This window comes from Sus scrofa, chromosome 6 (genome assembly GCF_054392235.1).
Source record: "Sus scrofa isolate SSC_HxYL_T2T_F1_AM1 chromosome 6, Sscrofa_HxYL_maternal_Yorkshire_Landrace_v2.0, whole genome shotgun sequence".
In the NCBI taxonomy this organism is placed as follows: domain Eukaryota; kingdom Metazoa; phylum Chordata; class Mammalia; order Artiodactyla; family Suidae; genus Sus; species Sus scrofa.
Genome location: NC_139388.1, coordinates 35,710,379 through 35,832,274, shown reverse-complemented (window position 1 = coordinate 35,832,274; position 121,896 = coordinate 35,710,379). Strand labels below are relative to the sequence as shown.

The following is a 121,896-nucleotide window of genomic DNA, read 5'->3' as shown; positions in this document are numbered from 1 at the left end:
TTCTCCTTTCCCTTCCTCTGGCTGGCAGAGGACGACAGGTGCAGAATGTTCCGGCCCCACCCCTCCCACGGTGGATTCTTGATTCATGAACCTTCCCACCATTGCCAAGCTTCGGGATGCCAGGCTGAGTAAAACCTGGGCTTCCACTGGGGCCGAGAAGGGAGGTAGACACATAACCAACCAATAGGAAAGTCGCAGATGCTCCAAGCCTCTTGGCGCCTGCTCCCTTGAGTATCTTCTAAGCCCTGTTTTCTGGAAAGGAGCTGGTGTTCCTCCTCTTCTCCCATGCCTGTGCCCTTTCACTTTCACTCTCTGTGGGCACCGCACCAGCCCACATCCCTGGACTCCGTGACGGTTGCTGAAGGGACCCTGCTGAGAGATTTTCTCTGCTGCACGGGGACCCTCCCAGGGCTTGAAGCCCCATGAGGTCGCTTCCCCACAGACTCCCAGAATCCGGAGTCTGAAGGCTGAGTCCAGAGCAAGCCACCGCCAGAGGTGACCATGCGTTGTGGGTGAAGGGAGCGAGTGGGGGTAGAGGGAGCCGAGGGCCTGGGTGTTTAGGAGGCGGGCAGCGAACTGGGGTCAGTGCACCCATAACCTCTGAAACTTAGTTTGTACCGTGAGTTCCTTTCTTTCTTTCTTTTTCTTTCTTTCTTTCTTTGGGCTGTACCCGTGGCCTAGGGAGGTTCCCAGGCTAGGGGTCTAAGTGGAGCTGTAGCCGCCGGCCAACACCACAGCCACAGCAACGCCAGATCCAAGCCATGCCTGCAACCTGCACCCCAGCTCATGGCAATGCCAGATCCTTAACCCACTGAGCAAGGCCAGGGATTGAACCCACAATCTCATAGTTCCTAGCTGGATTTGTTTCCGCTGCGCCACCGTGGGAACTCCTGGGTGGGGATTTTTATAGCTATGTTCTGGGTCTGCCCCTCAGGGTAGCAGTGGGTTACCTACACAGGCATGGGCTGGGGCTCCCATGGGCAAGCCCAGTAGAAGAGAATTAAAGACATGCCTTCTGGAGTTGCCCTGCTTGGTTGCTAGCTCTGCCTCACCTCGTTTTGAACCCTGGTACAAGTCACAGAGCCTCTCTGTGCCTCTATACAATGGTGCTGATCCCAGTGCCAACTTCAGAGTGATTGGGAGGGTTAATGAAAGCACTGAGAAGGGCGCCTGGCACATAGTATGTGGTTAATAACGTCAATATTGAAGAGAGAGCCGCAGGAACCTGAATCTGTATGAGCAGCTTCAAAGAGGATTCATTCATTCCCTACACCCTTGGGAGACACTGCTCCTGATATTAGCTCAAGCCCTTTTGAACGTCTTAATCCAGGGGTGAAGCATGGATGTGGGAGCCAGGGGCTTTGATTTACCTCCTGGCTGCTTCAAACCCTCTGTGGGACCTCGAGCCAGTTTCTTGCCTTCTCGGGGCCTCAGTTTGTGCCCATCTATGCAAAGGGGGAGCTTGGGTTGGTAACGTCTAAGGGCAGAACAAAGGTGGCTTGGACTCAGGGTTGGGCTGATTACCTCTCTGTTGTCTCTCGCCTTCCGCCCCCATCTCCTGAGAAGCCCTGCACTGACCTCATTCTCCTTCCCAGATTGTGAAATGTGTGCCCAGGAGGCTTTCCAGGCACAGAGAAGCCAGCTGGTGGAGCTCCTGGTCTCGGGGTCCCTCGAGGGCTTCGAGAGCATTCTGGACTGGCTGCTGTCCTGGGACGTCCTCTCCTGGGAAGACTACGAGGGCCTCAGCCTCCTGGGCCAGCCCCTCTCCCACTTGGCCAGGCGCCTTCTGGACACTGTCTGGAGTAAGGGTACGTGGGGCTGTGAGCAGCTCGTGGCGGCTGTGCGGGAGGCCCAGGCTGACAGCCAGCCCCCCGAACTTCCTGGCTGCTGGAACCCCCATTCACCCCACCCAGCCCGTGACCTGCAGAGTCACCGGCCAGCCGTTGTCAGAAGACTCTACAGTCACGTGGACGGCGTGTTGGAGCGGACGCAGGAGCAGGGTTTCATCAGTCGGTACGAATGTGATGAAATCAGGCGACCCATCTTCACGTCATGCCAGCGGGTAAGACACTTCCTCTGGGCGCATCAGAATTCACAGGAAAAGCTGTGAAATCAAGTTTCAGTTGAAACTCTCCATCCTTAAGCAGTCCCGTCTCAGATGCCTCATCAGTGAGATCCTTGAGAATTCAGCGAGGGGAACTGTGTACCTCTTAGTACCAGGTCTAGCTTAGAGTAAGCTTTCATTAATGCTACTGTGGGCTACTGGCAGTTCGCAGTGTTATTCCGTGCTTGTACACTTTCACTGCCGTCTGCTTTAAATTAACAACTCAACAGATCATAAACAGTCATTAAATTAAATCTGTGTTTAATAACGAATATAGCACACTATGGACTAATAGAATTTAAATGCCCACATAGGGTTTCTTTTTTATCTTTTTTTTTCTTTTTAGGTCCACACCCATGGTATATGGAGGTTCCCAGGCTAGGGGTTGAATGGGAGCTCCAGCTGCCGGCCTACACCAGAGCCACAGCAATGCAGGATCCTAGCTGTGTCTGCGACCTACACCCCAGCTCACAGCAACGCCAGATCCTTAACCCACTGAGCGAAGCCAGGGATCAAACCTGCAACCTTAGGGTTCCTAGTCGGATTTATTTCCGCTGCACTACGATGGGAACTCCCAAGGATTTCTTACATTAAATTGCATTAGCTCGTAGACATTCAGAGTTGGCATATGACTATCTCGAAAGATGCTATTCCGAGAGTTCCCACCATGGCGCGCAAATGGAATCGGCTGTGTCTTTGGAGCCCTGGGATGCAGGTTCAATCCCCAGACTAGCATAGTGGGTTAGGATCCAGTGTTGCCACAGTGCAGCAGAGGTCACAACTGCAGCTTGGATCCATATACCTTGGGGTGGCCCAAAAAAATAAAGATGACTTTCTATGAGTTCTCTAGTGGCTCAGTGGTTAAGGATTCAGCATTGTCACTACAGTGGCTTGGGTTCAATCCTTGGCCCAGGAACTTCTGTATGGCTGCCGTGGTTGTGGTCTAAACAAATAAATAAACATGCCATTCAACAAGAACAGAAAGTTATCTTTTCAGTACTTTTGAAACCCTTTGTTTTATTTTCCCCCAAAGGTGAACATCAGGCAGGCCTCCTGTGTTGCAGAACCGTCACTAACATCCCACTTTATGGATTGGCAAACTGAGTCCCAGAAAAGTGGTTTGAAAAAGCTCACAGTAGTTCCCATCGTGGTGCATTGGAAATGAATCCATCTAGGAACTATGAGGTTGTGGGTTTGATCCCTGGCCCTGCTCAGCAAGTTAAAGATCTGGCATTACCGTGAGCTGTGGTGTAGGTTGCAGACAGGACTCGGATCTACAATTGCCATGGCTGTGGTGTAGGCCGGCAGCTGTAGCTCCTATTCGACCCCTAGCCTGGAAACCTCCACATGCCTCGGGTGCAGCCCTAAGAACAAAAAGTTAAAAAAAAAAAAAAAAGCTCACAGTGCTTAATAAGAGAACCAGTGCTGGATGAAGTGCTTTGACTAATTCATTCATCATCCATTCATTCATTTATTCAACCAGAATCTATTTTGATGCCCACTACATGCCAGGTTCTGACTTCAAGCTTATTGTGCTGAGAGCCTTGTACATAGGAGGCACCTCAAGAAATACTTAGTGATGAAATACATGAATCATTGAATAAATGAATGAATTTGAATTACATTGTTGGGGGACTTTCTGGTTTTTATTTTTGTCTGTATGGAAGGCCGTTTTAAAAGTGATTCAAAGTGGCCAGTACCACAGAGCAGACAGGGTGTGGTCCCTTCTCACTAGTGCCCCTGAAACCTGCAGCTGTGCCTGAGTGCCAGCTCCCTGAACCTGGCCCCGTGGGGATTACAGAAGACATGTCAGTTATTCTACCTGTTTTGATGTCTTTTGTGATCTGCTGGGGAGGCTCAAATTACCCCACATGGAAAATTACAGGATTGTGCTTATCATCTTTCTTCTTAAAAAAATTAAGGTACAGGAGTTCCCATTGTGGCTCAGCAGAAATGAATCCACCTGGTATCCATGAGGACTCAGGTTTGAACCCTGGCCCTATGCCATGGGTGTGGACCTAAAAAGAAAAAAAAATTAAGGTACAGTTTATGTACAATATTATGTGCTTGTCACTTTTTTTTTTTTTTTTTTTTTAGGGCTGCACCGGGGCATATGGAAGTTCTCAGGCTTGGGGTCAAGTTGGAGCTGCAACTGCTGGCCTAGCCACAGCCACAGCAATACCAGATCTGAGCCTCGTCTGTGACCTATGCCACAGCTCATGGAAATGCCGGATCCCCAACCCCCTGAGCGAGGCCAGGGATCGAACCTGCATCCTCATGAATACTAGTTGGAGTCATTTCCGCTGTACACAACGGGAACTTCCTGTATTGACTTCTTTAAACACATCTTGTTGATTGGATGCTCTTCTGACCTTTTACTGTGATGGCAGAGAGTGACCCATGGCACTGTGACCAGTAGAAGCCTTCCCACACTTCTCCATCCGCCTTTCTGGAAAAATAATGATTTTTGCTTTCCCCGCAGGCAAGAAGGCTCCTCGATCTTGCTGCTGTGAAGGCGAATGGGTTGGCTGCCTTCCTTCTACAGTGTGTTCAGGAATTACCCATCCCAGTGGCCCTGCCTTTTGAAGGTATATACATATTCTTCTAAGCTCATCAGAAAGGAAAAGAGGAGTTCCCGTCCTGGCTCAGTGGTTAACGCATCCCACTGGGAACCATGAGGTTGGGGGTTTGATCCCTGGCCTCGCTCAGTGAGTTAAGGATCCAGTGTTGCCGTGAGCTGTGGTGTAGGTCGCAGACTCAGCTCGGATCCCGCATTGCTGTGGCTGTAACATAGGCCAGTGGCTACAGCTCTGCTTAGACTTCTAGCATGGGAACCTCTGTATGTCTCGGGTGTGGCCCTAGAAAAAGACAAAAAAAAAAAAAAAGAAAGGAAAAGAAAGGCTGTTTCAAATTCATTCAGTTCGTGGTGAAGACCACCAAGAACTCCTGTCAGTTAGAATCCCCCTAAGACTCACTGTCCTGATTTTGAGGATAATGCCACCACCGTCTCATTGGGCTTTGGGGAGGATTAGCAGGATTCATGCGTGTAGTGTTGGGGTTTGCTTGTACTTCTTTCTACACTGCGGAGTGATCACCAGAGCTACTGAGGACTGAGGGCTAAAGCAGGTGTTCCTTACTAGCCACACTCATGGTCTGTTCTGGAAAACTGCAGATACACTTCTTTGTGTGGCCACTCCCATGGCATATGGAAGTTCCCAGGCCAGGGATCTAAGCCGAGCCACAGCAGCGACAAGAGCCCCTGCAGTGACATCCCTGGATCCTTAACCTGCTGTGCCACAAGGGAACTCCTGGAAACACTTTTTGATGGCTGGTGTCTTTTTTTTTTTTTTTTTCTTACTCAATGGCTTGTATTACATTTATAGTTTACGATGATCATCACAACCCAATTTTATACCAATGGCTGGGATCTCTTGATCTCTGCAGTTTAGCTACTCACCATCAGAATCGCTGGAGCCAGTGGATTTAGATAATGCCGTGTCTCTCATTTCACCTGGTCACCAACCCAACTCAGGAATGGGAGAGGCTTGGAGATCCCAGGCAGCCTGCCAAGTGCTTTGTTTATCATACCTGCCCTTTTAAGAACCCTGAGAAGGAGGTATTCTTGTCTCTATTTTACAGATGTGGCAACTGGGGCAGGGGGGTTAAGTGACGAGGTAGGGGAGGATGGGTTTGGTTTTATACCATCTGCACCTATTGTTTCTCTCTCTTTTTTTTTTTTTAAATATTAGTCTTTTTATTTTATTTTATTATTTTTGGCTGCACCCATGACATATGGAAGTTCCCAGGCCAGGGATCAAATTCAAGCCACAACTCAACCTATGCCACAGATGCGTGAATGCCAGATTTTTTTTTTTTTTTTTTTTTGTCTTTTTGCTATTTCTTGGGCCGCTCCAGTGGCATATGGAGGTTCCCCGGCTAGGGGTCGAATCGGAGCTGTAGCCACCGGCCTACGCCAGAGCCACAGGAACGCGGGATCCGAGCTGCGTCTGCAAACTACACCACAGCTCACAGCAACGCCGGCTCGTTAACCCACTGAGCAAGGGCAGGGACCGAACCCGCAACCTCATGGTTCCTAGTCTGATTCGTTGACCACTGCGCCACGACGGGAACTCCGTATTGTTTCTCTTTTTTTGCGGGAGAGGGAAGAGATGATCCATTGTAAAGAGAGGATGCAAACCCCCAGTGTCTTGTTCTTACTGAAGGCAAAGCTCATTGGCACCAAAGGCCCCTGAACTGTACATGGTGCTGGCAGATGCCTTTATCACCCTGGACCTAGGCGCATGGGCAGGGAGCAAGCCTGTGGGAAGGGCACCTGGGAGCCCGTGCTTGGCCCCCTGGGCGTGCATGCCCTTCACCTGAGAACGGAACACAGACGCTGGTGAGTGATGGGCATGCACCGCCCAGAGCGTGGTGCTCAGCTTGGCCCTTGGTTAATGTTTGGTGTTGATATCACCAAGCACGGCTGGCTGTCCGTGCCTGGTAGTGTTATACCATGGTGCAAGGTTCCCAAAGATGATGCTTCCAAAAGTGATGATTGACATGTATTTGGTTTTTTTGGTTTGTTTTTGTTTTTTAGGGCCACACCTGCAGAATATGGAGATTCCCAGGCTAGAGGTCGAATCGGAGCTACAGCTGCCGGCCTACACCACAGCTCACGACAACGCCAGATCCTTAACCCACTGAGCAAGGCCAGGGATCAAACCTGCAATCTCATGGTTCCTAGTTGGATTTGTTTCTGCTGCGCCACGATGGGGACTCTGACGTGTGTTTGTTTTTGAAATTAGAGATTTTTTTTTTCCTGGAGAATTTTGATATGTCAGTGGCAGCCTGAACAACTGCATGGGTATGAGGATAATGGATATTTTATGATCTCTATTCAGTGCACCTTGTTTATCCAGATGCCATTAAGAGCAATGATAATCATCAGCTTTGGGAACAGAAGAAGAAACGCAATCACAGGGCATGTCCTTCGGACGACCATAAATATAGCTCCAGTGTGCTAGGAGTGCCCTGTGAGTGTTATGTTTTAGGGAGTTCCTGTTGTGGCTCAGCGGGATAACAACCCAACATAGTCTCCATGAGGATGCAGGTTCGATCCCTGGCCTTGCTCAGTGGGTTAAGGATCTGGCATTGCCACAAGTGGCGGCAAAGCTCGCAGATTCAGCTCAGATCTGGTGTTGCTGTGGCTGTGGCTGTGGCGTGGCTGGCAGCTGCAGCTCCCATATGACCCCAAGCCTGGGAAATTCCGTAAGCTGCAGCCCTCAAAAAAAAAAAAAAAAAAAAAAAAGGTTACCCGTTAGCTGAGAGCAAAAGGGTGGTTACCTGGCTGGAGGCAATGAGGCTGTGATGCTCTGAGGTCCTGCTGCCCCGCGACTCTGGACCATCCCTTCTCCATTTCCTCTAAAGAGAATACGCCCGGACACAGGGAGTGGTTTGCGCCTGTTGGTTTTCAGGTGACAAAGGAAAAACAGCAGCCTTGCGGACACATCCTATATAAGAGAACTTCTATTGTCGAGGATTGTGGAAGTGGATCTTGAGCAGGGCGTCTAATCCAAGTGCTTGATCCAGGCGCCCCAGTGACCCTGAGACCACCCGCTGCTGGATCCGCCTGCAGGATCTGGGATAATCTTCCCATCTCATAGTCTTTAGTTTAATCATATCTGTCCAGTCCCCTTTGCAAGTAAGTTAAGCTATTCCCAGATCCTGAAAATCAGGCTATAGACATCTTGGAGGGGGTACTGTTATGCCTCCCACAGCCAATAATAAAATGAGATAAACACCATTTTGTGAGGGTTACCCAGATGTCATCATTCTCCTAAACTCTATTTTATCTAATTTCTTTCTAAAACAATCCTTCAAGGTATGAATTATCTCCAATTTTTTTTTTTCTATTTTTGGGCCACTCCCATGGCATATGGAAGTTCCTAGGCTAAGGGTTGAATCAGAGCTGCAGCTGCTGGCCTGTGCCACAGCCATAGCAATGTGGGATCCAAGCTGCATCTGTAAACTATACCGCAGCTCACAGCAACACCGGATTCTTAACCCACTGATGGAGGCCAGGGATTGAACCCTCATCCTCATGGATACTAGTTGGGTTCTTTTTTTTTGTGTGTGTGCTTTTTAGGGCCACACTTGCGGCATGTTGAGGTTCCCAGGTTAGGGATTCAATCAGAGCCATAGCTGCTGGCCTACGCCACAGCCACAGCAGCATAGGATCCGAGCCATGTCTGCGACCTACACCACAGCTCACAGCGACACGGGATCCTCAACCCACTGAGCAAGGCCAGGGATCGGACCTGCATCCTCATGGATGCTAGTCAGATTTGTTAACCACTGAGCAGCAGCGGGAACTCCACTAGTTGGGTTCTTAACCCTCTGAGCCACAATGGGAACTCCAATTGTCTCCAGTTTTAGAGATAAGAATACTGTGGTCAGAAAGGCTGAGTGACTTTCCCAAGTTGATGGTGGACCCAGATTTCAAACTCAGGTGTATCTGGATTCAGAAACTGGACTCTTAAGCCCTTAAACTTTCTATTTCCCTCTAGAAAGAACAACCAAGGCTGAGGAGTCAAGGGATTTGTCTAAGGCTACCAAACCAATATGGCGGGTCAGGCATCAGAATGTGGGGCTCCGGACCCCAGCCCGTTGCTCCTTCCCATTTTCCTCAGCTCTTTCCAGTGTCAGTAAATAATAAATGTGCTAGGTAATACTTTTTGAGCACTTTGTGTTAGACACCCAACAAAGCACTAGACAGGCATTATCTTCATTGATTCATGTTTTTGTTTTTGTTTTCCCTTTTCTAGGGCCACTCCCACAACATATGGAGGTTCCCAGGCTAGGGGTCGAATCGGAGCTGTAGCCGCCAGCCTACACCACAGCCACAGCAACTTGGGATCTGAGCCTCGCCTGCGACCTAAACCACAGCTCACGGCAAGGCTGGATCCTTAACCCACTAAGCAAGGCCAGGGATCGAACCTGCCACCTCATGGTTCCCAGTCGGATTCATTAGCCACTGAGCCAGGCTAACGAATTTATTTTTTTTACATGGGTCCCTACCTGTGTAAGGTAGGGACCACTGCTTCTCCCATTTCACAGGGGAGAAAACTGAGTCCTAGAAAGGTTTTCCTGACCAATCTCAAAGTCCAGAGCTTGTGAGTGGAGAGCCAGGACGGGAGCCACTGGCCATTCTCGCCCGGTGCAACATCCCATACCACTGGGCAACCCACCCTCTGGTTGGGTCCCATCTTCCTTGTTCCAACCTTATTTGTTTCTTCTTCTGTCTTCCAGATGCTGCCTGTAAGAAGTACATGTCCAAGCTGAGGACCACAGTTTCAGCTCAGTCTCGTTTCCTGAGCACCTACGATGGGGCAGAGAATCTTTGCCTAGAAGAAATATATACAGAGAATGTTCTGGAGGTCCGGACAGAGGGGGGCATGACTGGACCTCCGCAGCAGAGCCCTGCCACCCTGAGCCTAGGGGAGCTCTTCAGCCCTCAAGGCCACCTCAACAAGGATGCGGACACCGTGCTGGTGGTGGGTGAGGCAGGCAGTGGCAAGAGCACCCTCCTGCAGCAGGTGCATCTGCTGTGGGCTTCAGGGCAGGCCTTCCAGGAATTTCTCTTCGTCTTCCCATTCAGCTGCCGGCAGCTGCAGTGCCTGGCAAAATCTCTGTCCCTGCAGACGCTGCTCTTTGAACACTGTTGTTGGCCTGACCGTGGCCAGCAGGACGTCTTTCAGGTCCTCCTTGACCACCCCGAGCGCATCCTCTTAACTTTCGATGGTTTTGACGAGTTCAGGTTCAGGTTCACGGATCACGAGCGTCACTGCTGTCCGACGGCCCCCACATCTGTCCAGAGTCTCCTCTTCAACCTCCTGCAGGGCAACCTGCTCAAGAATGCCCGCAAGGTGCTGACCAGCCGACCGGACGCGGTGTCCGCGAGCCTCCGGAAGCACGTGCGCTCAGAACTCAGCCTCAAGGGTTTCTCAGAAGAGGGCATTGAACTGTACCTGCGGAAGTGCCATCGCGAGCCTGGCGTGGCCGACCGCCTCATCTGCCTGCTCAGAGCCACCTCGGCCCTGCATGGTCTGTGCCACCTGCCTGTCTTCTCGTGGATGGTGTCCAAATGCCACCAGGAACTGTTGCTGCAGGGCAGGGGGTCCCCGAAGACCACCACGGACATGTACCTGCTGATCCTGCAGCATTTTCTGCTGCGTGCCTCCCCTCTAGACTCAGCCGCCCAGCATCTGGGACCTGACCTGCTTCGGGGGAGCCTCCCCACCCTGCTGCATCTCGGTCACCTGGCTCTCTGGGGCCTGGGCACGTGCTGCTACGTGTTCTCAGCCGAGCAGCTGCAGGCAGCACACGTCGACAGTGAGGCTGTTTCTCTTGGCTTCCTGGTTCGTGCCAAGAGCGTTGTGCCCGGAGGTACCCCCCCACTGGAATTCCTGCACGTCACATTCCAGTGCTTTTTTGCCGCATTCTACCTCGCCCTCAGTGCTGACGTGCCACCGTCATCCCTCAGACACCTCTTCCATGGTCACCGACCCGGCAGCTCGCCACTGGCCAAGGTGCTGCCCAAACTGTGTGTGCGGGGCTCAGGCTGCAAGAAAGGCAGCGTGGCCCATTTGCTACAGGAGGCCGAGCCGCACAACCTCCAGATCACGGCGGCCTTCCTGGCAGGGCTGTTGTCCCAGGAGCACCGGGGTCTGCTAGCCGAGTGCCAGGTGTCTGAGAAGGCTCTGCTCCAGCGCCAGGCCTGTGCCCGGTGGTGTCTGGCCCGCAGCCTCCATAAGCACTTCCGCTCCATCCCACCAGCCGTCCCAGGTGAGGTCAAGAGCATGCATGCCATGCCTGGCTTCATCTGGCTCATCCGCAGCCTGTACGAGATGCAGGAGGAACGACTGGCCCGGGACGCCGTGAGTAGGCTGAACGTCGGGCACCTCAAGCTGACTTTCTGCAGCGTGGGCCCTGCTGAGTGCGCTGCCCTGGCCTTCGTGCTGCGGCACCTCCGGTGGCCCGTGGCCCTGCAGCTGGACCACAACTCTGTGGGCGACATTGGCGTGGAGCAGCTGCTGCCTTGTCTCAACGTCTGCAAGGCTCTTTAGTGAGTGTTGCTGGGCGAGGCTGGTTGGGCATGGTGGGAATGGCACCAGCGGGGTACAGGTGCAGGAGCCCCCTGCTAGCCAGGGTCCAGGCCCAGCCCCAGCCCTGCTGCCCTTTCTGTGCAACCCCAGCCAGGTCCCTTCCCCAGGCTGGGCCTTAGTTTTAACACACGCTCACAATAGCGTGACTGGCCCGTGTGCCAGGCACTGCGTTACCCACTTCCCAGAATTACCTCCTTTCATTCCCATGACCACCCCGGGTTGTAGGCAAGGATGTTATTATCCCCATTGTCTCCAATATGAGGCTCAGAGAAGCGAGGTAACGTCTCCAGGGTCACACAGGACATGGCAGAGCTGGGATTCACAAATCCCATCTTTCTGGCGTCAAGTCTCAGAAAGACGAGAACAGTCTGCTCTTGGTGCTCAGACCCCAACAAGCAACCTGTGTCTGGATGGGCACCATGGCTACCTGGAAGTCACAGGCAACGTTTTGTGTAATATGTGTTTGTATTAGGAACTAACCCCAAGTCAGAGGTGACTTGTGCCCCATGAGAGACTTTGTTTATGTATTTATTTTTGGCTGCACCTGTTGCATGGTGGACGTTCCCAGGCCAGGGATCCAACCTGTGCCACAGCAGTGACCCAACTTGCTGCAGTGACAAGCTGGAGTCTTAACCCGCTGTGCCACAAGAGAACTCCTACTTTATGTCTTTAAATTAATTCATTGATTTTAAAGTACAGTTTATTTACAATATCGTATTAGTTTCAGGTGTACAGCAATGTGATTGGGTTATACATATAGGATACATATATATGTATGTGTATATCTGTATCTTTTTATTCCTTTCCATTATAGTTTGTTACAAGATACTGAATGTAGTTCCTTGCGGTATACAGTAAACCCTTGTTGTTTGTTTATTTTATATATGGCAGCGAATACCTGTTCATCCCATACTCCCATGAGAGACTTTAAAATCCCAATGAGGGAGTTCCTATTGTGGCTCAGGGGTAACGAATCCGACTAGTATCCACAAGGACGTGGGTTCGATCCCTGGCCCTGCCCAGTGGGTTAAGGATCTGTCGTTGTTGTGAGCTGTGGTTTAGGTCGCAGACGTGGCTTGGATCTGGTGTTTCTGTGGCTGTGGCATAGGCTGGCGGCTGCAGCTCCAATTTGATTTGACCCCTAGCCTGGGAACTTCCATATGCCGTGGGTATGGCCCTAAAAAGACCGAAAAAAGAAAAAAGAAAATCCCAATGAGATGGAAATTTTGAGCCCCAAGAGATAGAAAGTGGCTGCTGAGATTCGCCTGCATTTTTTATTCCTTATGTAGGGCAGAGATTTTGGCCCAGCCCTCACTGCTTTCAGGCCCTGCCTGAAGGTATAAGCTTTCTGGCTTAGGAACGTCTGTGCCCTGGCACTCGTGGGCCTCTCCACTTCTTGGGCCACAGGAAGGCAGAGGACGTGCCCAAGTCTGGAGGCTGGGATGCTGCAGGCTCCCCATCTTCCCATTTGGCCTTGAAAGGGGATGTCCTGCTCCCTGTTTTAAACTTCTGAGAAAGCAGAAGTCAAAGCTTAAAGTTGAGGTCTATTTATTGCCTCCCCAGGGCTTTTGATCTACCCCAGGTGACCTTATTTGACCCTGAGCAAGGGGCACATCTCTCCTTGACTGTATTAGGGTGACATACCTTCTCTGGGCCACAGCAGCCTTTGTTATCCCTTACATAGGAACCGTGGTCATCAGTTTATAAATACAACGATGTAAAATACAACATACCAGAGAGGGTTACATCTCTGTATATGATGTATAGTTAACATAGGTGATAAACATGAATATATAGGAAGGAAGCTGATGAAGCACTTAAATTGGGTGATTTGAGGAAAGTTTAATAAAGAGACTGTTTAGGGAGTTCCCACTGTGGCTCAGTGGTAACTAAGCTGACTAGTATTCATGATGACATGGGTTCGATCCCTGGCCTTGCTCTGTGGGTTAAGGATCTAGCATTGCCATGAGCTGTGGTGTATGTTGAGATGCGGATCTGGTGTTCCTCTGGCTGTGGTGTAGGCTGGCAGCTGCAGCTTCGATTCGACCCCTAGCCTGGGAACTTCCTTATGCTGGAGGTGCGGCCCTAAATAGCAAAAAATAAATAAAATAAAATAAAAACAAAGAAACTTTTTAAAAAAGCTTGGGCAGGTAGTTGCCATTGTGGCTCAGCAATAATGAACTGGACTAGTATCCATGACAACGCAGGTTTGATCCCTGGCCTTGCTCAGCGGGTTAAGGATCTGGCTTTGCCATGAGCTGCAGTGTAGGTCACAGAGGTGGCTCGGATCCCTCATTGCTGTGGCTGTGGTGTAGGCTGGCTGTTGTAGCTCCGACGTGCCCCCTAGCCTGCGAACTTCCATGTGCTGCAGGTGCTGCCCTAAAAAAAGAAAAAGAGAAAAAAAAAAAAAGAAAAGCTTAGGCGGGAGTTAGGAAGAGCAGAAAGGGGTGGTGCAGGGTCCTTGGCTAGTGACCACGGGGATGGGGGAGGGACACGGCTGTCGGCCCCTTAGGTCCGATGGAGCGGGGGTGGGCAAGTGGCTACTGGCTGAGAGGAGGGTGTGGAGCGGGCTGCGGGAAAGGACTGAGGCCACAGCAGCCGAGAAGGGCGAGGTCTGGGGGGTAAGCCTGGCCCTTCCTCTCCTCCCCGCTCTGGCCTTAACCCACAGGGAGCCAGAGCAGGGTGTTTCTGCAGGTGCCTTCCCGGGAATCCGCCCCCAGGACTGAAAGCCAGATGGAGAGGTGGGAGGGTGAGTCTTACCTGGTGGAGGAAGATGGCAGCACAGAACTCCAGTTCCCTAGGAAGGAGGATTCAGGATCTTTTCTTTCTTTTGTTAAATCAAATTTATTTTTTATTAGGGTATAGTTGATTTACAGGGTTGGGTCAATTTCTGCTGTACAGCATAGTGACCCAGTCTCACACACACACACACACACACACACACACACACACACACACACACACACACACACACACACATTCTCTTTGTCATATTATCTTCCATCATGGTCTGTCTCAAGCAACTGGATGTAGTTCCCTGGGCTGTGCAGTAGGACCTCATTGCTTCTCCATACTAAATGTAAGTTTGTGAGAATCATGATATTTTCAGGCGGGAATTCCAAGACCTGTCTGTAGGAGCTCTTTTCCTGACAGATATATGCATGTGCATTTTTCTGGACAATGGACCTGTAGTTCTCAAAGGGTCCTTGAACCCCAAGAGGTCAGGATCCACTGGCCTGGGTGATCCTCATAGGTAGATCCCTGGACTGGATGGATCCCTTCTTCCAGGCTGGGAAGGCCCATGTGACCCCCTCAGTCTGTGGAAGGAGGCTGTGTTTTCTGTTTTATGGGGTTTTTTGGGCCACATCCTAGGTGTGCAGAAGTCCCTGGGTCAGGGATTGAACCTGTACCGGGGCAGTGACCCGAGCCACAGCAGTGACAATGCCAGATCTTTGATCACTAGCTACCGAGACACTCCCAGGAATCTGTGTTTTTAATCTAGCGATTCTGATAACAAGCGGTTAGAGGCCACACCATGAAGACTGCTGTTCTGTGGGAACCAGCTTGATTTTCCATCAGCAGTGAAAGTCCCTGTGTTGCTCTGCATGGTTCTCTGCACACACTTAGTGCTGAAACCACCATCGCCACGGGGGAGGGGCACATACCGTGAGGTTGCTGCGTGGGCATTTCCTGTGTGAGAGAGACAGAGACAGACCGAGAGAAAGAGACAGAGACAGGGAGGGGGCGAAGAGAGAGAAAGAACTAGGAAGAGAAAGAGAGCGGGGTTTCTCTCCCACGGCGCCAGGCTGCATTTCTCCCACTTGAAATGTTTCCATGCCAACAGAAACCCTTGGGCTTCAAGAAGCCCCATACACAGAGCGCCCGGATGCATGTCAGTTTCTTCAGACCCTGGTTCTGGCTCTAGGGCGATGGCTTTCAAAGTCTTTGGACTGTTACCCACCAGGAGAGAGGGTGCGAACAGACACGCAGGCGTGTCAACCTGAAATTTCACGAAATGACTTTCTCTCCTTAACTCCGATACACGCTGCTCTCTTTTTCCTTCCTGTTCTTTTTGCCAATTTAAAAATACTGCTCCAGGAGTTCCCATCATGGCTCAGTGGTTAACGAATCCGACTAGGAACCATGAGGTTGCGGGTTCGATCCCTGGCCTCGATCAGCGGGTCAAGGATATGGCGCTGTGGTGTAGGTTGTAGATACGGCTCAGATCCCGCGTTGCTGTGGCTCTGGTGTAGGCCAGTGGCTACAGCTCCGATTGGACCCCTAGCCTGGGAATCTCCATGTGCCATGGGAGGGGCCCTGGATATAGCAAAAAGACAAAATAAATAAATAAATAAATAAATAATAAGAAAAATGAAAATACTGCTCCAAACCTTCAAAAGTGACATCACGACTCACCAGTGCATGAAATCTGACCTTGAACCCAGAGCAGGACAGAAGGGAGAGGCCCTACGATGTTGTGGTTAAGAGTGGGCACTGGAGCCAGAACACCAGACCCTGATCCTTGAGGTGCTGTGCAACCTTGGTGAAGTCGCCTCCTTGCTGGGTCTCTCTGATGGACCTCATCGTAGTACCTACTGCATGGGCTGTGAAGATTAAATGTCCTTATTCCTGCGAAGTGCTTAGGATAGCACTGGTATGCAAGATGCTCCTTACGAGCAGTGAGCAATCAGATTACAGGTAGCTTTTCCTATGTGCCAGATGCTCACAGGCCTTTTTGTGCCCTGTCTCTTTAAATCCTCACTACAGCCCAATGAGGTCAGTCGTACTAGAGGGACCAGCAAATGGTGATGGCTGACCCGGATCAGGACTTCCTTTGAGGGCCTCCAGAGAGCCTCAAGTATTAACCTTTAAGTCAGGGCCTTCCAAGTTTGCCTGAAGATGCAGAATCATGGGCACAGTTATTAAAATACCCAGATCCCTGACCACTGCCCCACACATGAGGATGCACCAGCTCCAGGGGAGGGGCCTGAGAGTCTTTCAGGGACACTTTCAGATGATCCTGTGATCGGGCGAATTTGGGGAGTGCTGCCCCCAGAGGAGTGTCAAAAGGGACCTGTCAGAGGCTGGCCTGCAGGAGTGTTGACACTGGGCACATGCTGGTTTTCCAACGTTTTGTCTGCTCTTGTCTTTTTTTTTTTTTTTTTTTTAGGGGCTGCACCTGTGGCATATGGAGGTTCCCAGGCCAAGGGTCAAATCAGAGCTGTCACTCAGCAACGCCCGATCAAAGCTGCCTCTGCGACCTACACTCCAGCTTATGGCAATGCCAGATCCTTAACCTATTGATCGAGGCCAGGGATCGAACCCACATCCTCACGGATGCTAGTTGGGTTGGTTACTGCTGAGCCATGATGGGAACCCTTGGCTGCTCTTGTCTACCTCATTTTCCATCTGCTCACCCAGCCAGTGGTAACTACCCTGCCCCTTGGGGGTGGCCTGTCTAGCTCTCGCTGCTCCCTTGCCATGCAGCTACTCCTTCTCGAGGCTCATTCCCTTTGACAGAGCTGAAAAGAGTGCCTTGGATTAGGTAGTGCCTGGAGTTCCCATCCTGGCACGGTGGAAATGAATCTGACTAATATCCATGAGGATGCAGGTTTGATCCCTGGCTTTGCTCAGTGGGTTAAGGATTCGGCGTTACCATGAGCTGTAGTGTAGGTCACAGGTGCTTCTCGGATCCAGTGTTTCTGTGGCTATGGTGTAGGAACTTCTGTACGCCACAGGTACAGCCCTAAAAAGCAAAAAACAAAAAAGGATTAGGTAGTACCTTCCTGAAGATTCCTGTGTTCTTTAGTGGGGGCTCTGGTCCCCAGTTCCGGAATCCCCTGCAAAGCACATGATGTCAGCATCCTGGCCAGGCATGGGGGAGTCTCCACTTTTCTGAGGTGCTCTGTCCTTGCTGCATTTCCAGAAGCACAGAGGCTGGCACTTCTTGAGGTGGAGCAAAGTCACTTTGGGGGGTTTGTTGATTCTTTTCCCCTCTCTCATTGGCTCTGTCTTCAAATCTATTTGTTTTTTCTTTTATAGCTTGAGAGATAACAATATCTCAGACCGAGGCTTCTGCAAGCTCGTGGAACATGCTCTTCGCTGTGAGCAGCTGCAGAAGTTAGCGTAAGTCCGGCTGGGCCTCAGAGGCGGGCCCCATGTCCCCAGCTCACTCCAGGCCATGCCTTCTGGGCAGCCGCTGTGAGCAGGTGACAGGCTGGGGCAGGGGTGTTTGCACAGCTGGAGGGTGCAGGGGACTCCTGTCCTGAGGGGATGGGCCCCTCGGGGTTTGGGGGGTTCACTGGCCACTGTGCCTCGTCTCCATGTCTCCTCTCTCTTGGAACTTTCCAGTCTTTTCAACAACAAATTGACCGACGGCTGTGCTCACTCCATGGCCAGGCTCCTTGCATGCAAGAGGAACTTCTTGGCATTGAGGTGAGCCTGGGGCTTCCCTAGAGCTGAGTCAGTTTGGGCTGGTCTTGGCCCCACATGGACGCGTGATCTTCTGGCTGAACCCATGGGCAGCATCTCATTTTGAGCAGGGTGTCAGTGAAGTGACCCCCTCCCCCAGCCAACTCTGGACTCCACGCTGCTGAGGCTTCTTGCCTTTTGACCTTTAGCCTCCAGGGTTGCAAAGGGTTTGCAGGACCTTTTCCTTCCCTGCGTCTAAGAATGTCACCAGCTCTCTGGGGAAACTGAGTCCCTTGATGTGCATTGGGCACATGCTGGGAGGCGGGGAGGAATGCAGGGATCACTTGCCACTGCAGTGTGACAGCCAGTTGCCCAAAAGCTCCCAGAAGATCCTCTAACTGGTCGGCAGGTCCAGTCTGGGAAGTCTGCGCTTTTGCCGTTCCTCGCCCTCTCAGTCCCAACTGGAGTCTTTCTCCCATCTGACACCATCACGTTGCCCCTCCACCGGGTCCCTGGGTTGGCCCGGCTTCTCTTTCTCTCTAGGGTATTCTTGCCTTCTGGATTTATGAGGCAGTAAAAGAAGACTAAGTGAGGCATTGACTCTGTCTGTTCTTTCTACTGGCTGGGTTTGGGCAGAGGAGCTGCTATTTTTATTTATTTTTGTATAGTTATTATTATTATTATTATTTTCTCTTTTTTAAGGCCGCCCCTGCTGCATATGGAAGTTCCCGGGGTAGGGGTCGAACTGGAGCTACATCTGCCGGCCTATACCACAGCCACAGCAACGCCAGATCCCAGCAACATTTGTGACATATGCCATAGCTTGTGGCAATGCTGGATCCTTAACTCACTGAGCAAGGCCAGGGATCTAACCCACATCCTCAGGGACATGATATCAGGTTCTTAACCCACTGAGCCACAGTGGGAACTCCATATTATTATTATTTTTTTTAATGGCTGCACTTGCAGCATATGGAAGTTCCCAGGCCAGCGATTGTATCAGACCCATAGTTGCGACCTACAGCACAGGATCCTTTAGCCCACAGTGCGGGGCTGGGGATCAAAGCCACACCTCCACAGCGACAAGAGCCACTGCACATTCTTAACCCACTGCGCCCCAATGAGAACTCCAGCTGCCATTCCCTTTATTTATGTATTTTATTTTTTTTTTATTTTTTTATTTTTTTTGTCTTTTTGCTATTTCTTTGGGGCCGCTCCCATTGCATATGGAGGTTCCCAGGCTAGGGGTCCAATCGGAGCTGTAGCCACTAGCCTACACCAGAGCCATAGCAACGCGGGATCCAAGCCGTGTCTGCAACCTACACCACAGCTCACGGCAACGCTGGATCGTTAACCCACTGAGCAAGGGCAGGGACCGAACCCGCAACCTCATGGTTCCTAGTCGGATTCGTTAACCACTGCGCCACGATGGGAACTCCAATTTTATGTATTTTCTTATTTATCTATTTATTTTGGCCGCCCTGCAGCATATGCAATTCCCAGGCCAGGGATCCGATCCAAGCCACAGTTGCGACTTAAGTCACAAGCTTTGGTAACACTGGATCCTTAACCCCATGTGCTGGGGATCGAACCTGCGTCCCAGTGTTCCAGAGACAGGATCAATCCCATTGTGCTATAGCAGAAACTCCCCTGCTGCCCTTTTTAGATTGTTGAGCATGTAGTTCAGTCTCAGGGCTGCTGAGGCCAACACCAGAGGTGTCGCTCTGTACCAAGGACTTTCTGCTGCCATCACCGCCTCCTCCCCCAGACTCAGAAACCTGAGAGCATCAGCGGCCAGAACTGGGCTAGCCCAACCTCCAGGGAGGGCTGGAGGGCAGCAGAAAGGTGCTGCACCCAGCGCTCGAGGCCTGGGATTTTGGTTAATAGAGCATCATAGCGGCGAGCACAGGCCTCTGGAGCCAGACCCACCAAGCTTTGGATCCAGCGTCCCTGAGACTTGAACCCTCATTAGCTGTGTGACCTTGGGTCAGCCCGATAGCTCTGTGCCTCTGTTTTCCCTTCTATAAAATGGGGATAATAATTACAGGTACCTGCTAGGTTGTGGTGATGATTAAGCGCGTTAATATACATAAAAAGCTGGCACCCTATAGGGAGTGCGTTATACAGTAAGCCCAGTGCCTGAAAGATGGTGGGTAAGTTACCTAATTCTCAGCGTGTTTATCCTGTTGGTCCAGGCCTCCACACAAGGATTAGACGTGCAGCATCCTTGCTGGGAAAATGCCTGGGACTGGAAACTGGGGCAGGGAGCTGGGGAAGGCTAGAGAGCTGGCTGACAGCAATGCAGGTCTGACCCCGGGGAGCAAGAGAGGGAGGGAAGGAGGGCTGGGAAGAAGATCCTAGACCCCAGTCCAGTTCGGAGAGAGGACAGAAGGCTGTTGGCGAGCCCTCCAGCCAGCGAGCCCAGCCGAGGAGTCTCCTGTCCCCAGCCCGTGGGAAGTGGGGCCCTGGCACAGAGGGGACCTTGACCTTCCAGGCACAGCAGCTGGACCCTTAGTTACACAGGAAGGTGAGAGGCCTGGGAGGCTGCCCCACCCCTTCTGGAAGGGAACATGAGTCCTTGCCCTATGGGATCGTTGTCAGCCAGAGGGGCTTAAAGTGTATGAAAATTCTTTAAAAGATCAAACCGGGAGTTCCCATCATGGCTCAGGGGAAATGAACCTGACTGGCATCCATGAGGATGCAGGTTCTATCCCTGGCCTTGCTCAGTGGGTTAAGGATCGGCCATTGCCGTGAGCTGTGGTGTGGGTCGCAGATCCGGCTCGGATCTGGCGTTGCTGTGGTTGTGGCGTGGGCCAGCGGCTACAGTTCCAATTTGACCCCTAGGCTGGGAACCTCCATATGCTGCAGGTGCGGCCCTAAAAAGATAGGGGAAAAAAAAAAAACTGTATTATTATGCCAGGAGGCCTGGGGCTGGGGGTGAGAATTATGCGGACCTCCCTGAAACCCTCTGGAGTATCTGGGTTTTGCTGAAATCCCCTCCTTGACCCGTGCCCAAAGGCTTAGCAGGATCCCTTCCTGTCTCCCAGCCCCCAGGCCCTTTGGGAACAGGTAAATAGGTAAAAGCAGCCTGCAGGGGGCTGAGAAGGGAGCAGAAGGTGTATCAGGGACACACTCGCTCCCCTGGGGAATCCCACTTCTCTGGATGGGTTGCCTGTCGTGGCTCCTGCCACACTGCTTTGCAAAACAGGCCCTTCTGCTCTCCTCTCTCTTTGCTGGTGGAAAATAAAGGAGCATCGAGTGAGCTCCCTAAGCACAAACAGCACACACTGCATCTGCGAGTGGGAGCTGGAGGGCAGGTTCCTGTGTCCTGCAGAGAGGTCCTCAGAGCTTTCTGTCTAGGTCCTTCTTCCCCCACCGGCCCCAGGGCCTCGGAGCACTCGCAGTCCCCTGTCCTGCTCTCTTTCTCAGCCTCCTCTGTCTTCCCTTCCAGGCTGGGAAACAACCACTTCACTGCCGTGGGAGCCCAGGTGCTGGCCCAGGGACTCAGAGCCAACACCTCCCTGCAGTTCCTGGGGTAGGTAGGATTCTGGGGGTGCAGGGGTCGTGTGGGGGTGGGTGTGTGTGGCTGGTGAGGATTTAAGGGCAGGGGAAGCAAACTCTCCAGCCAGAAGGCCTCCAGAGGCTGTGGTGGGGAGAGCAAGGCAGGGAGAGAGTGGGCGGCCCTTGGCTGCCTCTGCCTTGCTTTTCACTTGATAAACAGGAAGCTCGGGATGTCAGCGCTGGGGGAGGGCCGTGCCCATGAGCAGTGGCAGGAAGCCCTCTAGTCCTTGAGGGTGTTGGGGCTTTGCTTCTCGTCTCTGTCTAGGCGGCGGCACCACCGTTGAATGCCATTGCCTGCCCCAGCCCAGACTGATTAAAGGAAATATCTAGATGTAGGATCCAGGATTCAGTCCTTTAAAAATTCCCCCTGATGTGCAGCCTGGGGTGAGAGCCAAGGAAAGAGAAGGAAGTGGGGAAGTTTGGACACTGGATCCGGGAGGGGAGGGGACTGCACTATGCCAGGTCCTTCAGAGCCCTTGCTGCCTGTAGAGCCATGCCAACCTGCCGGGGTGGGGGGTGGTCCCAGGGGCAGAGCCCTCCAGGGGGGCTTCCTCTACTGCAGGGCAGAGCAATCCCCCCCCCACCTGCCCCCCGGGGTTGTACCTGGCAGTCCCCTGCAGCCCTGTCCTGTCCTGTCTTGCTCTGGTGTAAACTAGGATCACTGGGGGTCTTAGAACCTAGGACTGTAGGAAGAGAGAATGACCTCAGGGCCCCGCTGTTCCAAGTCACCGAGCCTGCAAGCTGCTCGTGGGCTTCCTTTGAGCCCAGAGTGGGACTGTGCTGCTGGAGAAGTCAGTACCTTTTCCAAGACGCATTAGTAGCAGCGCAGTCTCTAGACAGGGATGGTCTCAGCCCCTCGAGCATCTCCTGGCTCGAAGTCTCATCTGGAATGTTTATCTTTCAACACGCATTTATTAAGGTACCTGTCTGGGCCAGCCCTGTGCCCAAACCCCTGAACCCCATCATATGATACAAACAAGTCTCGCACTTTTTTTCTTAACAATACATTACGGTGTTTTTCCATATCATGTGACCTCGTTGTTAAAGAATAGTTGCTTAGTGTTCCAGTGGTTGGATGTTGTGATCCGTTGAACTGGTTTCCCATCGGTGCACACTTTAGCTTGTTTCCACGGTGTTTTGGCTATTATAGTGTCGCATCTCTGAAGCACAGAGCAGGGCTCAGTAAATAGTTACCTAATGAGTGACAGTGCCACCGTCTCTGCTCACCTGTGCACCTACAAGCCAGCCTAACTTCCCACATAGAACACAATCGGGTCCCAAGATATGAGCTGGGCGCCACCTTTGAAAAGGGGTGTTTCCAGAATTCTCCTGTGGTGCAGCAGGTCAAGGATACGACATGGTCCCTGCAGTGGCTCAGGTGACTGCGTGGTTGCGGGTTGGATTCCTGGCCCGGGGAACTTCCATATGCCATGGGTGCAGCCAAAAAAAAAAAAAAAGAAAAGAAAGAAAGAAAACATGTTTCCAAATTAGGTGGGTCTAAGGAGGATGACCCAGGTGAAGGAGGTAGATGCCATGAAGGAACTGGGGGTGTGAAGGAGCCAGAGATGAAGAGCTGGCTGGGAAAGAAGAGTCAGCCTTGATTTGAGTGGACCCAGAGGCAATTAGGGACTTGTAGGTGGGAGTTAGCAGAAGCAGGTCTGACGCAATGTCAGGGAAAATGTCACAGCCATGAATTGCCATGGAGATCAAGTTCCCCATCCCTGGGGGTATGCACTGGGTATCCTCTTCTGTAAGTCTGATGTGAAGAAGCTAAAAAACCCAGGTGAGGAGTTCCCACTGTGGTGCGGCAGAAACTAATCCGAGTAGTATCCCAGAAGATGCAGGTTCGATCCCTGGCCTTGCTCACTGGGTCAGGAATCTGACATTGCCATGAGCTGTGGTGTAGATCACAGACATGGCTTGGATCCCACGTTGCTGTGGTTGTGGTGTAGGCTGGCAGCTGTAGCTCTGATTTGACCCCCTAGCCTGGGAACTTCCATATGCCATGGGCGTGGCCCCCCAAAAGCAAAACAAACAAACAAACAAAAACAAGTGAAGTTTGATCATCCCTCCAAAAAGTGGTGGTAGATCCACTTTGCCAGGACCTAGGTGTCCTCCTGAGACCTTCCTAGGCTTGGATGGTCCTGCCCCTTTGGCTGGGGCCACGGAGAGGATGGACCCATATCCAGAATACTAGCTGGTTCTCACTGACACTATCTCTTGACCTCATTTTCAGGTTCTGGGGCAACCAGGTGGGTGACAAGGGGGCCCAGGCTTTGGCTGAAGCCTTGAGGGACAATCAGAGCTTGAAGTGGCTCAGGTAAGCCTCTGTGTTTGTCCTGGAATTGTCATAGGGAGTCAGCATCAGGAGGGAGGGGCTTGGGCCAGTTTTGAAGCTCTTTGAACTTTATTTTTATTCCCCCATGTCAGACGATGGGATGAGAAGGAAAAATATTGGATTTGGAGTCAGCACAGTTGGGTCTTTCTGGGTGACTTTGGGTCCCTTCTCCTCTCAGGGGTCTTGACTTCCTCTCTGTACATTGAAGACCTTGGGTTCAAGCAGATACACTTTATCTCAAAGACCAACTCCAATCTGTTAGTAGGGGCTGCCCTAGTACACCATGTTGGGAAGGATTCTCAGGCTACTTCTGGGCTTAATGGAAAAGAGTTCGGTCATCAATTAGTGATGTCTGAAATGGAGCTGCCTGGGACATGGGAGTATGTGTGCCATGCATTTTGCCCTTCGTGAGTTATCTTATCTTTGGGGTCCCTTCTTGCTCTGACACAGTCTTGTTCCTTGATTCCATCCAGCCTGGTGGGGAACAACATTGGCAGTGTGGGTGCTCAAGCCTTAGCATTGATGTTGGAAAAGAACATGGCCCTGGAAGAACTCTGGTAAGTTTAAGGGTTTCGTGGCTCTAGGGAGGTAGACACCAGTCTCAATCCCTGGCCTCATCTGGGGAAGCCATTGTGTGTATAAGACAAAGAGGGATGACTGAGTGATTGGGTGATTATGTTTGTCCTTCTTTGTTCTGGGCGGCATGAAGCTTCTAGAGCCTGGCATATCAATGCTAATTCTTTTCATTTAATTATGTGGGTTGATTTGTTGGTTTGTTTATTGCCTCCACATGGCATAACTGTTAAGAACACAGACTCTGGAATCCAGTGTTTACGGCCTGCTATGATCTTAATGAACAATTTCTGGACGTTTCTGTTGTGGCTCAGCAGGTTAAGAACCTGATATAGTTTTCACGAGGATGCAGGTCTGATCCCTGGCCTCGCTCCATGGGTTAAGGATCCAGTGTTGCTGCAAGCTGCAGTGTAGTTCACAGATGTGGCTCGGATCTGGCCTTGCTGTGGCTGTGGTGTAAGCTGACAGCTTGCAGCTCTGATTCGACCCCTAGAGAAAAAAAATTTCTCTCTGAATCTCAGGTGTCTTACCTGTAAAATGAGAGTATGGGTGCTCCCAACTACAAAACACTTTTGTAAGAATTAAGTGAAGTAATGCCTATAAGGAACTGAATACCATGTCTAGTCCATGTGTAAGCTCCCCATAAATGTGACCTTGTAATTGAGAAAGTATATCTGCCACTATTGTTGCACCTGCTCCCATAACTGCAGCTGCTACGTCTACTGTTTTGCATTTCAAGGTGAATGTCAGCGTCTAAGAACACTGGATATTAGAGTCAGAGTCGCTTGCAAGGCAGAGTGGAGTTTGGGGGGAAGTTAAAAGATGAACTATGAGTCATACTTATCCTATTGACCCCATTTGAAGATTTTGTTTCTTTAGCTGCCACGAGTCTCGTCTTCCTATGACATATTCTGGGCAGTTTCAAGTTATATGAGTGAGATAAAATGCTGAACATTTGATTTTTCCAGGAAATGTAAAGGCACTGAAACCTATGAGCATGGCCGCAAAATGGATATATTGCCAATAGCTATCAGCAGGCTCACCAGCTCTGCCAATGTACCATTGAGTATATCTAGTTTTTTTTTTTTTTTTTTTTTTTTGGTAATGTTATAAGGTTATTCACTGTGACATAATTTTCAAAAAGAAGGTACTGGGGGCAATATATTTTTCAAATTTTCATAGCCTCTAGCCAGCTGAGGATTTTTAAGTAATTAATTCATATTCATTCACTCATTAATTGTTTTAGCTCCCTTTTTTTATTCCTTAAAATTTTTTATTGACGCATAGTGGACTTACCATGTTGTGTTAATTTCTGCTGTATGGTAGAGTGACTCAGTTATACATATATATTCTTTTTCATATTATTTTCCATTATGTTTATGACAGAATATTGAATATAGTTCCCTATGTATTAGCCTCCTTTTAAAATGAGGAAACTTAAGAAACTTGGCTGAAGTCACACAGCTAGTAAGAGTTATTTTGCTTCTTATGTTCATCACTCATTAATTTAATGACCAAAAATTCGTGAGGATAGAATTTTATTGATTAAATAAAACTTACATTCAAGGATGGTTACACCATTGAGTTTATCCTGATTTAGTTCCACTGCTTGGAATTTCTTGTTAGAGGATTGCCTCACTGTGAGTGTATTGGTTATAACTACATTAGGCTAGGAATGATGGAAAACCTCCATCTACAGCAGCTTAAACCAGTAAGGGATTAAATTTTTCATGTACGTGCAGTTTGGAGGTAGGCAGCAGGAGGTTGGTATGGTGGCTACACAAGCCTAGCAGGGGTATGGACTCTGTCTCTCTGTTCCTTCACATTCTCAGTGTGCAGTTTCATCCTTGTGGTTGATTGCCTCAAGGTCACAAGGTGGCTGCTGCTGCACCTGTAACACCCTATCAATATTCCAGGTTCAGTCTGTATATTGGGGAAGGGCAAAAGGCATAGGCCAGCTTCCTTTTAAAGTTGGGTCTGGAATTCCCGTTGTGGCTCAGTGGTTAACGAATCCGACTAGGAACCATGAGGTTGCGGGTTCGATCTCTGCTCTTGCTCAGTGGATTAAGGATCCGGCATTGCCTTGAGCTGTGGTGTAGGTTGCAGACGCGACTCAGATCCCACGTTGCTGAGGCTCTGGTGTAGGCTGGCAGCTACAGCTCCGATTCAACTCCTAGCCTGGGAACCTACATATGTCTCAGGAGCAGCCCCAGAAAAGGCAAAAAGACAAAAAAATAAAAATAAAAATAAAAATAATAAAAAGCTGGGTCTCTTCCCTTGAAAGAGCATTCCTAGATGGAGGCCCCATCTTGTTAACTTCTCCTTTTGTACTGATGGCCATGTGGATGTCACTTGGCCAACCCTGGCTGCAGTGCAGATTGGGAAATATTGTTTTTTCCACCAAGCACATGACTGCTCCAAATGAAATTAGGCTGCCATTAATAAGAAAGAAAGGGAAAAATGGATACTGAGTCACTAGGACATTGAGAGAACTTGCTACGTAGAGGAGCCCTGGGGCGAATTCTCTCCCAGAGATGTCCCAGGAATCGAGAACCCTCACACCTTGCTTTATGTCTTCTTTCTTCATTGGTAAATGCGGGTTTTCAGATGTTGGATTTTCTTAATGGGGGTGGGTGGCACGTGAATTCATCTTTATTGGCATCATCTTCCATCATAAACGTCATCATATCCACTGGGTTTTCTCTCTTGTTCTCGCCAGCCTGGAGGAGAACCATGTCCAAGATGAAGGTGTGTGCTCTCTCGCCAGAGGACTTGAGAGAAATTCAAGCTTGAAAGTCCTGAAGTAAGGAACCCATAAACAGGAGCGGGGACAGTAATGTCCAGCCTTGAAAGGGGGTGTTTCTTCCTTCCTTCCTTCCTTCCTTCCTGGGGCTGCACCTGCAGCATATGGAAGTTGTCAGGTTAGGTGTCGAATTGGAGCTGCCCCTGTGGGCCTACGCCGCAGCCACACCAGATCTGAGCCATGTCTGCCACCTACACCACAGCTCAGGGCAATGTGGGATCCTTAATCCACCGAGCAAGGCTAGGGATTCAACCACCGTCCTCATGGATACTAGTTGGGTTTCTTACCGCTGAGCCACGACAGGAACTCCTCTTTCTTTCTTTCCTTCTTTCCTTCTTTCCTTCTTTCCTTCTCTCTTTCCTTCCTTCCTTCCTTCCTTCCTTCCTTCCTTCCTTCCTTCCTTTCTTTCTTTCTTTCTTTCTTTCTTTCTTTCTCTTTCTTTCTTTCTTTCTTTCTTTCTTTCTTTCTTTCTTTCTTTCTTTCTTTCTTTCTTTCTTTCTTTCCTTCTTTCCTTCTCTCTCTCTCTCTCTCTCTCTCTTTCTTTCTTTCCTTCTTTCTTTCTTTCATGGCTGCACCCTCGGCATATGGAAGTTCCCAGGCTAGGGGTCGAATTGGAGCTGCAGCTGTGGGCCTACACCACAGCAGCATCAGATCTGAGCTATGTCTGCCACCTACACCACAGCTCATGGCAATGCGGGATCCTTAACCCACTGAGCGAGGCCAGGGATTGAATCAGGGTCCTCATGGATGCTCGCTGGGTTTGTTACCACTGAGCCACGACAGGAACTCCTTCCTTCCTTTCTTTCTTTCTTTCTTCCTTCCTTCCTTCCTTCCTTCCTTCCTTCCTTCCTTCCTTCCTTCCTTCCTTTCTTTCTTTCTTTCTTTCTTTCTTTCTTTCTTTCTTTCTTTCTTTCTTTCTTTCTTCCTTCCTTCCTTCCTTCCTTCCTTTCTTTCTTTCTTTCTTTCTTTCTTTTTCTTTCTTTCTTTCTTTCTTTCTTTGTTCGTTCTTTAATGGCTGCACCCAAGGCATACGGAAGTTCCCTAGGCCAGGGATTGTATCTGAGCCACAGCTGCAACCTACACTGCAGCTGCAGCAACACCAGATCCTTTAACCCACTGCACAGGGCTGGGGGTCAAACCTGCACCTCCACAGCAACCCGGGCTGCTGCAGTCAGATTCTTAACCCATTGCACCATAGCGGGAACTTGGGAGGGGGTGTTTCTGAATCAGAGATCTGGGCAGCTTCCCAACCTGGCTAACTCACACCAGGTGACCCCATAGAAAAGAGCTGGTCTTGGGTGGGCTCCTCCAGATGCAGGCAGGGTTCCAGTGCACGTTGTTTCCTTGGGAGGTGGTCCTAGCAAACACTGATGGGAGAGTATGAAAGTAAGGCTGGGAAGGGATGGTAACCAATAAAGGATGTGCCATCAGGCCGGTTCTCACTGGGGACCTCGGGGGCGAAATCCTGTGGGCATGAGGCAGGCACAGATATCTACCCACCAATTGCCTCTTCTTCTTCTTCTTTTTTTTTTTCTTTTTGGGGTCACACGCACGGCACATGGAAGTTCCCAGGTTAGGGGTCAAATGGGAGCTACAGCTGCCAGCCTACATCACAGCCACAGCCACACTGGATCCGAGCCCTGTCTGCAACCTATACCACAGCTCATGGCAACGCCAGATCCTTAACCCACTGAGCGAGGCCAGGGACTGAACCCACATCCTCATGGATCCTAGTCAGATTTGTTAACCACTGAGCCACGAAAGGAACTCCCTGTCCTTCATATGTTGAAGTGTGCTTGTAGAATATTCATTTTCCAGGCACTTCTGGCTTCCACTGGCTAAGTGCACTCCTGGGGTCAGCAGAAAGGCCTCAGAGAGTGGAGGTCTTCCTGGACTGCAATCCTCAGAGATAAAGAGCTGAGGGACTATGGAGGGGGTTCCCCACAACATCTGCTACATGGCTTATAGGATGTGGCCTTCCCTCTCTCCAAGGGTCCTCTCTGACTCGGGCAGGAAATTCTGATGGTCATCTCCTGTGGTGCCTGTGGCTGTGTTGGGCAGGCAGGCACGCTTGCTTTTACTCGTGCATTGCATGTATTGATACCTGTATGCACGGGTGCGTGTACATACATGGCCTCATCCGGGTATGCACTGATACAAGAAATGTTTCTGGAACACCTGCTCTGTGCCAGGCTCTGTCTGAAGCAATGAGGAAAGAGTGGTATGTGAGCCCCTGCCCACACAGCTCTTAAATTTGAATGAGAAACAGATAGTGAACAAGTAAACAAACAAACGAGATCGTATCTGTTAGTAATAAGCGCTTGCAAATGAATTCAAGAGAGACAGGGAGTAGAGTTCCCGTTGTGGCACAGCGGAAACGAATCTGGCAAGGAACCATGAGGTTTCAGGTTCGATCCCTGGCCTTGCTCAGTAGGTTAAGGATCAGGCGTTGCCGTAACCTGTGGTGTTGGTCATAGATGCAGCTTGAATCGCGTTGCTGTGGCTATGGTGTAGGCTGGCAGCAACAGCTCCGATTAGATCCCTTGCTTGGGAACCTCCATATGCCTCGGGTGCGCCCTAAAAAGACAAAAAAAAAAAAAAAAAAAAAAGAGCGAGAGAGAGAGAGAGAGAGAGAGAGAGAGAGACAGGGAGTGACTGGAGAGAGCTACTGATGCTGGGCGAGGCCTCTATGAGAAGGTGACATCTGAGTGGAAACCTGAATCACATGATGGTTCCCACATGCTAAGGTCGTAGGGCTGTGCATTCCGGGGGGATGGAACAGCAAGTGCAAAGTCCCTGCGGCAGAAACAAGCTAGGTGGTTTGATGGTTTTGAGAACAGGTGGAGGGCTTGTGAGGTTGGACAGTGGTAGATGGTGGGGTGGGGCAGAGGTGGGAGGAGCAGGCTGCAGAGGCCTCAGAGCTGAGGGAAAGACTGGGGAGTTTATCCTAAAGGCATTGAGAGGACTTTGGAGGGTTTGAATGAGGGCAGTCACATACATGATCGGATTTATATCATCGAAAGTCCTTGCTTGTAGCTTTGTGCAGAGCAGGTGGAAGGGGGCCAGATGGAAGCAGGGAGACCAGCCAGGAAGCTCCTGCCGGTGTCCAGCAGGGAGATAAAGGAGGTTGGATCAGGCCGAGGGCAGCGGAGGAAGTGGGTGGAAGTGGATGGCTGCTCGTGAGGACCTGAGGGCTCAGAGCCAGAGAGCTGGGCAGTGCAGTGTTGCTGGGAGGTGGGGAGGGGGCAAGAAGTGATCAGGGGTCCTCTGGTGGTGGACTCGGTAGGCAGGGACCCGTGTCATAAGGAGAGGGGTGGCGGATGTGAGTAGGAGCCTGGCCAGTGGTCATCACAGGCTTGTGGATCGGTGCTCTCGGAGGCTGGCGCCCCACCAGCCATGGTGCTGAAGGTGTCCCTTCCCAGGGACATCAGGGCACCAACAGATGGCTTCTTCTGCTTGAGGAGAGTGGCATCTGCCCTGGCAAACGTGGCTGGGGGAAATACTCGCCTTCCCAGACAGGCAGACAGCTGCCTCTGGGAGAGTGTCTGCTTTGCTGCCAGCCCGCCATCCACTCTGGCACCGCTTGTTGGTGTTGCTTCACAGGGGCTAGAAAGTTGCCAAATGTTTGGGGAAAACACTTCCACTCGTCACACGGGTGAAGCTTGGGCACCGAGGCCCCGGGTGAAGCCTGGGTTTGTCTGAGCTGGGATGCTTGGCACACCTCGGGGTCCTTGGCAGTACCTGGTTTTTTATCCGCCAGGCGCGGAGGAGACAAAGGGGCACATTTGTCCTCCTTCACTGTCACAGACTTACCCCACTCGACCCCCACGATGCCAGGTGATGGCAGCAGCTGATGTCCCACGCTGCCTCGTCGAGAGTCTTATAATTCAGCATCACTGAACTCTATCCTCCTCCACTGTTTCCCCATAAAAATCAAGCTTCTCACATATCTGAAAAAAGAAAGGCAAAGCCTACATCCTTCTTCTTCTTCTTCTTCGTTCTTGCCAAGCGTTCGTTAAGATTGTAGTCTTGGGAGTCTGGGGGCTGGGGTTTGGACCCCAGCTCCACCGGCACCAGCTGTTCTGCTTGGATTGGTGCCTCTGCCACCTTAAGTGTAAAGGGGGCAATAAGGGAACCCTTCTCATAGGGGTCTGAGCAGGCACAAAAATATAAATAAATAAATAAAATATGCATTTTTTTAAAGATTTTATTGGAGTGGCGTAGGTAACGAGAGGACACAGAGTCAGAGCTCCCCAAAGACTGGCTGCTGTTACGAACATTGCCTTCGGGTCAGCTTCTCAGAAGTTCCTGAAATTGTGCTGGGGGAAGACAGGTAGTGGAGATTATCTGGAAGGTCACCTGTGAGTAAAAGACCAGCCTGGGGACCGTGTGGCCCTCCCCCTGCTGTCCCTGACTATATGGCCTCTCCCCTTCCCATTCCCAACGTCACATTTTCTTTTTTTTAAAAAAAAATATGCATTTTTTCGGAGTTCCCATCATGGCGCAGAGGAAACGAATCCGACTAGGAACCATGAGGTGGCGGGTTCAATACCTGGCCTCGCTCAGAGGGTTTAAGGATCTGGCGTTGCCATGAGCTGTGATGTAGGTTGCAGACGCGGCTCAGATCTGGTGTTGCTGTGGCTGTGGCGTAGGCCGGCAGCTACAGCTCCAATTAGACCCCTAGCCTGGGAACCTGCATTTGCCATCAGTGGAGCCCTTAAAAAGACTAAATAAATAAATAAATAAAATATGCATTTTTTAAAGATTTTATTGGAGTGCAGTTGACTTACAAGGTAGTATTAGTGTCAGGTATTCAGCAAAGTGAATCAGTTTTACACATATATTGATGCTTTTTTCCCATATAGATTATTACAGACTAGTGAGTACATTTCCTTGTGCTGTACAGCAGGGCTTTGTTAGTGATCTGTTTTGTGTACAGTAGTATCTCTGTTATTCCCACCCTCCTAATTTATTCCCTCCCCTTCACGGTAACCATAAGTTTGACTTTAAAATCTGTGAGTTTGTTTCTGTTTTATAAATAAAATTTTTTGTATCATTTTATTGGATTACACGTCTAAGTGATATCATATGATGTTTGTCTTTCTCTGTCTGACTTAATACCACAATCTCTAGGTCCATCTGTGTTGCTGCAGATAGCATTATTTCGTTCTTTTTTATGGCTGAGTAGCATTCCACTGGCTATATGTACTATGATGTTTTTTTTTTAGTCTGTGTCCTTGTGCCCCCAAAGCCCTCAAATGACAATTTTACTGTTCATCGATTATTTTCTATCAGTGAAGTCCAGTGCCCAGTGCTTTCGACTGTGCCATTCTTTGTTTAAATCTTATACTCCATGAGGTGGCTGGTTTTTTTAGGCCCATTTTTGCAGATGAGGAAATTGGGACTCATTTGCTTGAGATCAAAAAGGAAATACTGGGTTCCCACTGTGTGCAAAGGGATCAGGGGGCGTGACTGGAGTACTGGGACACAGGTTTGATTCCCAAGCCCAGCACAGTGGGTTAAGGATCCGGCATTAGAGTTCCCATCGTGGCTCAGTGGTTAACGAATCCCACTAGGAACCATGAGGATGCAGGTTTGGTCCTTGGCCTCACTCAGTGGGTTAAGGATCTGGCGTTGCCATGAGCTGTGGTATAGGTTGCAGGCACAGCTCGGATCCTGCGTTGCTGTGGCTCTGGTGTAGGCCAGTGGCTACAGCTCCGATTAGACCCCTATCCTGGGAACCTCCATATGCTGCAGGAGTGGCCTTAGAAAAGGCAAAAAGACAAAAAGTAAAATAAAATAAAAGGATCCAGCATTGCCGCAGCTGCCGTGTAGGTTGCCAAGTGTGGCTTGGGTCTGATCCCTGGCCCAGGAACTCCATAAGCCTTCGTATGGCCAAAAAAAAAAAAAAATTTTTTTTAAATAAAAATCACACTAATGTTTGAAAAAAAAAAGTAAGTACTATAAAAGTGGATTTGAACTTGGGAAGTCCAGCACTAAAATGAACATACTTAGCTACCATGTTATAGCTCCTTCCTAAGTGAGGAACTACTTAATACTCCTCCGGTGGATGGAGGAGAGAAGGTGCATTTCACTTTGGGTCTTAGGCCATTGTCGATGAGCTCACTGGGAATCTCAGGCAGGAGAGGGATGTGCTGAGGGGGCAGGTGGGCTTCAGGAGGCCAGCCAACTCCTGAAGCCTTCTTTAATTGGGGTCGAGAGAACAGAGCATCCTCAAAGCTCACCATTCCATCTTCCCCTCCAGGCTGTCCAACAACCACGTCACCTCCCGTGGGGCCGAAGCCCTCCTGCAGGCCCTTGAGCAGAATGACACCATCCTGGAAGTCTGGTAAGAAGGCCCCTGGGCTGGTTGCTTTAACCTCTCTGAGCCTCAGTTTTTCAGTCTGTAAATTGGGGTGAAGAGAGAAAGGAACTTGAGAATTTCTAAGATCCCCTGAGACTCTGACATTTGGTGCTGTGCTCCGTGTGCTGCATCTGGTTCCCTGGGAAAGATGCCTTCATGTTTCTAAGCAGGGACCCACTCCTTCATTTTTAAATCGTGTGTCTTAAGAAATGTCTCTGTTCTAGGCAATAGTGTGGGAATTGGGGTGTGGTTGAAGAAGGAAGCAGAGAAAAGAACTCAGCTCCCGCCCCACCCTTGGCTAACGCCTTCACAGGTCCAGGCTGTTAGGTCGGCCCTGCAGAGGCTCTGACCCTACAGGTCTGGGTGGATGTTACACAGGGTAGGAACTGTTACACAGTGTTTCCAAGTCTTTGTACAGAATTAAAAGCCGTGTTCCTCGACTCACAGACATAGAGAACAGACTTGTGGTTGTCAAGGGGGAGGAGGGAGGGAGTGGGATGGACAAGGAGTTTGGAATTAGTAGATGCAAACTATGCAAACTGTTCCACTTAGAATGGATAAGCAATGAGGTCCTACTGTACAGCACAGGGACCTATATGCAGTCTCTTGGGAGAGACCACGATGGAAGATAATATAAGAAAGGGAATGTAGGAGTTCCCGTTGTGGCACAGTGGTTAACAAATCCGACTAGGAACCATAAGGTTGCGGGTTCGATCCCTGCCCTTGCTCAGTGGGTTAACAACCCGGCATTCCCGTGAGCTGTGGTGTAGGTTGCAGCTCGGATCCCGAGTTGCTGAGGCTCTGGCGTAGGCCAGTGGCTACAGCTCTGATGAGACCCCTAGCCTGGGAACCTCCACATGCCGAGAGAGCGGCCCTAGAAACGGCAAAAAGACAAAAAAAAAAAAAAAAAAAAAGGGAATGTGTATATATATATGCGTGTGTGTGTGTGTGTGTGTGTGTGTCTGACTGGGTCACTTTGCTGTACAGCAGAAACTGGCACAACATTGTAGATCAACTCTACTTTAATTTTTTAAAAAGCCATGTTCCTTCATGTATTTGGAAAAAGCATTGGGTCACAACTTCAAAGATTTCTCCTTCTTTCCAGGGCTCTATTTATCACTCAGATAATAAGTAGAAAGATGTCCCCTGGTTTAACATGCTATAAAGGAATGTCACTGTATCTGTTTTAGGCACTGGGCTAGAAATCAATATTTAAGAAGGAGGACATTCCCTGTTTAAAAAAAAAAAAAATTCTATCAGGAGTCTCTCCAAAAAAGCTGGTGACTCCAGCTTCCCCCACCCCTTCTTTTGCTTTTTAGGGCCGCACCTGCAGCATATGGAGGTTCCTAGGCTAGGGGTCGAATCGGAACTGTAGCCACCGGCCTACGCCACAGATCTGAGCTGTGTCTGCGACCTACACCACAGCTCACAGCAATGCTGGTTCCTTAACCCACTGAGCCAGGGATCGAACCCGTGTCCTCATGGATACTAGTTGGGTTCGTTACCACTGAGTCAATGACAGGAACTCCCATACCCCCATTTAGAATGCCAGGACTTAGGTGTACTTACTACAGTGCTTAAGTAGGGTGGAGGAAAGGCTGGCCTCACTCGGCTGGGCAAACCAGCTCAGGCTGCCCCCAAACCCCACCAAGCCCATGTCTTAGACCAGGACCCGTTGGCTGCTGTATGTAACATGCATCGTTCCCGGAGCTCATGAACCCCGCTTTAAATATGCAGATCTGTCCCTGCCTCAAAAAGCATATCAAGGCAGTAGCAACTGTAGCTATCAAATGATGAAGTTAAAAATAAAGACTTCTAAAAATCTGTCCTGCGATGGAGAGATTTTTCCCTCTCTGTGCGATTGTGTAATCCCTGTAGCCTGTGAGGTCTCAGGTCCCGGGTGGAGCGTGGGATTTTTTTTTTTTTTTTTTAAACCATCACACAGCTCTGAGAAATGTCACATTCTGTGTCCAGCGGGGAACAAGCCAGCATTAGGGTGATATTTTAAGGGTTCTGATGTTATTTGCTGCCTACTGGTAGGGCCAGGGAGGACCTAGGACTTGCTCATTGCATTCTTGACAGATTCTGCTGTTGCCTTAAAAAGAAAGGCCCTGGCTCGGGCATCAGGGCTGGCCGGGCCCAGGGTGGACTCTGCAGAGTCATGGAGGCCCCTTAAATCGTGCAGAGGGCTTTGTGAGCTATCGCGGCCAACAGAGGGTAAAACCTGCGGAGACTTCCCTCCCAGGAGCGGCAGCTGGGCTGCAGGGCCAGGCCATCCACGCATGGGTGCGGAAAGCAGCAGCTTCCAGATTGAAAGCACCGCCCCGGTCCCGTCCTCATTCAGACCTCTCTGCTTTATGCCCTTCAGGCTCCGAGGAAACAATTTCTCTCCAGAGGAGACTGAGCAGCTCAGCCAGAGGGACACGAGACTCCTGCTTTGATGTTCCTGGGGCCAGCGTTCATCTCAGGCTGAGGAGCAGGCCACGGGTTTGGGCCGCAGAAGCGGATGACATCCGACAACGGCCCACCCAGATGGAGCCCTGTCCTGCCCAAGGCCAACCCCATGGGTCACCTTTGTTTGGGCAGAGATTGGCGCATCAGTGCCCTGCAGAATGGACTTTCTCAGAGCTGACTTTTGCTGTCAGGTTCTTCCCAAGATTCTATCCGGAGCTGTCCAAAGGGGCAGCCCCCCAACCTCTGTCATGGGTCAGTGAGGCCCATGGGGACACTGAGTGCTCCTTGGAGGAGAGCCCTCCACGTGAAAGGCCCTGCCTCCTCCTCTCACCTTAAGGAGGGTTGTTCAGGAAGCAGCCTCCAGCTGTGTCTCAACTCAAGGTCATCGGTCCAAGTTGCTTGCTAACATCTGGTTCCTCCACTCACAGTGCACAGGGCACTTCCTCTGTGGAGGAGGATTCAGAATACTGGTGTTCTCACCCCTGCTATTTCCCTTATACCCTAATCTCCCCTCCCTCCTTCCTTGCTCCCCCATCCAGGGCCCGAAGGGCTATAATTTACTCTACTCTCCTTTCTGGTATTTAAGACATTATTGAAAGGGAACATTTGATGGCCATTTGTTCCCCCCAAGACATTCTGGTTTTTCAAGAAAAATAAGACCACACTACAGCTGCTATCACATCTGGACGTTTATTTCCAATGAAATCAATTACTCTTCGGTTAAGCCTTTGGAAACAACTCCCCATCCAAATGCAGCTTTTTAAATTTCAGCTGGGCCAGAATTTTGAACAGCCCCCCTAGGTCCCTGTGTGATGCCTATGAACTGAATTCTGACAGCAAAAGACTTGCAAAAGACGTTCAAAAGGGACGGTTCAATTTTATTTGTGTCAGAACACTTTAGGAGATAAAGTTATGGATCAAAAGTTTACAGGGGCAAAATCAAAGGCCCTGCCTTAGAAAGCACATGTTTTTCTGGATCTTTCAAAAGGATGCACGTGGAAGCTTTTGTAAAGTGTCAGGTGCTGTGCCAGTGTTATTACTTTAAACGCTGTTATTTGTGAAAACTGGTTAATATTTATAAACCACTTTGTTTTATTCTCGCAAGTTTATGTTTTTATAAAAAACACGACCATGAATTTCATGCCATAAATAATCACAGAGGACAAAACTACTGAGTCACCGAAGCTCTCTTCATTGTGACCAAACATTTGAAAACATTCCTGAACATTGTCCAATGTTAAAGCACAATTTTCTCCTTGAAGGAGGGAGACATGATGTTTTCCACCAGATAATTGATTGCTTAAGGCACAGGCAATTTTTAGAAGTCGCCTTGCCATCAAAACACATTTGGCTTCAGTTTGGAAAAGTCTAACCCAGTTTGAAGTTTTGAGCTGTGCAGAAGCCTCACGGTGCCCTGGCTAAAGGGCTGTGGCAGATGTGAGAGACGTGAGAAGCCCCTGGGCCTCCCTCCGTTCTGTCCTGAAGGCTCCAGGCGTCTTTGATGGAAGGATGGAGAAGGCTGGGAAGAGCTCTCCTCCGCAAGCAGCCTCCTGGGTCGGCCTTGGTGCAACAGTTCTTAGCTGCATTAATTAGCAAGGACTCAGGGTAGCTTACCAAGGTGAGAGCTGCTTTCTTGAAAGGTTTTGTGTGTGTCTGGCTCCTTAAATGCTGTGGCATCTCCCTGGGCCCCTGCGGTGTGAGCATGGGTAGGGCTTCTCTTTGTTTTAATTAATTTATTTTATTGTATTGAGGTAGAGTTGATTTACAACATTATGTTAATTTCTGCTATATAGCAACATGGTTCAGTTTGTGTCTCTCTATAAATACATATATATATTCTTTTTCATATTCTTTTCCATTATGGTTTATTACAGGGTATTGAATATAGTTCCCTGTGCTATATGGTAGGACCTTGTTGTTTATTCATCCTACTTATAATAATTTGCATCCACAAATCCCAAACTCCCAACCCATCCCTCCTCCAGCCCCTCTCCCTTAGCAACCACCAGTCTGTTCTCTATGTATGTGGGTCTGCTTCTGTTTCCTAGATATGTTCACTTGTATTTTAGTTTAGTTTAGCTTAGGCCACGCCTATGGCATGTGGAAGTTCCAGAGCCAGGGATCGAACCCACAGTTACAGCAGTGACCCAGGCCATGGGAGTGACAACGCCAGATCCTTAACCACTGCACCACAAGAGAACTCCATTTGTGCTGTATTTTAGATTCCACATATAAATGATATCATATGGTATTTCTCTTTCTTTTTCTAACTTACCTCACTTGATATGATCATCTCTAGATCTATCCACGTTGCTGAGAATGGCATTATTTTGTTCTTTTTTGTGGCTGAGTAGTATTCCATTGTGTATATGTACCACATCTTCTTTATCTCCTCCTCTGCCGATGGACATTTAGGTTGTACCCAAGTCTTGGCTATTGTAAATAGCGGTGCTATGAACATAGGATGAGTTCTCTTTGTTGGTGACATCAGCTTCTGCCCAGACTGTTGTTCCTGATAGAGAAGATCAGGAGGGAGAGGAGGTACATTTGCATAGCATCCATTTGCATAGCAGCCCATTTGCATAGCATCCCATTTGCATAGCAGCATCTTATACTGAAAACTTACCTGAACAGCGAGTTCCCTTTGTGGCTCAGCAGTTAACGAACCCAACTAGGATCCATGAGGATGTGGATTCAATCCCTGGCCTTGGTCAGTGGGTTAAGGATCTGGCATTACCGTGAGCTGTGGTGTAGTTTGGAGACGCAGCTTGGATCCTGCATTGCGTGGCTGTGGTGTAGCCTGGCAGCTGCAGCTCCAATTCAACCCCTAGCCTGGGAACCTCCATATGCCATGAGTGTGGCCCTAAAATAGCAAAAAAAAAAAAAAAATCATCTGAACAGAACACTCACCATCCCTATCTTCAAGGCACTGATGGGGAGGGGAGAGGGAGAGACAGGCAGAAAACAAGTAAATTGGAAAATAGATAAAATAAGGTCCACTGTGGCAAGTGCTGGGAAGGAAAAGGTTCAGGACTGAAAGTTGGTCAGAGACTGGTTCTGGTTCCGTGACAGGTACGGTGACAGCCCTCCCCCAAACGAGAAGGAACTGCCTATGCAAAGAGGGAGGGGGCCAGGGGGAGCGTTCCAGCCACTGGGAAGGAGCTTGGTAGGTGTAGTAGGCTGGGAATGCTTCCCAAATATCCAGAGTCTGATCCCCAGAATCTGTGAATGTTGCTTTATGTGGCAAAAGGGACTTTAAAGCTGTGATTTGAGTGAAGGGTTTTGAGATGGGGGGATTATCCTAGATTATCTGGATGGACCCTAAATGCAACCCCAATTGTCTTTAGGAGAGAGAGACAAGGGGGGACTTGACACAGAAGGCATGGTGACCGCTGACGTCAGATGCTATACTGCTGGCTTTGAAGGTGGAAGAAGGGGCCTCATGGGCCAAGGAACACAGCTCTAGAAGCTGGAAAAGGCAAGGACACTGATTTCCCCCTAGAATCTCCGAAGCAGGAGTACAGTCCTACAGCAACCTTGGTTCCAGACTGTTTTGGAACTTCTGATCTCCAGGGCTGTATAAGAATTAATTTGTGTCTTTTTTTTTTTTTTCCTTCCTTTTTTAAGGCCGCACCTGCAGCAGATGGAAGTTCCCAGGCTAGGGGTTGAATTGGAGCTACAGCTGCTGGCCTACACCACAGCCATAGGAACACGGGATCAGAGCCGTGTCTACGACCTACACCACAGCTCATGGCATTGCCGGATCCTTAACCTACTGAGCAGGGCCAGGGATCGAACCCTTGTCCTCATGGATACTAGTCGAGTTTGCTACTGCTGAGCCACAATGGGAACTCCTGATTTGCGTCATTTTAAGCCATGGAGTTTGTGGTAATTCGTTACAGCAGCCACAGGAAACAAAGAGAGTATATTTGAGGCAAGTTAAGGAGAGAGTCCACCACAGGGATCTGCAGAGGTAGGTCTGGCCAGTTTGTGAAAGGCCTGGTAGGTCATGGTCAAGAATCGTGGCAGGCCATCAGGGAGTTCTCAGCAGGGGCAAGGTGACCCAGTTACATTTGAAGAGGGTCTGATTCCTGGGTGAGGAAGCGATGGGCACCCACAGGGGTGAGCGGAAGAGGACGTAGAAAGACCACCTGGGAGCCATCGCAGGGGAGAGTCAGCTGGCCAGCCGAAGGGGGCATCAGCGGAAGTGGAGAGAAAAGGATGGATTTTCCAGGGACATTCTAGAGATCCAGTCCCAAAAGTTTACAAATGGATGAGTGAGGGGCGACACCTAGTTTTTTTTTGTTTTTTTTTTTTTTTTTTTTTTTTTTTTGGTATTTTTAGGGCCACACCTGAAGCATATGGAGGTTCCCAGGCTCGGGGTCGCATCAGAGCTATAGCTGCTAGCCTACGACACAGCCACAGCAATGCCAGATCAGAGCCGTGTCTGCGACCCACACCACAGCTCATGGCAATGCTGGATCCGTAACCCACTGAGCGAGGCCAGGGATGGAACCTGCAACCGCTCGGTTCCTAGTCAGATTTGTTTCCGCTGCAGCACGATGAGAACTCCTCACATTTTAATTATACTCACCATCATCCCAGAAGAAAAAATGTCAGTCGGTGTGTTTTTTCCCCCTGTGGTGCCAAAGCCAGATGCTGAACAGAACACACCCCACGGAAGCCCATTAAGACACAAGTCAGATGAGCTGTGGCTCTGCTCTCACCTCCCCAGAACTGCCCATCTGGTAAAGAGTGAAAGTCAAGGTCTGGGGCTGGCCTGGACCGGCCCCGGGCTTTCTCTGGCTGCAGCTTTGTCATGCAGAACCCCATTCTCTGCGCTCCAGCCTTGACAATGCCAGACCACTGCTGCTTCCAGACCTTGAGCTTGTCTATTTTCTCCTCCCATGGGAACAAACTTCCCTAGACAGCAGGCATGGCTGGCTTCCTCCTCTCCCTCAGGTCTTTGCTCCCATGCTACCTCCTCAAGGGGGCCGTTCCCCGAACAATCTACCTAAAATAGCAGTCCCCAGCCACCTCTTGTCCCCTGCCCTGCTTACTTCGGTCTCGGCATGTATCAACCGATGTTTGCTTCTTTCTTCCTTCCTCTAGAAAGTTGACTCCATGAGAATATGGGGTGTGCTCACCATAGCATCTTCAGAATCTAGGACAGTGCCTGGCACATAGTAGGTACCCAAATATCTGTTGTATGAATTGAGAATTCACTTACTTACAGGGGGCAGAAACAGAAGTCAGGGCAGATTACATCAATGAGTCCCCCCTGCACCCCTGCCCCAACACTTCTAGTGTCTCCTTCCTAAGGGACCCGGGATCCTTTATTCCTAATGTATCTGCTGCTCAAAATGGAATTCCAGGAGTTCCCGCTGTGGCTCAATGGGATCAGCACATTCGATACAGTGCCCTGACTGGCACTGTGGGTGAAGGATCCGGAGTTGCTGCAGCTCTGGCTTAGGTGGTGACTGTGGCTTGGATCTCCTGGCCTGGGAACACCATATGCCAAGGGGCAGCCAAAGATAAAAGGGGAAGGGTGGGGATTCCAGATGTAGCACAAAGATCCCAACGGAGATCCGGAAACCCTTCTTCTTTTCTGTGTGTTTTCTAAATCACACAGAAATCATTTGTCATTGGTCAGAGCAAACAGCTCTAACAGGAGAGCATGGATTTATAGTTCAGTTGGATTAGTTTAAAGATGATTAAAGTAATCTCTTTTATCTTATCAAAGAGATCTTTTGGGTGACCGGATAAAAGGCCTCAGACAGACTGTTTAGTTGCATCTAGAGCTTTGCTATCCCTAAAAGAGAAGCCTGGAGTTCCTGTTGTGGTGCGTGGCTAAGGAATCCGACTAGGAACCATGAGGTTGTGGGTTCGATTCCCGGCCTTGCTCAGTGGGTTAAGGATCTGGTGTTGCTGTGGCTCTGGTGTAGGCTGGTGGCTACAGCTCTGATTAGACCCCTAGCCTGGGAACCTTCATATGCCATGGGGAGCGGCCCTAGAAAAGACAAAAAAAGACCAAAAAAAAAAAAAAAAAAAAAAAAAAGAGAGAGAGAGAGAAGCCCATCCCACAGAGAGAGGGCTCTCGACTCATTGCTATTGATGGAAACACGGTATTGGCCTATCACGGGGAAAGCAAGTATGTAAGGTATCCCACAGGTAAGGTATCCTTGCCCATGGGGGCACCCGGTCCACTTAGCCTCATGGTTTAGAGTTCTGGAAGGAGTGGTGGGGAGAAGGCTGGACCCACAGGAGGCTGGGTGAAAAGCTGGCAGTTGTTACTTACTGAGATGGGAACAGCAGAAGGATCTCCCTGGGAGTGTGGAATATCAGGGGTTCCCCTTTGCCTGTGTGTTAGGTTATGAAATTAGCACTGAATTGGGTGAGGCTGGAAAGAGGGGGTGGCCTCAGGTGGCCACTTGGGAAGCCTAGGCCAGGGTCTCACTCATAACCATGATGTGTGCTGCTGAGGTTTTGCTGAGTCCTGACTGGGTGTTACTCTAAGTCATAGGCCCCTCCCAGGCTACCTGGAGGTCCTAGCTTCTGGGGGCAGGGAGAGAGCTCCATTCAATTCATTGGCTTTTTGTTGGGGGTCCTGCTGTGTGCAGTAAGAGAAGTGTGCAATAGAGTAGAGAGTATAGAATTAGCTCCTACCCTGCTCAATACCCTCTAGAGGGCTCCCGCTGCTTCTTTCTCTCTCTCTCTCTTTTTTTTTTTTTTTTTTTTTTTTTGGCTTTTTGGCTTTTTAGGGCCTCATCCGTGGTATATGGAAGTTCCCAGGCTAGGGGTCAAATCACAGCTACAGCTGCTGACCTATACCACAGCCATAGCCACTTGGGATCCGAGCCGCATCTGCGACCTGCACCATAGCTTATGGCAACACCAGATCCTTAACCCACTGAGTGAGGCCAGGGATCAAACCCGCATCCTCATGGATACTAGTCACATTCATTTCCGCTGAGCCACAGTGGGAATTCCTCCCACTGCTCTTGGGAAAAGACCGCTGCTCGGTCCTGGCTCACCGGGTCACCTGACTCGACCCCTGAGCCCACACTTCCTATGCTCTGCCTCTCCCAGTTCCTCTACCATGTCACGCAATGTGTTGGGTTCCCTTTCCCTGGAGTGCTCCCCTCACCCCAGCCACTCGCCACCTCTCCTACCCCATCTTAAAGGCGACTTCCTCAAACAGGCCAGACACCTTCCATGCGCGCTGAGAACAGTTCTCCTTCTGAGGCTCCCTCTAACCTCCCTAACCAAGTGAGTCTGTGGATTCGATCGCAGTCTGCCTTCCTTGCCAGGGGCAAGAGCAACATTTCTCATCTGCCTTTGTGTTTCCTGCTGTGGTTGTAAAAAGCCAGGGCCAGGCTGAGTGGAAAAGGATTCGGCTGATGGATAGACAGAGGTGGTCAATGCGGCCTGGAGCCACCTGCAGAGACCCCAGGAAGTGCGTGGACTCTGGCTGGGCCTTAAATGAAAGGAGGATTGAGAAGGCAAAGAGGATAGACAGGTCTGTCCTTTCTTTCTTCTCCTTCCTTCCTTCCTTTCTTTCTTTCTCTCTTTCTTTCTTTCTTTCTTTTTTCTTTTTTTAGGGTTGCACCTGCAGCATATGGAAGTTCCCAGGCTAGGGGTCAAATCACAGCTGCAGCTGCCGGCCTGCGCCACAGCCACAGCGACGCCAGATCCTTAACCCACTGAGCAAGGCCAGGGATCCAACCTGCATCGCATTCTCATGGATACTAGTTGGGTTTGTAACTCACTGAGCCACAGTGGGAACTCCGAAGAGGGGCATTTCAGTGGGAGACTTTGTTTAAAGAGAGGTGGAAAGAGCCTTGGTCTGCAATTAGGAGAATCAGGGTCTTAGCTCATCTGCTAGGTGAGTGGGGACACGTCGTTTTCCCTTTCTAGACCTTAATCTCCCATGTGTAAAATGAGAGGCTGGCTTACCAAGGACTGCAAATAATAGCACCATGACACTGCCCCATTTCATCCCCTGGCAGGCCTCTCTCTTCCCTGAGAGCCTGAAAACAGCTTTAGAATTGTTTTCCACACAGTGTCTTGGGCAGTGATTACCAATAGATAGGAAATGGTAACTAGATAAGCCCTGCTTATCCAGCCCGGCTTGGAAGAATAGCTCTTGGATGAAGTCGAGCCCTAACACTATCTGATTCAGGGAACCTGTAACGGGAAGGCTGAGCAAGGGATCGGACCCGAGGCACGCAGAGGTTCCCAGGCCCAGGGTTGATTCAGTGCTGTTGCTACCGGCCTACACCACAGCCATAGCAGCACCGGATCCGAGCCTCATCTGTGACCTACACCATGGCTCACGGCAACGCTGGATCCTTAACACCCTGCGCAAGACCAGGGGTTGAACCTGCCTCCTCATGGATGCTAGACAGATTCGTTTCCACTGAGCCATGACAGAAACTCCAGAAAGCCCTTCTTAAGCTCAGGGCTTAGCAGCACCAAAGACCATCAACGCAAGGGACGGGAAGTCCAGGCGTGGCAAACTCAAACGCCTTCAGGTGCCAGCAGATGACATAAATGAAAGAGGTGTGCCAGCAGGATAAAATTGGGATTGAGAGAGTGTGGCACACTGGAGGAGAAGGCGCTCTGTCTAAAAGGACTCCCAGGAGCTCCCATCATGCCTCAGTGGAAACAAACTCCCTTAGGATGAGGTCCCTGGCCTCACTCAGTGGGTTAAGGATCCAGTGTTGCCGTGAGCTGTGGCGTAGGTCGCAGACGAGGCTTGGATCCCGCAAGGCTGTGGCTGTGGAGTACGCCGGCAGCTGCAGCTCCTATGTGACCCCTGGCCTGGGAACCTCCATATGCTGAGGGTGTGGCCCTTAAAAAAAAAAAAGGCAAAAAAAGAAAAATTAAAAAAAAGAAAGGATTCACAATCTCTCCCACTCTCCTTTCTCCTTCTCACTGTGAGTCAGGTAAACAGTCTTCAGGCTGGATGTTTCTTCCAGACAGCTTGATTGTCAATTCTGAGCCCACTGACTTTTTTGGAGGTGTGTAGTGGGGGAGAATCTAGGTCTAGAAGGGAACAGGGTTGCCTAAGGCCACACTTAGCGTAAGGTTGATTCCCAAGTTACTGTTTTCTCCTGCAGTGCGATCACAGACTTGGGGGTGAGGATGGATTAAGGAGGTGTCGACTAAAGAAATGCTCAACCTGAAAGTTGAGAGTTAAGTTTTATTGGGGGTGAAATTAGGACTTGAGCCCAGGAGACAGCATCTCAGGTAGCCCTGAGAAACCGACGTGAGGGAGCAAGGGGGGAAGCTAGGATATACGAGTTTTTGCAACAAAGGGAAGGCAGTAGGAACAACAGATTTACAGAGAACCAGATTTACAGAAAATCTGTTTCTTTGGGAAGATCTAATAAGGATCTGGGCTTACTGGAATCACTCCTTTGATATGCACCTCGGCTGTGGGCTAGTCTTCTTTGTTTCTTTCCTGAGTTCCCTCAGGGCTCACTGGCCCATCCTTGGGGGTGGCTGTTCTCACAGATGACCTTGACATCTTTTGTCCACTGAACTACAGCCCAGGAGGCAGTATTTCTTTTTTTTTTTTTTTTTTGCTATTTCTTTGGGCCGCTCCCGCGGCATATGGAGGTTCCCAGACTAGGGGTCGAATTGGAGCTGTAGCCACCGGCCTATGCCAGAGCCACAGCAACGCAGGATCCGAGCCGAGTCTGCAACCTACACCACAGCTCACGGCAACGCCGGATCGTTAACCCACTGAGCAAGGGCAGGGACCGAACCCGCAACCTCATGGTTCCTAGTCGGATTCGTTAACCACTGCGCCACGACGGGAACTCCATGGAGGCAGTATTTCGGATAGCTCTGAAATAATGCCTCAAAGAGGAAAGGAGGGGTATCAAGATACGTCGTAAAGGTGAAGGGGGCAGTGCCTGCAGCCATGCACGCATTTTGTGAAAGTTGGCTGCTGGTCTCTTGAAGGTTACAACTAGTCAGAGACATCAGTCATCATTGATGGTTTCAGTGTTTTTCTGGACATGAGGAGATGCAAGTATTGGGCTCAGAAAATCCTCTCCTAAAGATAGCTAAGTATCCGAGGACCCGTTCTTCCAGTTTTCCCAGAGCACAGAGGGCCTCAGTCCCGGTCTCCACCCTGAGCTCTGGGGCTGCTTCGGTTTGGTAGCTTCAGTGGCTCATGTTTTACTCCACGTAGAGACAGATGGCAAGGGCCAAACTTCAGTTCACAGAGGAGCAAGAGTGGATTGAGGCTGAGGGTTTCAAAAGATGTCCATTTCATTCTGGGTGTTTATGGTCATGGAGATGGGTGGCTTGTTTACTAGTACTGTTAGGTAATCATTCATGTGACTTCTTTTATGTACTCAATGGTTTAAATTCCCCAGATCTTCAGAAATGTCACTTTCCACTGGGGAAATTTTCCCTCTCATGATTAAACACACACACACACACACACACACACACACACACACACACCCCTACCTTCCTTCTTCAGTATTAATCACCTTCTCCTATAATTGGTACTTAAAATGTCAAAGGAGAAGGAATTAATTAACAGGAGTATCCAGTGCAGCAAGGCATGCTGCAAGGCTCTGGGACTGCTTATAAAAAGCACTTCCTTAAATATTTTGAGCACTTTTGGGAATCAGAAACCTCCCTTCTAATTGAAAGATCCTTAACTATACCCCAAGTGCTGGCTGAGGGCCAGGGGTGCAGAGCTGAGAGAGGAGGCCTATGGAAATTCCTTCTCCACCATTCTAGGGAAACCTGTCTCCAAACTGGGAAGAGGGGGCAACAGAGGTTCAGAAACACGGGTCCCAGACAGAATCCGAGGGCGAAGAAAAGACTTAATATTGCCGAGCTCCTGCTGTGTGTCAGGACCTTTACATACGATATTTCACAACGCTCCTGTAAGACAGGTGATACGGTTATCTCCATTTTACAGATGGGGAAACTGAGGCTCAGAGTAGTTGTGAGTTCCCCATGTCTTGCAGTTGCTAAATGAAAGTTCAAAGGACTCAAACCTAGGTCTCGTTCTAAAGCTTTGCTTTTTCATGGAATCCTAAAAGCATTCCCACCTGGCTTCTGGGTTGCTCCCCACCCTAGCCCCAAACTCGCAACCAACAGGAGTTTTGACAGCTAAGCCTGAAGCCAAGACCTGGGCCTGGGAGGTGGAACCGGGAGCAGCACAGGGCCCCGCCCTGGCTCCGGTATCAGCCAATGGTGCTACGGCACCGACAATCTTTAGTCCAATCAGCCAGAGCTCCCCGCCCCCATCCCCCATTTTCTCCTCCCCGCCCCTCCGCTTTCCCTTTGGCTCCACCGAGCTTGACCGAGCGGAAAGTCCCTTCAGTCCGCTCCGGGCTGGCAGCCATTGGAGGAAGGTCTGTCACAGGGAGGCCCAATCAGAGCGTGCGCAGGAACATAGTTCCGGCGGCGATTGGTTAGCGCGACGGTTGTCCCTACCGCCCCCGCTCCCTCCCTCCCTCCCTGGGCGGTTCGGAGGCGGGGCAGGTGGGGGCGGGCCCAGGTAGCAGGTTAGGCTGCGCGGGGCTCCGCGCGTCGGAGGTAAATACTAGGGCGGTGGGTGTGGGGCGCCAGGGCTGGTCTGGGACTCGGGCTAGCGAGGCTGGGGAAGGGGCGACGCCCGGCCACCCAAGGTGAGTGAGTGAGCCGGCGGCCGAGCGGGCGAGCGACGGGCGGCCCGGCCCTTTGGGCACCCCTCCCCGGCCTTTGGGCGCCTCGAGCTGTCGCTTCGGTCGTCGGGCCCTCGGCGCCGGCCCGTTACTTGCCCTGGCCCTTAGCAGGGCCAGGCCCGCGGGGTGCTGAGCCCACTGACGTCAGCCCGGGCTTCCCCACCACCAGGGCTTCCCCACCCCCCGGGGCCTTCCTGAGAGGGCTCCCGAGTCGTGGGACCTTGTCGCCGCCGCCGGGACCTCCGGAGAAGAGAGGACTTTGGGGTGGGAGCAGCGCAGGAGACCGTCTCCCCCTTGGGTCCCCCCCCCATTTACAGGTGGGGAAACCGAGGCACCGGCCACTGGCCGGCTCCCGACAGCCAGGGTTGGCATCGAGAGCCTAGGCTGTAATATGTCACATCGGTGCTTTGGGGCGTATCGGTCGATCGGTTTTAGGGTGTTTGTGGCTCCCGTCCAGGAAGAGCAGTCGGGGTTCTGGCCTCCTTAATGGCGTGTTGTGCTTTTTCTTTCAGTTTCCCCCTTTCCAGGGTGAGGATGGTTTTATACAACAACCTGGAGTTCTTTAGTTGAAAGGTGCGCTCTGTTGAAGCAAGGTATTCATTCTTTTCTTTCTTTTTGTTTTTGTTTTTTTCTTTATTGTCAAATTAACAGTCTGTGGGGGAAAGCGTGAGGTCTTGAGGGAAGATAGTGTTCCTGAGTTTGGTTCTCAGCCGGGTCAGCTGCCCAGTTATTCGTGTACTTGGCATCTTTTCTGTTCAACCCCATGGCATTTGCATGTTTTAGGATGGTTGTCATCTTCCAGCCACCAAGCCTTTCAGTCTCTCAGCCCCCATCACTCCTGTCCCCTTCTTCTCCCCAGGGTCCCTGGAAAGTTGTGAGCTTAGCTCAGCTAAGGAGCATTCCCTGCCTTGCTTTTGCGTTCAGGTTAATAGGGATCTTGCTAAGATTGTGCCTTTTGCCATCTTTGGCTCCGGAGGAAATATCCAGGCCTTGAAAATGTGTGTTCATTCAAGTGTTGGAGTTCTGCACACCCCCTCACGCCCCAAGTAGATTGAATGGCCTAAGAATTTAGCCTGCCAATTCCCTGCTGGGTGGTGGGTGGATTTGAACTAGCACAGTATTAGGAGAAAATGATTTGCTAGAAATTCTTGTTGAAGTTCCTGTACTGTGAATGTTGATAACACCCAGAACATTCTCCAATGTTCTGCTAGAAAATTTTACAATACTCTTTCGAAGAAGGCTTCTTTTGGAGGCTAAGTTTTGCGAAGAGCTGATAAGACCAGGGCACTTGTTATGCAAAATAAACAACAGTCGGGCAGTGAAAACGATTTCTTGTGATCTGGCCTGCCTAAATTGATTTTGTTTAAGGAAGTCTTTAACAGGAGAGACAAGAGTAATTATCCAGTTCATCACACTATTAGTGTTTTGTTCTTGATTTTCAGTGTGATCTTATAGGCATCAGACACGGTGTGAGACTCTGGGAAACGCAGTTTCAAGTGAACCTCAAAACGAGTTGTTTTCATAAATGTAAAAATTTTCCTCAATAAAGTGGTATAAAGATTGACCATCACTTCAGTGAGCCAGAGAATTAGAATTAGTGTTTATCTAGGGAATTAGGTAAAAATCATTAAATCCTCTCAACTCCTGTAAGTCTTCTCTCCTTTTTTTTTTTAACCGAAAAGAAGCTTTTAATCACTTAAACAGTTAGGGCGAGGAAATGGAATTTTGCCTTTCACTGTTGTCACCTGAGTGAAGCAAGTCATTCACTGATTTCGCATGAACTGCAGGTCTGACACTGTCAGGCCCTTGTGTGGGCGGTGGAAATACAAAGATGAAGGACTTTCGAATTTACAGTTGAGAAGTGTTGGTATGAGGAAAATGAAAACTGACGGTGTCTTTTCTGGTTGTGGAATCTCTGCTGTTCAGGAATATAAACACGTGAAAGTGAGAGATGTTCTTTCCTAAAATGGTAATAATTCCAGCAATCTAGAGGCATTTGGAAAAAGCCCTATCTTCTTTAGCATTCACGCTGACCTTCTCACCTCTCTGCCATCTATAATGATGGCAGCTTTTTAGTGTTGTAATTTTTATTCTGATTTACATAGCTTCCTGTGGTTTTTTTTTTAGAACAAGTCGGGATATCTCAGGGGATGCAAAATGTCATTCAACTGCATCTGGTTTTGTTTTCTCGAGTGATGTTCTTTGAACAACAATAACCCGATAACTTGAGCATCAACGTGACATTGTATCTTCCGGATAAGTTAACCTTTGTCAGTTTTATGTAGCTAATGGTGTTCATGTGTACCAAATATTATCTTATAGAACTAAGTTGGACCTTTAATTTTTTTTGCACAGAACTTATTTCTTGATCTTTTCTTTGTGCTCATAGGAAGCTGACATTCGTGCCTTCTCACCCTCATCTTGGTTTAGTGACTTTATTTTAATACAATTAAATTTTCCTTTACTCAGAATCCAGATAACAACAAGCTTAGATTCCTAGATCTGTTTTCAAATCTGTGTGACCCTCATCTCAAATATTGTTAAAAAAAAAAAAAAAAAAAGACCTGTTTAGTACGGTTTTAGGGTTAAAAATATTATGGTATTTTCTGGTGTGAAATAAGTACTGTGGTATTTAGTGCTTTTAGATAAAAGTACTTTAGTACTTTTAGATAAATCATTTGTGATACATTTGCGCTCAGTGTGAAGTACAGTATATTGTTAGAGGTAATTTTTAAACAGACCTGGAAAGTAGTAACAGAACACAAGTGAGAACAGCCGTCATATCTTAAATCATATGTATTTTTCAGTGTCTCACATTGTGCTGAGTGCCTAAAAATACCAAACTAACAAGCCTTCTTGGTTGTTAAAGAGCTCATTGACAACGTGATGTAAGTCTTTCCTACTTGGTCTTGAGTCAATTTTTGGTGCTTGGGTTTCTTTTTTTTTTCGCTTTTTTTAGGGCTATGCTTATGGCATATGGAAGTTCCCAGGCTAGGGGTCGAATCAGAGCTACTGCTGCCAGCCTACACCACAGCTCCTGGCAATGCTGGATCCTTAACCCACTGAGCAAGGCCAGGGAATCCTCCTGAATACAGTTGGGCTCCTTACCCCTGAGCCACAATGGGAACTTCCTGCTTGGGTTTCTTAAGACTTAAAAAATTTAACTGTTGGGCATATCCCACTGAGAGAAGAATGTTGGCATTATATTCATTCCTATAGTGGGAGGAAAGTTGCTATTAGTGTATTTTGCTGTGGTGTGAGCTGACTGATATATTAATGATCATTAAATTTGTTGTCTTATAAACCTCTGGTAGAGCCGTAAAGTTCCCCATGCAACTTGCTCTATCAGTTGCAATGAGGAGAATCAATTTTTAATATGGTATTCCAAATCTATTCTTTTTTATTTTCATTTTTTCTTTTTTTTTTTTTTTTTTCGGTCTTTTTGCCATTTCTTGGGCCGCTCCCGCGGCATATGGAGGTTCCCAGGCTAGGGGTCTAATCGGAGCCATAGCCACCAGTCTACGCCAGGGCCACAGCAACGTGGGATCCGAGCCACGTCTGCAACCTACACCACAGCTCACGGCAAGGCCGGATTGTTAACCCACTGAGCAAGGGCAGGGACCGAACCCGCAACCTCATGGTTCCTAGTCGGATTCGTTAACCACTGCGCCACGACAGAAACTCCCATTTTTTCTTTTTTAATGTATTCTTTCCAAAAGAGGAAAGACCACATCCTTTTTATTTTTGGATAATGCTTTTTAAATATTTTGTAACTTTTGCTTTGGCTGTTTTAGTTGTCTAACATGACCTATCCTGTTAATGAGTTTAATCTCACTCCTACTTGTGCTAAGGCAAGTTAGAAAAAAGTTACTGCTCCTTATGTAGTTCACTTTAAAATACAATTCTTAAATAACTTATTTTTTTAATTTTTATTTTTTTGTCTTTTTGCCATTTCTTGGGCCGCTTCTGCGACATATGGAGGTTCCCAGGCTAGGGGTCGAATCGGAGCTGTGGCCGCCGGCCTTCGCCAGAGCCACAGCAACTCGGGATCCGAGCTGTGTCTGCGATCTACACCAAAGCTCATGGCAACGCCGAATTGTTAACCCGCTGAGCAAGGCCAGGGATCGAACCCGCAACCTCATGGTTCCTAGTCGGATTTGTTAGCCACTGAGCCACGACAGGAACTCCAACTTATTTTATCTATTTATTTATTTTTGTCCTTTTAGGGCCGCACCAGCAGCATGTGGAGGTTCCCAGGCTAGGGGTCTAATTAGAGCTACAGCTGCCAGCCTACACCACAGCCACAGCAATGCCAGATCCGAGCCGTGTCTGGACCTACACCACAGCTCACGGCAATGCCAGATCCTCTCAACACACTGTGTGAGGCCAGGGATCGAACCTGCAACCTCATGGTTCCTAATCGGGTTTGTTTCCACTATGCCAAGACAGGAACTCCTTATTAAATAACTTATTAAATTGCCCCCAACTTTTATAAACTAAAGTGGTTATATCATATTTTGCTGTGGACCATCTCCTACATGATTTGCAAAAAACCACTTTTGTAATTAAATTCATTTAAAATAGCATGTCCTGGGAGTTCCCGTCGTGGGGCAGTGGTTAACGAATCCGACTAGGAACCATGAGGTTGCGGGTTCGGTCCCTGCCCTTGCTCAGTGGGTTAACGATCCGGCGTTGCCGTGAGCTGTGGTGTAGGTTGCAGACGCGGCTCGGATCCCACGTTGCTGTGGCTCTGGCGTAGGCCGGTGGCTACAGCTCCGATTCAACCCCTAGCCTGGGAACCTCCATATGCCGCGGGAGCGGCCCAAGAAATAGCAACAACAACAACAACAAAAGACAAAAAAAAAAAAAAAAAATAGCATGTCCTAATGCCTTACATATTATAATTTAGTTTTGTCTTGGTAATATTCCATTAGCACTGGTTTTTATTTTAATTTGTGATGTGGATGGTCAAGCTAGAGAACCAATAGCACAGGAGTTGCTGGCAGGTAATTATTAAGATTCAGGGAATTTGTTAATATTTGAAGATATAATTTGTGGGAATTAAACATTTTTCTTTTCAAAATAGAATTGCCATACTTAAAAAACAGTTCTTGGCCAAAAGTATTTAAATATGTTTTAAAGAGAACAGGAGTTCCTGTCCTGGCTTAGTGGTAATGAACCCGACTAATATCCATGAGGTCTCAGGTTCGATCCCTGGCCTTGCTCAGTGGGTTAAGGATCTGGCATTGCTGCGGCAGCTACAGCTCTGATTCAGCCCCTAGCCTGGGACCCTCCATATGCGGAGGGTGTGGCCCTAAAAAGACAACCAAAAAATAAATAAAGAGAACAAAACACCTTCACTTGTTTAGGAGTTGCTTTTTTTCTTTTTTTAAGGACCGCACCTGCAGCATGTGGAAGTTCCCAGGCTAGGGGTCGAATTGGAGCTACAACTGCCAGCCTACATCACAGCCATACAGCAACGCCAGATCCGAGCTGTGTCTTTGACCTACACCACAGCTCACGGCAATGCCAGATCCTTAACCCACTGATTGAGGTCAGGGATCAAACTCACGTCCTCATGGATACTACTAGTTGGGTTCGTTACCACTGAGCCACAATGGGCACTCCTCGGAGTTGCTTTTTGGCTATTTCATCCTTCTGGGAGCAACTAAAATAATGTCCGTGCAATAAGGCCTAATGGTACTCCTAAAAGACCCGTTCAGAAGTTATGTACTCCTCTTTTTATTGTTTTTTTTTTTTTTTCCTAACAAACATATTTTATCCCCTGGCTTCTCAGAACTGATTAGAAGTAGTAAGTTGGAAAGCAGAAAGGCCGTAAAAGAAGTCAAATGCCTGTTACAGGAAACCACAGGAAATGGCTGATGGAAAGGGAAAACTATAGTCTATATGTCTATGGAAGGCAGACGCAGGAACTCAGAAAGCACACATGTAAAGCCTCTTACCAAAGTAACAGACATCTTTGCATTCGGAAGGTCATATGTAATCATTTCTATTCGAGTTGATGATTCAATGATCAAGGTAAAAATGAGGCTGTTTCCTTGTTGAGAAATGCTGACATTTAGGAAGTATTTTGGTCAGCCAGAACGAATACTTCCTTTGGGGATTTTTCAAGGAATAGAGCCAAATTAAGGTTTGGGTTGCCATTTGGGTAGCCTTCATGAGGGGTTTTGTTTATCTGGTGCCAAGATAGGAGTTCCCACAGGTGTCTTATGTAAGTGGCAAATATAAATTGATCCTGTTGCTGCCCAAGTAGACAGTGCCCTCAAGTGGAAATAAGACAAACGCGTTATAAAAAAAAGAGAAAAAGTATAGAGGGAGAACCACTTCTTGCTGCCCGTGCCCACTAAATACTGTGCATATATTTCAGTACTATTGGTTTGAGGTGGTGCCAAGCCCCTTACCCTGTCTTGGGTAATCTTCATGTCTCATTCTGGCTTGGAAAGACACAGACTTTAAAAAATGCTATCCTGTCGTGGCACAGCAGAAATGAATCCGACTAGGAACCATGAGGTTGCATGTTGGATCCCTGGCCTCGCTTAGTGGGTTAGGGATCCGGAGTTGCTGTGAGCTATGGTGTAGGTCGCAAACGTGGCTTGGATCCTGTGTTGCTGTGGCCGGCAGCTATGGCTCTGATTAGACCCCTAGCTTGGGAACCTCCATACGCTGCCAGTGTGGCCGTAAAAAGCAAAAAAAAAAAAGGCTATCTTTTTAGAGAACCTCATTATCTGCCAGTTTGTTCTAAAATATTATTCTGTGTATAGATTTGCCACATTATGTATTTAATCATTAAGTTAAGTGATTAAACTTAAAATTTGGCTCTTTAGTTTCAGGAGTATTTATAGGAGTATTTATTTTTTAATAACAAGAATAAAATAGGTAAATATGATAGTGCTATCATCTGCTGCTGTTACCCAGAATAATGGAAATGGATCTCTCTACCTCAAAGAGGGTGGAATAAGTGCCGTATTAAGAAACCAGATAGGCTCTTCATGTGACAGAGCATACGTAAGAGCTGTTGTTTTCAGAATTAACTTGATGAATTAAAGTAACTTGAATTGATGGAATTGTATAGTTTTAAACCAGTGATTCAGGTAGGGTTGCAAAAGGGTATTTTAATTGTGAAAGATTAGTATTCTTGTAAACATTTTAAATGAACATTTGTAACTGAAAAAGAAATAATCTTTTGTGTATTCCTTTGTAGTATACATAGTTGAAATTGTGGCATTTGATACTGTATTGCAGTTCCTTTTTTTTTCTTTTCTTTAGGGCTACAGGTGCAGCATATGGAAGTTCCCAGGCTAGGGTTCGAATCGGAGCTGCACCTACTGGCCTGTGCCACCACAGCCACAGCAGCTCCAAATCTGAGCCGTGTCTGTGACCTATACCATGGCTCACAGCAACACCAGATCCTTAACCCACTGAGCAAGGCCAGGGATCGAACTTGCATTCTCGTGGATACTAGTCGGATTTGTTTCCACTGAGCCGCAATAGGAACTCCAGTTCTATTTTTTTGTAGTCCATGTTTTGATGGCTACAAATTGATTTTTAAGATATCTTTAATATAATCAGATTTATAAGATCCGATATTTAGGATTGAGAAAAATTAAATGATAGCTGTGATTAATATGATTAACATTTGCCTGTCTAAGGACAAAATATACAAGATTAAGGACATGAAACTGAGTTAGGTGAAATGTTCAGTTATCAAAATATGGCACACAGATAAATGAATTATGGCTGAACTTTCAGAATGTCATTTTATGATATTTTTATTGATAAAAATGTTCAATATAATAATTATGATGGATGATTTTTTGGCTAAACCACGCGTACAGAAATAATACCTTTCTAATTTGTGCATTTTGCCCCAATACAGCAGCTTATTCATTAGACAGGATCTATTAAAGATTCTACCTTTTGAAGTTTAAAAATGTCAATATATATGTGTGTATATGTATCGTTATCTTTTACCAGAATTTGAGTTCATAAATTTCAGTGCCTTGGAAACAAACATACTGTATTATCTTTGGAGGTAATTTACGGTTGAATCTCCTTAACTGAATATGTAAGATTACAGCAGATACAAGTAATATTGTGTGTCTTTTAACCTTTTAAGGTATTTTTGGAAGTATGTCATTAGTGTGTGTGTGTTTTATTAGTAGAAAGAATTTAAAAAGTCTTTAACCTTGATTTTAGCTCCTGTTGAGTGAAGTGTAAAGGTTCTTTTTGCTTGTCCTGCAGGCATTTTGATTTGCTGTTTTTTTACAGCATGGACACCAAATTGCTAAAAACATGCTTTGGGGCCGCCTGTGAATTTACCTTTTGCGGTTTTGCTACACACTTAGTAGTTCCCTTTCTTTTGAGTTAATGTTCTGGAGTTAATATCACAATGAGTTCGGGCTTATGGAGCCAAGAAAAAGTTACTTCACCCTACTGGGAAGAGCGGATTTTTTATTTGCTTCTTCAAGAATGCAGTGTTACAGACAAACAAACGCAAAAGCTCCTTAAAGTACCAAAAGGGAGTATAGGACAGTATATCCAAGACCGTTCTCTGGGGCATTCGAGGATTCCTTCTGCAAAAGGCAAGAAAAGTCAGATTGGATTAAAAATTTTAGAGCCACCACATGCAGTTCTGTTTGTTGATGAAAAGGATATTGTAGAAATAAATGAAAAATTCACAGAGTTACTTTTGGCAATTACCAATTGTGAAGAGAGGTTCAGCCTGTTTAAAAACAGAAACAGACTCAGTAAAGGCCTCCAAATAGATGTGGGCTGCCCTGTGAAAGTCCAGCTGAGATCTGGGGAAGAGAAATTTCCTGGAGTTGTGCGCTTCAGAGGACCCTTATTAGCAGAGAGGACAGTATCGGGAATATTCTTTGGAGTAGAATTACTGGTAAGTTTGATTACACCATTTTAGTGGGCACTGTGTGTGTTTATATGGGTCTGTGTGTGCATACATGTATTTTTTCCCTTTTTACTCGTTTTTTAAATTTAATTTTATTGAAGTAAGTTGATTTACAATGTTGTGATGATTTCTGCTGTACAGCAAAGTGATTCAGCCATACATGTACACGTATCCACTCCCATGTAGGTTATCACAGAACAGTGAATAGATTTCCCTGTGCTATACAGCAGGTCCCTGTTGACCATCCACTGCATCTACAAAAAAATGTGCATTTGCCCATCCTCCCATGCATCCCTCCCCCCACCCCACCCTTTCCCTTTGGTAACCATAAATTTGTTTCCAAAGTCATGTGAGTCTGTTTCTGTTCTATAAATAAATTCATTTCTATCATTTTTAAAAACTCCACATATAAGTGGTTCTGTATGGTATTTGTCTTTCTCTATCAAACTTACTTCACTTAGTATGAAAATCTTTAGGTCCACCCATGTTGCCACAAATGACATTATTTCATTCTTTTTTATGGCCGAGTAATATTCCATTGTATATATGTACCACATCTTCTTCATCCATTCCTCTGTCGAGGGGCATTTAGGTTGCTCCTATGTCTTGGCTATTGTAAATATGGTTGCAATGAACTATGATGTGCATGCATGTTTTCAAATTATAGTTTGCTCCAAATATATGCCTAGGAGTGGGATTTCTGGATCATATGGTTGTTCTAGTTTTAGTTTTTTGAGGAACCTCCATACTGTTTTCCATAGCAGTTGTACCAATTTACATTCTGAACAGTGTAGGAGGGTTCTTTTCTCTATGCCCTCTCCAGCATTTATTGTTTGATGGCCATTCTGACTTTTTTCCCCTTTTAAATACAAAATACATTTTCCCATAAATCTTCTGTAATTTTTAATATTAATAATCCTAAGATTTACTTTCTAATGGTAAAATGAGATGATGCAAAAATTTTGCATTGAAAACTTTTAAAACTACTACAGTAGGAAATAATGCAAAATAGATCATGTACTTACTGAAGATTTTCATGTCTTAGAAATTTTAACATTGAATGTTAAAAATGAACTCTACCAAAGTTCCCTGGTGGTCTAGAGGTAAAGGATCCAGTGTTGTCACTGCTGTAGTGCGGGTTCTATCCCTGGCCTGGGAATTTCCACATGCCTTGGGTATGTGGCCCCCAAAAAGAACTCTACCAATTATAAATGAGTTAATCACTTAACAAAATTATTAATTTTCCAGGGACATTATCCTGTACACAGTTTTTCTTAATGTGTACTATTAAGTAATGAAATTTGTTTATGTGTGTATATATATTTTTTTAAATAAGTTGCAGCATTTTCAACGTGCTGATAGTTGTCCTTGATAATATACATGAAAATCATCTTGAAATTTGTTTCTACTGAAAAAAGAAACATGAACTCTGTGATATGTTTCCAAAATTAATATCAGTTTTCAGGAACTTAAATGTCACTTACATTTTGGCATTTTTGCAAATAGAATTTCATGCCTTGTTTGCTTTTTGATTTAATTTTTAAAGCAGCAATTATAAAAACAATTGGAGGGTTGAGTCTCAGCTATGCCATTTACTAGCAGGGTTACCAGATTATTTAACCAAGCTCCTTGTCTAAATCTGCTTCTTCATCTGTAAAATAGTATTATTAGTACACAACTTGCAGTGTTTTTATGATACATTGCTTCAGGATATAGTATGGTGGCTGGCATAGTTGGCACTCAATAAATGAAGCTATCATTAGTGTTATGTTAAATAAATCTTTTTTTAATGATACAACTTTTTGTTAAAATAACAATATAGAATCCAGCCCAGCTCTCTCACAGTAGAGTTATGACTTGAAATTGTCTAGGAATTTTATTTCAGCCTCAGATAGTTTCTTCCTTATTTTTTAAACACCCTAAATTCAACAGCAGCTGCTAATAATTATGTTCCTTATATGTCATTTAGAATTTTTCTCTGAAGTCCCCAGAGTGGATCTCTTTTCTCAAGAGCTCATCTTTCTCTGTCTATCTGTTGGTCATTTTTTTTCCTTTTATTTCAAAACTAGGAAGAAGGTCGTGGCCAAGGTTTCACTGATGGGATATATCAAGGGAAGCAGCTTTTTCAGTGCGATGAAGATTGTGGAGTATTTGTTGCGTTGGACAAGCTAGAAATCATAGACGACGATGACCCTGGACTGGAGAGTGATTTTGCAGGGCCAGTGGACACAATGCAGGTTGAACTTCCCCCTCTGGAAATAAACTCCAGAGTTTCTTTGAAGCTTGGAGAAACTATAGAATCTGGAACGGTTATCTTCTGTGATGTTTTGCCAGGCAAAGAAAGCTTAGGATATTTTGTTGGTGTGGATATGGTAAGAAACTTTTGGATGATAATATCTTTCTGACTGTATCTGTTAGTTTTATGACCAATCTAGGTACAAACTAAACATTTGGGATATTTAAAATGGACTAATTTGTAGTAATTGAAAGAACAGGTTCTAATTTATCTTCAGTATAAAGGAAGAGTGATATGAGACAGGAGTCTAGCTGTAAAATTACACTCCCCGATTTTTCCAGTTGGAATAAATTGGAATAACGTTTTCAATCTTTAAATTTGCTCTGTGATGGCTGACCAATAAACAAGAAAACCCCGCCCAAATATATCACATGATACCTTATTTTTCTTTGTTTTTAAAAGGATTTTTTTTTTTTGGAATCTGTTTCTCTTTTTATAATACGTTGTCGGATTTTATTGGCTGATCTGATTTTAATGAGTCGTGTGTAAAAATCATTTACAGAGAAGCACATTCCTTTAGTGGAAAAGACAATTCGAATGTTTTCTTAGGATGTAAGTCACTCAACAAATTTTATATGGTGGTAAAATACATGTGACATAAAACTGACCATTTTACACCTTTCGAAGGGGACAGTTCAGACACTGAGCACATTTGCATTGCGGTGCATCCATCACCCCATTCATCTCCAGAACTTTTACTTCACCCCAAACTAAAGCCCTGTACCCACCAAGCAGTAATGCTCCATCACTCACTCCTCTCAGCCAGTATCCTGCTTCCTGTGTCTGTGCATTTGCTGATTCTAGGTGCCATAGACGTGGAATCGTACAGTCCTTGTCTGTTCATTTGTATCACTCATTTTTAATGTGACCTACAGTCATATTTGTTAATAATGGATACATCCCCATAGGGCAGATTGAGCAGTACCCGTGGGATTAAGATGAGGAGGAGAACAAGGCTTGAGCCCATGGTAATCATTGACTGAAAACTGGACAGGACTCTGTTGGGTGTAATGAAGGAAATTCATAGGGAATTATTAAAGACTCGGATGAGGGAGGATGTGAGTAATAGACTCATGATGTTTTTAGTGATCACCCAGGCACACTTTTTGATAGGATATGCTTGTTCTTGCCTAAGTTTCTCTTCCCCTGTGCTTGGAAATTCTAGGAAATTCTATTTGATATCCATTCATTAGACAAACATTACTGGGTCGTTTAGATAGGCATTTATAGCGCATCTACCATGCGAAAGAGTTAGAGCCAGAGTAAAACATGTGAGGCCCCGGGATAGCTAGAAATAGAGAATATTTAAATATTCTTTAGATGTTCAGAATTTGTTCAGAGAAGAGGCTGTGGGCTGGCGGGAGGGAGGGTTGGCAAAAGGGCTCTTGGTTACTGGGGTTAGTTTCCTGTGGCTTTGGGTCATTTGGGCCTCAAACTTGGCAAAAGCCCTTTAGGCTGTCCCCTCCTTAGTTGTGGGAGCAACTTGTTTACTTGGGGTGGGTGGCCTTGAGGTTACACCGCCAGTGTCTCCCCCTGCCTCTGTCTGTCCTCCAGCTGGCCGGTGCGAGCATTCATTCCAAACCCCTCTAGCGCACCCCTTGCAAGGAAAGTTCTGGCAAAGGCGATCGTCTTCATCTCCTCTTTCCAGTGACACTCGAACGTTTTGTGTGTTGGTGCTCAGGGCAGTCGTCTGAGTGGGCCATCTCTTTGTCTCGCTCCATGAACAGCACTGTACAAGTGGGTGCTGCTTTGGAAAATAGAATAGTTAATATAAACCTCTCCATTTTGGAGGCAATTCTTAATTCTTCTTCTTTTTTTTTTTTTTTTTTTTTTTTTGGCTTTTTAGAGCTGCCCCCGTGGCATATGGAGGTTCCCAGGCTAGGGTTCTACTTGGAGCTGTAGCTGCCAGCCTACACTACAGCCACAGCAACTCGGGATCCAAGCCGCATCTTCGACCTACACCATAGCTCATGGCAACGCTGGATCCTTAACCCACTGAGCAAGACCAGGGATTGAACCCACGTCCTCAGGTTTGTTAACTGCTGAGCCGTGACAGTAATTCCTTGGAGGCAATTCTTGCATACCCATAACATGGCAAAAGACCAATTGAAAAAAAAAAGACTTTCTGTCTACACAAAGGCACAGAGGAGTTTAACTTGAGGGTTTAAGTGCACAGGGAATGGAAAGGAGTGATTAGAACAAACTAGGGTTAATTAGGGGCAGATTTCTGCACAAAACTGTATGGTTAATACATCTTTCTTTGCAAATGGATGCGATTATATAGACTAGTACTTATTGTTCAGTAAAGTATGACAAATACTTTTAATCCCTTGCTCATCTGTGGGTTTACTGTGACTTAACTATTCTTAGATCTCATTTTTTTGAGGATCCCTTTATGGACAAAAAAGACTTTTCATATTTATATTTTATTGAGGGTTTTAAAGTTTATTATTTAATTTCTAGGATAATCCTATTGGCAACTGGGATGGAAGATTTGATGGAGTACAGCTTTGTAGTTTTGCAAGTGTTGAAAGTACAATTCTCTTGCATATCAATGATATCATCCCAGGTATGTTTCCTTTGTGTTTTATATATTATTAAGGCAGAGCTTCTAAGACCTAGTATTTAGTCATGCAAATGTAAGCATAAACTTCAGGATGTGTTTTTGAAACTTGACTTTTAAGTTATGGATTTGTTATTAAATGGAATATCCTTTCTTACCCCCAGATGAAAACCATTCTTAAAGATTTTTATTTCTAAAAGTATGTGGATGTGCGGCAGCATTTATTAGTTATTATCATTCACTTTTTCATTACCTGCCTATTCTAAGAGGGTTCGAAAGAAAAAAGAGCCCTTTCTGATGATTAGAAGGATCAGAAAATGTAAGCTCAGTGGTAATGAGCCTGACTAGCATCCATGAGGATTCGGGTTCAATCCCTGGCCCCACTCAGTGGGTTAAAAGATCCCGAGTTGCTGTGAGCTGTGGTGTAGGTGGAAGATGCAGCTCGGATCTGGCATTGTTGTGGCTGTGGTGTAGGCCAGCAGCTGTAGCTTGGATTTGACCCCTACCCTGGGAACCTCCATATGCAAGTGCAGCCCTAAAAAGCAAAAATAAATAAATAAATAAATAAGATCAAAAAATGTAATAAACTGTTACCTGTTTGAGTGAGAGCCTAGTTTAAACTAGAAGCCTTTAAAGTAGAAGCTGGTCCTCTAATATGATCTCATATACTGAGGAGAGGATTCTTGCTCTACGAGATGCCCTATGAGATCCCTTCCAGGTTTGAGGAGGTGTAACTGAACAGGCTTCATGACTTTGTAGTCCGAAATAGATCACCCGTTTTTACATCTTAAAAGTAATCTTAAGCAACCTTTTATTTTACCTCAAACAAGTAGCACCTACTGGCTGCTGTCAACTGATGGATAAGTTTCTATCGGTAGCAAGGTCAACATCAATGTCCCTTTGTTCTTAGTAGAATTCCAGTTATAAGCTAGTCTGTTGGTAATATGTTAATTGTGAAACAGGGAGCAGAGGCAGTCAGTGGTGGCAATTCTTATTGCGCATTATGCAATTATGAATACATTGTCAGAAAGCCTGCATTCATTAGCCACAAATTATGAATCCCTTAAGCAGATGACTTCTGCATTATTGACAAACTTAGAAGGGAGGGCTTTTTTTTTTTTTTTTTTTTTTTTTTTTGTCTTTTTAGGGCTGCACCTGTGGCATATGGAGGTTCCCAGGCTAGGGGTCTAATCGGAGCTGTAGTCGCCGGCCTATGCCACAACCACAGCAACTTGGGATCCAGGCTGCGTCTGCGACCTACACCACAGCTCACGGCAACGCCGGATCGTTAACCCACAGAACGAGTCCAGGGATTGAACCCGCAACCTCATGGTTCCTAGACGGATTCGTTAACCATTGAGCCACAACGGGAGCTTCAGAAGGTAGGTCTTAATAATCCCCATTTCGGTGATAAAAACTGGGCTTGTGGGGTAAGATTGACTGGGATCAAGTAGGATCTTCCTTGTTTCAGGTAGAGCCAGAATCGGAATCCAGACTTGTCTAGTTGTCAAACTCTGCCCTTTTCAGTATCTCCTCACCCCCAGTCCTCTGTGAAGACTTAGGGTCTGAAGACTGCGTAGAAAACAGACTTCTCAGCCTCACTTGTGTACTTGGGAATATTGTTTCCATGGAGATGTATTTTGTCTCTAATTCTATAAAAGCTGAATTCTGCTATAGCAAGGATCACAGCTGAACAAAGTTTTTTTTTTTTTTTTGCTTCCAGTGTTACTTTGTTATTGCTGGTTTTGACACGGAGCACTTTTGAGTTCCCACAAGTCATTACAGGTCCTCAGTTTCTTTTTTTGCAAAAACGAAGGGGCTAATACCAGATGATCCTTGAGATTTCCTCCTGGCCTGCACTCTTTGCCCTTTGGTTTCCCTCTTGGCTTGGCAAGTAGTGAATGCTTGTTTTGCTGAGTTAGGAAATGCTTTCTACTTTAGCTTTTAGCCTGACAGCAAGAGTATGTTAATCTACTTGGCGGTATGGGATTCAAATGATAGCTTAATTTCAGTTTTGCTTTGTAAAAGTCTGACATACTTGGTTTTCCTTGATTGCTTTAAAATCGGTTTTTAATTTCTTACAAATTGGATTCTTAGCTCTTTCTTTGCCTCCCTTTGGAATAAATGGTTTACATTTGGAGGAAGTGCTTGATATTTTATTTGATACAGGTACTTGATATATATTTTGATAATATTTAGTTTGCCTTTTCATGCCTGCTTATGAAAAGACACAATCTATAATCTTATAAATCAAAATACTTTTTTTTTTTTGTCTTTTTAGGGCTCCACCTGCAGCATATGGAGGTTCCCAGGCTAGGGGTAGAATTGGAGCTTCAGCTGCTGGCCTATACCACAGCTACAGCAACTCAGGATCCAAGACGCATCTGTGGCCTACACCACAGCTCATGGCAACGCCAGATCTTTAACCCACTGAGCGAGGCCAGGCATCGAACTCACGTCCTCATGGATAGTGGTTAGATTCGTTACCACTGAGCCATGTCAGGAACTCCCCAAAATATGTATCAGTGTTACAGCAAGTGCTTATTGTTTAAAGAGCAGTTTTGTAAAAAGCGTGTTATCAAATACTATGAAACTCTTACTCAGGTTTCTCTTAGATGCTGAGAGTATAATAGGAAGCGAAACAGGTAAAAATTCTTCCCACATGGAGCTTTTATTCTAGTGAGTGAGGACAGACAATAAGACAGATGGCGATTGCATGGAGAATGATAAGAAGGTAAGGGGAAGGGGAGTTCTGAGAGACGAGGGGTGAGGCTTTCTACTTTCTATGGGGTAGTCCCAGTGAGCCTCTCTAGTGTGGTGACATCTATACTCTTGACATGAAGGAGATTTGAAAGCTTGGCCAACTTAAGGAATAGCAGGGGTTCCTTGTGGCTTGAATGAGGGAGAATAATAGGAGAGTGGTGAGAGCTGTGCCACACAGGGCCCAGTGGGCTGGTTTATGGATTCTTTGCTTTACTCTGAGGGACAAGGGGGGCTAAGGTAGGTTTTGGGTGAAGGACAACCTACCCTAGCTTACATTTGAGAATGATCCCTCTGTCTGGGTGTTAGAAGGAGGAAGCAGGGAGATCAGGAAGAGGACTGTTGGATTTAGCTGTGTGAGAGAGAGAGGGTGGTGGCTTGGATTGGGGTGATATCTTGGGGTGGTGTATGAGATATTGTTTAGTTGAGCCTGTTTTTTTTTTTTGTCTTTTCTAGGGCCGCTCCCATGGCATATGGAGGTTCCCAGGCTAGGGGTCTAATTGGAGCTGTAGCCACTGGTCTACACCAGAGCCACAGCAACACGGGATCCGAGCTGCATCTGTGACCTACACCACAGCTCACGGCAACGCCAGATCCTTAATCCACTGAGCAAGGCCAGGGATCAAACCCGTAACTTGATGGTTCCTAGTCGGATTCGTTAACCCCTACGCCACAACGGGAACTCCGAGTTGAGCCTGTTTTTAAACTTATTATAAAGAGAATCATAGGTGGTATTCTTTAATTATCCTGTTGAAGGTGTATTTTGAGCTTCTTTCCTGCGGATGAAGTGCTGCTATTTGCCCTCACTGCTTCATATTATATTTCATTGTATGAATATTTCATGATTTAATAACCTGTTCTGATGTTAATGGGTGTTTGGATTTCGGGTATTTCCATATCCTCTTCAACATTTCATACTGATGAAAATTTTTGCCAATCTGATGCCTGAGAAATGGTATCTCAAGGTGGTTTTGATTGGTAGTTCCCTGGTAATAAGTAGGGTTGAATAACTTTTCATATGTTTATGGATCATTTGTTTCTTCTGTTAAATACCTATTCGTGGTGTCTTTGCTCAGTTTTCTGATAACTTGTTTATTATCTTTTGAGTTCTTTCACATTTTAATAAAATATTCTTTTATCATTTTATTATGAAATTTCAAACATATAGAAAAGTTGAAAGAATTTTATACTGAACATTCCTATTCCTACCACTAGATTCTACAGATAGTGTTTTTGTACTTGCTTTATCGTATAATCATCCATCCTTCTTCCATGTGCTAATCCAGCTTTTTTTTTTTTTTTTAAAAAAAAAAGCCATTTCAACATAGGTTATAAGTATCAGTACACTTCCTCCTAAATATTTCAGCATGCACAGGAGTTCCTGTTGTGGCACAGAGGAAACGAATCCAGCTAGCATCCATGAGGATGCGGTTTCAATCCCTGGCCTCGCTCAGTGGGCTGGGGATCCGGTGTTGCCATGAGCTGTGGTGTAGGTTGCAGATGTGGCTTGGATCCTGCGTTGCCGTGGCTGTGGTGTAAACCTGTGGCTACAGCTCTGATTCGATCCCTAGCCTGAGAACTTCCATATGCCACAGCTACGGCCCTAAAAAAAGCCAAAAAAAAAAAAAAAAGCCAAAAAATTAATCAGCATGCATATAATTAACTAGAGATAAGTATTTAGGTTTTTTTTTTCCTTTTGAGATAAAAGACATGTGTATCATGAAATACATATTACATCATTTGGGTTTTGACCAATGCAAATACCCTTGAGTTTAGTAACTATCAAGTTACCAAATAATTTTTGATAAGAAATGTATTCACAGATCTCAAATCAAAATCACGAAACAGTGTGGTAGAGTATCTTGTTTCCCTGCCTATTTCCCCTCTGCTCCAGTCCCCCCTCCATTCCTTGCTTCCCACTAGTAACTATTTTTGTTAGTTCCTTGTATTACTTTCCAGAGTTTCTTTATATAGCATAAACACATATTCTTTCTATTCTTTTTAAGCAAGAAGCATAGTATTTATACTATTCTGTGTGTGTTTTATTCTCTTCACTTTATATCTTGGAGTTCTTGTATATCTGAATAGAGAGGTTTTTCTCATCATTTACAGTGTGTAATTTTCCATTGTATTGTGGTTCCATAAGTTATTGATTCTTAGTGGTGGATATTTGGGTTGTCTCTAATTTTTTTTTTTTTTACTGTTACAAATAATGCTGCAGTAACTTTGTACATATATATGTCCATATATATTTTCCGCAAGTGCTGGCTTATCTATAGAATAGATTCCCAGAAGTGGGACTGCTTGGTGAAAAGCTGCATGCATTTATATTGTTCTAGATGTTGCAAAATTGCTTTCCATGGTGAATGTAGCAATCGATACTCCTACCAGCAGGGCGTGAGGGTGATGTTTCTTAATAGCTTTGCCATGACAGTGTATTGTTAAATTTTTTTCCAATCTGCTAGGTAAAATATGTATTCAGTGTAGTTTTAATTTGCCTTTCTCTGATGAATGAGGTTGAGCATGATTTTTGTGTGATTAAGAGAAATTTATATTTCTGCGAACTGTTTATTCATATCTATTGTCTATTTTTTACTGGATTATTGTTGTCTTTTCCTACCAATTTTTCTTTATGTGTTTAGGTTGTAAACTCTTATGATATGAGGTGCAAATGTTCCCTCCCATTTGTCCCCAGTCATTTGTCACTGGTCTTTTTTTTTATTGTTTATCTTCTTGCCCTTATTTTTGAAAACTGTGATAAAATATATATAATGAGATTGACCCTTCTAACCATTTTAAAATGTACAGTCAATGGCATTAAGTACATGTACAGTGATGTGCATTCGTCACTGCTGCTTCCAGACCACAGACCCTTTTCATAATCTCAAACAGAAACTCTATACCTATTGAGAAAGAACTCATTTCTCTCTTCCCTCAGCCCCTGGTAACTTCTGTTTTCTACTTTCCATCTGTAAATTTGCCTATTCTAGATGCCTCATAGAAGTGAAATCTGTACAATATTTGTTTTTTGTGTATAGCTTATTTCACTTAGTTTACTATCTTTTGACTTTGCTTTAAGTGATTTTTTTTTGTCAGGCAGGATTTTAAATGATTACATAGCTGAATTTATCACTTTTTTTCTTTCCTTTTTAGAGCCACACCTGCAGCATAAGTTCCTAGGCTATGGGTCAAATCAGAGCTGTAGCTGCAGGCCTTTGCCACAGCCGCAGCAATGCAGGATCTGAGCCGTGTCTGCTCAGCTCGCAGCGATGCTGGATCCTTAATCCCACTGAGCGAGTTCAGGGATCGAACCCACATCCTCCTGGATACTAGTCAGGTTCTTAACCTGCTGAGCCACTGTGGAAACTCCCACATTTGTTAATGGCATCCAGATTTTGAGTCACTCCAAAGTTGTCAAGGAATTTCTCCATGTTTCTTTCTAGCACTCTTGAATTTATTTCTTACGTATGTATCTTTGATCCATTTTTATTTTATATGGTGTATGACATAAAATAATAAATCTAATATAGTTTCCACCTCCCCAGCCCAGATAGTTAATCAGTTGTCTCAACACCATTTTTTAAAAAGCCCATCTTTTTCTTCCTCCTTTGAGAACCACTTTCCTCATTCTAAATTCCCATGTGTACTTTGGTGTATTTCTGGACTTTTTATTCTGTTTTTTCCATGCTTCAGCACCACATTGTTTTTAATGATTCTTTGTAAGATTTTTTATTAAGAACCCTAGTCCTGTCTCATTGCTCTTTTGAGTTTTACCTGTTATTCTGTATTGTCTTCTAAAAGTTTAGTTTCACATTTATGTCTGTAATACACCTAGATTTGATTTTGTGTAGAATATGAGGTACATGTATACCACGCTTGCTGTGTATAAATTAAGTTTCAACACATGTATATGAATTTCTTTTTGCAGTCTATTCTTTGTCTACCTTAAGACCTCTAGGCCTTGGGAGTTCCTGTTGTGGCATAGCAGGTAAAGGATCTGGCATTGTCTCTGCAGCAGCTCAGGTTGCTGCTGAGGTATGGGTTTGATCCCCAGCCTGGTGCAGTGGGTTAAGGATCCAGTGTTGCTGCAGCTGTGACCTACGCCACAGCTGTGCCAGGGATTCAATTCCTGGCCTGGAACTTCTGTTGCTTTGGGCAAGGCCAAACAAAGAAACAAAAACCTCTAAGCCTTTATTATCATAGCTTTTTTTTTTAGGGCTGCACCCATGGTGTATGGAAGTTCCCAGGCTAGAGGTTGAATCAGAGCTGCAGCTGCTGGCCTACACCACGGCCACAGCAACACTGGATCCTCAACTCACTGAGAGAGGCTGGGGATCAAACCCTCATCCTCATGGATACCAGTCGGATTCATTTCTGCTGCACCACAACAGGAACTCCCTCTCATAGCTTTAGAAGTATTCTTGCTATAAGAGTGCATTTTCCTTCCTGTTCTTTTTCTTAATGAGCATCTTGGCTCTTGTTGGCCCTTGACTCTTCATTGTAAGGTTTTAACAGTCTTCTCAAATATTACAAGAGTTTTGTTGGGATTTTGATTGGAATTGCTGTTAAGCTGTAGAACAACTTGAGGAAAATTGGCATTTCTATTATATTGAAACTTCTACTATATGCACATTGTATAGCCTCCATTTATTTAATCTCTTAGTAAAACTTTATAATATTCTCCATTTCTTGCATGTATTCTGATATAAAGGAAAACATTTTCTAATAGCTTTTTGGTGATATGTAGGAATATAGTCTAATTAAAAAGAATAGTCATATCGAGATCTATTTCATATATCATTTAATCCACTAATTTAAACCATACAATTCCATATCTTTACCGATATGTCTAATCATCACTACAGTCAATCGGAGAACATTTTTATCAACTCTCAAAGAAACCTTGTATTTAGCTGTAATACTTTATCCTTTCCTCCTCTTCATTGTAAGCAGTCACTAAGCTATTTCTGTCTCTTTATGTTTGCCCATTGTAGACACTTCATACAGGTAGAATCATGTAATGTGTGCTCTTTCGTGACTGGCTTAACGTAGCATAATGTTTTCCAGGTTCATCCATGTTGTAGTGTATATTAGTACTTCCTTCTTTTTATACTGAATAATATCCCGTTGTGCTAACATGCCGCATTCTGTTTTTCCATTCATCTGTTGATGGACACTTGGGTTTCCTCCATCTTTTGGCTATGAGGTATAATGCTGCTACAGTTGTTCCTGTATGAGTTTTTGTGTGGACGTATGCTTTCATTTCTTCTGGGAGAAAGTCCATCTAGAAGTAGAATTGCTGCGTCAGGTGGTAACTCATGTTTAATCATTTATGGAGCTGCCAGACTGTTTTCCAAAGTGGCTGCACCATTTTACATGCCTACCAGCAATGCATGATGATCCCGTTAATTTGACTTTTCCATACTAGTTGGTGTGAAGTAGTGTCTCAGATGACTGTGCATGCTGAATTTTGTTATCAACAATCTCTATCTTTTATTGGAGTTCCTGTCATGGCTCAGTGGTTAACGAATCTGACTAGAAACCATGAGGTTGCAGGTTCAATCCCTGGCCTTACTCAGTGGGTTAAGGATCCGGTGTTGCTGTGAGCTGTGGTGTAGGTCGCAGATGTGGCTCGGATCTGGCATTTCTGTGACTCTGGCGTAGGCTGGCAGCTACAGCTCCAATTAGACCCCTAGCCTGGGAACCTCCATATGCTGCAGGTGCAGCCCTAGAAAAGACAAAAAGCCAAAACAAGCAAACAAAGAACCAATCTTATTATCTTTTTTCACAGTCTATCTGTAGATTACTTTTTTAGTAGCCAGTTGTTATCTTCTGCAAGTAGTAACTGTTTTTAATCTCTTCCTAATCTTTGTATCTTTTATTATTAAAATATAGTTTGTAGAGGTCCCATTGTGATTCAGTGGGTTAAGAACCTGACATAGTATTCATAAGGATGCAGGTTCGATCCCTGACCTCATCTGGAGTTGCCACAAGCTACAGCATAGGTCAGAGATGTGGCTTGGATCCCATGTTACTAGGCCTCAGCTGCAGCTCCAATAGGACTCTTAGCCTGGGAACTTCCATATGCCACAGGTGTGGCCATTAAAAAAAAAAAAAAAATAGGTGATTTGTTACCTAGTGTCCTAGGTAGAACCTGTAGAGATAGTATTGCCTAGAATCGCTAATAGCAGGCATCTTGGTCTTGCTTCCGATCTGAACGTGAATGCTTTCATCATTTCTCTGTGAAGACTGATGTTCATCATAGGATTTTATTGTTGTAGCTGTCATTTATCAGGCTAAACAAGTTACCATCTGTTCCCCATTTTCAAAGAGTTTCATCATGAGTGGACATCGAATTTTGTTTGTTTGTTTGTTTTTTAGAGCCTTACCCAAGGCACATGGAGGACCCCAGGCTAGGGGTGGAATCAAAGTTGTAGCTGCCAACCCATGTCACAGCCATAGCAACTCGGGATCCGAGCCTGTCTGCCACCTACACTGCAGCTTCCGGTAACGCAGGATCCTTAACTGACTGAGCAAGACCAGGGATCAAACCTGCCTCCTCATGGATCCTAGTCGGGTTTGTTAACAGCTGAGCCATGACAGGAACTCCTGGACATTGAATTTTATCAAACTTTTTTTTCTATTGAGATAGTCCTATGTTTCTTTTCTTTTAATATGCTAATTTTCTAATATTAAAATAACCTTACATTCCTGATATAAGCCCAGTTTTATCATGAGTCATACATTGTTTGGTCTAGTTTGCTAATTTTTGAATGTTTAAATTTTTTTTTTAAATGGCCACATTCACGGCATGTGGAAGTTCCCGCCCCAGAGACTGAATCTGAGCCTCAGCTATGCCCTGTGCCTTTCACCCACTGCTCCTGGCCAGGGATCAAACCCACACTTCCTCAGTGACCTGGGCCACTGCAGTTGGATTCTTAACCCACAGTACCACAGCAGGAACTCCTCCTTTTTTAAAAAATTTGTGCTGCATGTTTAAAAATTTTTTTACATGGTGCCTTGGAATGGGTTTGCCTCAGGAGATGGCCTGTGCCTTGGAAAATGTTGGGGTAAAATTAAAAAAAAAAAAATTTAAATAAAAATTTTAAATACATGTGTTTAAATTAAAATTTTTTTGTTGTAGTAAAATATACATAACATAAATTTACCATCTTAACCATTTTTAAGTGGAAGTTCAGTGGTATTAAATGCATTCATAATTTTATATAACAGTCATCACCATCTATCTCTTTAACGCTTTTTATCTTGTTAAAAAATCTATAGCTTCTAAGGCTACAGATTCTTGCTCTGTACCTAACTATGTACATTCTATAAAATTTGATATGTTATCATTAAGTTTGAAATATTTGTAATTTCCTTAATGATTTTTTAATGTAATGGATCTTCTGTTTTAAAATGTACTACAGAATTTTTTCAGGTGTCTCATTTTTTGTTTTTGTCATTATTAATTTTCAATTTGACTGCATATGGTTAGAGAACATGATACCAATTCTTTGATATTTGTTGAGGCTGGTTTTATGGCCTAGTACATGATCAATTTTCAGAAACGTTCTGTGTGTACTTGAAAAGAATGTTTCTTTCAATTGTAGTTGCATGGATTTCATGCATATTTTATATGTCCCTTAGGTCAAGCTAATTTATTATGCTATTCAAATTTTATGTATCATTACTGAGTTTTAAATTGTGACATCTAACAGTTACTGAAGGAGGTATGTTAAAACATCCCAACATGATGGTGGATTTGTTAATTTCTTCTTCATTCTATAAGTGTTTGCTTTAATTTTCAAATTATTTGCTGCAACCAAGTTTAGAATTTTTAGGTGCCTAGAATTTAGAATTGTATCTTCCAGGTGATTTGAGAGCACTTTCTCATTACGTGATGACCGTCTCCATCTCTAGTTACTCTTTTTTTGTCTTAAATCCTGTTTTGTATGATATTGATAGGTTTTCTTTTGGTTAGTACTTTCCATGTGTCTTTTTTCCATCATTTATATTTTAGTTATGTCTCATAACTGCATATGGTTGGCATTCGTTATTTCTCAATCTAGTTGGACAGTTTTTATATTTTAACTGAATTTTTTAGTCTATTATATTTATCATTACTGATAATTTGATTTATTTCTACCGTCTGGTGTGTTTTCGATTTGTCCTACTTTTCCTGCCCTCTCCCCAGTGTGTCTTTTGGACGGAGATGTCCTCCAACTCTCCTTCTTGATTCTGTTTTCCCATTCTATCCCAATTGCTTTTTTTAAAACAACATGCAGTTTTAAAAAATTTGTTTTGATGATCTCTGTCTTTTCAGTGTTGTGTTTAATCTATTAACACTTAAAATAATTATCACTATTATGGGTTTTGAACCCAATAGTATTTTATTATCTCTTTTCCCTTTGTCCCTCTGTTTTTCACTCTTATAGTCATTTTCTACCTTTTTAGTAGATTACTTGAGAAATATAAAGAATTATGTGTTAATTCACCCATTGGATTTTAAGCTGAATTTCATTGTAATACTGCTTTTAGTGATTTCTCCAAGGATTATAATATATATCCTTGTTTAAGTCTAGTTAGGGTTAATACTGTGCCACTTTATGTAAGATGTAGAAATCTTGTAACCATGGAAGTCTAGTTACATCTTCCCCATTCTTTATGCTATTAATTGTCATGTACATTACATCTATATACTTTAAAAACCCCAAAGAAAATGTTATATTCTTTGAGGTAATCATTTATATTTTAAAGCTTTAAAAGATCTTTTTATCCACTACCATTTTCCTTCATCCTGAAGAACTTCTTGTGGTATTTGTTGAATTGAAATCTTCTAGAAATGAATTTCTCTTAGTTTTCTTTTATTCGAAAGTGTCTTTAACTTGCTTTCATATTTGAAAGTATTTTGGGTATGTATAGAATTCTTCTCTAAATTGATTTTCTACTATTTTCAGGCCCCCATAGTTTCTGGTGAAAAGTCAGCAGTTTGAATCATTATGTAATGTAATATGTTGTTTTTCTCTGAGTGCTGTCAAGACTTTATATTTGGTTTACAACAGTTTAACTCTGATATATATGCCTAGCATGATTTTCTGCGTATTTATCCTGGTTAGCATTTGCTAAACTTATTGGATTTGTGAATTTGTATTTTTTAACAAAGTAGGAAACATCTAGCCATTATTCCTTCAATTTTTTTTTTCTATTCCTTTTAATCCTTTGTCTTTCTGTGTTTTCAGTTAGATATATTTCCTAATTTTGATATTATTCCTTATCCTTGAGGTTCTGTTAAATTTTTTCAATTTTTCGTCCTTCTGTTCTTTAGATGATTCTGTTTGACCTTCAGTTTTATTCATTTCCCCTTCTTTTATCCCCATTGTGTTGCTTAGCATATCCAATAAATTATTTTTGTTATTACATTTTTAAGTTTTTAAAAGTATTTTTAAGACTTTCCATCCAGTTCCCTTTATTTTTCTGATGAGATATTTCTCTCTTCTCCTTTACTGTAAGCATTATTTGTCTTTACTTCATTAAGCAAAATTATAATAGCCTCTTTAAAATTCTTTTTTGCCAGCTCCAACATCAGAATCATTTATGGATTGGCATCCATTATGGTTTTCCTTTTGAGACTATCAGTTTCCTCTTTTTTTTCTGGTATGTTAAGCAATTTTGGATTATATTTTTATACTGTTTCCTTCTCCAAATTTTGAGTCTCCTCCATATGTCTATTTTTCTCTTTTTGCATTCTTTTCTTTCCTTCCTTTCTTTTTTGTTTTTCTTTTGTTTTGTCTTTTATCCTCCAGTGCCTTCAAATAGGTTGTTTTTTTTTTGTTTGTTTTTTGTTTTTTTTGTATTTTGTCAAAGTTTATTATTTAGGAGAAATGGTCTGGTATATGCATACTCCATCATAAAAATTATATTTTTAAGCATATGTCTTATAATGTAGAGCACATTTATTCAAGAAAAAAGAGGGATTTCTCCAGGTAGTTGTGAAGGATTTTATACTTAAAATTTATTTTTTATAGTTTTTGATTGCTTAAAACATGATAGTTTTATGCTGTAACTATTGTGTTTTTGTTTTTAGTTTTAGTTTTAGTTTTCTTTTTGGGTTAAAACAGAACCTTTAAAGAAGGTCATTTTTGGTCTAAGCCAATAATTCTCAACCTGGGGGTGATTTTGCCCTTAGAAGACATTTTGCAGTGTCTGGGGACCTTTTTGATCATCACATCTGGGGTAGGAGTAAGTGCTCCTTGAATTTAGGGGATAGAGACAGAGATGCTTCTAAACAGCCTACAATGTAGAGAGCTGCCCTCCATAAAAAAGATCTGATCCAAAATGTCAGCATTGCTGAGACGAGACTGAGAAAGCCTGTCCTAAGCAAATTCTTGTGAATTATGCTAATTTTATAATGTTAACTTGCCATAGTGAGAGGGAATACCTTGTAAAATCAATTTTCTTTCAGTATTTATTTTTATAGGGATAACCAATTCTGTGCTAATATTGATCCTCCAGAACCACATGGATAAATGTAATTTAACTTTTCTTACCAAATCAAATATCTCTGCGTGTTTTCTTTTTCTTTCTTCTTCCTCCCTCCCTCTCTTTTTTCCTTTTCTCTTTCTTTCTCTCTCTCCTTCCTTCTTTTTTTAATTTCTAACTGGTACTTGTGAAAACTCAAATTAGTATAACCATCCTTTTTACCCTCTTTAATTGAATTTCTCTGATCTTTGCATTTTACAACTAAATGTATTGTATTGAGTGAGCTGGGAGGATGGGGAGATCGTTAGTTTAAGAAAGAAAAAGATACCTGAAGTATGAAGTTGGCTTATTATAATCGATTGTGTTTTTCTCAGTTTGCTGTAGAGTACAGATTTGAAATTCTCTCACCCCCTTTTTTCACACTCCAGAGCTGTATTTCTTTCTGCATACTTTTTCCATATCTCAATTTGGTTTGAAATGTTAATGATCTTGGGTTCTACATTAGCATTTATGAAGAAAAGAAAAGAAAAAGCTACCATTGCTATTTTTCATGTAATGGAATTTTATATAACCTCCCAAGGAATTCATCTTTAGTAGCATTTATCTTCAAAAGCGTTTACAGTTATATTTTATTTAAATAGCGATGTAGGATTAAAGTAATGAAAATTAATTACATGAATCTCTTGAGAATCACTTGTCAGGCAAACTTTGATCTTATAGATCAGTGGCTTTCATTGTCATTGTTACTGACTCTCAGAGTAATGACAAGCAAGGAACATAATGTGGTTTTTTTTTTTTTTCTTTTAAAGCTTGATTTTCATAAATCCTGAATAGACGATAATTAAGAATGATACCAGCTTTTATAACATAATACACCAATTATACTTTTTTGCCAACAAAACGAAGCCTGCAAATAGACTTTAAAAAGCAAAGTTGTGTAAATGAAAATTAATTTCATTTATTTAAATGGGTATTCATCTGTATTTCATGTCATCATTAACACCCATTTCTTGAGAGAGAAAAAAATAGTCATAATGTCTCATTTAGTTCCTTAGTTTCTTTTTCTTGCCCAATTACCTTCCTTTGTAGGACAAAATTATTGCCAGCATTAAAAAAATATTTTGGAAGCTGTTGAACAATTGATGAGATTAGGAAAGAATTTATCCTATTCAATTGCTGGTTACAGTAGGCTTCTGAAGAATACCTTTGACTCAAAATGCAGACATCTTCAACCTGTTATATAGAGTTTTTCCTCTCTTCATTGCTCTTGTAAATGTTAAAAAAACTCTAACATAGCTAATTTGACATCATGTTCAGGTTCTTAAAGCTGTTGTGATCAAGCATATCAATTAGTGCCTCCCGTAAATTACACATTTCTGCTTTTTCTAGTTCAGTCTGTGTCATCTTTTTTAGTTTTGAGGGTTGGGAATGGAATGCTAATTTAATTCTGTAGATTATGTAGTATATTCACAGAATTTTCACAGAAAGTTTGCACAGAATTTTCAAAGGGTATCTGAGACCTTGTCCTCCTAACATTGCCCCCCCCACTACCTAATTTCCTTTTGTATCCTTCTTGATTAATGTGTATCTTTCTTATTCAGTACTTGCATATTTTATACAGTAAGTCACATGAACTTAAAGTATAGAATTCAGTATGTTTTAACATATGTATACACCCATGGAACCTTTACCACAATCAAGATAGTGAACATTCCTTGGAGTTCCTGTCATGGCCCAGGGGTAATGAACCTGACTAGTATTCCTGAGGAAGTGGGTTCGATCCCTGGCCTTGCTCAGTGGGTTGAGGATCCGGTGTTGCTGTGAGCTGTGGTATAGGTTGCAGATGCAGCGTAGATCTGGCACTGCTATGGCTGTGGTGTAAGCTGGCACCTGCAGCTCCAATTCAACCCCTAGCCTGGGAACTTCCATATGCTGCAGGTGCAGCCCTAAAAAGACCAAAAAAAGGGGAGTTCCCATCGTGGCGCAGTGGTTAACGAATCCGACTAGGAACCATGAGGTTGTGGGTTCAGTCCCTGCCCTTGCTCAGTGGGTTAACGATCCGGCATTGCCATGAGAGCTATGGTGTAGGTTGCAGACGCGGCTCGGATCCCGTGTTGCTGTGGCTCTGGCGTAGGCCGGTGGCTACAGCTCCGATTCGACCCCTAGCCTGGGAACCTCCATATGCCGTGGGAGCAGCCCAAGAAATAGCAAAAAGACAAAAAAAAAAAAAAAAAAAAAAGACCAAAAAAAAAAAAAAAAAAAGGATAGCATTCCATCACCCCAAGATATGCCCTTTGTTTTGGCTTCCTCCTGCTTCTACATACCCCCTCCCCAAATCCCAGCAACCACTGATCTTTTCTGCCAGTATACATTTGTTCACATTTCCTAGAATTTTATGTAAATGGAAGTAACTTAGGATGTACTTTTTTTTTTTTGGTCTGACTTATTTCACTTAACGTAATTATTTGTTAATTCATCCACGTGTCCTTTTTTATTTTATTTTATTTTATTTTATTTATTTATTTTTCTGTCTTTTTGCTATTTCTTGGGCCACTCCCGTGGCATATGGAGTTCCCAGGCTAGGGGTCAAATTGGAGCTGCAGCCACCGGCCTACACCACAGCCGCACAATGTGGGATCCGAGCCGCTTCTGCAACCTACACCACAGCTCACGGCAACGCCGGATCCTTAACCCACTGAGCAAGGGCAGGGAACGAACCCGCAACCTCATGGTTCCTAGTCAGATTCATTAACCACTGCACCACGGCAGGAACTCCTCCTTTTTTATTTTTCTTGTTATGACTGCACCTGTGCCATATGGAAGTTCCCAGGCCAGGGGTTCATTCAGAGCTGCAGCTTAGGCCTATCCCACAGCCACACAACACCAGATCTAAGCTGCATCTGCAGCCTGTGCCACAGCTGTGGCAACACTGGATCCTTAACCCACTGACCGAGGTCAGGGATCCAACTCACATCCTCAAAGAGACAACACCGGGTCCTTAACCTGCTGAGCCACAATGGGAACTCCCATGTGTCTTTTTTATTGCTGAAAAGCATTCCATTCTATGGTGTGAAATAATATATATATATATATATATGAACATATGGAATATAAATATGTGTGTGTGTGTGTGTGTGTGTGTGTGTGTGTGTCTGTCTGTCCCTGATTCTTGCTAATGTTTGGTCTTTGACCTAAGTTCCTGACCCAGAGTGCCTAAAACCCATGTAATTTCCTAATGGTAAGAAGGTCTCACACATAGCTCCTAAATCCTTTGGAATTTCCTGGATGACAGAAGTGTCTTTTGTTCTTTGTGATTTTTAGTGGGCTCCTGGATGGAGGTGCTGGTCACTCGGAAGACCAAGCCATAATTAGAGGCTTAGAACTGTCAGCCACAGCCCATCCTCTGGAGAGGGGAGAGGAGCTGGAATTGAGTTACTAATCAATCATGCCTGTATAATGAAGTCTCCATAAACAGCCCCAAAGTATGGGATTTGGAGAGCTTCCAGGTTGCTGAGTGGAGGAGCTGAGAGGGTAATATGCCTAGAAAGAGCACGGAAACTGTGTGCCCTATGTATTTCTTTATCTGGCTATCCGTCTGTACCATTTATCATACCCTTTATGATAAACTGGTAAACATGTTTCCCTGAGTTCTATGATCCATTCTAACAAATTGTTGAATTCAAGGAGGGGGTTATGGGAACACTGATTTATAGCTGGTCAATCAGAATGACTGGGGACAACCTGCAATTTGCAATTTGTGTCTGAATTGGGGGCAGTCTTTTGGGACTGAGCCCTTAACTTTTGGGGTTTGCTGCTAGTCCTGTATATAGGGTCCAAAGCAAATTGAATTGTCGTCAGTAGTATTTCTTGACTGAATGATTGCATTTATAAACTAATGAATTAATGATTACTTAGCTTAGGCTTGACTCAGATCCCCAGTTTTGGAGTTCCTGTCGTGGTGCAGCAGAAACAAATCCAACTAGGAACCATGAGGTTGTGGGTTCGGTCCCTGGCCTTGTTCAGTGTGTTAAGGATCCTGTGTTGCCGTGAGCTGTGGTGTAGGTCGCAGACAAGGCTCGAATCTGGCGTTGGTGTGGCTGTGGCATAGACTGGCAGCTACAGCTCTGATTCTACCCCTAGCCTGGGAACCTTCATATGCTGCAGGTGCGGCCCTAAAAAGAAAAGATAAAAAAGAAAAAAAAGAAATCAGATCCCCAGTTTTGTTCACATGTAGTTCTGCTTCTGATTCTATATTTGTGTGGTTGATTTGAGGGACATATGACAGAATGTCACATTTGTCCTTGTTTAACTTCATGTTGTTAGAGCTATCCAGTCTTCCAACATTTTCAGACCGTTTTAGATACTATTTCTGTGCTTTCGTGTTTTATTTCTCTCAATATCATGTCATCTGTAGATTTTTCTCGTAAGCCATCAGTATGCTTATCTGAGCATTTAAGTGGGATATATTATACTCATATTTACATAAAAATACTCATAAGATCTTAAAGATAATTGCCTGGGAATTCCCGCTGTGGCGCAGTGGGATTGCCAACATCTCTGTAGCACCAGGACGCAGGTTCAACTCCTGGCCTGGCCCAGTGGGTTAAAGGATCCTGGTGTTGTTGCAGCCGTGGTGTAGGTCACAGCTGCAGCTCAGATCCTGGCCTGGGAACACCATATGCTGTGGGGCGACCAAACAAAACAAAACAGAACAAAATAGAATGAAAGAAAAGAAAAAAATAGCTTTCTGAAAGTGGACTTTCTGGGTCAGAGGGTATGTGTACTTAATGCTAAGTGGCCTTCCATCAGTCTGAATCACCCCAAATATTGTCTGTATAGGCAGGGCTCCTGTTCATATGAGATCCTTCGAGCCTATACGGTTATTTTGAAGCACTAGATCACACACAGGATGCAACTCTGATGTTATCTGTATGGGGCCTTCCAGGATTTCTTGAACAATTTTTCATATAAAAATGTCTAAAATAGAGGGAAAATATTTTGATTAATTATCTCACCTTAAGGAGGTTTTTGGATAGTTGCTGTGTATAATACGTTTGCTATTGGGCTTTATAATTCTTCATTCTACCCAAGTAAACTTAGGTTTTCTTCAGTAGATTTCACTGTAGATATTACATTACGATCTCATTTGGGTGTGAATGATGCTCTTGTGGCTGATCATGTTAAGTAGTACAGCAGTTAAGCCCTTTTTCTCAATTTAATGGGTCATTCAAATGCAGACATTTCTGGTAGTTTGGTTGTTATTGTTCATTAGCTTATTGTTATGATTTCCAACACGTTTCTCCCAGGGATTTTTCTTTTTCTATTAAATCAATAGGAGTAATGGATAGGCTGCAGATTTTGTCTTTTGAATGCGTTCCTGCTGTGTGTATATAAAATGGGTACTTTGTTTCTTTTTTCAGCACAACCTCCTTGTTGTTGTGTATTTCGGAAGTTTATTTATTTATTTATTTGGCTTTTTTTAGAGCTGTACCTGCGGCATATGGAGGTTCCCAGGCTAGGGGTCCAACTGGACCTGCAGCTGCAGGCCTACATCACAGCCACGGCAACGCAGGATCCTCATCTGCGACCTACACCACAGCTCCTGGCAACGCCGGATTGTTAACCCACTGAGCAAGGGCAGGGATTGAACCCGCAACCTCATGGTTCCTAGTCGGATTCGTTAACCACTGCGCCACAACGGGAACTCCTGAATATCTTTTTAAAATGGAATTCCATGCAATTAATTATAGTTAATAGTGGGAATTAGTTTTCGTTAGTCAATTTATATGCTACAATTTGGAAACTCGCCAGTGGATAAAAAGTTTTACCATTCACAGTTGTTCTCACATGTGGTGGTATTTGGAGATACGTGAATGGTAACATCATAGAAATATTAGTAAATAGCTTTTTTTTAATATCACTTGGTAAAACGCACAGTTATTTAGTATAATTTTTGAGTTAAAATAATATTCTATTTGATCACATTATGAGACAATTAAGATATAGTTTAATAGTTCATTCTCCCTCTCCTCAAACTGTGGAAAAAAGTTTCCAAGCACATTTATATATTAATTCAGTTTTACTTCCTCTTTCTTAAAAGAGCACTTTTTTCCTTGTGCTGAAAATGTACAGCTGGAGTTCCTGCTGTGGCACAACAGGATAGGTGGTGTCTCTGCAGGGCTGGGATGCAGGTTCCATCCTTGGCCATCACAGTAGGTTCGAGCCATTGTTGCTACAGCTGTGGCTTAGGTTGCAACTGCAGCTCGGATCTGAACCCTGGCTCAAGAGCTCCATATGCCTAGGGGCAACCAACCAAACAAACAAAAAACCAATTTCCCCTATTTTTCTCTTTCTCATCTCAGAAATCCACTGAGAGTAATGTGATTTTTGCTGATTTATCAGGTGTGACTCCTAAGTGTCATGTTGGACTCCACAGATGTGTTGAACTTTCCAGGGGAAAACTCTTCAGACACACTTTCTTAAATTTGCTTATCAGTATTTGGGAATATCTTATGGAAATAACTTCCCTTTATGTTTTAAAATGTTTATATTGGAAAACAAGTTTGCCAAAATTATGCATATGTAGATAAAAAAATCTTTGTGTATTTTCTTCAGACATCTTGTTATTTGTTTCTGAATTTTTGCATCATTGATTTGTACATAGTTCTCTGTTTTTTCTATTTACATGTGTTTGTACGTACACATTTGTGTTATTCTTAACGTACATGTTTTTAAAAACTGATAAATATACCTAACCAGACTTTTCCAAACTGTGTTCCATGGAGTATATTTATCTGAGATGCTGTGGTACAAAAAAAGGTTATCAAATAAGTTCCCTATATCCCTTTTGAGAGATTCCCAGTGCTCATTAGCTTATTAAAGGTTCTGGTGTCATGCAATAAAGTCTACTTGTTGGAGTTCCCATTGTGGCTCAGAAGGTTAAGAACCTGACACAGCGTCCATGAGGATGGAGGGTCAATCCCTGACCTCGCTCAGTGGGTTAAGGGTCTGGCATTGCCACGCGCTGCTGCCATAGGTTGCAAATGCAGCTTGGATCCTTAGTTGCCGTGGCTGTGGCATAGGCCGGCAGCTGTGGCATCAGTTCGACTCCTAGCCTGGTAACTTCCATGTGCCGCAGGTTCAAAGAAGAAAAAAAAGTCTGTTTGTTTATCTCCGCATCTTCTAGAGATATTTGAGTGTGGGGCACCTCATAAGCCTCAGGGGTGTTCTGGGAACACTGATTTGGATATTTCTTGGTGGTGTTTGAACACATCAGATAAAATTGATGAAAAGCGGTTATATTTTCAAGAAATTAAAGCGTTTAGCTGAATGGTACTTGGGTAGTGTTATCTTGAAGACATTATGTTTTAAAATATAGCAGTGATTTTTTTTTTTTTGGTATTATTTCTTTTAAAACATTCGATGGCCTTGCTGTAAAATTACTGTGAAAATGCTGCTCTTTTGTTGGAAAAAGATTTTTGTTGTTGTTATTGTCATTATTTGCTCAATTGTTTCTCTTCTCTGAGAATTTGCTTTTATCTTTAAAAAACATGTTTACTGTTTCAGATAGCGTGACACAGGAAAGGAGGCCTCCCAAACTTGCCTTTATGCCAAGAGGTGTTGGGGACAAAGGTTCATCCAGCCATAACAAACCAAAGGCTACAGGTATGGATTAATAAAATACAGCTCGTAAGTTATTTACATTGTATTTGACTTGCCATAGCATTGAACAGAATGTTAAAATGTATTACTCCTTAATGAGTACGTAGACTTTCTTCTTTCACAATTTTTAATAATTCACTAAACAGTGTCTGTAGGTGGTGTTGGTAAAGCCGAGTTCCCAACCTTTTTTAATTGATGAAAAGTGTCCTGGGAGGACCTGTGTCTTTTTCTGGTCCATATATGCTAGTTTTTTGGATTTCTCTATTTGTAACATTTGTATGTAGAGTTCAGAGTTTCACTGTAGAAAATCATCATTTACAGACAGTATTATGTAGGATAAAGTAAACCAGAGATTATGTAGATTTTGCTAGCAGAAGTGGCATAAATTACATTCTGAACTGCTAAGCAAAATTTTTGTCATTCTTCCAGAAACTCCCTCAGAATCCATGTGGAGTTCTTAGTTCTTTTTTGGTTAGCTTCCACATATTTCATAGACTTTTAGCATGGTAGTTATACAAGCTAAAGAGCTCAATTAAAAAGCTGAAAGAACTTTTCTTAACTCAGATGTAGGTTAGGCAAAGTATATTTTTTCCTCAGTTGTCTAGTGAACAAAACTTTCTCAGCTCGTTGAAAAGAAAATTGTACTTTAAGAAATATTTTATGTGACATTGGACCCTGGGAGACAGAATGGGATATAATATATAGGCAATAGTATTTTAAACCTGTGGCTCTAGATAAGGATAGCTTAACCCTGTTCCTCCCACTTCAGTGTAAATAACCTAAACCTTTTCTTAAGACATATTACTTCTGTTGTAGCCGATCTTAGTTATAGGTATGAAGTTTGGAGTTATCTGCTTTCAAATGAAAATGAAATCAGATTTTGCGTGTGTTCTAGAGACCCCACTGCTCTCAACCATAGCGTGTTGTCCAGGTCCTGAGGCAGGGGCATGTCTTGACCTGTCTGTGACATAGCTGCCCTGATATTTTCTTGCGTTTTCTGTCTAATGTGTAAGAAAGAGCCATGGAGAAATTCAGCAAGGAATTTGTTGATTAACAATTCCAAAGCGTTGAAACTTTAAATCTTTTTTTTTTCATTTATTAAAGTTTTATTGAAGTATAGTTGATTTACAGTGTTATGCCATTTCCCGCTGTAGAGCAAATTGACTCAGTCACCCATGTACAGGCATTCCCTTTCTTATGTTACCTTCCATCATGGTCTCTCCCAAGAGGTAGGATAAACTTTCAATCTTTTAAACTTGATTTGTGCATCGATTTATATAGATTTCAAGATTTCCTTCTTTTGGGGGCAACCGTTTTAAAATAATAGGTTACATTTGTGGACTAATAAGTTCATCAAATGAAATTAAGTAACGGTGATTGTGAACATTTGGCAATAAGCCGTCGTTCATGAAATGAATTTTTTAAAGCAGTTTTTTTTTTTTTTTTTTTTAAAGAGCAGGCTTTTCTTTTAACTTAACTCCTGTTTTCTTCTTATATTATCTCTTGAAGAATGTTTTTATGTTTTTGACATTGTGTAAATGGTTACTGAATTTTTAACAGTTGAAGACACTAATAATTTTTTGTGTTTGTATCTGTTGGTTATGTAAATAATTCTTAGCACCATATGCATATTCTTTTATCTCACAGAAAAACTTTCACACCGTATTGACTATTTTTAAGCAAACTTTTCTTGTTCCATAGGATCTACCTCAGACCCTGGAAATAGAAACAGATCTGAATTATTTTATACTTTAAATGGGTCTTCTGTTGATTCACAACCACAATCCAAATCAAAAAATTCATGGTACATTGATGAAGGTAATCTATAATTTTAGTGTTCTTTATAATACTTCCATCCTTTTAACTCACCAGAGGAGAAAAATGGCTTTTTTTAAACCAATATGTGTAGTTTTTGGAAACAGAATGAGTAGCACATCCTTTATTAGTATTGCTGAATTAAAGTATTATACACAGTTTTAACTGCTCTGCTTTTAAGGTTAATGTAACATTTAGAAAATGTATTAGCAGCTTGTTCTCTGCACTTCACTGACACTGTTGAGGGTAGAAGATCTCTAGAATCAATTGAATCATGTAAAGACTTTACTGTCTTGATATCTTTAAACCTTCCTTTTTTGGGGGGCTGCTTTTTAGGGCCGCACCTGCGGCATATGGAAGGGTCAAATTGGAGCTGCAGCTGCCAGCCTACACCACAGCCACAACAACACCAACCACAGCAACACCAGATCCGAGCCACATCTGTGACCTACGCTGCAGCTTACATCAATGCCAGATCCTTAACCCACTCAGCGAGGCTAGGGATGGAACTGCCTCCTGATGGATACTAGCTGGGTTCAATACCTGCTGAGCCACAACGGGAACATCTAAACATTCCTTTTTAAGAACTCTGCCTTCCCTTGGTTCTGGGACATTGTTTTCTTCTGGTTTATTCTTTTTATTGTTGTTCATCCATTTAACAAATATTTATTGAGTATGTACTACGTGCCAGAACCAGGTGAAGAATTGTGGTCTTGATGTGTTTAATGAAGGCACATGGTGCTGTGAGTGTCTATTAAGGGATGCTTTATACCCAAGGGGCTCAGGGATAGTTCTAGAAGGAAGTGACATGAGCTTAGATTTAGGTGAGGAGTGATAGATAACAAATTGAAATGGAACAGAAAAACCTTTTAGGCAGAAAGAATAGCATATGCAAAGGCCTTGTGGTGAAATGGAGCTGGTGTTTAGCCAAGAACTAATAAGAGTCAGAGTACCCAGAACAGAAAGAGAGAACATTTTATGAGATGAGAATGGAATGGCCCACAGGGCCAGGGCACTGAAGCCTGGTGTGCCCTACTAAAAGGAAGTGGTGAAGTTCCTTGGTAGCTCAGTGGGTTAAGGATCTGATGTTGTCACTGCAATACGTTTGGTTACTTCTTTGGCACAGGTTTGATCCCTGGCCTGGGAACTTCTGCATGCTGTGGGTGCAGCCTACCCCCCCCCCCCGCAAAAAAAAAAGGGATGGGAGTTCCCATCGTGGCTCAGTGGTTAACGAATCTGGCTAGGAATCACGAGGTTGTGGGTTCGACCCCTGGTCTTGCTCAGTGGGTCAAGGATCCGGCGTTGCCATGAGCTGTGGTGTAGGTTACAGACGCGGCTCAGATCCTGTGTTGCTGGCGTATACTGGCGGCTACAGCTCCCATTAGACCCCTAGTCTGGGAATCTCCATATGCCGTGGGAGTGACCCTAGAAAAGGCAAAAAGGCAAAAAAAAAAAAAAAAGGAAACGGCAAGCCACTGAAGGATTTTCAGCGAGAGGTTTGCCAGGTTTGCCTGCTGCAGGTACACAGTGGGTTGACCAGGGGCTGTTGCAGGCTGCGGATGGGCTCAGCCATAGGCTATGGTAGCTGGGGCTGGAGTTGTTGGGGAAGAGGTGGGGAGAAGTGGATGCCTATGAGCTATTTCGTACGTGAATTGACAGCATTCCACGATAGACTGCAAGTGAGACTCGAGGAAGAAAGAGATGTGAGTGATGACGTTAGTTTTCTGGCTTGCCTGTGTGTGATTGTGGAGGAAGCGAATGGATTTGCTTTGAATATACTGAGTTTGAGGTGCCTTTTAAAATTCCTAGAGGTGATTTGTCAAGTGGGCAGTTGTATTTATAGATCTGGAGCTTTGAAGAGATGTTAGGAGCTGGAGAAATAAATGTGTAGGTTGCCCTCACGTATGTGGTGATTAAACTCCTGTGAGTGAATGCTATGACCTGTGGAGAAGGTGGGGGCGCAGGGGTGGGTTAAGGCTGAGCTTTGAACAAGGTGGGGGCGGAGGGGTGGGTTAAGGCTGAGCTTTGAACACCATGGCCGGGAGGAGGAGAAGTCTTCAAGGGAGACAGAGAAAAAATAGCCAGGGGGACAGGGAGAAAACCAGACGATTGTTGGGTCAAGGAACAAATGGACCCTTGACCATTTGGTGTTTGAGTGCTTCTGAGAAGGCAAATAAGGTGAAGACCACACAAATGCTCATTGAATTTAGCCAGTGGAAGCTGTTGATGGTCTCAGTGAGTTATTGTTTTATGGAGCAAGGTAATGGAGACGTGAGTCCAGTTGCCCAAAATGTAAGTTGAGGCTTCATCCTGCACGTCCCCTCTTTCTCTCCTGAGTCACATCCAGATGTCACCAAGTCCTCTGGATTTCCTCCCCTTTCACGTCACTAAAATCCTTCCCCTTTTCTTCATTTCTGAAACATGGCCTGAGTTCAGGTCCTTTCCTTTGTTTGTTTTTGTTTTTAAGGCTGTATCTGTGGCATATGGAAGTTCCCAGGCTAGGGGTCCATTTGGAGCTGTAGCTGCCCGCCTACACCAGAGCCATAGCAACACGGGATCCGAGCCGTGTCTTCGACCTATACCACAGCTCACGGCAACGCCAGATCCTTAACCCGCTGAGCGAGACCAGGGATCGAACCTACAGCCTCATGGTTCCTAGTCAAGGAGACTTGTTTGTGGCTCGTATTTTCACTCTTGTGATGATACCTTTTAATGAGCATGTAGCTCTTAATTTTAATGTGGTCATACTGGCAGTCTTTTTCCTTTATGGTTTGTATACTCATATTTAAGATATTTCTCTTTGCCCTAAAGTCAGAAAGAACATTCTTCAGTATTGTCTTCCAAAACTTATAGTTTTGCCTTTGACATTTGTCCTTAAGCCACCTAGAAATGTTTTTGGTGTATAGTATGACTTAGGAATCCAATTTAATTAATTAAAAAATATAATTGGAGTTCCTGCTGTGGCACAGTGGGTTAAGAATCAGATTGCAGCAGCTCGGGTCACTGTGAAGGTGTGGGTTCTATCCCTGGCCTGGTGCAGTGGGTTAAAGGATCCAGTGTTCCTACAGCTCCAGTGTAGATTGCAGCTGTGGCTTGGATTCATTCGCTGGCCTGGGAACTTCTATATGCTACAGGTGCAGCCATAAAAATATATATATATATATATGTGTGTGTGTGTGTGTGTGTGCGTGTGTGTGTATGTGTGTGTGTGTGTGTATGGATAATGATCTCAACAATATTTATTTAGAAGTTTGTTCTTTCCCCACAGGTCTGCAATGCATGCCTGGCAGCTAGATTAGTTATTTTAAGGAAATAACATACAGCTATTTTAATGTATGTTTGTTTTTCATTAATTTTTATTTTTGTATTTATTCTTTTGACTACTTTTTGGGAAGCTATTCTGCTGTTTTTCTTTTTCTTCATTTAATATTCACACCTGCAGCATATGCAAGTTCCTGGACTGGGGTCAAATTGGAGCTGCAGCTGAGGCCTACACCACAGCCATGGCCAGACAAGATCCGAGCCGCATCTGCAACCTACTCCAGAGCTTGTAGCAATGCCAGATCCTTAACCCACTGAGTGAGGCCAGGGACTGAACCTGCATCCTCACGGAGACAATATTGGGTTCTTAACCCACTGGCCACAACAGGAATTCCCTCTGTTGTTTTTCCAACTTCCAAGTTGTGTATTTTGTTTTTGTTTAAGATTCTTTTTTTCTATAGTTGATTTACAATGTTCTGTCAATTTCTGCTGTACAGCAAAGTGACCCAGTCATATATATTTACATTCTTTTTCTCCCATTATCCTCCATTGTGTTCCATCACAAGTGACTAGATTTAGTTCCCTGTGCTATACAGCAGGATCCAAGTTGTATGTTGAGTTCATTAATATTACCTTTCTTTCTTTCTAAAATAGCCTATTAAGTCTATACATGTCCTTTATAAGTATTACTTTAGTTATGTTCCACAAATACTCCTTTTTTGCTTTTTCCAAGTTATTGTAAAAATTTATAGTTATCGTTACTTCTTTGATTCCTGAGTTATCTAGAAGCATCTTTCTTACATATTTTGGTGTCTTTGTGTAGTAACTCAGTTGTATTTTGGACAAAGAATATAACCTACACAATTCTACTCAATGACGATATTTTTGGTTTGAACAATTGGGTGCTATTAACTGAGGTAGAAAAAGTTGGAAGTGGGGAGGAGAATCAAGAACACTGGAGATAGTAAGTTTGCGATGTTTACGAAAATCATGCTAGAAGAGGTCAGTCAGGTGGATAGTTGGACTAGATGTTTATTTTAATTTGTAGAGCGGTAGGGCGTATTTAATAGTCTCGAATACATTTCTCTAATTCAGAACACTTTTTTATAGTTGCCGAAGACCCTGCAAAATCACTTACGGAGCTATCTCCGGACTTTGGACATGCTTCACCACCACTGCAGCCTCCTTCCCTGAATGCACTTGCCAACGAGAACAGATTTCACTCTTTACCGTTCAGCCTGACAAAGATGCCCAACTCCAATGGGAGTATTGGCCACAGCCCGCTGTCTCTGTCGGTTCAGTCGGTGGTGGGCGAGCTAAACAATGCGCCTGTGCAGGAGAGCCCGCCCTTGGCCACATCTTCCGGTAACTCGCATGGCCTGGAAGTGGGCTCGCTGGCTGAGGTTAAAGAGAATCCTCCTTTCTATGGGGTGATCCGTTGGATTGGTCAGCCTCCGGGACTCAATGAAGTGCTAGCTGGACTGGAACTGGTAATTCAATTCGACCTAAAAATTGCATTTCTTTTCTAGCTGAAGTTTATATAGATTTTCCCCTATTGCATGCTTTTTGGTGAAATCTTTTGTTTTTCAAAAAGCCATCACTAGAGAATTTTTTTTTCTTTTTTCTTTTTTCTTTTTAGGGTTGCACTTGTGGCATACGGAGGTTCCCAGGCTAGGGGTCACATCAGAGCTACAGATGCCAGCCTATGCCACATCCACAGCAATGCCAGATCTGAGCCGCATCTGCAACCTACACCGGCAAAGCCAGATCCTTAACCCATTGAGTGAGTCCAGGAATTGAACCTGCAACCTCATGGTTCCTAATTGGATTTGTTTCTGCTGCACCACGATGTGAACTTCCAAGAGAAATTTTATTACTATGTCACCTTACTTCCTTTGTCACCCATTAGGCATCTCATCCACTTGTTCCTAACATTAGTTGATCAATGTTTAAGGAATGAAAACAGATGTTTAGGATAATATGTTTAGGTTCATTATATTAAACAGAATACTGTAAGAAAAGCAAACTGTGATCAGTTTGTTTTTGTCCTCAGATTCCCTCCTGCAATCAGTTCAAATATTTATATCATTGGCTTTAAGGAGAATCACCATTTTTAGTGACATTTTGAGATCTTTGAGAGAGGGAAAGATTTTCCCTTTGGAGATTAGAAAATATAGTTTGACGTTATATAGTCAGGAGGGAGAATTTAAGCACATTTATTTAAATATATATAAATAAAAAATATATGAATAAATATATATAAGTAAAAATATATAAATAAATATATATATAAATAAAAATATTTATTGTTGGTTTGCAGGCTAGTGAATATATATATACATAGTTGTTATTGTTGGTTTGCAGGCTAGCGAATGCTGTTTTTCTTTTGGGGTTGTTAAAATAGTCCCTTTTTCCCCTCTCTCCCTGGCTAGTTTTAATGCTTCTGGAAATGATGCAGGCAAGTCAGTTAATCAGAGAAGGTTTAAGCAGATATTATGAGGGGAAATACACTGAGAATTTTATGCTGGAATAAGACATGACGTTATCAAATCATTAGCTGTGGGCTGAAACACTCATTAGTCAACCCCTTTTTCCTCGTGGAGTTCTCAGTTCAGATGTGATGAGGGAATTCCGAGAAAGAGTAAACTTGAAACAAGTCCTAGCTCTTTGTATGCTGTCTTTGCAAGATGCAAAATAGTGCCCGTGTAAGGTTTCTTTTTTTTTTTCTTTTTCTTTTGTTTTTTCAGGAAGACGAGTGTGCGGGCTGTACAGATGGGACCTTCAGGGGCACTCGGTATTTCACCTGTGCCCTGAAGAAGGCTCTGTTTGTTAAACTGAAGAGCTGCAGGCCCGACTCTAGGTTTGCGTCCCTGCAGCCAGTTTCCAATCAGATCGAACGCTGTAACTCTTTAGGTACTTGTGTGCCTCTCATTTGTTTACCAGTCTGGCATGACTCTAGTTCTGATCTCATTTTGCAGTAGGTGGCAGTGACAATGTCGATTTCTTCCTTGCCAGTCTTCATCAAGCTTTTACATCAGAAAAAAAATTATTACGTGGTATATAAAAAGTTATATACAGTTATCTTAAGAGGAGATCTTTTTTGAAAAGGTAGTAGCCAGGAAACCGTGTTTGGGGTTTAACCAGTGAAAAATAGTGGGATTTAATTTTTCCACTCCGTTGCTTATAGACATTTTACTTTTCAACAACCCTGGAGGTAGAAATTGAAATGGCCTTCTTTTGGGCCCTGGCTTTCCTCTCACTGTCTTGTCAAGTACATCGATAAGCCTATCTTATTGAGAAGCCTATCTTATTGAGAAGCCAGCATTGTTATAAGAAGCTTGATGAAGGACAGATGTCCCTATCCCTTATTTTTTTTTTTTTTTTTTTTAGGGCCGCACCCCTGGCATATGGAAGTTCCCAGGTCAAATCAGAGCTGCAGCTCCCGGCCTACACCAGCCACAGCAATGCCAGATCCAAGCTGTGTCTGCGACCTATACCACAGCTCATGGCAACACTGGATCCTTAACTCACCGAGCAAGGCCAGGGATCGAACCCACGTCCTCATGGATACTAGTCAGGTTCATTTCCACCGTGCCACAACGGGAACTACCCCCACCACTTGTAACAGGTGGCAGTTTCCTGAGGCTTTCCCTTTCCTGGTTGGGTGATCATGGTGTGAAGCACCTTGAGGGTTAATCAAGTATAAGCAGGAAAGACGTCTTTATGAAAAACATTTTTTCTTACAGTTGAATAGTGCTTTGGAATTTGTTGTGTTCTTTTCCAACTTGAAAATGAAACATCTTCAGGCAAATAAAATATTCGGGGAACAAAGTATTTTACTTGGCAGATGCTTTTCTGCATTACTTGATACTCTAAAGTGTTTTTGCAATTGTGGAGGAAGTAAGGTTGAAAATGAACAGTAGCATTTTTTATAAGCCAAGCTGAATAACAGTTAACCAAAACCTACCTTTAAGTTAGTCTCAAGCTGGGTGATGAATTGTGCATCAAAATACAAGACACAGGGAAGTATATCCAGTCTCTTGGGAATGATGGAAGATATTATAAGAAAGGGAATTATATGTATGTCTGGGTCACTTTGTTGTACAGCATAAGTTGGCACAACATTATACATCAACTATACTCTAATAAAAATTTTTAAAAATACCAAAGACATTTTTAAGTAAACAGATATGTAGGGGAATACATACTATAATAACTTAAAACAATTTTCATTTTCATTTTTATCTTTGCAGCATTTGGAGGCTACTTAAGTGAAGTAGTAGAAGAAAATACTCCACCGAAAATGGAAAAGGAAGGTTTAGAGATAATGATTGGAAAGAAGAAAGGTATCCAGGGTCATTACAATTCTTGTTACTTAGACTCAACCTTATTCTGGTAAGTTTAAAATTAATACAGTAGGAATATAGTGTCATGGGGGCAGGGGTGTGTGTCTGTGTGTGTCTTTGTGTCTGTGTGTGTCTGTGTCTGTGTGTATGAGACAGAGAGAAAGAAACTGCTAATTGCAGTTTGTCTGGGATCTGGCGTTCAGGAAAGAAAGGGAGATGGGCATTTCTCTGTACACTCCTTGGAAACTACTAAATGTTGTCTCATGTGCCTGTATCCAAAAAGTTAATATGAAAAGTAATGCAGTGAATGATGAATAAGAGGCAGATGAGTGTTACAGGTGAAACACATATCCTGACAGTATGTGGGGAATCATAGGAGTGAAGAGAGTAAGTATGGGATCTCTGGGCACATGCAAATCACAGGACTTGCCATAAGCCATTGACTGGTTTGTTTTACTAGGAGGAGGCAATCATAAAACTGCCTTAAAGGATTACTAATTAGAAGCACAGTTGCTCTTGTGTATGTGGTTTATTCTGAAGTGGAACAGTTTAACATGGCAAGAATTTTTATACTCTGAAAATTGAACCAAGTCCACTGCCAGTTAAATTGAGTGTAACCAGCTCGCTCTGTACAGCCATGTCCTAAGAATTAGGAAGTTAATGGGATGTTAAAATTTTAAAGGCAGAGAGAAGAATAAAAGTGGCCAAGCCATTTTGGGGGCAGAATATTTTCAGTCTCAGATGTGTTGACAAAAAAAGCCAGAATTGATAGAATTGTCTTCAGGTTTTCTGATAAAAAGTCTGTATTAGCCAAATTTTCTTTTTCGTTGATAATAGGTTACCTCTCTTAGTCACTCACAAGTGATTTTGACATTTGAAGAAATTTAGGTCTCTGCAAAGAGGTGTGGGGAGAGAGAAATAGGATATCTAGAGTGAGTTACAGCTTGGCTGTGTGTTTGCCTTGGGAAGTTAGTTTCCAAACTTCCTCCCCTGTTGTCTCTGTGTAGGTTGATTCAGATTTGTGGGCGCTCTTTCAGCTTTCGCAGAGTTTTCCCCAAATACTGCAGGCATGTTTTTATCCTTTACTATTGTCAATCCATAGTTTGCCTTCTTGATATCAGTATTCTCCTTAACCTAGAAGGAACTCTAGGTCATGATGCTTGAACCATGGGAACCTTGACAGGGGTTTTGTTACCTATATTAACGAAAAACACTAAATGTACCTTATTTCTTCTCCAGAGTTTGTGGTTTTTCTCTTCATATTGTTTTTAGGATGTGTTTCTCAGAAACTAGTACATTTCTAGCGTAAGAAAAATGTTCCTTTTATTTCGCAGCTTATTTGCTTTTAGTTCCGTTCTGGACACTGTGTTACTTAGACCCAAAGAAAAGAATGATGTAGAATATTATAGTGAAACTCAAGAGCTACTGAGGACAGAAATTGTTAATCCTCTGAGAATGTAAGTAGAAGATAACATAATTATTTTTGTCTTTAGATGGTGTCCTATTTGCTGTTTTTCGGTAGCGTAATTAATTTATACCCTGATTTCATTTAATAAGAAATGGGAGAGATTTGGTTCTCTTGAACTAATTAATATTAGCATTATTATTATTTTTTTCCTTTGCTTTTGAGGGCCGCCCCCGAGGTACATGGAGGTTCCCAGGCTAGGAGTCCAATCGGAGCTACAGCCGCCGGCCTACACCACAGCCACAGCAATGCCAGATCTGAGCCACGTCTGCGACCTACACCACAGCTCATGGCAAAGCCAGATCCTTAACCCATTGAGTGAGTCCAGGAATCGAACTCGCAACCTCGTGGCTCCTAATTGGATTCATTTCTGCTGTGCCACAATGGGAACTCCTAGTACTATTATTTTTAACCTTTGGTCTCTGTACTGCCTTCACTTCTGTGGGTTTTTTTTTTTTTTTGGCTTTTTTAGGGTTGAACCAGCAGCACTTGGAGGTTCCCAGGCTAGGGGTCTAATTGGAGCTGTTGCTGCTGGCCTACACCACAGCCACAGCAATGCCAGATCTGAGGCGTGTCTTCAACCTACACCACAGCTCACGGCAATGCCGGATCCTTAACCCACTGAGCAAGGCAAGGGATCGAACCCACAACCTCATGGTTCCTAGTTGGGTTCATTTCTGCTGCGCCACAACAAGAACTCCCTTTTCTTCTTTAATATCTTAAATCTGGCCAAGATGTAGCACATAATATATGCCGTGAAATGATTAAGCCACATCTGTACATTACACTACAATTTAGCAATTGCAGTAGGTTTAGCAAAGCTGATAGAAGGTACTTGGGATTCTTTTTCAACACTACCCCTAACAGGAATTGTGCTTATTAGTTTAATCAGTATAATCTAGCTTCTTAAACTTAATTTTAGCTGAATGAATAGGAGCAAGGGAAATTTTTGTGTGTGTGTGGAATAGCTAGTATATAATAGTTTTGTATTAGGAACAGATGAGATGTATTTTATTAACACATTTCTTGATTAAAGGAGTGTATTTCTCGGCCTCCCTCCAGCTCCCTTAAAAAGGTGATGTTTCTGGTCATTTCCTACTTTAAGAATTATAAAAATGTCTTTCTTTGGCCACAGGAAGCAATTTGTCTTGGTACAAGCACAAAACATCTAGTAAGGGCTTCTGATAAGTGGTAGGAGGAATGTGTGATAATGTCATATTGTTAAAATTTAAACTGTGAAGAGTTAGCTCTCATAACTAATCCGTTCTTTCAGGGATACAGAGAGAAAACTATGTATTTTAAAGTTCATCTAAAGATAACTCTTCATTTTGTGTCATACTTTTCTTATTCAACAATTAAAATTAAAAATTGCTTGATATAAGATTTTGAGCCCCAAATGCAGAATACTGAAACATATGATGAGCATTCAGAATGACCTGCCATACAACACGAAAGTATATTATAGGTGAATGAATTTCCCACTTGTATCTTTTGTTTTCATTAAGTTTGTAATGATGAAAATAACTGTAGTTTTTTTCCCCGAAGATAATTATGAGTATTGATTTTTACATCAATTATTTTGTGTTGTATTTGTATAAATGCAAATTTTTTAACATATTCTCTATTATTACCCCCAAGTGATTGCTATCAGAATAAGAGATCAAATCTAAAAGGCTAAGGCATGTTAACAGTTCCTTCTTTCTTTCCAAAACATGATTAAGCCCATTAATAAACATCCTTTGAATACTGTTGTCTAACCGGCTAAGAATCAGGGTTAATAATACTTTGTCACCCTGTCCATAGCAAGGAGCTTGTCAGATGGCCCTGTTGCGATCAGGGTGTCCTGTGTCTGCAGCAGTCGAGTCTAGATGAGAGCTGCCTGGTCTTACTTGATACTGAAACCTCTGCTTTTCCCATGTCAAGCATCTCACAGGCAGAGACCCTGTTTTTTCGTCTTGTTCATTCTTGTTTTCCAGTGACTGAAAGGTTAGATTACTGTTAATGGTGGATGCTCAACATATGTTGGCTGCAAAGAGCTAATGAATGAATGAAGAGTCAGTATGAAAAATGGGCGTAAGATTAGCTGGTCCTGACATGCCCTTATTAAGCCCATGGTGGCCTCTAAGGTGTCTTCTGAAGACATTTTTAGAATTAGAATTTTGTCAAGGATTGACACTAAGCATATTGGATGTATCCTGTGTTCTTACAAAGATGATAGAAAATGTCATAACTACGATGATTGGTTTCATTGCAAATTTTAGAATTTCAGTTTCTTATCACTGCGCTTTTCCTGCCCCTGGGTGGCTGTTTCATCCTTTAGTATTAAGGGTTTCTCTCAATATTGTCTATTGTTTTATAACATAAATGTTTTAATTCCTTAAGCAAAGAGTATTAAAAGACCAGTCATCATAAATGTAAAATATTTTTTCTTGTACTAGTGCATGATAGTTATTTTCAGGATGTAATAGCATCTGGAATGATTCTGATTCTGGATTTAAAATTTTTTCAAACCTCAAGAAGAAGCATATAATTGTTTTTTTCAAAATAATTGTCAAACATTGATTTAAGACACACTGGATTATATAACATATATGTCAGTATTAATTGTTTTTTTACTGACATAGATACGGATATGTATGTGCAACAAAGATTATGAAACTGAGGAAAATACTTGAAAAAGTTGAGGCTGCATCAGGATTTACCTCTGAAGAAAAAGGTGACTTTTAATTTATCGGATATGCATTAAAATAACTTGAAAGCATAAATGTTAAAATTATTGTCTGAAATCTTATGTCTGTGTAGTTTTGGGAATTGTATTTAAAAATTTTTTTTTCTGCATGATGTACAATTTTCTTCCCTTTTGGTAAATGCTTTTGCGCCCTTTCCTTTTTTCCTTCCTTCCTTTCTTTCTCTCTCTCTTTTTTTTAAGCTTTTTATGGCTGCACCCAAGACACATGGAAGCTCCTAGGCTAGGGGTTGAATTGGAGCTGCAGCTGCCGGCCTACACCACAGCCACAGTAATGCGGGATCCAATCCAAGCTGAATCTGCAACCTACATTGCATCTCATGGCAACGCTGGATCCTTTAACCCACTGAGTGAGGCCAGGGATTGAACCCACATCCTCGTGGATACTAGTTGGGTTCATGACTGCTGAGCCACAACGGGAACTCCAATGCTTTTGCTCTTCTTAAATCGATATGTGGAATGAGAAACTCATTGGAGAAGCTGGTTGGTTCTAGAATTTTATGAATAAATAAGAAGATCTTTCCATCCAGCAGTGATATTCAGAGTTCTTTCGTTTCAGTGGTGAAGAGTTGCATGGAGTCATCCACCTTTCCCACTTAGCCTTCCTTGTTATAAAGGGAGTTACAGATGGCTGATTAGGATTAAGTTTATGGTCCGAGTCAGTGTTTTAATCTATTCATAGCTAATGGATTTACTAGGAGATTCAACTCCCGACTTTAAATGTATTAATAGCATATTGTAACTAGCTATGATATTTACAGAATTGATAATTATTTAAATATCAGGAGAAAAAAAGGTCATTCTTCAGGGTTTATTCCACTTTTCTTAAACCCCCTCAAAGAAATTAAAATTATTCCCCTATATGTGAATTAGTATATCCTATCCAATGTTGTTATAGCAAAAATGTAACATAATACTTTGTGTTTGCCTTTAAATATCTTTCATATTTTTTGTTAGGAAAACTTGAGAACTATGCCTTTAATTGAAGTAATATTAATTATGAAATCAAACCCCACATAGGAATATGACTGCTATAAATACAGAAAGAATGATTTAAAAATTTGGTCTGTGACTTACTCAATTTTTTTTATTTCCTCCTAGATCCTGAAGAATTTTTGAATATCCTGTTTCATCATATTTTAAGGGTAGAACCATTGTTAAAAATAAGGTAACTTTAAATTGTTGCAAGCGCATCGGAAAAATAAACAATCCTCATTTCCACTGCCGTCATTCAGTAGAAATGATTCCCTTAATGATTACTTCATGTCATATTTGCTTAGGGATCCTAATGAGTTAGGTTCTGCAATGCTAATTAATTTAAATGATTGCCTTCTCCATAATATCATACTTAACTTGAAGAATAAATTCAATATAAATGTGTGCTTTTAATTTTAATTATAGTAATAAATGCTATCACAAAATTTTTCTTATAAAACTGTATATAAATATTTTTGTAATTTAAATTAAGGAACCCTTTTAAGGTTCCCCAAACCCCATGGGAGCACTGTTTTTGACTACCCATCACTCAAAGAATTAATTTAGCCTTAAATTAACTCTCTTGTTCCCAGTTTTACAGTTTGGTCTTTTTCCCTCCTATCTCAAATGAAATCCATGAATCTAATGCAGTTAAGTTTTTAGTGAGATGTTCTAATTGAATGAACTTTTCAGATGGAAAGCTAGGTCTTTTTACATTTTAGTCTGGGTTTCTTTGTTGAAAAATCTTGCCAATAGATTTATTTCCCTAAAAACTAATCACAGACAAGTATTCTTACATATCATAGTGTCTTTTTTTTTTCTTTTAATGATTTTTATTTTTTCCTTTATAGCTGGTTTATAGTCTTGGGTCAATTTTCTACCATACAGTAGTGTCTTAAATGATGTTCTTTGAAGCCAGTGTTGAAGTGATGAGTAAATAGGAAGGAAGGAAGGGTGGAGAATACCACAGTTATAGTCTGATGTTGTTTTGGAAGTTCTAGCTAATGAAATGAGACAGGATATATTTATTATCTATTCAAATATGGTGATATCTATGTATACCAAGCAGAAGGCATAATTCTTCCAGACTTCAGGCAGTATTACAAAGCTGTGGTGATCATACATATATATAATACACGTTTTTAAATTTTTTTTAGGGCCACACTCTTGGCATATGGAAGTTCCCAGGCTAGGGGCAGAATTGGAGCTGTAGCTACCAGCTGACGCCACAGCCATAGTAACGCAAGATCCAAGAGCTGAGCCACGTCTGCGACTTACACCACAGCTCATGGCAATGTGAGATCCTTAACCCACTGAGAGAGGCCAGGGATCGAACCTGCATCCTCATGGTTCCTGGTCGGATTTGTTAACCGTTGAGCCGTGATGGGAACTCCCAATATACATTCTTTTTCTCATATTATCTTCCATCATGTTCTGTCCCAAGAGATTGGATATAGTTCCCTGTACTATACAGTAGGACCTCATTGTTTATCCATCCTAAATGTAATAGTTTGCATCTACCAACCCCAGACTCCCAGTCTGTCTCCCTTCCTTCTGTTCCTTTCCCCCTTGGCAACCACCAGTCTGTTCTTTACATCTGTGAGTCTGTTTTGTTTTGTAAATAAGTTCATTTGTGCCATACATGAGATTCCACATATAAGTGACTTACTTCACGTATTATGAGAATCTCTAGTTCCATCCATGTTGCTGCAGGTGGCATTGTTTTGTTCTTTTTATGGCTGAGTAGTATTCCATTGTATATATGTACCACATCTTCGTAATCCATTCATCTGTTGGTGAGCATTTAGGTTGTTTCCATGTCTTGGCTATTGGGAATAGCGCTGCGGTGAACATAGGCCTGCATGTGTCTTTTTGAATTATAGTTTTGTCTGGATAAATGCCCAGGAGTGGGATTGCTGGATCATATGGTAGTTGTATATTTAGTTTTCTGAGGAGCCTTCATGTTGTTTTCCATAGTGGTCGTACCTATTTACAGTCCCACCAGCAGTGTAGGAGGGTTCCCTTTTCTCCACACCCTTTCTAGCATTTATTTGTAGACCATTCTGACTGGTGTGAGATGGTACCTCATTGTGGTTTTGATTTGCCTTTCTCTAATAATAAGTGACGTTGGGCATTTTTTTCATGTGCCTACTGACTATCCATATGTCTTCCTTTTGAGAAATGTCTATATAGGTCTTCTGCCCATTGTTCAATCGAGTTGTTTGTTTTTTGTTATTGGGGTGCGTGAGTTATTTGCATATTTTGGAGATGAAAGGGCCTTCATTTTAGAAATGAAAAGTTAGGTCTGGGAGATCTCTAAGGGTCTGTCCCATTCAGGCATGTGTGCATTAGCTTTCCTGTTTCAAGCATGAAATGCAGTTGCTGCTTTCTAGCTTTGAACAGTTAAGTTGAACCAGGTGGTTTTTATTTTTACACAGTGCATCTTATTCTTCTTTTATTTTTATCATTAAAGTAGAGTTGATTTACAATGTTGGGCCAATTTCTGCTGGACACCAGAGTGACCCAGTCATATACACACACACACACACACACACACACACACACACACACACACTCCTTTTCTTATCTTCCATGATGCTCCATCTCACACACAGTGCTTCTTGATTGTGGATGTTATTGCATTATGTTTCTCTTAATCACTAAGGGAACTTTTCAGTATGGGAACTAAAATAGGAAATCATTTGTAACATCTTATGCATAAATACATTTAATTATTTTATCTAAGTGATGGTCTTTGCCCCTGTTCTTCTGACTGTTTCTAGAGTTGCACCATCAGTTTCTGTTCTCAGATACTTCTGGAGCCAGTTCACCTTTTAATTTATGCATTTCATAAGCAAATTACCTTTTTTTTCTGCATATTTCTAGATCAGCAGGTCAAAAAGTACAAGATTGTTACTTCTATCAAATTTTTATGGAAAAAAATGAGAAAGTTGGAGTTCCTACAATTCAGCAGTTGTTAGAATGGTCTTTTATCAACAGTAACCTGAAATTTGCGGAGGTTAGTGATAATTACTATACTTTATATGCAAGTCCTGAGGATTCTTAAGACAACAAGTAGATTCAACAGCTATTGCTTTTAACCCACTGAGAATAGTTAGAAACTCAAATTGTTAACAAAGAACAAATTAAATGCTTCAACACTGTCCATGTAGAAAATGTCTTAGAACCAAGATTGAACTTTTTGGATTTTTGGTGACAGAGAAAATAATTCTGCTATGTAACTTGAAAACTTTCAAGTAGCTTAAAGCAAAGAAGATTTTCATTTTTTTTGTTGTCGTCATTTCACTCAGCTTACCACTTTACCCAATTTAACATTGTGTGCAAGCACATTATCCAAATTATATATATATATAAAAAGAAACGTTTCCTTTTCCTCCTTCAATGAGACAAAGTAAACTCACTTGCTATAAATGAACAAGTGATATAAATTACTTTTCTTTTACTGAGTATCTTCATGAACTTAGTAGTACGTGCTTGTGGTTCCTATTCATTGTATCCATTCCTGAAGGAGTGTTCTGGTTGAAATACAAGGAATAGTGTCCTTCAGCGATGAGTTTTCTTTATTATACTTGCAAAAACTGTTTTTCCAAAACCTTTTAAAAATCTAAACCCAAAGTAGAATGTCACTGTGCATGGTCACTAAATTGTTTGAGACTCAAGGGAAGCTCTTGGACCGCCTGGCCTCAGGCTGGCTGTGTGTCTGTGGATCTTAGACTGCTTGAAACCTGTAACTCTTTGGTGCTTCACCTTCCTACCCTGTGCTCACGTGCGGATCCTGTTTTACAAGCGCTACCTTATGGTGGAACCACTGCTTAGGTTAACAGCCCAGGCTATTTCTTGGAAATTTCAGGGGAATTTTTATCAGTGGTTTGATTCTAAAAATATGTATCTTTTTTTTTTTTTTTTTTTAAGGCACCATCATGTCTGATTATTCAGATGCCTCGATTTGGAAAAGACTTTAAACTATTTAAAAAAATTTTTCCATCTCTGGAATTAAATATAACAGATTTACTTGAAGACAGTAAGTATAAGGTTTTGGTTTTTTTTTTTTAGTCTGTTTTTCAGAAATAATCAAGTCATTCATATTAATTGCGAATAAGTATCTGACAGGGTACAAGTTTTCTAAATGGCAATTTGGTATCTGAAGAGCCCGGAAATATTGAGAGGAATTTATACTGAGAAAATAGACATGTAAATCAGTATTTCATATGCAAATATGTTTATGATTAAGAAATTAGAAGCACTCTGGATGTTAACATGTGGAAAGCAGTTAACCGAATTATGGTGTATCTGTACAACAAAACTGCTGCCATTAAATTTCATGTTTTTGAAGACCAGTGTTACATGAAAGTGGTCATGATGTAATTATCAGTGAAAAGGTAAGTATGCTGATATTTTCTGTAAGAGGGGCTGAACACACACATGCACGCACACATGGAATTATGTAAGTTTGCAGATATAAAATTATTGGAGAAAATTCACAATATTGACAGTACTTACTTCTTTCTGTGTGTGTGTGTGTGTGTGTGTGTGTCTTTTTGTCTTTTTAGGGCTGCATCCACGGCATATGGAGGTTCCCAGGCTGAGGTCTAATCAGAGCTATCCCACCGGCCTACACCAGAGCCACAGCCACGCCAGATCTGAGCCACATCTGCGACCTACACCACAGCTCACGGCAATGCTGGATCCTTAACCCACTGAGCAAAGCCAGGGATCGAACCTGCAACCTCGTGGTTCCTAGTCGAATTCGTTTCAGCTGTGCCACGACAGGAACTCCGACAGTGGTTACTTCTTACTGACTGAAATTGTAGATGCTTTCGGTTTTCTTCTTTATGCTCTCATGGTTTTGAATTTTCACCAATAGACATTTATAATCTAGAGAACCACTCTAGAATATACTATTTTTAAAAAGTTGTCATTTGGTTCGAGAGACTGTCTCTAAAGATCTCCTCTGAGTCCAAGGAACTCCAACTGAAAGTTTATGGGGATGGGGTGGGCTAGATGATTGCATCCGTGAACATGATCCTTTTTGAAGCTTCGCTTTCCTTTTTACTCTCTTTAATGAAAGGCTGCATTTGTAAAGGCCCTTAAACTCCCCTCCCTTGCCCCCCACTTTAGCCCCGCGGCAGTGCCGGATATGTGGCGGGCTCGCCATGTACGAGTGCAGAGAGTGCTACGAGGACCCCGACATCTCAGCTGGAAAAATCAAGCAGTTCTGTAAAACCTGCAACACTCAAGTAAGTTTGACCTGACTTACTGGATAGTCTCTTAATAAACAGTCCTTCATTCCTAGTTGGAACAGATTTCAGGTTTCAAAACGTTTTCAAAATGAGAATTAGCATCTAAAAATGTGTCATCCAGTGATGTTGTTTATGCCTCTTCTGTTGATTCCCTGGGCTTCTGGGAAGTCCTGTTTATGGGGCTGGACTCAGAGTACGTGGAGTCCATTCTCTGCAAACCCCGAGGTTGGCTCCTTAATGGCATTCTTCTCTTCACGTTCCCTTGTAGGTCCACCTTCACCCCAAGAGGTTGAATCATAAATATAACCCCGTCTCACTTCCCAAAGATTTACCTGACTGGGACTGGAGACACGGCTGCATCCCCTGCCAGAAGATGGAGTTATTCGCTGTTCTCTGCATAGAAACGAGCCACTATGTCGCCTTCGTGAAGTACGGGAAGGACGACTCCGCCTGGCTCTTCTTTGACAGCATGGCTGATCGGGATGGTACTTCACAGACTTTTCTTCCACCTGGAGGGACATTAGAGTTTGCAGTGGGATAGTTCATAGAGAAATAGTCTGTTCTGAGTCATCAAATAGTGCTGGGAAAAGCCTTTCAGGAATAGCTTGGTAACATAGTCTGAAATCTTGAAATGCATGAAGAACCCTACTACAGGGAGCTCCTGTTGTGGCACAGTGGGTTGAGGATGCGGGTTTGATCCCTGGCTTCGCTCAGTGGGTTAACGATCTGGCTTTGCCATGAGCTGTGGTGTAGGCGGCAGACGTGGCTCAGATCCCACGTGGCTGTGGCTCTGGCGTAGACCGGCAGCTGCAGCTCTACTTCAGCCGCTAACCTGGGAACCTCTATATGCCAAGAGTGTGTCCCTAAAAGAAAAAAATAAATAAAAAGCCTTATTACAGGCTCTTAGGAATACTATTACTGTGATATTTTGATATGCATATAGTCTTTGTTTTTTTATGGTCATGCCCATAGCACATCGAAGTTCAGGGTTGAACTGAGCTGCAGCTGCAACCTATGTTGTAGCTGCAGTACCACCAGATCCTTTAGCCCACTGTGCTGGACTGGGGATTGAAATCTGTGCTGCCGCAGCTGGATTCTTAACCTACCATGCATGCCACAACAGGAGCCCCCACATAGTCTTTTTGGAACAAAGAATCTGAAAATCCTTTCTTTAGGACTGAGAGGCTTCATTTTCAGCTTCATTGTCTTTGGCTTTCAGGCTCCTCTCATTTTCCGTACAAGCCACAGTCACCGTTTCTTACGTGCTTGTGTGCCAGTCTCTCTGGGAGGTGCTTGAGGTCGTTATACCTGATTCCTTTGCAAGATGGAAATGATTCCTATTTTTCTCTTATTAAAGCTGAGGTTTGGCAGTTCCCATCGTGGCGCAGCAGAAACGAATCCGACTGGGAACCATGAGGTTGTGGGTTCAATCCCTAGCCTTGCTCAGTGGGTTAAGGATCCGGCGTTGCTGTGGCTGTGGTGTAGGCTGGCACCTACAGCTCCGATTCGACCCCTAGCCTGGGAACCTCCACATGCTGCTGGTGTGGCCTTAAAGGAACGAAGTACAAATAACAAACAAAAAGCTGAGGTTTAAGGCACCTCAGGTCTCAGAGATTGTACTTAACTCAGTCTTTCTGACCTCAGTGCTTATGTTTTTTATACTAAACCACGTTGTCTTCTAAATGACAAAGCTAAGAATAGAAGTAAGTAGCTTCTTGGGGAAAATAGGCTTATTCTGTGTGTAGCGTGTTTCTCCTGAAGCAGGGAACACGCTGCACTTTCTAGGCCACCTTCGAGGATGTCTCGTTACTTAACAGATAGCTCATGAGTGCATGGGAAGTGCCTGGGACTCTAGTAGGTTTAGAGAGAAAACAGTCGTCAAGACAGCTGTCTGCCCGCCTGTATAGAGTTTGCAGGCAGGACCCGCCCTGGGCAAGGTTGTGAAGTGTGCCTCCCATCTTCCTCTGGTCTCCTGACACCCCGTTTTTCCTTTAGCCACTCTCTCAGGCTCGAGGCCCCAAGTCTTCCGGTGTGGCCCTCTCGTGACCTAGGACACCCCCTTGGGGTAGGGCCCAAGCTCGACACCAGATGTTCTCAACCCTTTTTCCTTCAGCTCTCAGACACTTGAAGGCTGTCATTTACAGCCCCATCCCACCTGTAAATGTGTCCCTACCCCAGTTCAAATTTGGATTTAACAGTAGAACTCAAAAATCACAGAGGTTCCCTAGAAGATAATAGGAGAAAAAGAATATATGTGTACGTATGACTGGGTCACTGCTGTACAGAAGAAATTGGCAGAGCACTCCACATCAACTATAGTAAAACATTTAAAAAATAAATTAAAAAATATTTTAAGAATCATAGGGGGTCCAGGTGTTTTTGAGCGAGCCTTTGGGAGGCTAAAGCAGAAGAGCCTTTCCTGGAATCCTTACGACCACGCCCCACAGGGTCTTTATTCAGTCCAATGAAAAGCCAAGCAAACCTTGCAAGAGTCACACAAATACATTTTTTTTTTTTTAATTTAGGAGAATAAGATGGTGTTCATTTTTACTAGATCTGCTCTAAACCAGACCGCATACAGGGCGCTCGTGTCTGGGAAGGGGTTCGGGGATGCGAGGCGCTGAATGCATGTGCCGAAGTAGCGGTATTCCCTGATGGACCACACAGAGAAGCCTGGAAGTAGGGTTTTGGACTTTGCTCAGGATGTGTGTCCTTTTGTCAGTTAGATTGGTCCCGGAATCCTTTCAGAAACCAAGAGATGAGACTGTCAAGAGTTAAAAAGGAACATTTAACTTCTAGAAACCAGGAGTAAGATAAGGCCATTCAGATCCTGAAAATTAGCCTTAACTCAGCTATGGAATTGTAAAGTTGCTTTGGCAGGACAGGGCAGCCACAGGGTTTAAAACTTGTCTGCCCTAAATACAGCTCTTCCTCTTTTCCGTAGGTGGTCAGAATGGCTTCAACATTCCTCAGGTGACCCCATGCCCAGAAGTAGGAGAGTACTTGAAAATGTCTCTAGAAGATCTGCATTCCTTGGACTCGAGAAGAATCCAGGGCTGTGCACGAAGACTTCTCTGTGATGCGTACATGTGCATGTACCAGAGTCCAACAATGAGTCTGTACAAATAAACGGGGTCATCTGGACAGGTGCAGACACTGAATGCCAAGTTTTAATGTTGCGTTTCACTCGAGCTGGCAGTTCTGGGCAGCATCCATTGCCGGCAATGGATGTCTCTGCGGTGATGATCCTTCAGAAAAGGATTCCTGCGTTTAAAAACAAATTGCTTTTGTGTTACTGAAGTATTTAATAAGAAGCATTTTGCACTCTAGAGAGTATGTTTGTGTTGGTTTTTTAAGAAGTTTAAATGAAGTTATTAATACCTGAAGCTTTAAGTTAAGTGCATTGATCATCATAAGATATTTTTGGAAGCATAAAATTTTAATTGTGACAGTTTAAAAACCTCTTTTAGTCCATTGAGAATGTAAATAAATGTGTCTTCTTTATGGACCAAGGATATGAAATCATTTTTCCTTTGTAGCTAAGCGGTTGCCTTGAGGAGGAAATATTTTGGTTTTATTAAGAGTCTACTTTTAATCCAGTTACTAAAGTTGTACCGAGTTTGATTTGTTAGTTCTTCCCTGTATAGTGCTGATTCCTGCATGTCTGCAATCCGCTGAGTTTCTGTGTTTCTGCAGTAGTGGTCAGAAAAGTATTTAAATTCCTTTAATGGTGTTTTTTACTTGTTCTGGTTTTGAGATAAATGAGTGATTTTTGTCATAAAACGTCCATTTTTGATGTAATTTTCCTGGGGGACTAGTATATACAGCGATTGAAGCTCTTCGCTCAGAGTAGTAACTGTCAGCTAACATTTTTTTTTTTTTTAAGGCTCCCGAACTATTTCATGCAATGGGACACAGTAAATTTTATTGAAGAATTGGTGTGATGAATATAATATATTCCTCTACAAATATATGGTTCATCAGAAAATGAATTTGCATAGAGAATCACTCATAAAAATTACCCTGAAGAGATGTGCTGAGTGTCTAAACCTTTCCTATTTTAAATAAGACTGTCAGTCAGTCAATCCCCACACCCTAAATTCAGTCTGATTTCCCTTGAGATAATGACAGTTACGAATCAGGTATTTTATTGAAATGCCTGCAGCGGCTTCGCCCTCCTCCCAATTAAATAAGTAGAAAATGGATGTTTTTGTAGCTAATATCTGTAGTGTGTGGCAGTTTAGATAGAAGCGTAGGTTATGCGTGTCAGTGCTGTGGGACGTGTCCTTGTGTGGTGTCCTTGTCTCGCCGGAAAACTTCCTCACCGTGCAGAAGGACAGACGTTGTCATGTGTGTCCAGCATATGACTTCATGAGACATTTGATGTCCCCCCAAAAGGGAGAGAATCTTTACAAACCCTGCCATGATTTTCTTAAAGTCATGTTTACCCTTTGGTTCTATCACCCCATTTTGCTGATTTAGTAGCTTTGTACATCATAATGTACACAAATTCTTTCATCTTTGCATTTTGAAATGAAAAAGGACCTAACTTATGCATGAGGTTGCGCTCAGTGCCTGGGGGAGTGGTTAGATGGGTATTAGATCCCGGGGGTGGGGGTGGGGGTGGCCCCACCCCATCATCCTGGGGTAGATGAGGGCCCGGGGTACCAGAGGCCCAAGGTGGTCTAGCCCTGACCTCCCACAGGTCCAGTCGTGCTGTAATAAATGTGCTGAATGAATACAGGGAGGAAGGAGCCTGTCAATGGGATTATAAGGGACTCTCTGGAGGGATGATGAGGGCTGTATATCTAGATAAGACTGAATTTAACAGGTAAAAAGCAAAAAGAGAAGACAGTTCCTTTTCTGTAAAAATGGAAACAAAATACAGGTTGAGGAAGGTCCTTGCTGCCCAGCCCCTTGAGGCAGAAGACGTGATGGAGGCTTCTGGGGCACATGTCCCACGGGGCAGAGGCGCTTTCCCGTGGAGGGGCCTCCACTTTATTGGTTTCTAAGCGCAGAGCTTCCAGTCCATTTAGTGTTACCTGGGGAGGGAGCACCCAGTAAAGGGATGCAGGTCCTTCTGTGGTGGTTCTTGGGGAGGCAGGTGGGAGGGGGGCCTTCCTGACCCTGGGTCCTGCCTCCCCACTCCCCACCCCCCTGACCGTCCCTTCTTGTTGCTGCTCCAACAGAGCCCCGTGTGTCAGCTGGGCACAGGCAGGGCTGGGCTGGGCTGTGCAGTCCAGGGGCCCATGTGCCTACTGATTGATTTCATTTTTAGCCTTAAGTAGTCTTGGATATTTTCCTGTTGGTTCTTTAAATGTTTTGGTTTTCCTTTCTTCCATATCATATCTACAATCAACTGGCAATAAATAGAATTGTCTTATTTATAAAACAACTCATGTTCCCCGACCTCCATTAAATACACACGTCTAAGTGTATGTGTTTGTGTGTGAGAATTTATCTATACGGTGGCCGTGAGGGGAGAACAGGAACCGTGTCAGAATGTGTTCAGTCCCTCCCATCAGCTTTATAAAGAAAGGAGTTTGACTCCATGCATGTTGCAAACCGAGAGAAACAGTAAGAAATCTCAGTAAGATGTAATTGTTACACCTGCTAAGGATTATGTCCTTAGACTGCTTTCGGATTTTTATAAGGCATGCTTGCCAAGTGTTCTAGGTCAGTAGCTTCTTTCAATCCCATGGCTTCATTTATTTTCTCACGTCATTCACATAATTCAGGAACAAGGGGAAGACGTGGTAATTATCTTAAGGGACTTGCATTGTCATTCAGACCCCTGTTGTGTGAACATGGCCCCTTCATGAATTCAGAGTTCTTACTGCCCCCCTCAAGTGGATCCCGATATCCAGCGAGATGATTTTGCATCTACCTGGATGGTTGTAGGTGAGATAGGAGCTTAGAACACAGAGTCGGGCCCCAGCGGAGTGACCGTCTCCCAACAAGTATTTCTTGGACGCTTAGTACCTAGGACTGCGTCAGAGACACGAGAGACATAGGAGACCCGGCCCCCAGAAACCTCCCAACCCCCTGCTTCTCACCACAGACTGTCTAGGTTGCTTAGCCTGAGTGTCAGGGCGCCAGGTGCGGGGAGAGCCCTGGGAGGCAGTGGGGTATGATGGTAAAAGGAGACCTGGTTCTGGCCCTCTCTCTGTCACTGGCTCTGTCTTGGGCACCATGTTGGCTTCTTGGGTCTTAGTGTCTTCCTCTGTGTAGCAAGGGGATGGGAATATTAAATTTTTATAGGAAAAAAAAAAAAATAGAAAGTTCTGGGTCCCCAGCCATGCCTGCTGGATCTGACTTAATGAATGGGGTTTATGATAATGTCAAAATTCCCACCGGGTGAAGCTGATGATCAGCCAGATTTGAAAAGCACTGAATCTCAAAAATACCTTCTCTTTGTGTGAGTGTTATTGTGTTAATTATATACACAGGAGTCATTGTATGTTTGTCTTCTTGTTTCTCTGTGTTTACAAGTGAATTTATATAGGGAATGCATTGTGGTAACTATGCCTCAACCTACTGTTTCCTGGAGGTTTCGACCTTCTTGGGAACCTGCTTAAGAGGACATTGGGTGTGATTTACCTGGACATCTGCTTTTCAGTTAATTTCTTTAGGGGACATTGAGTTGCTGAGAACCAAAGAAATGGAAAAACAAAATTGCTGTGTGGAGTTAAAGAAAAAAGTGTAAACTAGCTGCTGCTTTATGATGAAAATTTGAACCTTGTGTGAGAGGATTCTTCTCCGGGCTAGTAGGTCCTCTTATCCTAAAGCAAAATGCCCTTGTTAAAGCAGGGGAACTGTAAGGTGTGCGATGAAAAATAAGACCACCCTCTCTAGGGGTCCGTGATGTCGCACCCACAGTGCCCCTTCAGTGGAAGTAGCCCTTGAATTCCCCAAGGCAACTGGGGGTGGAGGCGGAGGAGAGCCTATTAAAATGGAAATGTGGAGTTCCCTTCGGGGCTCAGCGGTTAACGAATCCAACTAGGAACCACGAGGATGTGGGTTCTATTCCTGGCCTTGCTCAGTAGGTTAAGGATCCGGTGTTGCTGTGAGCTGTGGTGTGAATCGCAGATGCGGCTCGGATTCCCTGTTGCTGTGGTTGCGGCGTAGGCTGGCAGCTGCAGCTCCAATTCGACCCATAGCCTGGGAACCTCCATATGCCGCAGGTGCAGCCCTAAAAAGAAAAGGAAAAAAAAAAAAAAATGGAAACGAGTGCAAGAGAGAGGGCGGAGGAGGGAAGGGCAGCCTGAGAGCAGGGTGGTTCTCTGTGCCTCCTGGGGTGTGTCTCTGGGACTTCAGAGCGAGGCTTCCTGCAGGGGGTCAGCATTGCCTGGTCCGGTTGCCTTTCAGAAGCTTTCCTGGGGAGAACAGAGAGATAGAGGGAAAAAAAGGCTTTCATCTTACTCTCAATTCTGGACTAGCCGAAGGGTCTTTCTTGAGTCTGAAAGTGGTGGTAAAAAGCTAACCAGCAGAGCCGGCCAAGGCTAACGACAAAGTGAGAAAGGAAGACACCCCTCCTTCCCGATCCCAGTGAATGTCAGGATTTGAGCAGTTTGCTTTCTTGACCCCCTGTCTTGTCAGTGATGCCGTTTTCGTTTCACCGAATTTTAAAGTCTTTTTGTAACACAGGTTGGGGGAAAGGCCAGGTACGCGGGATGGGCCTTTGGAGGATCACAGCCTCGGATGAGATTCTCTTGCACTTTGAAGCCCTGTCCACTTTCACTTTTTATTTTTTTCAAGAGAGATTGTGTTGGAGACTCAGTTGTCCTTGGTTTTATTTTATAAAATGGCCTATAGTCCTCCGGAAGGTCTTAGCACCCCGTTAGAAACGTTCATTTAAAAAAAAGAAAAAAAATCCCATGTGGAACTTCGCAGGGAAGTCGTGGGACTTTATTAGGACATTGGCAGAAAGGAGCACGTTTTTATATTGCATTTCCCTTACTTGGTATCTCGCTCAACATTTTTTTCTTTTTTGGGCTGACGAACATTCTATATTTATGAAGACATTCTTTAAAAATAAAACCACATAAACGATCCCTTTACTATCAGATTGCTCTGATTTAGCCTTAATTTTGTTAAATTTTTTAGAGATGATTGAAGTGCTGCTGTGGAAAGAAATGTACTATATACTATTTCTGTATCATTAAAATTAAATTTTTATGGTTCCTTTTCCTTGATTTCTTTGGGGAAGGGCTTTGGTCGTGGGAAACCTGGAATTGGGTGTGTCAAAACTCTGGGGTATGCAAAATGAGGGCTGTGGCCCCAGAGGCAGCATTGCAGGTGGCTCTGAAATTCTGCTCCAAAGAGGCAGGGGGAACACCTGTCTCTGTGTGATTTTCGTGAAGGAGGAGCTCCACGCAACTAGCACGCATTTTACAGAAGGTCGCTGCTAGTCACGAGGAGCAGACATGCAGGATTTTAGTGCTTTTCTAAATACGAGGCGATGCAAGAATTGGGCTCATAAAATCTTCTCCTGTTGTGCCAGTTCTCCCAGAGCACAGAGTGCTTCCCTCCCGATCGCCACCGGGGGCTCCTCTCACGGGGTGTTGAGGGTCGGCAGGTGCAGTGGGTCATGATGCGGTCCTTGTAGAGGCGAGCGGCAAGTGCCAACCTCCAACTCACATGTACAACTTCCTAAGGTCTTGCAGGAGCACCACGAAAGAAGATTGCTTTGGGAAGATGCCACACCAGGCCCTCCTGTGTCAAGTCTCTGTCCTCATCACTGTCGCTTCGGAAAACCTCACAGACTTTTCCTGTGCTGGGAGATGTGCCAGTGGCTTCTGGCTCGCCTCCTGGCATCCTGAGTCCGTGTAGTTTCTTGAAGTAACTTGGCATCTCCACGCTCCTAATTAAAGCTTGGTTCCACCCATCTCTTAATCCACTCCAACCAGAAGTTGTTCATCGAGACACATGGGCACAAAGCTGTTCACTTAAGAGAACACTGTATCCTGGGAGTTACCTTCGTGGCTCAGTGGTTAACGAATCCAACTAGAAACCATGAGGTTGCGGGTTCGATCCCTGGCCTTGCTCAGTGGGTTAAGGATCCAGCATTGCCGTGAGCTGTGGTGTAGGTTGCAGATGTGGCTCGGATCCCGAGTTGCTGTGGCTCTGGCCTAGGCTGGCAGCTGCAGCTCCAATTCGACCCATAGCCTGGGAACCTCCATATGCATGGGAGCGGCCCAAGAAATGGCAAAAAAAAAAAAAAAAAAAAAAGAAAAAGAAAAAAGTGAATACTGTATCCTGGTCCCTCACAGCTGCCAAAGAGGCAATGAAACACTTTTCTGTGTAATCCAGAGGAAGGAGTACATGATGCTATACGGGTGGAAACTTTATACCTTCTTTTAGGTAAATGATATAACAAGCCTTCCTCTAAGCAGGATTTACTGCTTAGAGTTTGTCACACCTTCTGCCAAGCTAGGAAAGGCAGAAGAGTCTGAGTTGGCAGCAGTCATATTAATATAGTACATTCAAGAACTTGGCTGTTTCAAAAACCCAGAGCCCGACAGACTTGTGGTTGCCAAAGGCGAGAGAAGAGGATGGGGAGTTTGGGGTTAGTGGATGCAAACTACTGCATTAAAAATGATGAAGGTGGGAGTTCCCGTCCTGGCTCAGCAGAAACGAATCTGACTCGCATCCGTGAGGACCCAGTTTTGATCCCAGGCCTTGCTCAGTGGGTTAAGGATCTGGTGTTGCCATGAGCTGTGGTCTGGGTTGCAGATGTGGCTTGGATCCTGTGTTGCTGTAGCTGTAGTGTAGGCCGGCAGCTACAGCTCTGAGTCGACCCCTAGCCTGGAAACCTCTATATGCCACGGCTGCAGACCTAGAAAGAAAGAAAAAAAAAAAAAAGATAAGCAATCAGATCCTGCTGTTTAGCACAGGGAACTGTATCTGGTCTCTTGGGGTAGCCGTAATGGAAGATAGTATGAGAAAAAGAATGTATACGTATGTATGACTGGGTCATCTGCTGTGCAGCAGAAATTGACCCAACACTGTAAATCAACTATACTCTTAAAAAAAAGAAAAAAAAAAAAAAAAGCACGTAGCCCAATGACACATTGTTGATAATGAAACTTTGCCATTTTAACATCGCTCTGAGTTGCCTTTGTGCAGACTCAAGGGGTTGCGTGCTTTTTTCATCAATCCCCTTCTTTCTCTTTGTGGGTGTGTTCATGAGACAGGGATCGTTGCTATACTTGTGCCCAGCTGGGCATGTGGACAATCAAAACGAGGCCTTGTCAGAGGAGGGTGACTAGCTGGCAGAGGCCCAGGGCGATGCTAGGCCCCTTCTCCTGGGGCCTGGCTCTCGGCTCTGTAACTGACTCCCTGAGGCCTGTTGTTCCGGGATGTGCCGCCTACAGCAGCCATTCTCAGTTCTGGCTGCACACTGAAACCTCTTCTGGAGGCTCTACATACATGCCCGGGGCCACCCAAACCCACTGGACTCTGCAGATGGTGTTGCTGAACCAAGTTCATGTGCCAGATGCACGGTGACACCACACAAAGGGCAACGTTGAAGTTTGGAGCAGAGAGAGGTTTATTGCGGAACTGGGCAAGGACCTGGGCAACTTGCACCCCCAAACCTCTTAACTCCTCGAAAGCATTTTGAAAGGCCAGGTGAGGGAGAGTTCCCCACTGTGGCTCAGCAGGTTAAGAATCCAACAAGTATCCATGGGGATGCAGGTTCGATCCCTGGCCTCCCTCAGTGGGTTAAAGGATCCAGCAGTGCCATGAACTGTGGCATAGGTCACAGACAAGGCTTGGATGTGGCATTGCCATGACTGTGGCAGTTTTAGTTCTGATTCAACCCACTATCCTGGAAACTTCTATATGCCACAGGTATGGCCCTAAAAAGACAATAATAATAGTAATAAGAATAATAATAGGCCAAGTGGGGGATGGGGTCCACACCAGCTGTGCGATCAGCTTGTGTACAATTTCCGAATGGGTTGACCGTGAGGTCACAGGGTCGGCATTTCACATCAAACCTTAGGTGCCTGAAGGTCTGGGGGCTGCCTGCTCAGGATCACCAAGTGGTGAATTTCTTCCATTTGGCGGTGGTATTTAGCATCTGAAAAAGTCAGGAAATATGCATCAGATAGTATCATCTGGGTATTTCAACGGGAGGTAGCAGCAGAAGGTGCGGGGGAGGGATCTGCCCGGGGAAGGCTCCAGGCGGGTCCCAACGGCTCAGATGCAGCCAGACACCTGGGACCTTGGCCGGCTCTTTGCATTCGTCCAACACGCAGCCCGGACTGGGGGTGCCTCTCGGGAGGAATGGCTTTTTCCAAGGGAAACCGTATCCATGCGTCGTTTGCTGGTGGACTGTCTGCTCTGATAAAGAGATGATGGACTTGGACAAGCGCCGAAGGCGAAGCCCGACGTGATAAAGCTCCTGGTCCAAACTCTTGAGGACCAGCCTGGGAAATCTACCGGGTCCAGGTTCTGGATGCCGAAGAAAGGGTTTGGAAACTGGCTGGACTTGCCTACTTCTGAAGAGGGCTGGAGCAGAGATAGTCTTCAAGGGGCATAAGGAAGATGCAGTTCTGTCCAGGAACGAATCCAAGGTGTGCATACACGTAGGTGTCAAGAACAAAAGCAAAACCCCACTGATGAGGCAGAAGAGGTCTCGGGAAGGGACCAGTTTTTTTTGGAGGGAGGAGAGATTCCACACGGACCTGCGAACGGTCAGGTCTGTGTGCGTGGCCCACGTGGCGGGCTCTGGGTCCAGGCTGACTTTTGTGGAAAGGGGGAGTAGGTGGAGGTCTCAGGTAATAGTTGAGTGAAGACTGAACCGGATGTCATGATAGCAGTAGAGTAATCCACCCAGCAGTGACCTCCATCTCAAAAGCGCCACTGGAATTTGGAAGCTGTGTCCCTCCCTCTGACCTTACCACTTTTCTAGGCGTTTATGGAAACCCTTCAATTTTAGGCACCAAACTGTCCCCTTAGAAATAACACCCAAGTCTGATTGATGGGTTGATTGATTGATTTAATTTTTTTGCTTTTTAGGGCCACACCTGCAGCATATGGAAATTCCCAGGCTAGGGGTCCAATTGGAGCTATAGCTGCTGGTCTACACCACAGCCACATTGCTATACAGCAGAAATTGGCACAATGTTTTAGACAACTTTAATTTTAAAAATCATGTAACCTTACCATTAAATAAGTTGTATTTAAATTTTATTAAATTAATCATATTTAAAAGCTCATCACTCCCTAATTATTTTACCTTTTTTTTGCCTTTTTTTTAGGGCCATGTCCATGGCATATGGAGGTTTCCAGGCTAGGGGTCAAATCGGAGCTGTAGCCACCAGCCTACACCACAGCCACAACAATGTCAGATCTGAGACACGTCTGTGACCTACACTGCAGCTCATGGCAATGCCCGATCCTTAACCCATTAAGTGAGGCCAGGAATCCAACCTGTGTCCTCACGGATACTAGTCGGGTTTGTAACCCGCTGAGCCACAATGGAAACTCCAAGTCTGTTTTAAAGCCTGTTGTTTCCAAAACATTTTGAGGCTGAATTCAGGTCTGAAGAGCTGGATCGAAACTGACTTCCCCAGGAGTTCCCACTGGGGCTCAGTGGATTAAGAACCTGACATAGTGTTTGTGAGGACAGGGGTTCAATCCCTGGCCTTGCTCAGTGGGTTCTGGTGTACAGGATCTGGCTTTGCTTGGCTGTGGCGTAGGGTGCAGATGTGGCTCTGATTCGACCCCCTAGCTTGGAACCTCCCTTGTACCACAGGTACAGCCATTAAAACAAGAAAGAAAAAAAGAAAGTGACTTTCCCTGAGAAGCCTCCTGAGTCCCCCTCTGCCATCCCACCCCACTTTGTGAGAAGCTTGAATGTGACCTCCAAGGTCAAACCTTGCACGTTCCATTTGATGGCAAGCAGGGTCTCACCAGGTTGCAGGATTCATGAGATCAGGTCTTGGGCCACGACGTGTAGCTTCTTACCTGTGCATCCTAAACGGCCGAGGACAGGGGTTATGGTTTTGGAATCTACGTATTTGAAACAAGTGTGTGTTTTACACTTTCTGGCCATCTTTGAACTTCAGACTCTGTTGTGCAGTCTATTTCCATGCTGTCGCCTGTGCGTTACCCCTGATGGCTGGCACGGGCTAGGCGGCAGCAGGATAGAAGGACTAAATGCATTTCAGATTCCCGGGCAGAGGTCACCTCCCCTGAGAGGCCCTCTCAGACCACATTAGCCAGTGGCGTGCTGGTCAATGTTAAATAGCAAACTCTCTGGGCAGGGGGATGCGGGGTGGGGGGAAGCCCTGATCTGTCTGTAGCATTTGCCAGTTTTGAGATGTAAATACGCTCTCCATGGCCGATGGCAAGCTGCCAGTGTGACACCCCTGAAGGCGGCACCAGGAAGAGAGGCAGGTAGGATTGGCACAAGAGTATATCGCATTTCCCGGGAGTTCCCGCGGTGGCTCAGCGGAAACGAATCTGACCAGCGGGAATTTATATATATTCCCTTTCTTATATGATCTTCCATCATGGTCTCTCCCAAGAGACTGGCTAGAGTTTCCTGTGCTGTACAGTGGGGTCTCATTGCTTATCCATAAGCTTATATGATTAAACTTCCATAATGACTCATAACATTCCTGAAGATGGAACGGTTGCTGCTGGTTGCTGCTGGGAGCTGGCGGCATTTGCTTCAGCTCACCACGGCGTTAAACGCGCCCCCCGGGCACTTTCTGGCCCTTTACCTTCTCCAGGGCACCTCTCCCAGGGCCCTAGTGGTTTATTGCCGACGCTACGAGAAGCAGGGACTCTTCACTAGTTCTTCAGGGCTCTTTCCTTAGCCCCTTGAATAAAGCCTGGCCCAAGTAGGTGCTCAACTCTTTGCGCAAAGAAGGAACCCCAGCCTTTTGCGCATAAGAATCCTCCCCATTCACTATTGTGGATGTGGCCAGAATTGGATCTCTGTCCCCACGTCTTCTGAGAAAAGACACGAGGTCCCAGCCTCTGCTTCCCCACATAATGCTTCCTCTCAGAAGTGGAGACATCGCGGAACGTCCCTCCGAAGGCTTTATGACAGGGAAGTGAAACCACGCATGCGTGTCAAGTGCTTCTCACAGCCTGGTACCCAGTAACCCCGCCGTAAAGGGCAGCCACTAGGAGCGGCAGCTGTAGTGGTAGCAGCAGAATCATGCACTTAAGAGACAAAGTACAAATCTAACCCACACGTCTCTTTCCCCCTCTCTTCTCCCACCAGGATCGTATTTTCAGGACACATTCTCAAGTCTTTAGATGGCTTTTTAAGATTTGAATGTTCCTGTGCCTTGTCCTCCTGGCGCGGCACTGCCATCTTGTGGCCATAATAGGTTATGACCGTGTCCTAGATCTGAGCACCCAGATAGCTCTGCAGCCAGAGCCCAGGTTTGGAAAGCAGCAGGTGATTTCTGAATAGAACGGTGGCGATTGGTCAAAGCCGCACACCAGATTACCAATTCCATCCAGGAGGGTTTTAAGCTTCCTCTGTGTCACTTCAGGACAGCTGATTGTTGTTGGACGTTTCTGCTGGTGACTGTCCTCTCTCTGTTTCTGTCTTGCCCCCTCTCTGTCTCTCCATCTATCTTGAGCTTTCGGCCTCTTTTTTATAAATGGCATTTAAAAATGAGTGAGTGCCATCTGCTGGGCGAAGGCTGTAAGATCCGGTATGAGGGCTTTTCTCGGGACTCTGCAGAGAAATGAAGTACATACAAATCCTTAGCTTTATGGGAAGAAAGTAGGTAAATAATGGGATCCTGATGTCAAGCCCCTCAATCGGTGCACATTTCTCCCTTCATTAGAAACATCCTCCTCTGGGGAAATGGGGTGTGGGAAAAGACTGCCAGTGTGCGCCTAGTATCTACTGGACTAACTTTAGCGAATGTTGTTGGGGTCTCACTGCAAAAATCGACCACATTCTCATCAGAGTTTCCTAAAGCGTGATCTGCAGACAAGCTGCATTTGAGTCATCGAGGTCCTTAAGAATGAAGGCTCAGCGGCCCCACACAAAACCACAGCATCGCGCTCTGAGCTCGGGGCCCTGGATTCTGCATTTTGAACACCCCCCCCCCCACCCAGTGACTCCTGTACACACTCGTATGTGTTTAAGAACCATGACCCTAGACCCTGCAACTGCGGAAAAGACTTCAGCAAAAGGCAGAAAGCGTTTGCATGTGGGTTAAGGCTTGCAAAAACTCCGTTTTGTGCAAGTGGGAAAAGGAATCATTTACCAAGCCATAGCTGCCCCCTTCACTCCCTTTAGTGGTGTGGGGTAAGTGACCACGGACCCTAAGCCCAGGAGCAGCGCCTGGCACAGGTGCCCATGCTGATCACTGCTGCTGGATGTTACGCTTCCCTGTCTCTCCACTCCACTTGGCAGGTGGGAAACGGCTGGTCCACACCCAGGCTGCCATCTCAGCCGGCTCTGCCCCCACCCCCCTCCACCCCCCAGGGCTCGTTTTGCAGAACAGGAGGTCGCCACCTTCCTGGTGGCCCCTCTCTGCACCTGTATCTCCATCTCTTAATATAGGGGAGACTGGGCTGTAGTCTCTGCTGTGCTCTGACACCCAGGAGCCCCCCTGCTTTCTAAGCCCCGTCCCCATGTTCACTTCTTTTTTTTTTTTTTTTTTTTTTGTCTTTTTGCCTTTTCTTGAGCTGCTCCTGCGGCATATGGACGTTCCCAGGCTAGGGGTCGAATCAGACCTGTAGTCACCAGCCTACGCCAGAGCCACAGCAACGCAGGATCCGAGCCCCGTCTGCAACCTACACCACAGCCCACAGCAATGCCAGATCCTTAACCCACTGAACAAGGCCAGGGATCAAACCCTCAACCTCATGGTTCCTAGTCAGATTTGTTAACCACTGAGCCACGACAGGAACTCCCCCATGTTCACTTCTGAAGGTGTCTGGGTCTGGTACATGACCCCTCCGACCACTGATTTTTTGTGTTTTGTTCTTCCTCCACCCCCTGACCCGCAACAGTTACACACAGGTTGTAAGTCCCAGGAGTCAAGTCCTGTGTGCTTATTTTTCAAAAACCTGGAGTTCCCCGTCGTGGCGCAGTGGTTAACGAATCCGACTAGGAACCATGAGGTTGTGGGTTCGGTCCCTGGCCTTGCTCAGTGGGTTAAGGATCCGGTGTTGCCTTGAGCTGTGGTGTAGGTTGCAGACGGGGCTCGGATCCTGCGTTGCTGTGGCTCTGGCGTAGGCTGGTGGCTACAGGTCTGATTCGACCCCTAGCCTGGGAACCTCCATATGCCATGGGAGCGGCCCTGGAAAAAGGCAAAGAAACAAAACAAAACAAAAAAAACCTTAATGTTTTTCTTCTACCTGGTGATTCTACTGCCAGGACATTTTTCCAAGGACATGATCGCAGGGATGCCCGAGATCAGCGATAAGACCACAGGCAGCGTTGTTCACAATGTGGCCAAACTTGAGACACTTACATGGGCAGGACTTGGATCGCTTTCTGGTGGAGCCAGACTCTGGCGAGCTCTGCAGGCAGCTGTCAGAGATGCTTTGACAACATCGTTTCTCTCCTTCTTTCCTTTTGCTTTTTAGCACCGCACCTGCAGCATAGGGAGGTTCCCAGGTTAGGGGTCGAATGGGAGCAGCAGCTGCCAACCTACACCACAGCCCCTGCAACGTGGGATCCGAGCCATGTCTCTGACCTACACCACAGCTCACGGCAACGCCAGATCCCTGACCCACTGAGCGAGGCCAGGGATTGAACCCGCATCCTCATGGATGCTAGTCAGATCCATTGACGTTGCGGCACAGTGGGAACTCTGAGAACATCCTATCTTAAATGTCAGGAGCCAAGGTCCGCAATGTATTAGGTGACAAAAGTGGATTATAAGAACACGTCTCATAGTAGGTCTGAATTTGTTTGTACAGAGGTTGGTCTGAGGGCACTGAAGTTCGTTGGCAGTGAGTACACTGACTGCATAGATCAACGCGACTGCAATTTGATGTTTTTGTTTTCTTTTTTTGTCCCCTTTGTTGGCATTATCCAAACTGCAACCCTTGTGACGGGTGATGGGATGTGTAGGGAGGGTGGCTGGGCAGGGGCCATTTGACAGAAGGCGATCATGGGGGGGAAAGTCTGTGAGCTGTGAGTCCAGTGCTGCCGGGGTGTTTGGGAGCCTGGGCAGTAGTTGTGGAGGTCACTGAGCACGACCAAGACAGGTGCATTGCCGCTGGTGTGGAAGGTCTCTCCTGGCAGTTGTGGGGGGCAGAGACTGCTTCTGTGAGAGGGAAGGGAGGCTGGAGGGGCTGCAGACATCGGAGGGTGTTTTATGACACCCCCCCCCCGCCCCCGCTGCTACCGCCGCCCCAGGCGGGAGAGGATTGCAGCTGGAAAGATGGGAAGAGCAGCTGAATTCTCACCCCCTCCAAGGCGTGGGCAGGCTGGTGAGAGGATCCAGGGCTGCAGCCAATGGCTGGATCAAAGTAGAAGCTATTTGCACCCCAGGAGGACCATTCTGGGTGAGGTGCAGGGGGTCTTAAAGGGATGGCACGACCTGCCAGGATCACACTGGGGAGACTGAAGCAGCCAAGCCGTCATCCGTTGTTAGGTGGCCAAGGTGAACGGTGTTTCTAGTGGTTTTGGTACTCAATCCTTGTGCCCAACGCCCAGTGAGACAAAAACAAATGGAAACGTTGGAGTTTGGAGCAGAGAAAGGTTTATTACAGGGCCAGGCAAGGAGCTAGGAGGGCTCATGACCCCCCAAACCCTGAACTCCTTGAAGAGTTTCAGCAAAGCATTTTGAAAGAGCAGGCGAGGGGAGGGCGGTAGCTTGGTGTCAGGATCCTTTGTTCTTGAGGTGGGGTCACGAAATTCCTGCCAACCTCCAACAAGACAAACGTTAGGCTCTGTTCTGCAACTTTTTATCTCTATATGAATGGAAAACTGTGATCCCCTTTAAAGGTGGACGCCTTGAGAATGGACCATCGGTGTGTATTTCGGGCCAAAGGCAACATTCTTAACTCAGAGCAACAGAATACAGAGTTAAAAGTAAAAGAAACAGATCTAATATGGAGTCAGATTGGTTCTTGGCTGTTAACAGTCTGGTGTAAATGGACCCGACTGGGTCTGCGCCCAGCCCTTGCCATTCCATTCTCTGCTCCGTGTTCCATCCTTGGTGTAGCTGCCAGAACACTCAGAGCCTTCATCCTGACTTTCCAAATGCACAAAACAGAGAGCTTCCCTTTGGAGAACCAGAGGCGGGCGGAGCTGGGGATGTGGCAGGAGTTACAGGTTGAGCAGACTTTTACTGTGGTGCTTCCCCAAAGATGAGCTGGCCTCTGCCTCCTCCCATCCTGCAGGACCAGGATGGAGGAGGCTGGTTTGGGTCAACACACAGAGCAGTCGTGGGTGGGACTGTGCCCCAACACACAGAGGTGACGCGGACCAGGAGGGAACTGAGTGTTTCTGCTGGTGGTAGAATGGGCTGGGGGCAGGGGGTGGGCGCTGGTGGAGGAACCAGCATGGATCGGCAGCCACAGGCTCCTGACACCTCGAGCGAGGTGGGCCTGTCTGTTCCTCGCCTGGGTCAGGTGCATCTGAGCTGTAGTCTCCCAGTCTTATAAGAACCTCACCCGGATTCCCAGATGACGCTGTCCCTGAACCTTAGCCTGTATCCCAGGGGGCCTCACCAGGAAGCTTGCCATGACCCCCGGAGCATTGAATGAGTCACACGAAGGTCATTTTCAAGGGCATTTCCAAACTGAATTTTTTTTTTTTTTAATTTTATGGCCACACCTGCGGCATCTAGAAGTTCCTGGGCCAGGGACTGAATCTGAGCCATAGCTGTGACCTATGTGGCAGCTACAGCAACACTGGATCCTTTTTTTTGGGGAGGAGGGGCCACCCCTGTAACGTATGGAGGTTCCCAGGCCAGGGGTCCAATCAGAGCTGTAGCTGCTGTTCTACACCACAGTCACAGCAATGCCAGATGCAAGCCGTGTCTACAACCTATACCACAGCTCATGGCAATGCCAGATCCTTAAGGCACTGAGCGAGGCCAGGGATTGAACGCGTGTCCTCATGGATCCTAGTCAAGTTCGTTATTGGCTGAGTCACGATGGGAACTCCAACACCAGATCCTTTTAACCCTGGGGATCAAACCCGCACCTCCGCAGTGACCCGAGCCACGGCAGTCTGGTTCTTAACCCACTGTGCCACAGAGGGAACTCCCCAAGCTGGATCTTCTTTTGTGCTCATGTCGTTTTAGTTGTCAGGACTTCTCTCTTCCGCTGCCCCACCCGCTTCCACCACGTGTCTCAGAGAGCCCATGTGGGGTGGGCATTGGGAAGAATTTCCCCCACCCATCACCAGCCCAATCCAAACAATCTGGGATTCGCCAGACTCAGTCTGTGTTTTCTAATTGCAAACATCCAAGCTCCCCAACCTCCCCTTGGGCCCCCAATTCTGCATAGAGGCTCATGAAATCAGCCACACCGGACAGCTGGGAGCCTGGTCACCCTGTGCTCCCTTTTTTATTTTTTTTTTTGGCTTTTTAGAGCTGCACCCGCAGCATATGGAAGTTCCCAGGCTAGGGGTCGAATTGGAGCTGTAGCCACCGGCCCACGCCGCAGCCACAGCCACACCAGATCCGAGCTGCTTTTGCGACCTACACCACAGCTCACGGCAACGCTGGATCCTTAACACACTGAGCGAGGCCAGGGCCCGAACCTGCATCCTCGTGGATGCTAGTCAGATGGCGTTTCCCCTGAGCCGTGATGGGAACTCCCCACTCCGTTCTCTGGATGAGACTGTCCCGCTGGGCTTCGGTTTCCTCACCTGTGAAATGGGGAGGTGACAGAGACCTCGGCTCTCAAG

The 121,896-nt window shown here is 44.9% G+C and overlaps 2 protein-coding genes across 14 annotated transcripts; both read left to right on the top strand.

The window, feature by feature from the left end:
- The first annotated feature begins 886 nt into the window (after positions 1-886).
- NOD2 (nucleotide binding oligomerization domain containing 2) lies at positions 887-37,616 on the top strand. The gene is given in 11 exon segments (NM_001105295.2): positions 887-2,062; positions 4,587-4,692; positions 9,413-11,228; positions 17,311-17,394; positions 17,620-17,703; positions 21,131-21,214; positions 23,477-23,560; positions 24,052-24,135; positions 26,871-26,954; positions 33,220-33,303; positions 35,687-37,616. Coding segments are annotated over 11 exon segments (3,042 nt in total). The 5' UTR covers positions 887-1,603; the 3' UTR covers positions 35,760-37,616.
- A 9,702-nt stretch (positions 37,617-47,318) lies between these two features.
- CYLD (CYLD lysine 63 deubiquitinase) lies at positions 47,319-107,467 on the top strand. Of its 13 annotated transcripts, none has more exons than XM_021094190.2 (19): positions 47,319-47,346; positions 47,987-48,067; positions 50,282-50,362; positions 55,737-56,388; positions 58,470-58,772; positions 61,160-61,265; positions 82,065-82,163; positions 83,862-83,978; positions 88,347-88,726; positions 89,984-90,149; positions 91,490-91,631; positions 92,917-93,039; positions 95,672-95,763; positions 96,895-96,961; positions 99,655-99,787; positions 100,702-100,810; positions 101,908-102,026; positions 102,298-102,514; positions 104,974-107,467. In XM_021094190.2, exons 4-19 carry the CDS (start codon positions 55,885-55,887, stop codon positions 105,156-105,158), a joined length of 2,862 nt encoding a protein of 953 aa, XP_020949849.1. In that variant the 5' UTR covers positions 47,319-47,346; positions 47,987-48,067; positions 50,282-50,362; positions 55,737-55,884; the 3' UTR covers positions 105,159-107,467. The 13 variants fall into 13 exon arrangements, with proteins under 13 accessions (XP_020949849.1, XP_020949848.1, XP_020949852.1 ...); XM_021094189.2 differs by having other exon boundaries at positions 47,319-47,438; XM_021094193.2 differs by lacking the exon at positions 50,282-50,362 and having other exon boundaries at positions 47,987-48,047.
- The last annotated feature ends 14,429 nt before the right edge of the window (positions 107,468-121,896 follow it).

Coding starts and splice junctions, on each gene's coding strand:
- CYLD (XM_021094187.2), top strand. CDS start 55,885: ATGAGTTCGGGCTTATGGAGCCAAGAAAAAGTTACTTCACCCTACTGG. Junction 56,389..58,469: donor TCTTTGGAGTAGAATTACTG/GTAAGTTTGATT, acceptor TTTCAAAACTAG/GAAGAAGGTCGTGGCCAAGG. Junction 91,632..92,916: donor TTAGACTCAACCTTATTCTG/GTAAGTTTAAAA, acceptor TTTATTTCGCAG/CTTATTTGCTTTTAGTTCCG.